Source organism: Helianthus annuus, chromosome 12, assembly GCF_002127325.2.
Source record: "Helianthus annuus cultivar XRQ/B chromosome 12, HanXRQr2.0-SUNRISE, whole genome shotgun sequence".
Classification (NCBI taxonomy): Eukaryota; Viridiplantae; Streptophyta; class Magnoliopsida; order Asterales; family Asteraceae; genus Helianthus; species Helianthus annuus.
Genome location: NC_035444.2, coordinates 33,537,965 through 33,682,143, shown reverse-complemented (window position 1 = coordinate 33,682,143; position 144,179 = coordinate 33,537,965). Strand labels below are relative to the sequence as shown.

Here is a 144,179-nt window from a genome sequence, read left to right as displayed (position 1 = left end):
ATGAAGAGAAAACAACGGGGCGACTTTGTAACCGGATTGGGTAATCCCAACCTCATACCCGATTATAAAAGCTTGTCCTATACCGACCCAAAACCCATCGAGTATCTATTACGTAATTACTCGTTCGGTATCACTATACCCACATGTTTCTTTTTTAAACATGCCATATTTAATCGGGTTAAATAGTGTGGGTCGTGTGTCATCTCGTGTCATTCATATTATTCATATTATTGAAGAGTTCATATTAAATTATGTTAAACATGTTGTGTCGTGTAACCTATATATTATACATGTTTGTGGTTGTGTTCAAATAAATGATATGTTTAGTTAAACATGTTGTGTTCATATTTTGTACCCGTGTTAAGCGTGTTGTGTCGTGTCGGGTCGGGTTTGACCCGTTTAACGCGACTAGACACATTTTTTCAACTCTGGGTGATGTTATACGGGTTCTTACTGTAACCTTCCTTTGTCATATCGACCATTTTATTTGATACGCTAACGTAATGTCTGGTAGACAACCATATTAGATTGATTAAAAATAGGGAGGTGTTTCTTTAGCTAAACACTTGGTGAATTGAGCCAAGTATGTTTATGAGTTATTTGGATATACTCTGATACTCATTGAAACCTTAGATCAAAACGAGTTTAAACAAGGCCCAATTCGAACCTAACATATACTCCCATTAACCCGATATCGAAATTTTACCGAGCTTGACTAGAACCATAGGCAAATCTCATTTTGACATGGACATGAGAGATGTTGGGTTCATGAGGAATACCAGACCTCAAATATCACCAATGTGTTTTGGATACTTTGGATGAAAGGTTACTCTATAGTTAAGTGTGTGTGAGAGAGAGAGAGAGAGAGAGATTGCATGAGAGTAGTACCATAATGTGTGACAACCTAGTAATTCACACTTTTTACTACTAATATAATTATAGTTAGGGTTGGGCTATATAGAAAACCCTATCTATATAAAAAACCCTAGAAAACCCAACCTCCCGACATTTTTTTTTTTTGGAAAAAAATAACACATGTAATATACATGTTTTTAAGACTTTTGGGCCAAAAAAATCAAAAAAGCGCCGAAGGGATAATTTAAAAAAAAATTCAGCAATTTCTGACTTTTTTGCCTAACACATGTTAGGCACTGAAATTTGTTTATTTTTTTTTTAAAAATCCCTTCGGCGGTTTTTTGTTTTTTTTTTTGCCCAAAACACTCTAAAACATGTATATTACATGTGTTATTTTTTTCAAAAAAAAAAATGTCGGGAGGTTGGGTAAAAATGGGTGGAGATTTGGGTTTCCAGAGTTTTCTACATAAATGAGGGTTTTCTGTCTAGCATTGTCCATTATAGTTATAAATATATATATATAAAAACTATTTATACAAGTACATAAATAAATTATTAGATGAGTACACAACCCATGTTCAAACTTAAATAAAGTACGAACAAGCTCGTTCATTTACACCCCTAATAGTCAATGCTGGATTAGCTCACTCGATAAAAACTCTTGCCTCTTAGTAGAAAGTCTTGAGTTGAATCCCAAGCAAGATGTATATTACAAATAATTTGATGTAGTTTAGAAGGGAGTAACATTTTCCATTCAAAAAAATATAAAATACACTCCTAATAGATTCTTTAATTGCAGACTTTAACTTTGTGTTTGTTGTATATATTTCTTTAGTTTTTATATTAAAAACTAGTGCTAATTCCCGCGAATTTCGCGGTGTTGAATAATGATATGTTTCTTACTTTTAGAAGAAAAAAAAACCACGTTACTGATCATAAAGAAACTGTATGCGTGAACTTATTATGGAAATCTGAAGCTTATTATGAAAATCTGAAGTTGAAGATTAAAGCACCACCTCCTGGTGAACCAACACCACACAAACAACAATATCTAAAGCGTTTTTCACTTTTAATGTTATAAATAAATTAAACTAAAATATTTAAAATTAATAGTTTGCACGAGATTGAATAATAAACGATACAGTTATATAATATATGAATATTTCTTATAACTAAAGTTACAAATTACATTGCATATAACAACAAAAACTATGAAAATTTGTATACATGTGAAATAGTCTCTCTTTATATACACGAATTTATTTCCCAATGTGTGATGTCCTGCAGTTTTTTTACACATTCATTATCGATTCGGTCGGCTGACATGTACTCGTCTAACAGTCAAATCAGATAATATAAAATGATTAGAGCAAGTGACCGAAAGCATAAGCCAATAACCTAGTAAGCTTAAAACTTTAATGGGAGTGAGGTCATACACATTCAAATACACAAGAACATTTTCACTCTTCTTATTTGTAGGAGTTATCTAACAAAACATCTTGGTTCCACCATATATTTATTTGACAAAATATGAAAGTCTCACATAAATTCCACCATTAATCCAATCTCTATTTTTGTCCGAAATGATGTTGTAGTAACCTTTTACAGCACCTACCTTTCCTATAGAAATAACTGGACTGCATTTAGTTTTGAGTATTAAAACTAAAAAAAGTGAGATGAGCTATGTCTATCAAATAATCATAAGAAAATAACAAATTGTAGATAAACATTGTTTTTAAAAGGCAAAGGAGATTTCATTCAAAAACAAAAAAAAAAGATCCTACAACAAATTGCTATAGAAACCTTGTTGTACAACAAGTTCAAAACATATTACAATTCAAAGCTACAGCAATCTATACCTTATAATAAAACAAAACAATCTTAGGCCATTTGTCAGCCTCTTAAATCATTAATTGCCACGTGTCACGTCAATACCTCTTATAGAAAACTTTTGAGCGGTAAACCAAAGAAGCGGCCTTCGCTCTTTTTTCACTCGCTTCCTTTAAACAATAATTTCTCCTTTAAACCCTAATTTTAGTTTCATATCCTGTCTCTTTCCATCGTCTATCTCTTTCTTGTGTGTTCAATCGTTCATCTACCTAACCCTAATCACTATCTAATTCCATCTGCTACATATTTTGCTTCTATTATACAAATTAATACAGTCAAGAAGCATCGCTCTCCGTTCACTCACGCCGTTTGATCCACCACACGCACACACTTTCACCCTAACCCTACCGGCTACTTCCTCAATCGTCCATCTCAGCCATCGTCTAAAACATCTCATGACGGAAAGACCACCGATGAGGATAAACGCTGTTGTTGATGTTAGGTTTAGCGAAGGATTGCTGCTGATCCTTACGGCTCTGGAGGTTTTGGATAACTCGATGAGTGCTTGGAGTTGATTTCGAAGTCGATTAAGAACTTTAAGGTGTTGGTATTATCTTTTTGTGAGGGTTTCAGTACTGATGGACTTGCTACTATTGCCGCCAATTGCAGGTGAAATTTCAGTCATTGTATTGATCTATTTGTGTGTGATAGTTTGAATTTGTTATTGGAAGTTGATTTTGAATGGTGACGATTGTGATTAGAACATTCATTATTGATTAGGGTCTTTTTGAGATATAGAAATTGGTACCTGGTATTGGTTCTATGCAAGTTGCAACTGTTTTGCTTTTAATCATTTAGAATATATGAACTTTTTCATTTATTTCGGAATTGTATTGAATTCGTTTATTACAACTGTTATAGATCGGAATGACCAGCCAACATGTATGAAGCTGCACAATGGGAAAAAAATGTGGTGTGATATAAATCAACAATAATAATATAAGACCCCCCTAAAAAAACTAAAAATTCTCCATCCCCATTAGGCAAGATGCAAGGTTGTAGAAAACATCACTTCTGGTTGTATCTCATGGAACCGTCACATTTTTCCATTTGGCCACTTGGATGAGTTGGATTGTTTATTAGAAGCTTTCAAATAGTTAATGTTTTATGTGACTGCCTTATCTGGTACTGGTTTCACGTGTTCAACTTGGTTGAGTTGAGTTGAGCATTACTTTATAATTTTGTGGTTTTAAGTTTTTGGTAAGATAATTCTAGGATAGACTGAAAGTGGAAACAAAAAATAACACATGGATTGGACGGAATCAAGTTATGAGGCAATTCCATTAAGTTTAAACCTACTTTTACTATTTGATATCTTAATATTTCTTTTATATTTTTTATTAATTAATTTCTTCATGTTAATGTTCATCTTTCATGTGTTGGCACATTAGGCTACTATGTCCAATCTAAGATATTGAAGTTGTCATTCCATGTACAATTCTGTATTTATTTCATGTTCTATAATTTATTTTGACATCTAAATTCATAATTATGTGATAAGCTATGCATATATGAGGCGGCGCCTCAATGCTAGGTTTTATACATACGCCTTAGTGGTTTGAGGCGCACGTTTCGTTTTGAGGCGGAACTGTATTGTAGAGGCGTACATTTCTATATTAGGCGGGATAAAGGGTTCATCATTTTTTAAGGTCCCACGGATATTAAATTGGTAATCCACTTCTACAAAAACTCTAATTTTCTTTTTATATCATTCTATTAAGAACAATTTAAATAGTTTTACATTCTTTAGTTTCTATGTTACTAATCGAGTAGGATCTAAAAGGATTGAATTCTCGGAAGATAAGGTACATGGTAATTATGTGTTTAGTGGATCAGAAAGTTGAAGGAGTCACATTTAACCAAGGATGTTGCTGCCAAGAAAGAACTTACAAGTGAAGTGGACCAAGGTAAAATAAACTTACAAGTGAAATAGACCAAGGTAAATTAGTTTTAAGAAGCGGGTTGAATAATGACACAAAATGGGTTTGAGATATTATTGTTAGGTGTTTTGCACTGTACTTGATGTGAGCTATTTGTTATTAGTCATCTTTCTCCTTGTGTTTAGTATTAGGTAAGAAAAATGTGATTATTATAGGGTAAGGGTGCTCTTTTTTTTTTTAATTTTCCCATTTTCCAAACCTTTTGCATGTTTTGTAGCAGGCGTAACTAGCCTTTGTTCCAGCATATTTACAGTGAACATGGTTCCAAAGTCTCTTACTTTTTAATAATATTATATTTTATTATATGTTATGAATTTGTGTAGTGCGTGAAAGTGCGTTGAGCAATTAAATTTGGATTTTTAATGCTCCAAACTTGAGAGAAAAGTGTTTACAGTAGTATGATTTCGCTAAATGAGTTATTTGTGGGTGAACTTATCATTGGATACTGATTTTTCAACTTATTTGATGAATGTGACTCGACACGGTTGCAAGTGTATACGTTGCATATATTCGTTTTTGAAAGAGCAGAGATCAGATATCAAAGAACTGGGATAATATGACAATTATGGAGGACGCGAATCCAGAGCTTGAACCTAATCTGTCAACTATTTCTTCATCAAATTCCTATGTCAACACTGATAAACTGTTAATATTAGACAAAGATGAGAAGTCTACAGATAAAACATCAAATGTGGTGTATAAAGAAGTCTTTAATGACTTGTGATTTTTGCGTTTACTAATTTCATTAGAACTTGAATGTTTATTTCTTTCAAATGATTATTTCAACAATTTTAGGTTATATATTTGTGTGTTAGTCCACCCGCGAAGTTCGCGGGTTCTTAAACTAGTAGAACAACAAAAAGGTTAGTAAAAAGAAAGAGTAAGTTAATAAATAAGAACATAAAATACAATAACATAACATAACTCAAAGGTTGATATTAACATATCTCCATGTGTGCAAGATAAGATGCTCAGTTCAAGAGCTGTAGATTCAATTTAATACCAAATATGAGATTGCTTATAATATTATTAATGATTATCCAAAATTCAACCAATCTATCTTTCATACTTCATAGTTTGTAGATCGTAAAACAATGAAAATCAATTTAAAGCCAAGAATTGACTTACCTTGAAACCATCCACCGAACCCCAGATCTCTGAAATCATCATGTGCAGTATGCTTCTTCAGTGAACCCTAGTTTGGCAACTACCACACAACCCAAAGACATTATTGATGAATGCGTATTACTGAATTAGGATTCTGTTCATTTTAATACTGATGCATTTTATTAAAATTAAGAAGAGCTCAGGCATACCGATTCACCCACTATTGTTGGTATGGTAGCCAATGCAGATGCAGCCTGTATTCTTATCTTGAAAATAGAAGAATCACATTATGTTTTATATCCAAGTCAAAACACAAAATAATACATTGAAAGAAATTAAAAAGCAAGAGAATTCAAGTAATAAAAAGATAGAATTTTGATGTTAATTACCTTAGCGTCATCCCTTGTAAGCCGAAGAGAAGAATCGATTAACAAAGAAACATTCTTAGAGCACTCCATCAATTCTGTCACATTAAATATGAATTAAGATAGTTGAAAAAGGAATGACTAAACGGATGAAAAACATTAATGATTTACTTCCAAATTAAAATTTAAAATAATGATTGACTTCCAAATTTAAAATCAAACACATTAATGGCAAACTTTCAAATTTAAATTTAAAATAATGATTTACTTCAAAATTGAAAATTTAAAATAAAAAACAATAATGGTTTACTTCAAAATTTAATTTTAAAATAATGATTGACTTCAAAATTCAAAATTTAAAATCAGAAAATCAAATCACCACTAATATCCAATCCCGTAAATCAAGCAAACTTATTAGGAAAGTCTAACCAATATCATACTTATTACCTACAATTTTTAACCTTTTATTACCAGAATCTCATACAAAGTTTGACATGGAAATTAGTAGTGAACATTAAAATCAAATGTCTGACTAAATATATTATGTAATGTGAACAAATTATGAGGAAAATAACAATATAACATGTGAAGTAAGAACCCTAGGGATGAAATTAAGGCATATTGAAGTAAAAACATAAAAAACACTAAAAGCAAGAATACAATTGAATCGGATAAAGAGGACTGACAGTAAAACCAAACCGATTAGAAAGACTAATTAATACCTTTTTGAAAAAAGTTCTCACAAAAAAGGCAAGGTCCATTGCTACTTAGTATTTTGCTGTATCTTTTAGTGCTATTAAGGAGAATCACTACAAAGAAAGAAGTATGCTCATACAATTTCTCAAAAATCTAACTAAAATGCATTCAAAACAAAACAAAATCTATAATATCAACAACAAAATCTCAATAATGGATAAATTAGGGGTTCTTACCTGGGTGTGGATGACATTTGATTGACAGAATAGAAAAGCGATCGAAGACGAAGAAACCTAATTACCCACGAACACAAATCTAAAAAATAAACAATTAAATGAAGCCTGAATGTTAAAGAATCATAAAAATCACTATGGTTTATAGAAATACTTAATTTTTATAAGTAAAACATTCATTAAAAATCAACATGACTTCCTATAAAGAATGACCCCATTAGTGATCATACAAAAATAATTCAATATTCATTTAATATTAAAGTACCTCCATGAAGTTTGTGAAATATAGCCACAACTATTACACAACCAAGCAATGACCACAACATATAAAAAAGAGAAGTTTCTTCCTCATTACTCTGCATATACTAAACACATATTAAAAGAGAACATTAACTATTACTATAGAGATCACTCTAGACAAATTACAATGGTTTTTTTTTTTTTTTTTTTTATCATAGAACATCAAACCTCTTGGGCAAATCATTGATCAGATTTTTTTTAAACCATATTCCTTACTTCCTCAAAATCATTTAGTAATATGAGCAAAATCAAAGAGCCTAATTATTGAACAAACATCATATAACCCAATTGACAGATTCAAGTTTATAAAATCAAATAACTCAATCTGAATATGCAGATTCAATAAATATAAGAAAATAATAACTAAAACAGCTCTGTATGAAAAAGAAATGTAGTTGGCAACGTAACTGGTCAAAAAATGCTTATAACATATTATATGATGATTTGTTGGCTGGTACACACAATCAAACACAAATCTTGAAGAAAAAGAAACATTTTTTTACCTGTTTATTCTTTTTCATTGTACACAAACCCAAATCGGTAGATCGAGAGAATGAATCATCAAAAAGAGAATTAAAACAAAGTTAGACAAAATCAGGATTGTATAGTCGATGTAAATAAGGAAAATATGATTACCTGTTTGTGGATCTTTCAAGTTGTAACATAATAAAAAAGAAAAGGATGAATGATCTTCAGCGTCATTGAGGATTTCCAGCCGATGGAGATCTGGAAGGAGAGCGTTGGAGATTGGAGCGAATGAGGGTGGCGATGAGTTCTAAAGAATGATCTATGCAGATTTCTAAAGAGCAACAGGAGTAGAGAATCTAGGGATTGAGGAGGCGATGTGAAGAGAGAGACGTATGTGGAAGGAGACAGAGGAGAAACCCTAGTTTATGTGAGTGAAAGGCAAGAAGCCGGGTTATAACCTTTAAATACATAACACACATATGACTCGAAAATCATAAACGGGTCCGCGTCCAACCGAGTGTATTGGTATGAGATTGCCACGTGTCATTGTGTAGGCTAAAAAATGCCATGTGATATAGAAACCCTAGATAAATGACATGTGGCACCCTAGGTATGTCTTTTAATTTCTATACTGAAAACACTATAGTAAACCCTTTTATAATAATATAACAATTTTGATACTTAGTAAACGATATGATATGTTATCCCACATATTAGACCTTATTTTTTACACCACGAACTTTGAATCATGGATTCATTGCTACCAATCTATACCTTATAATAAAACAAAACAATCTTTGGCCATTTGTCTTATTCTTACAAAACTTAATGCCACGTGTCATGTGATTGTATCTCTAAATATTGTTTTGAACGGCAATATACATCTAATACTGTATCCCGCTTTTCACTTTCAGTGTAACAAGGAAAATTGAAGTTTCCATCGTTCTCTCCAATTTCCTCAAATCACTCTACCATATATCTGATTTCCATATCTCTTTATAATCATCACCCAAAATATGAATGAGTTCCCATGTTTAATGATGACTGGTTGTATAAACCCTAGATGTATAAATCCATACGTATTCTGCCGTTTCTTCACATCGATTCGGTTGTTAATCGATTTATCAATCATCATCTTTTTTGTTCACATCGATTTGGCAGTCAATCGATTTGTCAAGCATTATTTTAAGGTACGATTGTTTAATATGTATGCATATTTCTCTGTTCTTTAATCTGTAGCAAATTTTAGGGGGTTTTGTGAATATGTTTTTGATTCAAGGGCCGATTTTCTATCGATTTGCACTAAATATAATAAGTAAACATATGAATCTTTTGTGAAGTTTCTGATCTGTAACAATTTTTATGGCTCTTATATTAGGGTTTTCTTATATTGACTAAATATGATGTTGTATAAATTTTTAGGGCTTATTTTTGAATATGTTATTCTGATGCTCTTACGTTTTAGGTTTATTTAATGTTGAATTAAGAGCTGCAAATTATGAGTAGAAAATTTTAGGGCTTTTTTTCAATATGTTTAACTGATGCTCTTACAAATTTCAACCTATCGATTGATTGAGGTCTAATTCAAGGATGTTAGATTCTGTTATTCTGCAAGGATTTGTGGTTAGAAACTAAAAAATGTATATAGTAAACTTAGTTCTAAATATACTTCAGATTGCCTTATGATTGATTGAAACCGTAGGGAAACATAAATCATACTGATTGAATATGTTATTCTGATGCTCTTACGTTTTAGGTTTATTTAATGTTGAATTAAGAGCTGCAAATTAGTGAGTAGAAAATTTTAGGGCTTTTTTTCAATATGTTTAACTGATGCTCTTACAAATTTCAACCTATCGATTGATTGAGGTCTAATACAAGGATGTTAGATTCTGTTATTCTGCAAGGATTTGTGGTTAGAAACTAACAAATTTATATAGTAAACTTAGTTCTAAATATACTCCAGATTGCGTTATGATTGATTGAAACCGTTGGGAAACATAGATCATACTGATTGAATCATGTAGAACTATATATTTGTTCTTTATTACTGTTTGCTACATATGCACTTACTACAACTCAAGTTTACATGATAGCTTGAAATTGTAATAGCTTGAAATTATGAATGTAAACACGTTTGAAATTGCTTTTTATAATGTAACTTGCTTTTACTTGGTCACTTCGCTTATCTCATAATAAATCTATAGACGTCCACATTGTGTAAGATTTAGTATATTAAATGTTTATATCACTGGTACTTATTCAATGCATTATATCACTGGTACTTATTCTATTGTTTATACAGTCATGGCTCCAACGTTTGCGAAGATTATTTATGATGCTTCACCGTCATGTCTGGTAAAATTTTTATTTAAATTTATTCGTATTTGTGTTTTTTTAGATAACTTATTTTTTTCTTAAATATTACAGCCATTGCCGCCGTTTTACAATGATGGCGTTCGAAACTTAGGCTATCCTGTTGGGCATGTCACGTTGAGAATAGGTTCTCATCTCTGGCATGTTTACATCAAAGTGACGACTAACGGATGCTTTATCACTGATGGATGGTCAAACGTTTTTACGGATCTTGGAATTGAAGAGACAGATTTTATTTTTTTTGAGGTCCTTCCTGATAACACAATTGATATCTACCATTTCAAGATTGACCGTGATTTGGATGTGAAAGATAAGTTTTATCATGTAATGATGTTTCCTGAAGCGAAAAATTTTGTAAGTTTTTAAATATTTTATTGGCTATGTTATGTTTATTATATACTTTTCAAGTTTATGTTCCAAATATTTGACATATTTTATAATTGTTTGCAGTGGTTGCCAAAAAAATTCATGGAACATAATTTCAATGATGATCTTCTCGAAAATATTGTCACGATTCGTTATAGTCCTACTCAAGAAAGGACTGTAAGGATTAAAAAGTTGTGGAATATTCATTACTACATCCTCGACTTCCCACAGATTTCAACTGATTTGTCTTTGGTCAAGTGGGATTTTCTTGTGTTTCATAGAGTTGAAACTTACACATTTAATCTCATAGTTTTCCGTCTACACGATGATGGGTCTTTAGTTGCTGAAATGGGAATTCCAGTGCCTGAACAACAACCTATACCTGAACCAGAATATGAAGCACAAAATGATATTGAAGACGGAATTCAACATGGCGTGGTTGAGGATCAATTTCCGCTTGAAGATGTTAATGTTGACAATCAAGTAGCTGATGATGAAGACCTGCCTGTTCAGGGGAACCCGCCTCTACCCGTTGACGATGTGTATGAGATTGAGTGGGTCCTTACTTATCGATTTGTAAGTCATTCTAATCTAACATAAGTTGATTTTACTGATTAACTTTATTTGTGAATATTATCAGTTAGATTGTCACTGATACGTATTTTTTTTAAATGTGATGTAGCGTTTCCCACAACGTTTTGTTGAGAATGTGCCGTTACATGATGTTCAAGCGATGAACGTTCAGACTATCAATGGTGTTTCTTTAGTTATGGAAATGCGTTCTGAGCGTGCACGTCGAGGACCAAGGTATGCTTTTAGAGGCTGGGAGAGATTTATGCGTGAAGTTGGTTTGGTTAGTGGTCGTGCATATGTGCTTCGTTATGAAAGGAACAATGGAGTTTTGGTAATTTCGGAGGTCATATAACCATTTTTAAAAACACGAGACAAGTGTAGATGAAGTATCGTCCTTTTTTTTTCCAAATTACTATGTTTTTTAAGTTATTTTCTTCTAGGTACTACGTTTTGAAGGATGTTAAATTACTTTTTCAACACGATAACGGTTGTTTGAGTATGAATAGACAATGTTTTTTGTTTTTAATTTTCACATGTGTTTCATTTGAAATGCAATGATTTTTATTGGCTATTTACCATGTTATAATCACCTTTCATATTGTTGATGTTTGCCTTATATATATTTTTTATTTATAATGTATAGATGCATCCCATATACAATTGTAATGTAATATGTTTTTAGTTATTTTCGACTTGGTATTACGTTATAAAGGATGTCACCTTTGTTATCAGTTTTTTGTGTATAAAATCATAATATTTATATCAAGGTTCATATGTTTTGACTATTGCAATTTAAAATAGTAACAAGCTTACATTGAACATACATTTTGTTTGAGAATTTGGTGGATTTTCGTATGTTTTCCTGTGTGTTTTAGTAAAGTGAATTAGTAAGTAGTATCTTCTAGCTGGTTTTGGTTGGTTGGCATATAATGATATTAGCACTAGCAGTGATATCTATATGATTATTTCAAGAGCTGAATCATTATATGCAACTAGAATATGTGTCCATTGGGTAAAATTTTACCTTTTTGCTAGAACAGTGCCGTTGCTTGGTGTGGAAAACTGAATGCCATAGCATGCGCGTCAGAAACTTGTGCATGTATACCCAGGTATGTGGCATTGTTCTTTTTCTAATCAATGATAGTAGCACACATATTTTGTTTATATAGGATGATTTGGTTATGAGACAACATATATTTGCATATTAAAAAGAACTTTATGTTGCATATAACGCATGTTTTGCATAACGTGTTGGACTGCAACAAGCATTGTTTTCGAGTAAAGCTTTAAGTTCCTGTAAGTATTGTGATATAACCGCTGTTTTGCGCATATGCTGGACTGCAACAAGCATTGTTTTGAAAGGTAATTTATGGCTAAATCTTATATCCGTGTAACTCTTATAATGACATTATTGTTGAAATTGGTAATGTTTTCCATTTTGTTAATGGGGGATCCTTTTTTAAAGGTGATACACGTCAGTCGCCTAAAAGCATGACACAAAAGACAGTGCGTCGACATATATAAAAGTTATTATGTTTTGGTCAAATAATATGTGTTATTACATCCAAACATAAGCACAATTTACTGCCATTTCAAGGTAATGATTTTATTCGAATTCATATTATTATTTATAATATCAAGTATTGTATATCCAAACTTTAAAACCATATTATAAAAATGATATCCTTAGGATTAGAAAATTGTGCTTATGTTTTGATTAAACAGTCTCTTTAGACAAAGACATATTGGATAGATATCCTATAATACTTTAATTATATATATATATATTTTTTAATATTTTTATTATTATAACATAAAAATTTCAAAATATTATATAATTCTATATATTAATATATGGAAAGCGTTATTTGATGATGTGATTTAAAGAATTCAATCAATTCTAATCACTACCCTAAATAATTCAATTATGTCAATTCAAACAAATAAACTAAAATTCTAACTTATCACGATATTTTGGTCAATGATTTTTAATGAATTAGGAAAGGTGTTATAATTTATATAAATCACATCCTTAAATATGTAAGTCATTTCTTTTTTTGTTAATGTTACTACCATTACATCATTTAGTTACATTATTTCCAAAATTATATAATAAGTTAATGCATTATATATACTTTATGTTTTATGTCATTCAAACATATCGTTTTCCTGTGTCAACATCACAAAAGACATACGTAGGTTTTTCAAATGTCATCGAACTTTATTCGTGTTTTTTAATTATATAATGCATTTTTTACTTACCTTCGATATGTGTTCTTTTTAATTTTTGTCGTTGATCATACTAACTGTTTTGTTTGACACCATTTAGAAATGGAACAACAACCAATCACACTCCTGAATCATTTGGATTTGAACCAAGATAACTACACTATCAAGATTCGCATTGTCCGATTATGGTCAAGAGCATCGTTCAACAATCCAAGACAGGTCTACTGCTATGACATGATCATTATGGACCAAGCTGTAGGTTTTCGAAATAAAAATTTTATTTATTATATTTACCTCTTTAAAATAAAGATCGTTGATAGTGTAATTTTATTTTTTTCATTATTGCTTATGTAACAATTTATTTTTCATTGACAACTGCAGGGTACTAAAATGCAGGCATTTGTTTTAGCAAAAAATGCACGAGTATGAACATATGCTGAAGGAAAACCACTGTTTGGTTATTCGTAATCCATCGTTGGGGGAAAATCGGCAAAAAGTTAAGTACGTTTCGTCGGCATTGAAGATTAATCTCAATGATAATACGGTTGTTACTGCTTGCAACGAGGCTGTTGGCTCTGAGTGGGGATTTGAGTTTGTTCCGTTTGACTATTTAGTAGAGGATCCTGAAGATGACAGCAATTCATTAAAATCTTCGATTGGTATTTTCTATATTTTCTTAATTCCCAAAAACTACTACTATATAATAGATATATGTATATATAATAGATTTAAGTTTGAAGATTTTTATGATATGATACACTGTGTATCTATTAGTTATAAACCTTTTTTGATTAATTTTTTTGTATAATTTTTCTTAGACGTAATTGGCTATGTTGTTAGAAGCTTTTCGTTTGAACTTAAAGATAACAATAACAATGGTAAAGAGGAAAAGAAGCTAACGTTTATGCTTGAAGATTTGAGGTAAGTTATACTTAAGGTATTTATGTATTTTATTATAACAGTGGTTTTAATGTTTACATTAACATATTATGTTAATGAATATAATACAGTCATAAGCAAATCTATGTCACACTATGGGATGAATATGCCGAGCAAATTTTGGAATTTGAAAGGAACAACAAAGATGAAAAGAATGTTGTTATCGTTCTTCAATTTGCAAAGTATAGGTTTTGGCAAGGTATAACATATATGTCTAACTAATATCTTTTGTAATAACTTTAAACTGAGTATGTTAATTTGGTTACATACAGGTTTTGTATACGTCTCCAACATGTATACGGTTACTCGTGTTTTCATCAACAAGGATATTAATGAGATTAACCAGTTTAAGAAAAGGTTTTATTTTTTTTTATTAGCATTTTGAGTCAGAAATGTAGACATTATTTTTTTATATTCAATGACCCCTTATTTTGGTTACAGTTTCATTGCACAACTGTCCTCCGAGAAATCGTCCGAGTACTCTGGTCTGAGTTCAACTGTAATGAAATCTCCTACCGACGAATTTCTAACAGATATTAACTTCAGTACTATAGGTGCCCTTACCGAAATAACTGAGGTAGTATTTTTATTAAATTGAGTAGTATGTATTTTCGTAAGGTGAAACGCCACATATATTCATTTTTTGTCTTCCTTCACAGAAAAAATTTGTTATCGTTCTTGGCACCATAAAGAGTTTTGCTTCGGAAAGTGAATGGTTTTATAATGCATGTAAGAACTGCAATTGCAAGGTCTCCACCAAGATGGTTCAAAAAGATAAAGTTGATGGAACTGATGGTGTTGAGGAGGTTGTTATCCTCGAGTGCAAGAATGCCCCATGTAACAAGAAGACCGTGTATTCCGTTCCCAGGTATTGATAATAGTTTTTATGTTACCAATTTTGTTGTTATTATTTTATTTGTACAATCAGTTATCAATGAATAATTGTTGTTGTTCAGGATAAAGGTTCTAATCCGTGTTCAAGATTGTACGGGCATTGTTACTCTTACCATGTTTGAGCGTGAGGTCGTAAAGCTTCTCAATGTTAACGCCAATCAATTTCTAGACAAGAACTTGGAGGTATTTCATGTATAAATTAATACTGTATCAATGCTGACATGTTGTGTATATACTATAGCATGTTATTTAGATTAATTTTAACCTTCACATGTATTTTTTTACAGTTGGCTAATGAAGGAAGCTTCCCAGAGGAACTTAAAGCTTTACTCGGAAAGAAGTTGGCCTTCAAGATCGCTATAAGTTTGTATAACATCCAAAAGAAGTCTGATGGATACTCTGTTTCCAAATTAACAGATAATACAACCGTGATCTCGGAGCTGGATAGGAATTTTGATGTATTCCAGGTAGGATAAGGTTAAAAAATACTTAGTAGTCTATATGTTTTGAAATTTTTATCATTTATACGTACTATGTTATGAAACAATCACAGCCTGCTGATGAAGACAGTGAAGATGGTGGTTTGCCTGTTATAGACCCAACAAACGAGGATCTCGCCAAGGTATATCCTTTACAATTGTAATCTGTTAAAAAAATACTCTTTTCTATAAATTGTATATGCATTTAAAGTATTTATGTTACTTTGTAGGATTCTGTTTCCCGTACTGGCGATGATGTAACTCCAATATCTAATGTGTCCAAAAGCTTTTTTACAACATACATGTTGGATGGGGACAATACCAGTGATATGCGCATGGAAAAGGAGTTAAAGCGAAATTTGGATAGCGTTTATGAGTATGATGGGATCTCTTCGCAATCGTCTTCCAAACCAAAAAAATGCGGCGTTCAGGTAGAGGACGGTGTTGATCTTGATGTGACCGTTCGTCGTTTGGATCCGAATGTTGAAGAGTAGTTACTAATAACAAACATATAATGAGCATCTCATTTGCTTTTACTTTTAATGTTTTTGTTTTATCATTCTCATTACAGACATTTTAATGTTTTGGTTTTTTTTTTTTTTGTGTTTGAACCTATGCTCTTTATTGTTATCAACAATTGAAATGAATAAGAGATGTTCTTTTTTATGTATAGATTGTATGTATATTACCGTCCATTTTTATGGTTTATTTGTACGACATGCCAAAATATGTGTTGACCTGTTTTCAGATTTGAATGAACATGGTGTGTTAGTACACCTATATAAAACCATCTTTGTTTTTTAGTTTGTATGAAACATTTTGAGGTCGACAGACTTTACGTCCATCGTCATTCAAATTTTATATTTTTGGATTTTTTTTTTCATTTTTGGTTTCCTTTTTATGTTTTTTTTCTAACGTATATGGCAATTTTAACCATTTACAATATTTAGTGATATACGTATATATATGTAAATATGTGTATATATTTATGTATATATATCAATATAATTTCGTATAAAAAATAATACAGTTTAAGTAATAGGTCTATACTAAAAATAATCAAAAATGGTGTTGACCTACAATCAAATCAATTATATCATACCAAAAACGTAAAACCATATTTTTGGTAAGAGATTTAAATTACAATATTGTTATGAAGGAATTTAATATAATAAATCAAATAATATTTCCATAATAGTTAACGTACTTTCCTAAAATACTTTCACTACAACAATTCTTTATAAGTAGTCATATTCTACATAAGTTTGCAAGACAAAAGATCTCAAGTCATTTCATCTACTACGATCTCATATTCATCAACAATTCAATTCGGTTAGTTGATTCTTTGGTTGTTGTGTTTTGTTTCTCTTACGTTGGTTTTTCATTCGTGCTTAAAATAGAAAATTGATTACTTTTCATGAATCGGTTTTCTACAGATCTTAGTTACTAAGTTTTTTTAGTTTGTATATTATGTTACAACTTTATTGATGTCTTTCAACTACTCAATTAAATCATAAACCTATGCATACGACCTATTTGAATGCTTTCAATATAATTTAAATCTAATTTATGTTTTTTAAATGTAGTTCATGTCATTGAAGGTTTAGGATTTTAAATAGTAGTTAACGAATTTGTGTCAAGACTCCCAACAAAAGCAGTTGGTCGTTTGAAATGTGTGTGTAAACAATAGCGTTATGAATTGTGTACACATCTCTTTGCATTAGCGCATTATCGAGAGTTGACTAATTCTCAAAACCGAAAACTAATATTGCTGATTATTATATGGATGATGTTTATTTTGCATATTATTTTATTGATTTGTATAATAAGTAATTATGAAATCTACTTTTTATTCAATGAGTCGCACAATGAAAATTGTATAATGACGTTTATTGTCAATCATACGAACATGTATTTAATGGTGTAATTGATGAATCTATATTATTTCAATGCGAAAGCCATGTCTAAAAGATCAAAGCATCAACCTTCGTCTTCATGCAATGATCAATGGAATTTAGATACTACAAAAGGTAACAATTTTGGTCAACGAAAGATAGTCTTTTATTAAGTAACTGTTAATGTGACGTGTTTACAAAATACTATTTTATGTATGTTTTACTTACAGATGTTCCCGGCTCGATGTCAAGGATTCCGTTTTCAGATATTACGAATGGTATTATATTAACCAATTCTTTTTTGTTATAGATTTATAATATATATATATATATATATATATATACACATTATAGCTATATATGTAAAAGTATTTTATTTACTTAATTGTTTTTGTTCTAACATGCATTCAATGCTTCTTAACGTTTACAGTTTCTACTCCGAACAGCACGCAAAATGAGGCTAAAGATAGACGTATAAAACGAAAATTATACTTGGATACTCGGAAATCTCGTAATCTGCATGTACATTCAAATTATGCAACGAACATATTGTCAAGTAGTATTCCAACAGGTAACTATATTGATAATCGTAAAGTGACGTCCTATTTGTGAGATGACCATTCAAAATCAAGTAGTGAGGCTGAAGTCTAATTATTTATCCGGGTAACAAACAACAACACATTATGTAGAAGCCATTAAATGTATAATATATTACTTACATATATAGCGTCCCAAACAAACATAAACCAAAATATTTAAACAGGGTCCTTTATATGAAGGGGTATTTTGGTCAACGAAAGGTAGTCTTTTATTAAGTAATGTTAATGCGACGTGTTTACAAACTACTGTTTTATGTATTTTTTACTTACAGATGTTGCCGACTCCATGTCAAGGATTCTGTTTTCAGATATTACCAATGGTATTATATTAACGATTTTTTTTTGTTATAGATTTATAATATATACATATATATATATATATACATTATACATCTAGGGGGAGGTTCATTTGAGAAGAAAATTAAATTGAGAAGAAAAAGAACAAAGGGTACAATTGTAAAACATTAAATAGTATTTCTTACATCTCACTTATTATTATCTTTGACTAATTAATTAGTGATAAAGACTATTGTCATTCACACTAAATTTTTTGCCTACGCACATCAAAATTTATCTTACACATTTTGACAATTTATCCTACATATATTGAAATTTATCCTACACAACTCGTAATTCATCCGACACACCTCATAATTTATCTTACACTTTAAATTAATTGTTTTTCTTCTTTGAATTATTTTTTTTAAATAATTTACAAATTTAATTTACTAGCTATTAAAAAAGAAGACTAACATTTAATGATCTATCTAACTTTACCAATATACCCTTACACTAATATAAAATGCAAAAATTAAATGAAGTAAAATGAAGAATTCTTATTGGTTGACATTTGTTCTTTTTTATTCTTACAAAAAATTTGTTCTCATTTGAACCCTCCACTATACATCTATATGTAAATGTATTTTATTTAATTAACCTTTATAGATCTAACATGCATTCAATGGTTCTTAACGTTTACAGTTTATACTTCGAACAACATGCAAAATGAGGCAAAAGATAGACGTAGAAAACGAAAATTATACTTGGATTCTCAGAAATCTCATAATCTTCATGTACATTCAAGTTGTGCAACCAACATGTTGTCAAGTAGTATTCCAACAGGTAACTATACCGATAATCATGAAATGACATCCTATTTGGTAGATGACTATTCAAATTCAAGTACTATTCCAACCGGTAACATATACCAAAATATTTAAACAGGTAACATAAACCGAAATATTGTCAAGTAGTATTCCAACAGCTAACATAAACCAAAATATTTAAACAGGTTCCACAAAAACCATAGCTACATACTTATCTACTTATTGCCAAAACTGTTTGTTAGCCAAAATTACCATATAAAATGGTTGAACGGTTTTGATCTATGGTACTAACCCCATTATTCTTCGATTACATCCCTAACAAAGAGCGTAGGCATATCCTCATACCACTCTAAAACGCAAAGGTAACCATTCTTGATTTTGTTTTCACGAACAAATGCTGGCCATCCCAATACACTAAACCTGTTTTTCTTTTTTCCTCTTTTTGGTTCAGCCGTGACGTTCAAAGTGGTTTCGACACCACGCCTATTTTTTATTGTTACCTTTCCGCAGCGATCGATTCCATGGCTTTTGCGACCTTTACCGGTATCCGCTGTAATGATAAAGAAACTAATGACACCATAGAACACCAACAGTTAACTTAGTAAACAAAGAATCTAACTAACTACTTACAAAACGTGAACAAGAGGACGGCATAAAAATGATATTTGGTTCTGGTGCGTTCCAGTTAATTTCTTCCGAAGTGAAAGATTCGTCTGAGTCCGAATCTGTTAGCAGTATCACTTCCTTTTCTTTCTTTCGCTCATTTGAAGCACCCGCCATTGACTACATATAATTATTTGGATAAATACTAGATGTTGATTAACACAGAACATGTTGGTTTATGAAAAACCCCCAAATTGAGATCGCAAATATGTAACACTGATGCAATATTCACACATCTCAAAGTGAATTTCAAGTTCTAAAACCTCTACACTAACACAAATCTCACATTATTCACCAACAACACACACATCCAGTACCAAGTCAGGTAATAACCTCCGAAATAACATAACATTTTAAACAAATTAGGGCTTAAACACACAGAATCAAATATCGTTAAACCTAATCACACTAACACACGTTAAACAACGCACATTAGAGCTTCAAATCTCTAAAACCATACAAGTTTCTCATAACTTTTCTTCATCCACTTTTAATCATAACACATAGTAAAGAAAATTCACACATCTCAATGTGAAATTCAAGTTCTAAAACCTATACAATAACACAATTCAGTACAGAATCGGTTAAAACAAAGTAAGTGAAGCAAGTATAACAAATGAAATTGCAGATTGAGTTAGAGCTGAGGACCGAGTAAATCTCTGACTCGATACAAATATACAACTTCATAACATAGTAAATATTAAAGATCTAGGTTATGTGAGATCATCAGTTGGAATCTTACCTGTTAGTGATTTCTCTTTGTATGCTGATAATGTGAATGCCGAACAGTTGAAGGTGTTTGTATGCGTATGAACTTAGGGCTAATATATAGAGGGGCAATATAGAAATAGATAAGAATCACTGTATATGTATAGATATCTGATATCGGATATGGCGATTAGATTTATAAACAAGATTCTTACTTTATTTGATTTACAAAAATAATCCCTTTGTTTACTTAATTTTTATATAGTTATATATATACACTATAAAATCTGTTTGTTTAATAAATGTAATTACATTCTATATATAAAACCTGTTTTTTTATAATAAAAAATAATAATTATAACAGATTATTTTATAATTAAATGAAACAAGTAATTTATAGTTTAGCGATTCACTAATCAATTGTTACATTTAATTTGTATTATCTCAGATCTTTCCTACCCAGCACCGCTTACCAATATTGGTATGACTTTTTGGTATCTTATTATTTTAGGATTTTTTTCTTAGCATACATTTAAGCTCATAACATTACTACTTAATGTGAGTTCTTTTAGTATTAGTATTCTTCATTGCATTTGGTTGTTTGACAGTTATACCAATTGTTACCCAAGAAGAGTACAAAAGGAGGCGTAAACTAAGAAAACTATATTTGGATAGTAAAAAGTATACTTTTAAACGAGTTGCATCGCAATCCGCAAGTAATTCAACACCAAATACCACTTTGACGTCCATTCTGTACAACACATGCAATGCTACAACTGAGGTGCCGATTACATGTGCAGGTAAACCTAAATAAATGCTTTTAATTGTCATATACGATTTCGTGTTAAACAGTAAACATTAGCTTATTTATTGTTTTTTGTTCATATTATCCCATTTTTTAATACGACACGTTATGCAAATGATGTTACAGAGAGACGTAGATTAAGGAAGCTATATTTGAGTAATAAAAGATCTATCACACCAAGCGGATCAAGCTCCAAACAAAACTTCTCTTCGTCTGCTAATCCTAAATCCATAGACACCAACACGCACAATGTTACACGTACCCCCTCGGTTTTACCTACAAGTAAATTTTTTCCAATATTCAATCAATTGATGATGTTTAGTACATTTTTTTTATTGCTAACATATAAATCACTTTTGTTTTTATATTATATTTTTTAGGTAATGTTGGTTGTGTTAGAAGTAACTCTGCTCCTCATACAAACATTGTTCGCTTTTCTTTATCTTCAAACCTTACGGCAACGAATAGTATATCACCTATTCTTCAAAATTCTACTTTACCAAGACTATCTCCGGGAAATTGTAAATTAGTACGCAAAGCACGAGTTACCTCTCCTATACCAATGATTGATTTGTCTACAGAAGAAACTATAGTTGAAGATCCATACAAAGGTGTCTCACAAGGTAAGTTGGTATTATTTCTTTTTCAAGTTATTTAACGTTTTTTTTTCAAGATTCCTTAACGATATAACTAACTTATTTTACTGTTACGCCTAACCAACTAAACGGAATATTTGGACCATGGTGACCAGTGTGTTACATGTGACGTATGTAATGCAAAGTTATGGGATTCAGAAAAAGGCAGGGGTAAACACGAGGATGGAAAAACGTCTTATTCCTTATGTTGTGGATACAGCAAGGTTGAGCTTCCGGATTATAAAGACGCACGACCAAATTATGAAAAACTTTTTCGGTGCGTTGATAAAGAAAGCAAGCACTTTTTGAAGAACATTCGACGTTATAACTCTATGTTTGCTTTTACTTCAATGGGTGGTAAGGTTGATCCGACTGTTAATAGAGGTAATGCCCCCTTTTGCTACCGAATCAGTGGTGAAAACTATCATACCATTGGGAGTCTCTTGCCAGAAAACGGATCAAAACCTAAATTTTGTCAGCTCTACATATACGATACTGAGAACGAACTTTCAAATAGGCAATCCATATTTAGGTAAGTAATAGAAAATATTTTTTTTATTATTAATGTTACTTTATATTAAACTCACTTCTCATCTACATAAATTATTTGTTCACAACAACTTATTTATTTACACAGTTCCTCAAAGGATGCATCTTCGTCGTCTGCTGCCGCCCTTGATCGTCAATTGATTGAACATATAAAGGATGTTTTAGACACAGACAATCAGCTGGTTAAAAGTTACAGAATGGTCAGGGATTCTTTTCAAGATAACCCGCAACTATCTCTAAAGTTACGCCTTATTGGAAGAAGGGAGAAAGATGGTAGGACGTATAACCTACCAACGGCTGGTGAGGTCGCTGCTCTTATAGTTGGAGATCTTGACAGCGCAATTGACAGTAGAGATATTGTTGTGGAAACCCAAACAGGTGATCTAAAACGAATAAATGAATTGCATCCTTCTTATCTTGCTCTTCAATATCCAATTTTGTTCCCTTATGGTGATGATGGTTATAGAGTTGACATCCCTCATAGAGGTGTCGTAGATGTTACCAATAAGAAGCGGCCAAATTGTACTATGAGAGAATTCTTTGCGTATCGTGTTCAAGATAGGATTAATCAATTTTCATTGATTCTTAATTCAAGGAGACTATTTCAACAATTCTTGGTTGATGCATATACGATGATTGAGACTTAGATCAGATACATATGATAGTCTTCAAAAGTTAAGAAATAACGGTCAACAAGATATATCTAAGACTGGTAAAAGTGTGATGTTGCCGTCTTCATTTACCGGCGGTGCTAGATATATGATGCAAAACTATTTAGATGCCATGTCTCTATGCAAGTGTTTTGGTTATCCCGACTTTTTTATAACCATCACATGCAACCCAAAATGGCCGGAGGTAACAAGGTTTCTTAGAGACACCACACTTAAACCTGAAGATAGAGCAGATATTCTGTCAAGATTATTTAAGTTGAAATTGGATGCTATTTGCAAAGACTTAAAGGAACGCCATCTATTGGGAAAAGCTGCCGCAGGTTATTTTATCTACATATTTTTTTAAATTAAACTATTGGCTATCATTTTTAAACTTATAATATTTTTTTTCCTTTTTTTATGTAGTTGTTTACACTATCGAGTTTCAAAAACGTGGATTGCCTCATGCACACTTATGCTTATTCATGGAGAATGAATATAAACTTCCTACAGTGGACCATGTTGATGCATTTATATGTGCTGAGATTCCAAACAGAAATGAGGACCCGGAGTTATACACACTTGTGAAAGACTATATGATTCATGGTCCATGTGGTCTTGCTAACCTAAGCTGTCCATGTATGGTTGATAGAAAATGTTCGAAAGGCTTTCCAAAAAAGTTTCAAGATCATACGACATTAGATTCAAATGGATTCCCAGTGTACGGAAGAAGAAACGACGGTGCGACAGTTATAAAGAACCGCATTGAGCTAGATAATAGAAGTGTTGTACCATACAACAAAACGCTGTTGAAAAGGTATCAGGCGCACATAAATGTTGAGTGGTGCAATCAAGCTGGGTCTATCAAATATTTGTTTAAATACATCAACAAAGGACCTGATAGAGCAACTGTTGTTGTTGTGCAAGGGGATAACCAAAACGAAGAACCATCAAAAGATGAGATAAAAGAGTATTATGATTGTAGGTACATCTCAGCTTGTGAGGCATCTTGGAGGATATTCTCTAATGAAGTACACTATAGGTATCCTTTTGTTACAAGGTTACCTTTCCATCTTCCAGGACAACAAAATGTCGTTTTTGGTCCTGACGAAGATATAAATTCCGTCCTTAACAAACCATCTGTAAAAGTGTCAATGTTTTTGTCTTGGATGGAACGTAACAAAGACCCGAATGACACAATGGCCCGTACCCTTACTTATGTTCAGTTTCCAATTTTTTATGTATGGAAGATTGAAAATCGTTGCTGGGAACCTAGACAAAAGGGAAAAGCGATTGGCAGAATTCACTCTGTACCCCCTTCTTTTGGTGAAGCATATTTTTTAAGGATTCTTCTTAACAAAGTCAAAGGGCCAAAATCGTTTGAGGACATTAGAACCGTTAATGGTCATGTACACGATACCTTTAGAGATGCGTGTTACGCACTTGGTCTTTTGGACGATGACATAGAGTACATTGAAGCAATCAAGGAAGCAAATGAAACAGCAACATGTTCATATATTCGTGTTTTGTTTGCAATGATGTTGTTATCAAATACTCTGTCTAGACCTGAGGTGGTATGGGAAAGCACGTGGAAATATATGACGGATGACTTTATTTACAGATTAAGAAAATTTCATTGATCAGAAGGTAACTTTTTTTTTAATTATATTTTCTTACAATTTGGTTATGTTACTGTTACTATAAAGTCATTAGTTATGATACAATAGTTGTTTATTCTGTTTTTATAATTTAATTAATGTTTGTAATTAATTATATTAACTTGATTTCACATTTTTTACAGCTTTGTCAGTTCCTGAGGACCACCTTAAAAACTATGCTCTGGGCGAAATAGAAAAATTTTTACTTCGGAATAACTCATCTCTATGAAGGTTTTTAACAATGCCATATCCTGATGAAGCGTCTTTAGCTGATTCACAAAATCGCCTAATATATGAGGAGCGTTGTTACACCCAATTAGATCGTGGAAACGAGTACGAAAGGCAAATGAGTATGCTAAACGATGAACAACGGTCTGTTTTTGAAGAAATACTGAAAGCCGTTGACGGTGATGCAGGTGGTGTATTCTTTGCCTATGGATATGGTGGAACCGGTAAAACATTCTTATGGAAGACATTGTCTGCGACAATTAGATCTAAGGGTCAAATTGTGTTAAATGTCGCATCAAGTGGAATTGCATCGTTGCTACTGACTGGGGGCAGGAATGCACACTCCCGGTTTCATATTCCTTTAAATCTTACTGAGGATTCAGTTTGTCATATAAAACTAGACAGTGACACAGCTAGATTACTACGTGAAACCAAGTTAATTATATGGGATGAAGCCCCAATGGTTCATAAACACGCATTCGAAGCTTTGGATAGAACGATGAATGACATATTAAATATGGACACTTCCATAGGTTCTGAAATTTTGTTTGGAGGTAAGGTTATTGTTTTTGGTGGTGATTTTAGACAAATTCTTCCTGTTGTCCCCAATGGTGGAAGACAAGAGATAGTGAAATACCTCGCTTTGTTCGTCATATTTGTGGAGTAAATGCAAGTTGCTAAGGCTAACAAAAAACATGAGATTAACCATTGGACGCTCTACATCTGAGATTGAAGATATCAACAATTTTGCCAAGTGGCTTTTGGATTTGGGTGAGGGAAATGTTGGTTGTCCTAATGACGGGGAAGCATCAATTGAAATACCACCGGATCTTCTAATTAACGACACCTCTGATCCGATTTCATCTTTAATTGATTTCGTGTACCCTTCAATTTTAGATAACTACAACAATCATAACTACTTTAGCGAGAGGGCTATACTTGCGCCTAAGAACGAGGTTGTGCATGAGATAAATGACAGGTTGTTAGCGTTATTCCCAGGCGAAGGAAGAGAGTATCTAAGCTCCGATAGTCTTTGTCAGACTAAGAATCCTAATTCAACACAACTAAAACTATACTCACCAGATGTGTTGAATGGTCTTAAAGTATCAGGTTTGCCTAATCACAGGTTAGTACTCAAAGTTGGTGTACCAGTAATGCTATTACGTAACATTGACCAACAAAATGGTTTATGCAACAGTACGAGGTTACAGATAAAAAGATTATACAACCGTGTCATAGAAGCATAAATCATATCTGGAGGAAATATAGGCACTCGCACCTACATACCGAGACTTAATTTGATACCTTCAGACAAAAAGATTCTTTTTGCGTTTCAAAGGAGGCAATTTCCGATAGCTGTGTGTTTACGATGACTATCAACAAAAGTCAAGGGCAGTCGCTATCAAGGGTTGGTCTGTACTTGAGACAACCTGTTTTTACGCATGGTCAGTTGTATGTGGCTTTATCAAGGGTAAAATCCAGAGACGGAGTCAAATTGCTTATATTAGACAAGGATGGCAAACCTACCGATAAAACATCAAATGTTGTTTATAAGGAAGTGTTTAACAAATTGTGAACTTTGTCTTCTTTGTTTGTTTTCAATTACGTGTAATGTTGATAAACATGTTCGTAGTTCAACGTTTATTTAATTAAGATGTTTACTTAGATGGAGTTGAATAATATTAATTATTGTCGGTCCACCCGTGTAACACACAGGTACTTAGACTAGTAAAGAAATAAAGAAATGATTTTAACTACTACCAACCCTAAACAAATGTGTTAGATCTGACCCGTCATACATTGCTCATAGGTCTAGTGAGACCGTGGAAACTGGAATATGTGACCAAAAAGCACCCATTAAGAACTTGGGTTGACACTTACATGTCATCTTCTAACGGTTACTCTGAATATACGGGAGACATGTAGTACCCTGAAAGGAAAGACAGTATAAAAACTTAACAATACTATGGGACAATGTTAGAACACAGGACCTTTCTTTTGCTTATCTCTTCTCATTTTTGCGAATAAATACTTATTCCCACGTTCGTGGTTGGTCACATAGAGAAATCCCCCTCTCAATGTGGTGAGGCAATAATATTTTGCTTGTACGGAGTGCGTTGACTCAATATGCGTGGACCAACATTTCAGAGTTCATACCTGCTAGACTCTTGCTTCAACATGTTACAACTAATTGAGCTTGCGGTTGACATCTTATTAAGTATACTTTAAGGTATCGATAGTCGATGTATATTACCCAGTTTCTTTCTTAATTTGATATGCTCGATAAAAAAAATAACCTTAAATTCAAACAATTAACAAGTATAGGAGTCTAAAATGCCACGGTTTCTAGCTTGTATCCTTTTTACTCCATATTCTCAAGTTCTATCATTAATTTTTATATTTGCCTTTATTTTCATACATGATACACCTAAATTCCTAACTCTCATTAGCAAAAAATGTTTTTGGTACACAATTTAAAATTTAATATATATTTCTTCCTTGCATAGATCAAGGTTGACCCAGACATCTTCTGAAAAATAATCATAAACCTTTAAAACATTGTTGGTGTGTAAAACAAGTTAGATAAAACAACTCATTAAGATTTTATTTATAAAAGTACAATAATGGAGTTGTTTAACGTGCATTCATTATAGATGTAAGTCTTATGGTGACATTATCACATTATGAGTTACCTTGACATGCTCTTGTCCTCTCATTAAGTTTTTCCGTTTCGGTTGGTCTTTAAAACTTGTTTTTGGTATGCCATTTCGTGGTCCGGCTAGACAAATTTTGGCGGAAAATTTGGGCAAACAACTAACTACGTTTACGAACTTAGGAGGGCCGTGGTGTTCAAAGTCGAACCCTTGTGAACTCTCACCGCAACCTAGAGGTGTACAAATCGTTTTTTTTTTTTGAAAAACCGGTATGGCTTTTAACTGAACTGTTTTTTTTTCATCCAACAAAAACCGTTTTTTTTGATAACCGGTTTCAGTTACTAACCGGTTTTCAAGTCCAAAACAGTAACCGGTGTAACCGGTTGGGATCGGTTTTTTAAACCGGTTTCGGTTATTAACCGGTTTTTCAGATCAAGAATAGTAACCGGTCACAAATTGCCGGTTCGGTTCGGTTCTAAAACCGGTTAAAAAAATGATTTCGGTTTTTTTCCGGTTACGGTTCTAAAACCGTTTTTTTTATACACCTCTACCGCAACCCAGTTACAAAGTGCCATCTCATCCTAACTTGTGTGAAACCAAATGAATCGATATCACTTGTGGCGGTGTTCTAGCTTCTTCACTTAAATCCCACGCTTCCGAAAAAAAATCAACACCTCCATCTAGAGCTAGTTCGTGAACCTGTGACAACCCATCTAGCATGAACAAAGTGGTTGCGATGGCGTTCTAGTCGAGCTTGTTGCTCCGTCTAGTGAACACCTTCCCCCTTGTCCAACCCAAATCGTTAGCGCCCAACACACCGTCAGGGGCGCCATGCCGTGCTCTACCAAGCAAGTATTATAGAAATAATGACATGAGGTCAGAGTAACATTTGTGGTTTAAAAAAAAAATAACAAAATAAATAATTTTGTAAAAAAAAATATTTGTAAAGCAACATAAATGGAGCGATTCGGGTGAGAATCTGTTTATTATTGTCGACCCATTTGTAACCCTAAACTCATCTGCGGCTCCTTGACGAAATCATCAATGGAGATCGAAGGATCATCAAAACCAATGATAGCAACACAGAAAGAGATGGTGGAGGCAAAGGTGCCGCTAGCATACAGAGACCAGTGCGCACACCTGCTCATCCCGCTCAACAAGTGCCGCCAATCCGAGTTCTATCTCCCATGGAAATGCGAAGACGAGCGTCACACCTACGAGAAGTGCGAGTACGAGCTTGTTATGGAGCGGATGCTCCAGATGCAGAAGCTCAAGCAAGCCAATAAGCAGCCGCAGGGACAGGGAAGCTCCATTCCTCTTATTCCTAAAGCTGCCAATGCCTGATTTGCCCTAATTCTTCCGGATCGGAGATTTAGGTTTGTGGTTTTCGATTTGGTTGTTATTTGATACTGCTGGTTGATGATTGATAATAATAATAATAATAATATTTGTGGATTTGGTTGTGATTTAGGGTTTTGTTTGATTTGAGTGCTTGGTGGATTGTGGGCGTTGGTTGTGTGCGATTTCACTGCCTAGGATTTGATGTGGATTAATTATTGAATCAATTTGGCAGATTATGTGGATTATCCGTCTCATTTCGATTGATTAAATTGGAAATTTGTGTGCGATTTCACTGCCTAGGATTTTAGTTTTGTTTGTGCTTTAGGGCTATGTGTTAATCTGAATCTTTTTGAATGAATTTGGTGCACTATGTTGATTACTGTCACATTTCGTGTGTGATTTGATTGCGCTAGGATTTTAGTTTTTAATTTCTGATTTAGGGTTTTGTTTAATCTGAATGTTTTTGAATGAGTTTGGTGGGTTATGTAGGTTAAGTGTCTTATTTTGTTTGATTAGATTGGGAATTTGTGCGTGATTTGACTCTGCTACTAGACTCTGCATCTTAGAATTTGTGATTTGGTGGTTTTTACTAAAGCCTTAGACCAGTCGGTATGGGGGACGGCCAAGGGCCGGCGAGGCACGGTGCCGCCCCGGAACACCGCCTCCCTTGGCCCGTCCCCGTCTTCAGCGGCTCCCTGCAGCCATTCTCGACGTCCCCCTCCAACACACACAGACCTATACATACATACATACATATATATATTTAGCCCCATCCCCCACCCCCTTGGTCCATCCCCTTTAGGCCCATCCTCACACGTGGCGGGTGACGTGGCGGCCCATCCTCCCCACACCATACCTTCCAGTCTTATTGCTATGGTTTTATCTTGACATTGGATAGATTAGAGGCTTTCTAGCTGTCACTTAATTATTTTATTGACCGGTGATGATGGACATTTGCTGATCGATAACATGAATGGACTTAACCGCCACTGTATGGTCAGATAGTGTTTGGCTAGCCTGTAAGGAACCATCACTGGTTCGTTCAGCACCGGATCGCTTAATTAGATGGTTTATAAGAGTAATCAGCAATTATTCGGCTTCTCTCTAGTTGTATTTTCTAGGTTTCAGAAATTGCGCCTGTGTACTTTGACAGACGCAGTGCGGTATGGCCGTGCCTGGGCGCCTAGGCGAGTGCCTTGCATGCCTTTGACTCCTATGAATCTAACTGCTATCACAAAAGCAATAGGGTCTAAAACCTAGGCACGGGCTCCAAGTGCAAAAGTGCACCACTTTTCGTACGCGAGGCGCATCTTGTTATATAATTCCTTTATATATTTCCTATAGGTTTTTAGCATCATTTAGCCAATATTTACACAAGTAAGCTTTATATATGTTTTAATATGTAAATTACCCACATGTAGAATCTTCTTAGCTATATGTATAACATTTTGAAGCACAAAAGTTGCCCCGTACAAGAGGTGCACACCTCAGTTGTGTTTTAAGCCCATAAAATTGTGACTCAGTTGCGTTTTACGTATGGCTAGCACCTTATGCCACAGAAAGCGCAGACCGAGATCCACGGTGCTTTTCAGCTCAACTTTGCTTAATGCTTTTTTAGTTTCCTGTAAGTCATAATGCCGTCATGTAAGTAACATCTAGCATGTTTGGTATGTAACATTACCCAGTGTAAAAGATTTTGGAACTAGTGTAGCGAGTGAAATATGCCAATTGAATTTGAGAACAGCTAGGTTTGAATATGTAGTATAGACTGGGCAGTAAGACATTTTTGGGACATGAGGTACAAGGTTTATGATTTTATATGTATAGGAACTTGCAACAAGTCAACGGCCTTAAACTGGGGAAGTCAAAACATGCCATATACACAACCTAGCTGCTGATCTTCTAGCCTTGTCAGACCGCATTTTGTTTTTTTTTTATTTGCTTTCAGGTCTAATAACAAACGTATTTGTAAGGCGATTGTATTTCTATAATCTATACGTCTGTGTATTTGTGCTTTTTTCACACGAAAATAGTAAAATCCTCCTAAAAGTTCCGTATTCGTTGATATTTAAAATCTCAGTATTTTCTTCTTTGCATTGCTTTAAAACTTCAAATGATTAATAAGCACCTGACCAAAATTTGAAACATCTGTACAGTTCTTAGTTAGCCCAAGAATGGCTGTTGTATGTGTATGCAAGTAGATAGAGAAATTTCTTGAAACGTACAAACTCAACCAACCTTTTACCTCTACATCCATTAAGTTAACCGAGGTTTTTTGCTGGTCACTATAAATGCCTTGGAATGTACAAAGCGTTCAACCTTTTACTTTGTTAATATACAAGATTTTTTTGTCGAATATCTAGTTTTTTTTTTCCGGTGTATTAACTTTTATTTTTTTTAAAAGTAAATGGGGTCTATTCGTTTAAGACATAAGGATACACATATATAAAGTGATATATGAAATCTGTTGGCGTATATCGTGGCCGTAGAGATAATTTTTGTCTGATATAGACTGTCAATGTATTTGTGTATGTGATTTTTTTTGTTGTAAATACTAAATCATACTCAAAATGTTGACAGGGTGCTTTTAATGGGTGACTTTGGACTTCCAGTTGATGTGTTTTTATGTTTCCGGGATGTTTAAAAATTTTCATCCTTGTTAATAAAAGGAGGTACTGTCTCTATCTTTGATTCACTGAAATTACCAAACAGTGATAAAATGTTAAAACTGGAAGACAATGTATTTCAGATGCAATAGTTTTTTTACACCAACTTAATTTAACCCTAGTATAACTAAAATGTGTTTTAGTATAAGTATCCGTATTAAGTTAATTTAGTCCCACATAGTGCTAACGTGTTAGAATGATGAATTATGGAATTGGATTAACTTTATAAGTACGTTATCAAAGTATGTATCTTACTTTTTTTTTTAAATGAATGGAGTGCTAACAATGTTTAGAACATAGGCTTGTCTAAATAGTTGAGACAGTTGGTAAGGCAGTTAATAAACCAACTTTGCAAGAACCCACTTGAAAATACACTTTAAAAGTATGATCCATGCTATACTTGTAGAACGTTGCCTGTATAAAAAAAGTAATTGGTTCACGATTTTGGTTTAAAGTTGTAGCAATTGAAGCTACCAAGATGGCATCGTTGGGTTTGGAGGCGGTGTCTCCTCCACATTTGCGCCAAAATAACCAAAGAAGTGATAGGGAATGGTTACTTGATATGGGGCTATAATGTAATAACAAATGAGACATCTGGTTTTGGTTGCAAAGTTTATTAACATGTACATTGAGTAACGTCTCGTGTATGTGGAGCTCGTCTCACGTCTTGTGCTTTGGCTTTTGTGACCCGTGGTGTCATGGTCTGTAGGGATGGTCTTGATATAGTCTAAAAGTAAAGCTGGGATATAACAATACACTAAACTAATTAGTACCAATAAAATAGTTAACAAAGCTAAAACTAAACACTAAGGTATGTACAAGTGCATTGGAAAATCTTTAAGATCCATATGTACTAGATTTTTGACCCGTGCCGCGTGTTGCAGCGGCATCGTTGTGTTTGGCACGTCGTTACACGTGTTACGATGATGACTTAAACGTGTGATGTCCGCGCGTGACATGACTTGTTTTTTACTTTGTAACACGTTATGTTCATCACATTAACGTGGATAGACATAGATAAAGAAGAGTATAATGTCTCGCACGTTGTGATGTGAAGTCGTAAAAGTAATTTAAATAAAAGAATTTGAAATGTTGGAGAAGATGAGGTTTGAAGTTATTAAGTAGAAATTAACATATGATGCTCGCGCGTGACGTGACATTTATGTGGTTAGGCATAATAAAGAAAAGTGTAATGTCTCACTCGTTGTGTTGTAAAGTCGTAAAAGTAATTTAAACAAAATAATTGAAATGTTGGAGAAGTTGAGGTGTGAAGTTTTTTAGTAGAGAAAAATATAGGTCGAATCAAAGTTGCCAATTATCAAAAGTTAGGAGTTAAGGTGTAACTTACCAAAAAATGAGGGGTGAATTAGAAAATCTCTAAAGTTTGTGGTGAATTTAAAAATCTTTAAAGTTGGCGATGAATTAGAAAATCTATAAAGTTTAGGATGCATTAGAAAATCTTTAAAGTTAGGGCTGAATAAGAAAAATGCTTGGTCAAAGCAACCGACCATGCATTTTAAGTTTATATACAATTAATTAAAAAGAAAATAATTGTCAGGAACTAACTAATAATAAATTTATAAATATATATGATATATTTGTTAAACTAAATTTCACAATCTTAATTCTTAAAATGCCTTGATAAACCCTTGTAGTGCATCTTGATTCTTGAGCCATATGTGTGGCCAACGCATCATGCAACTAATCGTAGACAAATATCACATATGTATGAACCCCTTATGGAAATGTATTCTATCACTCCATGTCACCCGCCATATGCGTAAGAGCCAAATTGACCACTAACTTGGCCACCCAAAGATGAGCAGACAAAGTCGGATTGCATCAAGGCCTGATAGCTCACGAAGGTTGTCATCAAAGAAATCTCTGTGGTCTAAAGTCCTCAAATGCCTTTTAGATTTTTTTTTTTTTTAGAAAAGGTGGATTTATATCAAAAGCTTAAGCCCGCGCTCGGATCCACAAAAAGGAACATGTTTTTACTTCACCAATTACGCTTGAGTGTGACGTGTATTTGCCTTTGAAACTAACTTCATTGCGCGTCTTCCATAGAATGCTGCACGTTGTGGCTATAATCAAAAGCATCGCCTTTTTATTTGGTTTGCAAACCGGGTGCGAACGGATGATATCAAGCACTTCGACAACGCTGAGGAGGAAACGCGGGAGGGGAACTTTTATCCAGATGAGTATTTGATGACAAACGGTCAAACGCACCATGCGAAGTTACAGGTTATTAAGAGAAGGTCAGCAGTTTCAGGGTTGTGGCAGCAGAGGGGGCACAGGTCCGAAGGTAGAGAAATATTTCTTTTTAATAGTGCGTCCCTGGTTGGTATACAATTCAGTACTAGCCTCTACAAAAAAACAGTTTATTTTGAGGCGGATCCAGTTGAGCCATGTAAGCACCTTCGTTTCAGGTATTAAGTCAATGCAGTCAAGTTCTTTACCGTATAAGTTTGGCAGCCATCCGATTCGCGTCATACAAGACCTCTCCCTAAAAGTCATATCTGACCTCTCCGACGTCCCCTAAGGTTAACAACCAATCACAAATGGGTGAGGTGGCAAACTCCTCATGACCAATCCGTAACTTATATGAGATCTCGATGCTCATAGGGAGTTATATATATATATATTAAAGGTATTAAAAGTTTTATTTTATTTTTTACTATATTAAGCTCATGATCTTGCATTGAACATAAATATACACTATTGAAACACGATATACCCAATTTTGATTGTGAACATACATAACGAGAGACTTTTTTTGAATATATACATAACAAGATTTTTTAAACTAAAGGGTATGACTGTTAGTAATTGTATATGTATAAATTATTTTATTTGAGTTGCGCATCATCTAATCTAATCTATTCTATTTTATTTAAGTTGTACTCGAGACGTTGTTAACTTTTAATTAATAATGTTATTCATCATGGATTATTTATTTTTTAAAATATATATAATTGTGTTTAATAAAATTTAAATATCCAAACCCGTGAGTAGTCACGGGTGATAATGTAGTTAGGTATAAAGATACAAAACTTACAATTCACAGAATCTTAATCTATATTAATCGCCCAAATAACATCCAAAAGTTAGTTCAAACTAACAAAAACAAAGCCTAAACAATGGCTAATGTCAAGCATTAACAAAAGTTAGTTCAAACTAACAAAACAAAGCCTAAACAACAAACACAAACACAGTCCTAAGCAACACGTAGTGTGAAAACTACAATGGAGCAGTAGTTGTGTCCAATGTTTTAAAAACCGGTTTTTAGATCAAATCGGATTAGACTAAAAAATGGTTAAACCAGTTGAACCAGGTTGTACCGAGCGGTTCAACCAGGTTGTCTAGCTAACTCTATAATTTCATAAATTACACCATCAACTCAAAAGTTAATCCAAAAATGAATGATTACGTATTAAAAGATGATCCAAAAGTAAATCCATAGTAAAAAATAATCCAAAAGATAATCGAAAATCATTCAATTTTCCAACAAGCTCTTTTAAATGAAAGTGTACGATATGTTTAAGCCATTCGAGTGTTGAATACATCAACTATTTTCATTTCATACAATATTAAATAAGAACTTTTAGTTACGAATAAACATAATATATAAAAATTACATAAGATAAGTAACATATATATTGAAAATAAGTATCAACTCAAACTAAAATAACCCTGTGTCGGTACCGGTATTACGTTTCAAACCGGTATACCGGATTTTACCGCCGGTACAAACCTTATGCCGTTTCACTTATTTACCGGGGTGTTTCGTATCGGATTTACATCTGGAAACAGTAATACCGGTATAACCGGCCGGTATTTACCGGTTTTTAAAACATTGGTTGTGTCCCCCTTTACCATCCTTGGGAATAGTGATATCTGAGGAGCACACTATGCCGTTTTTTACGGCAATTTGATCCAGAGTCCACTCGAAGTAAGGTTCGGTGGGCTGGCCAAACAGATGCACCTGTGTGTTATATAATCATAAAAATCCAAAAGCATAAAGAAAAGGCAGAGATTGTAAAAAGGATGTTAGTATACCAGTGATTGAAAGGGCGGTCGGAGACGGTATTTTCAAATTTAAAGCTCAGAAAAACGTCGTACTGTTGCAATGTTGAAATTGTGAGGAAAGGGATGGGATGAGGTGAAAGCTCTGACTTATAGAGGAACAAACCTACTACCATTTGTTCAGATAAATGTAGTCTAAAACACTTTGTGATCAGATCCTAAGGGCTGATGACGATGGGATGTAAAACAAAGATGCATATCAAACTGAATTGAAACCCTAGCTCAAAAGCAATCTTGTATAGAAGCACACTTTACAATCCGGCCCTTCAGTTTTTGCAAAATTTCCTAAATCAGTCCCTCACCTTCAATATAGAAAGGATCATGCTAATCACACACAGCCAAAATAATTTTCACACCCCTAAGCGCTCCGCTTTGGCCATAGCGCGGCGCTTAGGGCGACAAAAGGTGATACGAGGTTTCGAATGACTGACTGAGTGACAGACTGACAGACATAAAGGTGACGAGGTTTCAGTCGCCCCGTGAACCCTAAGCGCCGCGCTTTGGCCATAGCGCGGCGCTTCGATCCCAAATTCTGGCTTTAAATCACTGGCCAGACAACAGATTCATCACTCGAATTGTTTTCTGTCGATCTTCTTTGCTCTATTAGTTAATTTTTTTGAAAAAACGATGTCGTGGTTCAGTAACTATCTTTTCGGTGAATATTCTGACGAGTCAGTTGTTCCTGATTCTTACGAGGGGACCGCTATTTCTGACTCGTTTGAGAAACCGGTGTCGTGCAACTTGAGGGAGACAGAGGTTGTATCTGGCATTCGTTATCGTGATAACACGGTGCAGCTGGATTTGAATACCCCTGTGGAGGACCCTTACGCACAACAAGGTTATTCGAATTTCGGTTACGGTGGCGAGTATAGCTTTGTACAGCAGGAGTGTTATCCAAACGAAAGTTACGGTTGTCAACAAGGTTATTCGAATTTCGGTTACGGTGGCGAGCAAAGCTTTGTACAGCAGGAGTGTTATCCAAACCAGAGTTACGGTTGTGAACAGAGCTTTGAACATCAAGTCTATTCGAACTTCGGTGACGATGGTGAGCCGGAGGATGTGTCTGTTGACGAGGAAGGTTGTTACCCGGTTACATTTTCGTTTGATACAACGCAGACCTTTTCGTCACGTAAAGAGTTGGTGCGTTGGGTACAAGACACGGCAAAAGACAATGGTTACCTCATTGTGACAAAGAGGTCGAATAAAAGAGGAGAGAATTACAAGATTTGGTTTCAATGTACTTTTGGTGGGGAGCATAAGAGTGTAGCTACACAGAGGAAAACGGGTAGCAAGAAAATAGGCTGCCCGTTCGAGATGATCGGGTTTTCGGAATCATCCGGAAGTGTTTGGAGGATCGAGGTGACGAAGGCGAAGCATAACCACACTCCTATTGAAAACTTCGAGGGTCACGCGTATGCGAGAAGGCTTTCTTCGGAGGACAAAAAACTGGTTAAGAAGTTGGCAGAGCAAGATATTCGCAACCAAAGCATTTGGCGAACGCTGACAAAAAACAATCCGGCTAGAAAGCTTATTCCGAAAGATATACACAACGCTGTTCAGAAGATCAACGCCGAAAAAAATGTCGGTAAGTCTCCGATGCAAAAACTTGAAAACATTCTTATCGAAAAAAATTACACTTATTACATGCGCACGAATGAGATATCGAACGAAGTTGAAGACGTCTTCTTTGTTCACGAAAAATCATTCACTATGTGGTGTGCCTTCCCGCATGTGCTAATGATTGACGCCACATACAAAACGAACATGTACAACCTGCCATTTGTTCAGGTCGTAGGCATGACGTCGACAAACAAATCGTTTACGGCTGCATGTGCTGTAATTTCCGCCGAGAAGTCAGAGAACTACCAATGGGTGTTGCAGAGGATCAAGTCTATGCTGGCAGGATGTATGGAACCGCGCGTGATTTTAACAGACAGGGATTTTGCGCTAATGAAGCGTGTGAACAAGTTTTTCCAAAAGCGCATAAGTATCTTTGTCGGTTCCATATTCAACAAAATATTAATAAGAACAGCAAGAAGAAATTCTCTGACAAGGAGTGGAAAGAATTCGTACGTACATTTTGGACATTGTGCGAGTCTACGACCGAGGAAATAGACATGTATAACTTGGAAAACTTTGAAGCACAGCTGAAAGAAGCTGACCGTGAACGTGAGTATTTCTTACATAATTATGTTCAAATTTTATATAATAACAAAAACTGACTATTTACGTTTTTTTAATTTTAGAGGTTTATGATTATATGAAGAAATCCTGGTTGGATCCGTACCGTGAAAAGTTTGTATCTTGCTGGATTAACCGAACTATCAACTTTCACCAGACTACGACCAACAGGGTTGAGAGCATGCATGCAACATTAAAAAGTCACTTTCCAAGTCATCGCAACACACTGGATAAACTTGTACTGTATGTTGATCATGTTGTTGCTAAACAATACACCGAGATTAGAAATACCTTTGAAACAAGCCTCCGAAAAGTGATGACGCACCACAAGAATCAGCCCATGCTTGCATATATTCTCAGAAAGGTTTCAATATATGCGATTGAGCTTTTGAGTATGGAACTAAAGCGTAAGGAAGACGGGTTGAGAGCCTACGGTGCAAGCTGTGGTTGCCAACTTTTTACCAGCTGTGGTTTGCCATGTGCCTGTCGTTTGGAAAAGTTGGAAAATAAAGGTAATTATTATTTTTGAACTTTCTCGTTATGATTTTGCCTCCTAATTTGTTTTCATCCACAGGTCAGCAAATCCGGATCACACACATAGACGTGTTTTGGAAGAAGCTTGACTTCAAGCCTGCAAGGAATAAAATAGAGGATATTGATGTAGACGCGGAATTTGAAAAATTGAAAAAACAGATCGATCCAACACCCCCTCAAGTGAAAAGGAGCTTCTTTGAAAAGTTTCAGCAAATCCTCAATCCAGGGAACAGTAACAAAAAACCTCCTGCTGTTCTGAAGAAAACTCGTGGTCGACCAACATTGAAAACGCAGGAAGAAAGAAAGGTTGAAGCTGCTAGACAAAGCTCTTACATTCCGTCAGAAGAAACTTGGGTCGATGCCTCAGACGATCTTCCCCGTCACAGCTCGTACATATCAGCCGAAGATTCTAGAAGAGAAAAGAATACCAAACCGCTCAACCTACACCCTGATTTCTCGAATATCAAGCTCGGTCCTAAGACGGATATAGCGATCCGCAACTACGCATCTCAGATTCCCAAAGTGATCCATCCATACATCGTTAAAATAAAGGACGTGAAACCAGATGGTCATTGTGGATTTAGAGCGGTGGCTGTTGGGTTAGGAGTGAAACAAAATTCATATTTGAAGATCCGGGAACAGCTTCTAAAGGAGTTACGTATGAACGAATCGCTTTGGAGGCAGGTTTTCGATCCGGAAAATGTAGGACATTATGATGAGCTGGTTAAACGGATCGATTTCAAGGGGGTGGGACGAGCAGGTATCGAAAATTACATGTCGATGCCTGAGACGGGGTTTCTTATTGCCCAACGATACGGTGTGATTGTTCACACCTTCGACATTCGTGGGAGCGATACAATTTTCCCTATGCTGGGCGGCCCAAACGAAGCTGAGGAACCTCACCTGGTAGTTGCGGTTGTGTTCGTCGACAAGGGGCATTTCATACATGTAGAGCTTGGAGGTTGTTATCCAATGCCTCCCCCAAACCTACTCTGGACAGCGAACAGAACAGAGCGCGCAGCAGCCTGGCATACATTATACAGGGATCAGATCAACACGTACGAAATGCTTACGTATCGTGCCCCCGACCTTAATGCAACCCCATATGTTCACGATGTATCTTAAATGTGTTTAATAATAATCACGTTTGTGTTTGTGTATCTTAAATGTGTTTAATAATAACCACGTTTGTGTTTGTTCAATATACGCGTTACATCACGTTAAAAACCGAATGTCACCGACACGACCCAATCGGAACAAAATACGCACTTGTACGACCCGAAATGACAATATACATCATAATACTACAATTAATGAAAAAATACATCATGTTCATGTACGGTAGGCGGCTGATACACATAACACTTCTCACAGGAGTACTTGTGATTTCAAACCTAAATGATACGAGATAACGGAATAAGACATCACACGTAACCGATTTGATCCGGAACTTGCCGTATAGTCCATAGCGAGGCGCTTTGGATGTGCAAAAAGACAACCAGCGTGTGCGAATAGACCCAGCCTATAGGAACTTAGCTTAGCTTTTCTTTAACACGTGAAAATATGTTAAGAGTGTTACCTGACATTGACATGTGGAGGACAGCATCAGAATACAATAATAGTAAATTTTATTATATTTAAAAGTGGCACGCTTATTTTATTATTAAATTATATTTAAAAATTCTATAAAATCTATTTAATGTATAAAAATACAATAATAGTAATTAACCAATTAACCCCTGGGAAAATCCCAAACCCAACCTCCAAAGTCGAAGGAAACAACCCACCCTAACCCCAAATCAAAAGCCTTTAGTAAAAAAAAAAAATAACAAACAAGGGTGGTTTGTTCGTTTACCTCACAGATAGGAACAAAGAGCGGCGTTCTACCCCCGGCGGTAGTACATAATGGCGGATTCAAGTGGTGTGGCAGCGGGCTCAGAACATAGGCGGCGATGTTCGGTCTTCACGGTGGTGGTTCGTGGGTGTATAGAGAAGGGAGAAGGTTGATGTGTGTCAAAATAACAGGTAATCTCGCAGAGATCTTTGACAAAACACCAGAAAACGCAAACTGAATGATATAAACCCAAACAAACGAAGATTGTTTGTTTTTTTTTTAAATAAAAGATCTGAAAAATGCTTATATTAGCTTCAAAAAAAAGTCACTACCTACCATCTTCACAAACCTCTTCAGATCTTCAAAACGTATCACTCTCCAAATTATCTTTCTCCTCTCTCTCTCTCCCTCTTTAAAACCCAGCACCACCACCATCTCCACCTCCACCTTCAACCCACCTCCACCGTCACCTTCAACCCACCTCCACCTCCACCTTCAACCCACCTCCACCGTCATCTTCCTCCTCTCTCTCTTTTGCCCTCTTTAGGGATTATTATTAACAACACTTGTATAGTGACAGGCAGCCTGCCAGATTTACCGGAACGGTGATGAAACCGGCTACGGTTGCCGCAACGGTGGACATGTCCACCGGCCAGATATTTTCCCCAAGTCGTTGAATATCTACAGGTAATTTTCCCCAATTTTATTCTTCGATATTATTCACGGATTATTTAAATTCCCAACAATCACCTCTAAATTCCATGTCTTCCTACTAATCTGAAACCCATTAGCGTCAAAGAGAAATAATTTTTGAATCATAGAAGATGGTGAGACCGTATGCACTTTAAGGGGCGAAAGAGGAAGAAGAACAAAACAGAAAGATGTGTCCACTAAATTCCAACCCTAAATTCCAACCCTTATGTTGAGTGGTGTCTTGTGTTTAGAAAAAAACAACACGGAAGTGTGCACTAGTAGAGGTGAGATATTTGTATTTAATTTTGTGATCACACGTTTGGAGCTGCAAATTTATTTGGGTTGTATTTTGATTATATGTAGCAACTGATATGAGTGGATATTGAAGTTCTTATCTTTTTTCTGGCCAGATTCGTTTTTTTTTCGACGGGTTTGAGTGGTGGTGCTGGTGGTTTGGGCAGTGTAGTGGTGGTGGAGGTGGTGGTTGTATTATGGTTTTTTTTATGTAACTTGAATGTTAAATGACTTTTATCAACTGTGATAAGTTTGGATAGTTAAATAATTTTCAGCTTATACAGACGATATCCAGTTTATAAAACAAACAGTATTATATTTTCAGCTTGCAGATCTTCAGACCACATCTTCAGTTGCAGACATAAAATCAGCTGAAATCAGACTGCAGACAGTTTTTGTCTGCAAAAACAAACAGCACCGAAATCTGACAATGACTACAAGATCTACGATTCTCAGTAGTATCACTTAGATTATCAACTAGATAATCTCTCACACAGACTTGATTCGACAAACAACAAACACACAAAAAAAAATTGATGAAGTTAACTTAGTGTACTAAAATGACAACGATGAAACCTTTTTGGACTCACATAAGAAAAATGAAACCTTTAGACTAAACTGTTAAAATGACTCAAACCAAATTGACTAAAATGACATTTAACTCTTAATTAAAAAAACAAGTATATAAAATTACAAGTGAAATATTAGACATTGATTTATACATACAGAGTGAATTGTCAAATCCCTGGTTTCAAGGATGTATTTTCTTTTCATCAAGACAAAAGTTATGGTGGGTTTGCAGGTTTGCGTTTTCTTGTTTTTTTTTTTTTTTTTTTAAATATTCCCTTCTCCATCTACAAAAAAATAAGGGATATATAAAGTGTTATTATGAATATTATAAATAGCTTTTAACATGAAGATCAAGATTTATCATGTAAATCTACTAAGCAAGTGCATGAACTTTTTTTTTTTAATATTCTATATTCTCCATTCATTCTCTTTGTATTCATATAAATGCATAACCATTGGTCCCCAATTTTTCCGAAACCGAGGGGGCGGAAACGTATATACCTAAAAATTTTCTATACGAAAGTATTATTCATAACACTACGCGCCGAAAAGTTCGGGGGGTCGGGCGCCCCCTCGGAATAACCCTAAGCTACGCCACTGTGCATAACAATAACAATTTTCGAGGTGCTCAAATGTAGAAACTTTAAATGGAGATACGTTTGAGGAGCAATTGGGTTTTTTTTTAACCGCAAATTTGAAGAGACCATTAAAGTATTATTGTGTCATCAGCGGAACCACCCGATCATATCCATCTCCACAAGACACTAGCCATAATTCCTATACACCAATTCAGGAGAAAACTCAATAAATATGGAAAAACCTCCTTTGTGGAAATCGAACCCAAAACCTACTAGTCTCAAAGTCTCTTCTGTTTTGAAATAAACTTCAATCAATGTTCTATGTTTGTTGATTGATGACATTGACAGTAGACTTATTTGATAAATACTCATTATCTTCTTTTAAATGTTGGATTTAATAACTGAGCAGAGCAGCAAAGTATAATTTATGGTCAATCCTGTCCCTAACGGCCTAACCTAACCTGGCGGAAGTCCAAGGCTATTTTTTGTTATGGGTCAGCTAGCTATATAAATAATCCTTTTTGGGCCATTAATAAGCCCATATAGGTATTATCTTATTCTTGATCAATTTTGGCCAGTGAAAATCCCATATGTATAGGGCTCAAACGATTGAACGAATAATAGTGTCTCGGGTTTAATTCTATCTTTTTATTGTAAATTTTAATTTATATCATGATCATGGTGGTGGTGACCTATCTCTTTAAACTTATTCTTAAAAATCATACAAATGCATTATACGTGTTTATAGAGTCAAGTGCAAAAATCTTAGAATCGTTTCACGTTGTCTTCATTCTTACTATGTACGTGGCAACAATGCTCATCACCTAGATCTACCACCGAACATATCTTGTATGGCATAAACGTTCAAGAATATCGGTTGGTTTAACCGGGTTAAAAAGAAATATATGGAGTTTACAATTTGAAAAACCAGGTTCTACGATTCGGTCTACACTTGAAAACTGGCTGAGAAGTATATATAAAAAACAATTTTTAAATCTATCTAGTTTAATAAAAAATATATTTTATAGGTCTATGAATTTAACCGTTATATTACGTATAAGTATTCTTAAACTCAATGCGTATAGATTATCGATGTAACTTATTTTGAGCTTTTATGCCTTTTTGAGGCCACGTCAAAGTGGCATGTTATTTATCATCTTTTATTTATTATCTATACTATATTGTAATACATATAAAAAATGACAAAAGTGTAATTTTACAAAATCTTAAGACTTCTAAATAACTACAACTTTTAAAACATATGATACAATTCTTTAAAAAATATTGTTTGACTTTTAAAGCAACTTCCCTGTACTTTTAAAGGACCATAATTTTTTTATACGTTTACTAGTGCGAATGCCCGCATGTTTTCGTGGGTATTTATGTTTTTTTTTGTCACAAGTTGTGCGCACGATAGATTTCATGTATTTTATTTATAAAATTTTCTTTGCTAGTATCTAATCTAATCTAATCTAACTTATAATAAAAGACTCCAAATAATGACACATGTCATTCTCTCCTTCAATCTCATAAATTTTATTTATATTTATTTAATAATTTCTTTTAATATTAATATTACTTAATAACCAATATGTAGATATCACTTATTTTTATCCTTATCTTTATACAAAATTAATAAATAACTTTAATTTTGCAATTTAGACCCTTTGTTTATTTTTACTTTTAACCTAAAGTTTTTTATCTTTTACAATTTAATCCCAACTCTTTTTTATTTTCAATTTTGGTCCACCATACTTTTCATCTCTCCCAAGTTTTTCGTTTCGTTCTAAATTTTATGAGTTAACGCACCGCAACGTTCGTGTGGGGTTCAACATTTTTTCGTATATTTTTTCCCGTTTAACTGGTCCGTCATGTCATATCTATTTTTCTGCATTTGACAAGTTCGTCCAACACGCGGGTCCTTGATGGACTTAGTTATTTTTTTTTCTATATTTTACGTTTCGGTTTAATTTCTCAGCAGCAACGAGCGTGCGTGATTCAGACATTTTATGTCTGCTTTTCGTTCGGCATTATTTTTTTCTCGTTTTTATTTATTTTGTTTTTACGAGCTTTTCCGGTACTGGTGGTCGCTGACAATGGTATAGTATTGCTACTACTTAGCACAATTTTATAACAACCGCCGCAACACAAAGGTTTAATACTAGTAACTAATATATCAATTCACAAAAGAGCATTAGAGTATAAGCAAAAGAATTGACATCAAAACAACAATATAATATAAGGAAAAAAATTATTTTGACGGTCGGATCTAGCATACCCGTTCTTTACTGAAGTTCCCATTTTTGCCCAACTGATTACCAAGATCATTAAGAGAAGGCATATTATGCAACATAATTACGTATAATTTATTATATTGCTAATTGATCATATTGGTGGCTATATATGCTAGGATCGTATGATTTCTAACCAAAGAGAAAGAAAAATTATGCGTGATGCATGTTTTATAGCAGAAAGAAAAATTATGCAGTGATAAAAAGATGCTACATAAAAGGTGTGTAAGCAATTCTATTATAATTACATATTGAAATAAGGTAGGCATGGCTGTAAAAATCCTGACTGCGCGCTGACTAATCTCGATTAATTGTAGATTAATCACAATTAATCCCCCATCGTCCGACTAACAACAAGCGATTACTACAACACTAAAGGTAGGCAAGGTAAAATGTAATGATATTAGAATAGTAACACGCGTTGTTAACATTAAAGACCACCAAAAATACAATTTGCATTTAGTTTTCAAAACTCAAAATTTCAAATATTCATTTTGTTGGAATTTTCGTGTAACTATTAGAAAATAATTTTTATTTAGTTTGTCAAACAAACTGAACGCAGCGGAAAACATGTACACGAGGTTCGGTTCTAAACCGTTTTCACCAGTGATCTCATTACAATCAAAATAGGTTATAATAATATTAAAGAATCGTGACATCCAAGAAAGACACCTTGGTTCAACGAACGATCTCGCTAGATGATCGTTGACCACGAAATCATATTTGTCCGTTTGAAACAATTTCAAACGAAACCTTTAAACTAAAGAAAAAGTTCAAAAGGTTTACCTTATTCGTAATGAAAAAGAACTGTGAATTAAATGGGAAGGGGGAGCTCTTTTGGAATTCTGAAAGTGAGATTGATAAACAGCCGAATATTTATTCCATGCTTGATGCTTCCTCCGGTCAAAACGTTTTGAAGCCTCTCCCAAGGAAAAACACCCTTAATTAACAGTTCTATACTTCTATATATACAAAATAGAAAAATCCTTTTGATAACAATTAGGAATACCTAATCGAGAGTCATGGATAAAAATATGAAAAGTCCTTTTTTTTTTAATTAAAAGATATACATATATCTTTTATTTTAAAACAAGAATTAAGAATTGTAATCTAATCACAACTTCTTCATAACTATCTCATAATTAAATAATATCTTTCATTATTATTAATTATCTAATAACTAACAATATGGATATACATATTTAATTATCTGATATTAATTATAATTAATAAATTAATTATAATATTTATCCAGCTCTACGTAATTATTCTAAATAATTAAACGTTTCTTTTATTACGCTTATTATTTCGTGATCCGGTGATTAACGATTAAAACACCGTTAAATGTTCGTTGCCCAAAGTGTAACTCTTTGGGTCGTACCTTGACGGTAACGTTGAATTTTAATCGACAATTGAACATTATATCCAACAATCTCCCACTTGGTCGATTGGCCGATTACGTTTCAATGTAGACAATAGTGGGTGCCTAGCTGCATCATATTGCCCCCGGTAAGGTATGACAAATTTATGTCAACTAATTCTTTGCACTAATCAATTCTTTGGTTATGCAAATACTATAGCCCTGGTAATCAACTCATTTATCCCTCTGTATTGAACACTTGTTGAACATGAGACATGAATCCAATTCATGCTCATATATCATTCAACCATTTCTAATTTCGTTCCTGATTTGAAGTGGTTTATCAAACTATTACTAGTTCAAGCGTGGCCACGCGTTTAACACCAGTTCAAATCAACGAAAGGCGCCAGAGTGTTCCTTTCCTAAGTACAGAAGCACAGATCCCTTTGGCTACAAACAACTCCCACTAAACTTCAGATCATTCCCAAAACTATCCTTATTACTGCCAGTTACGTACAGCGTTAGATAGAATCAAAGAGCAACCATTCATTTAAGTTAGTTCTAGTATGTACCGCAGGTCTAAGGATACAATGATCGTACCTATTCAAAACGTCTTATGACTAAGATCCATGAAGATCATTTTGAAACGAGTTACGCCCAATATGATTCAATTAATCATATCAGTGAATATGGTTCTCAACACTTTGAGTATCCATTATATGGATCAACCATCTAATTCACAATAATCTTTTACCAGATTGGTTCTCACGAATCTGATAGACTACGGACATTTTAGAATACAGTATTCATAGATACTTAACGTACTAATATTTGAACACATATATAATAGTTTAAAAGACATTCAACCATTAAATTCAAATAAACATAAAATACTGTTTACAGTTCAAAATGCACCAAATTACTAAATTACAAAATCAGATCCACTGTCTAGCATATCTAAGACCTATACTATCTGCATGCTTCTCGTGTTTCACTTGAGGTATAGGCTTAGTAAACGGGCCCGCTAGATTCTGATCAGTATCGATTTTCTCTACTACGATGTCTCCTCTTTCCAAAACTTCCCGTATGTAATGGAATTTTCTGAGAATATACTTCGTGCTGTGATGCGACCTTGGTTCCTTTGCCTGAGCAATTGCACCTGTATTGTCGCAAAATATCTCGATAGGCTTCTGTATGCTTGGTATAACTCCGAGATCAGCAATGAACTTTTTCATCCAAACAGCCTCCTTAGCAGCTTCTGAAGCCGCTATATATTCTGATTCAGTGGTCGACTGGGCCACCACGCTTTGCTTAGAACTCTTCCAAGTTATAGAACCACCATTTAAAGTAAAAAACATAGCCTGTCTGAGATCGTGAATCATCACGATCCGTTTGGAAGCTTGCATCAGTGTAACACTTTACTCTCATCTCTTCTTCCAAACCGCCAAATATCAGAAACATATCCTTAGTTCTTTTTAAGTACTTTAGGATATTTTTCACAGCAATCCAGTGACTTTTACCAGGATTCTGTTGATATCTGCTAGTCAAGCTCAGAGCAAACGATACGTCCGGTCTAGTACATAACATGGCATACATGAAGGAACCGATAGCAGAGGCATATGGAACCTTTTTCATATCCTCTTTATCTTTGTCCAATTTGGGACACTGATGACTATTCAGTACGGTTCCAGTTGCCATTGGCAAGAGACCCTTCTTGGAATCTTGCATTGAAAAACGTCGAATGACCTTATCAATATATGTACTTTGACTAAGTCCAAGTAGCCGCTTAGATCTATCTCTATAAATCTTTATTCCTAGAATATAAGCAGCTTCTCCAAGATCCTTCATTGAGAAACATTTACCAAGCCAGGATTTAACATCCTGCAGCATCGGGATATTGTTTCCAATGAGAAGTATGTCATCTACATACAGGATTAGAAAAGTAATAGAACTCCCACTTGCCTTCTTGTAAACACACGGCTCATCTTCATTTTTGATAAAACCAAATTGTTTGATTTTCTGATCAAAACGAAGATTCCAGGTTCGAGATGCTTGTTTCAATCCATAAATGGATTTATTCAACTTGCAAACTTTCTTAGGATTCTTAGGATCTACAAAACCTCCAGGCTGCTCCATTTAGACATCTTCTGTAAGATGTCCATTTAGGAACGCGGTTTTGACATCCATTTGCCATATCTCGTAGTCATAATACACGACTATAGCAAGTAGAATCCTAATAGACTTAAGCATGGCTACTAGCGAGAAGGTTTCCTCATAATCAACTCCTTGAGTCTGAGTAAAACCTTTAGCAACCAAACGAGCCTTATAGGTTTGCACATTTCCATCCATGTCTGTTTTCAACTTGAAAACCCATTTACTTCCTACACTCCGACATTCGGGAGGAAGTTCAACCAAATCCCAGACTTGGTTGTCATACATGGATTGCATCTCGACGCCCATGGCTTCGAGCCATTTTTCAGATTCGTTACCTGAAATCGCAGCTTTGTAGGTTGAGGGCTCTTCTTGATCTATTATCAAGACGTACCTATCAGGTGAATACCGATTAGGTTCATGACGATCCCTCGTACTTCTGCGGATGCCTAGTGTTACATCAGATTCCTGAATCCTATCAGGTTCAGGTCCAACAATATTTTGTGGAGAGGCAGATTCGACTATTGGTTGATCAATTTGTGGTTCTCGAATTTCCTCAAGATCCACAAGATTATCTCCAATTCCTCGCGCCATAAGCTCATCCTCTAGGAATGTTCCTCGACGCTTAGCGAAAACTCTATTTTCACCAGGATTATAGAAATAATAACCAACCGGATATGCATATCCAATGAAAACAACTTTTTCACCGCGAGGATCAAGTTTGTCCGAAGACTCACTGGTAACATAAGCGTTACATCCCCATATGCGAAGGTAAGAGACTTTAGGTGGTTTACCATGCCACATCTCATATGGTGTCTTTTCTACCTTTTTAGTAGGAGCAATATTTACAAGACGTGTAGCAGTTTCAAGAGCATAACTCCAAAAGGAGTGTGGTAAGTTTGTACGACACATCATTGATCGAACCATATCTAATAAGGTTCGATTTCTCCTCTCAGACACACCATTAAGTTGTGGTGTTCCGGGTGGAGTTAGTTGGGATATAATCCCACACTTCTTGAGATGTTCATTAAACTCTTGATTAATGTATTCACCACCTCGATCAGATCGAAGTGCCTTAATCATTTTCCCTAGTTGATTTTGTACTTCATTTTGGAATTCTTTGAACTTTTCAAAGGTTTCATGTTTAAACTTCATAAGATAAACATATCCATATCTACTATAATCATCAGTAAATGTAACGAAGTATCTTTCCCCATTCCTTGACATAGTTCTGAATGGACCACATACATCAGTATGTATGAGTCCTAACAGGTCTTTAGCCCTTTCACTAGTTCCGGTAAAAGGGGCCTTAGTCATCTTGCCACTTAGACAACATTCGCATAAATCATAAGTCTCTTGACCCGTGGATTCTAGAATCCCTGTGGTCTGGAGCTTCCTCATGCGATTGATGTTAATATGGCCAAGACGACAATGCCAACGATATGTTTGATTAAAGCTAGTTTTAACACGTTTAGAGGAAAGAGAACATACCATATTATTTGATCTATTGTTAAAAGTATCTATTTCATAGACGCCATTGTGAGGCTTAGCCTCAAAATAGAACACACCATTTAAAAATGCAGAAATGTTACCATTAACAATATCAAAAGCATAATTAAAACCTTGTTCTCTTAAAGCAGAAACAAAAATAATATTCTTAGTCAAACTAGGAACATAAAAACATTGTCTAAAGTAATAAACAATCCAGAAGGTAATTCAAGAATAAATTCTCCAACTGCCTTCACAGCAACATTCTGCCCGTTCCCAACGTGCAGCTCTAAGTCACCCTGCTTCAGCTTTCTAATCCTTTTTAGTCCCTGCAAATCATTACAAATGTGAAAACCACATCCAGTGTCAAACACCCAAGATTTGCTCGAAAAGGAAAATAGATCAATAACATGTATACCTGAGGATTCTCCTATTTGCAGCTTCTTAAGCTTCAACTCAGCCAGGTACTTGGGACAATTCCTCTTCCAATGCCCGATCTCATCACAGTGAAAACACTTGGCATCTTTATGAGGCTTTGCCTTCGGATTGGCAACCTTTTTGCCTTTGCCCTTGTCTTGCTTACTCGCCTTGCCTTTTCCCTTGGATTGCTTCTTCTTGGTAATTCTTCCTTCCCTGATCGCCAGCACTGGATTGCCCTTAGTTGGGATGTTTGTCTCAGCAATTTTTAGCATCTGATGCAACTCTGGGATCGTTCTTTCCCACCCATTCATGTTATAGTTCAAAACGAATTGATGATATGAATTGGGTAGTGAGTTAAGGATCACATCCGTAGCTAACTCATTACTAAGGGGTGCGTTCAGACGCTCCAGTTGATCAACAAAAGACTTCATTTTCAGTACATGAGCACTGACCGAAGTACCTTCCTGCATGCGACATGTAATGAGAGATCTCATCACCTCAAAACGCTCATGACGAGCTTGCTGCTGAAACATGTTTTTCAGCTGCTCACTCATCTCATATGCGCCTAAGTTTTCCAGATTCTTCTGAAGTTCTGGAATCATCATAGCAAGCATAAGACATGTCACATCTTGGGAATCATCAACATGTTTTTCCCATGTCCTACGGGCTGCACCCGTATTAAGCAGGTGCTTCGGGAATTGGTCCTTCAAGGACATAAGCCTTTTTCTCCGCCCTGAGAACAATTTTCAGGTTGCGGTACCAATCCATGAAGTTAGAATTATCAAGTTTAGCATTTTCAAGGATGGACTTAAGCGAGAATTTGGTGTTATCATAATTGTTTGTAGACATCTGTAGAATTTAGAAGAAAATTTTATTAGTAATTGTCATGCATTAACCTAATTCAATTTTGACCCTACAAAATTTCAGGAATTAGGATGAGATCCCATCTCCCCATAACTCAGTGAATGGACTTCACTGGCATAGATTGAAAGGTAGGTGACGATCACCAATTGTGTCAGCTACACAATTCTCGGTTTGGGGTCGCATGACGAGTGTTGTCAAGCATTGGTACGTTAACCCCAACTACACCCACTTTCACAACCGTAGAAGACGAATGCAAGGTAAACACTAACATTCGCTCTCGTGTCGCAAAAGTGATATTTGTCCTCAAATCAGAACTGTAGCCCGGCCCATGTAAGCATGGAAATCGCGGAACTACCCCTAACCAAAACCGTAGGCCTGGATGCAGGGTAAACACTAGCACCAGGGGTTCGGATAGATCAGTTCGGGTGTTCTTAATTTAGGGTGGCGTAGAATATCGATTTTAATTTGGGTTATATTTTAAAATTACCAGTTCGGGTCGTTTTAAAATACTTGTACGGCCTATGGCATGAACATAGGCTATACAATTCCTTTGTAAAAATCAATTTTACGTTTTAATTTGTGACGACTTGAAACACCTTTCAATCACTCGACCGATTAATTTTAAATACCCTATTTAATCTAAGTTGGTCGTGTCGCAAATTTATTTTAATTAATAACTTTTATTAATTTTGGTTTTCAAATTAACTTTTAATTTTTGTAAAACCAATTTTGATTTTTTTTGTATTTTAAAATAAACTGTTTATTTTAATTACCTATCCAGTACTTAATAAACTTTTTATTAAAATTGTCGTTTTAATGATCGTGTATTAATTATTAATTTTATGTACGTAACAAACATCTCATGGCAAAACGCATAATAAAATAAATAAATATGCAATTCCGGGTTAAGATTATATTCGGTTCCTTCGAGCCCAAGAATATGAACCGAGCCCATTAAGTGTAGCACAAACGCTTTTGTGCTCTCACTTAATTTTAGATCCAATCCAAATAAAAAAAACTTTAATATAAAGAAAACTTAAATTTTCTTTAGATATTGTAACGAAAAGACTTAACAAAATTTTAACTTTATTTTAAAATAAAGTCTTTAGTTACGTTTTTTTAATATTTTAGTTTGGTATATATTAAAAATAATTATTTTAATATATTCGTTTTTCTTTAAACTAATTTAACGCGTGTAGCTCCAAAAACTAATTTAGTACACGTGTTATGAAAAACGATTCTAGACCCGGATTTGCATACTACGATCATTAAGCTAAACGAAATAGGTTAAGGCCAAATATTTTGTCAAAGAGAACTTTGACAAGTGTTCATGTTTGGCCTTAATAAAACTTGCCTATAACTATTATACGTGACAGGATCCTATGCCAAATCTACTCGATTTTAAGCATGCAATCCTATAACTATTTTATAGATCTACAAACACTATAATAAAATTAGCCTAATTTGATTTGTAAGGTGGCTCTGATACCACTGTTGGAATTTTCGTGTAACTATTAGAAAATAATTTTTATTCAGTTTGTCAAACAAACTGAACGCAGCGGAAAACATGTACACGAGGTTCGGTTCTAAACCGTTTCCACCAGTGATTTCATTACAATCAAAATAGGTTATAATAATATTAAAGAATCGTGACATCCAAGAAAGACACCTTGGTTCAACGAACGATCTCGCTAGATGATCGTTGACCACGAAATCATATTTGTCCGTTTGAAACAATTTCAAACGAAACCTTTAAACTAAAGAAAAAGTTCAAAAGGTTTACCTTATTCGTAATGAAAAAGAACTGTGAATTAAATGGGAAGGGGGAGCTCTTTTGGAATTCTGAAAGTGAGATTGATACACAGCCGAATATTTATTCCATGCTTGATGCTTCCTCCGGTCAAAACGTTTTGAAGCCTCTCCCAAGGAAAAACACCCTTAATTAACAGTTCTATACTTCTATATATACAAAATAGAAAAATCCTTTTGATAACAATTAGGAATACCTAATCGAGAGTCATGGATAAAAATATGAAAAGTCCTTTTTCTTAATTAAAAGATATACAGGTAGAGGATCCTGTAAAAAGTGCTCAAAGTGTGAGAAGTGTGAGAAGTGTATTATAACACTATATATAATACTATATAACACCCTATAAACACAGTATAACAATATGTAACACCATATAATACCATATAACACTATGTAACACTATATATCATTATATAACAAATATAACACTATAGGTTGTCTGATAGCATGCCTATGATAGATGTATAGTGTTATATTTGTTATATAATGATATATAGTGTTACATAGTGTTATATGGTATTATATGGTGTTACATATTGTTATACGGTGTTTATAGGGTGTTATATAGTATTATATATAGTGTTATAATACACTTCTCACACTTCTCACACTTTAGGCCCTTTTTACACTATCCTTACCCAAGATATACATATATCTTTTATTTTAAAACAAGAATTAAGAATTGTAATCTAATCACAACGTCTTCATAACTATCTCATAATTAAATAATATCTTTCATTATTATTAATTATCTAATAACTAACAATATGGATATACATATTTAATTATCTGATATTAATTAGAATTAATAAATTAATTATAATATTTATCCAGCTCTACGTAATTATTCTAAATAATTAAACGTTTCTTTTATTACGCTTATTATTTCGTGATCCGGTGATTAACGAGTAAAACACCGTTAAATGTTCGTTGCCCAAAGTGTAACTCTTTGGGTCGTACCTTGACGGTAACGTTGAATTTTAATCGACAATTGAACATTATATCCAACTCATTTAACTTTAGTGGTGCTATGTTATATTATATTTAGTTACATCCTATTATGTTCAGTACTGTTAAGAATCCACCATAATAATTATAATCTTCCTATCCTAATAAACAAAAATCTTTTTTGACACGTGTCACTTCCTCATGCCTTCTCACATTATTTTTCTATTTATCTATGTTAAATAACAATAATAATTTTAAACTAAAAATTAGATAAGATTAAATATTTGTTTTTCTATAAATAATTTTAAACAAAAATTTAGATAAGGATACACCTTTTTTATCAAAGACTTTTATTTACTATATAAAAGATAAATAATTATATTAATAATAATAACAACAATAATTGTTTTAAATAATATTTTTTTATGAAAAATAAACAAAAATCTTTTTTGACACGTGTCACTTCCTCATGCCTTCTCACATTATTTTTCTATTTATCTATGTTAAATAACAATAATAATTTTAAACTAAAAATTAGATAAGAATAAATATTTGTTTTTCTATAAATAATTTTAAACAAAAATTTAGATAAGGATACACCTTTTTTATAAAAGACTTTTATTTACTATATAAAAGATAAATAATAATATTAATAATAATAACAACAATAATTGTTTTAAATAGTATTTCTTTATGAAAAAAAATTAAAAAGTATTATATTCCAACAAACGAAAACATACGTATGTACCTTAATTGAGAAAAATCCAACATTTTGCAGTTTTTTGTTTTTACTATTGTTTTTATTAAGTGGCTTTTATATTAAGCAAAATCAACAACCATCTTTTATATTATTAAAATCTTCCTATACTAATAAACAAAAATCTTTTTTAACACGTGTCACTTCCTCATGCTTTCTCCACGTGACATTATTTGGAATCCTTTATTAGAATTATATTAGATTATATTGCATTATTGTTTTTTCTTTCAATATAATTAAATAATTCTAGGTCCAGGGCATATGCTTTTATCAAACTATAAGTGTTTTTAGATGCATCACTATAATGGTTTGGACTCACTGTTATAGTCGCACAATTCTTTCAAGTGTCAAATTTAGACAAATTAGTTTCTCCTTTGTAATGTTAGACGTGGTGTTATAATTGGTTTGCACCCATCATTCATCGCACGTTGCATCAACATTTAGAAAGAACATCATTTTAAAAAATATAGCAATTCTATACTCCATTCAAAGAGAATTTATTTCTTATGGTATAATTCATAAAAAAATATGAAATACATAAAAATGTGGGGATCGATCTCCACCTTTTTGTACCATAAACTCTCTTGAATACAAAATTGAGACGAGTGTTTTATCTATCAAAATAAATAAACAAGCATGAAGGTCCTTAAAACTAACTAAAATAATTGTATCTCATAATTTGAATGCATCATGACAATATTATTCAACCATGTAATACATCTGTTTTTAAGCTAATAGTAAATATAAAAAACAAATAAAATGTTATAATAAGTAAATAGTAAATCAAAGTTCATTTTTGAAAGATAAATTATGACGACTGTATGTATTAATATATGACATTATATTTTGTTCAATACGTTCAATACACGGGTTTTTTTTAAAGATAGATCGTTTTTATTATTTATTATATAAATTTATACTTATACAAACCGTGTAATACACGGGGTTTTAACCTAGTAAATAATGTAAATAAAGCTCAAAGGAAAGCAATGCTGGTGTAAAAATTCCCATTGTGTTATAAGTATATTTTAATAGCTTTGGCCGATTTGGCATAAATATATAATGAATACATACTTTGTAGATGCACATAATCAAGAGTAGGGCTGCAAACGAACCAAACGTTTGGCGAACAGTTCATGAACTGTTCGGCGGGAAGTTTGTTTGTGTTTGTTCGTTTATGTTCGTGAACGTTCGGTAACGTGTTCGTTTTTGTTCGATAGTTCATTAGTGTTTTTAACTTTTGTATTTATTTAAATACTTCAAAATTCCGACAAATTAAATATCTAATAAGTGTTGATGTATTATATATTCTGTTTATGAACGATTGTTTGTGTTCGCCTATTTCTATTTTGTTCATGAACATTGTTTTGTGCTCATTTGTGTTCGTCAACGTTCGTTTTCGTCCGTTATCTAAAATTAACAAACAAACACAAACGAACACGAACAAGTTCATTTCCTTAACAAACGAACACGAACATAGAATCTCGTTCGATAAGTGTTCGTGAACGGTTCGCAAACACATATATTTCTTAACAAACAAACACGAACAAGGTCTTGTTCGTGTTTGTTTGGTTCATTTGCAGCCCTAATCATATTGCATAATATTATATTGTTACCAAAAACACACAACATAGAGTTGATTTACCCATCATCTCACCCTTATAATAAGGGCCTTATTCAAACAACCACCATGAAAATCACAAGGGTTCTTCTACGCAAAAAGAAGAATGCTACCCCAAAGCTTCCTGTTGAAATATCATTATAAATGCGCTCTTATTATTATTTGTTTGGATAGTTTCTAATATTTTCTGTTTGAGTAAACTGCCATTTTGGTCCCTGATGTTTGGCCAGTTTTGCCACTTTAGTCCAAATCTCAAAGTTTTTGCATCTTGGTCCTTGTGGTTTCATTTTTATTGCCATTTTGGTCTAAAAGCAAAATCAGGTCAGATTTCTAAAAAAAAACCCTGCTATTTTGTCCTTTTCCTTAGGGGTATTTTAGTCATTCTGTATTATTATAACTCATTATTGATTAAAAATAATAAAACTAAAAAATTGTTTGACCCTATATAAAGCCCACTGTCTTCCCTAATTGCACCAGTTGCAAATACCATAACCTAAACCCTAATTCCTCTCCAACACGATCAATGGACAATCTGGAAGGAACAAAGTTTACAACTGGTGCAATTGGCGTTTTTAGCAAGTTCGGTTGCAGGGTATAAGGAGAGATGGAGTAGTGATGAGAGAGATACAACGTCGAAAAAGGGTGGGAGACGGTCCAGGCTCACAGTGGGTCGAGCTGGACCATGAAGTTCAGTTTGGGTGGGAAGCATCTCGCTACTGCCGGTGAGGATTGTGTTATTCATGTCTGGCAAGTTGTGTTATTCATGTCTGGACCATAGCAGCGCAACAGCCAATGGCTACGATCTAGTGGTGGTCCTCTTGAAATCTGACGGCAAAGGGTGGTCTCTGTTCTGATTTACGCTAGATCCAGTGGCTACGAGCTTTAGGTACGTTTTTCGGTGAGTTGGACAAGAAGTGGTAGTGTGGTTTTGAGCCATTTGGGACGGCGTGGTGGTGGGTGGTACAGCAGAGGTGGTTGCGGGTTGTGAAGGTGGAGGAAAATCAAGTTGTAGGTGATTAGACGACCACGTCTCTGATTGCGACGAAAGCATCGTCTCATCCTCAATCACCGATTCCGACGCTATCGGTGGTGGTGCCGGCGGTTAACCGGTTGTTGTTGAAGGTTGAGAAGTGCCGACGGTTAACCGGTTGTTGTGGAAGGTTGAGAAGAAAAGAGGGTTTCCAAAAGGGTGTTATTCTTCTGTAGAGAATAAAATGGGAGAGAGGGGTTAATGCTGAAATGACCATTTTGCCCATGAGGAAAAGGACAAAATAGTAGGGTTTTTTTTTTGAGAAATCTGAGTTGATTTTGCTTTTGGACCAAAATGGCGATAAAAATGAAACCACAAGGACCCAGATGCAAAAACTTTGAGATTTGGACTAAAGTGGCAAAACTGGCCAAACCTTAGGGACCAAAATGGCAGTTTACTCTTCCTGTTTTATTTTGTGAGGTTTTGCTTGTTTTTGCTCGTTGGGCCGCTCCCCCTGTTTGTGTCGTTGGCCTGCTTCTCCTTTGGGCTCCTCTCCTTGGGCTTCTCTCCTTGGGCTCCGGCTGTTTCTCTTGGGCTCCAGCTGTCGCATATATGCTAGGGTTATTCCCCTTTTAAGGGGTGGTTGGTTGCTGCTTCTGATCATCAAGCATTTCAGCTCTCTTGCTACCTTTTGGTGTTCCTTGTCTTTCTCATTTTCTCACAAGTAAAATACGTGAGTAGTCTTGGAGTTATAGCATTTCTGTTTGTTCTTGTTGAACCTTTTGTATCACCAGTCAATCTTTGATGACTGGATGATTGCTTCGTTGTAATCGTTTGATTCTTTGAATAAAGTGGTGCTGTGATTTTGAATCTAAGTTTGTGACATGGTATCAGAGCCCCAAGGTTGAAATCGGGCTCTGGTTCTTCTTCCGCTGCGGTACATTGTTTCGATTGTCCTTCTCTTGTCTGATCTAGGGTTTCTTCCCTTGACGGCATCCTGTGATCTGATCTCTGTTTCCGGAGTGTTTCTTGCTCAGGGGAGACGGTGTAGATCTAGTAGGTGTGAAACCCTAAGGTCTAGGGTTTGTTTTTGTTGGTGCCTGGCTTCCAGTGATGGCGCTGCTGCTTGACACCCTTTCTGGGGTTGTTGTGTCCTTGTTGAAGAAGAAGATCCTCGTTGGTCCCATTAGGGCAAACCAACAGGAACTGACCTCCGGCTTTCTGACCTATGTCTTGCAACCCTAAGTGAAGGTTGCAGTCCTGGCCCCCTTCTCTGCTGGCACCCGCTGTGAGATTGCTCCTTTCCTTGTCTCTTTAATTTTGTTTTACATCACTGTGTCTTGAGTCTAGGCACCCTTGATACCGGGCTTTAGGCAAGACCGGTTTTGATTATTGGGACACAGAGAGGGTTCACTCTGTTGCATTGTGTCTGGTTTGGTCTGTTGAGTTGTGGCTCCCTGGTCATTGTCTGCGGAGGCACCTTAAGTGATGAACCTCTGATCGCACCTCTGTCCAGGCTTCGCCAGTGTGTGGTTGGTGCTCCTTGATTGCTTATCTGTTTTGGATCTTTGATTGCTTATCTGTTTTTAATCTTTGATTGCTTATCTGTTTGGTTCTTGACTGCTTATCTGTCTGGTTCTGTTGTCTGCTTATCGGTTTATTGATTGTTCTGTTCTGTGTTTCCTTATCTTGCCATTATGCTTGATAAAACTGAAATGGCTGTGACCTTGATTAGCAAGTTGGATGCCAGTGACCCACTATATCTTCATGCTAGTGACTCTAGTGGGCTCACAATTGTTAGCATAAAACTAAAAGGAACTGAAAATTATGTGGTCTGGTCTAATGCTATGAAACTTGCTTTAATGGCTAAAAATAAACTAGGTTTTGTTGATGGAACTTGCGTTAAATCGAAAGATAATGATGTGCTTGCTAGTTAGTGGGATCGATGTAATTCTATTGTTCTTACCTGGATTTTGAACTCAGTTTCTGATGAATTATATATTGGTCAAGTCTATTCTAAACTTGCTTCAGAAGTGTGGGATGATTTAAAAGACACCTATGATAAGGTTGATGGGTCTGTTGTGTTTAGCCTATATCAAAAAATTAACTCAGTCAGTCAAAATGGCTCTAGTGTGTCTGAATACTACCATAAAATTAACACTATGTGGAAACAGTTTGATGCCATGCTGCAACTGCCTTCTTGCACCTGTAATGCTTCTGCTAAATTTAATGAGTTTAGTCAGTTAATTAAGCTTATGCAATTCTTAATGGGTCTTGATGATATTTACCAACCTGTTAGGACCAATCTGTTAACTAGGGATCCTCTACCAACTATGCCTTCTCTATCATTTCTAGAGAAGAATCACATAGAGGATCTAATGGTGGGTCAAAAATTCCCAATGTTGGTTTTGCTGCTAAGACAAGCAATTTTTATGACAACAAAAAAAAGATTTAACAAGGGTCCCAACCCTAACCTTAAATGCTCTCATTGCAATAAAATTGGACATACTATTGACAAATGTTTTGAACTGCCTGGCTATCCCACCAATTATAGACAAAAACCTAATCAAAATGGTCAATGGTCTAAGTCTAACAATTCTGCTAATAACAGTAATAGCCCCTCTGTAAACAACTCTATGTGTGATAAAAATGCTAGTTCTTTGAATACCCTATCTGCTGATCAGTTTTCTAAGTTGCTAGGTTTGCTGAATGAAAATAAAACTAAAGATACCAATAAGTCCAATGTAGGAGGTAAATGCTTTAACTCCTTCTCTACTCTAGGTGGTTACAAAAACTCATTTTGTTTCAACTCTATAAACTCATCATCTCAGCTGTTGAACTGGATCATTGACTCTGGTGCAAACCAGCACATGGTCATGACCAGTGAAAACATGTTCAACTTAGTTGATGTCTCTGAATACAATATAACAATTAAACATCCTAATGGGACAGATGCTAAAGTTACAAAAATTGGATGTTTTAAGCTATCTGACTCTGTGATCTTAAAAGATGTCTTTGTAGTGCCTGAATATTATGTGAATCTCATTTCTGTGTATAAGCTTGCTAAAGACAACAAACTTAGAGTTATTTTTGATGAAAATACTTGCTATATTCAGGATTCCTGCACAAGGAAAACCCTGGTGACTGGTAGACAAACTGAGGGTTTGTACTTTTGTGGTAATCTTTTAGGCACTAATTTCTCTTGCTTAAGTAAAACTGAAAATATAAAGCTCTGGCACTCAAGACTGGGTCACCCAGCTGAACAAGTGTTAAAAGTTTTACAAATTAAAACTGAGTTAAACGACACCAGACCCTGTGACATCTGCCATAAGGCCAAACAACCCAGGGTACCCTTTCCCCTAAGTGACCACAGGTCAACTAAAGTAGGGGATCTGGTTCACTTAGATGTTTGGGGACCTTACAAGGTTACTAGTATAGACGGGTACAAATATTTTCTTACCATTGTAGACGACTTTACCAGATCTGTATGGGTCTATCTAATGAAATCTAAATCTGAAGTGTTTGAGAACATACAAAGTTTTTATAATCTGGTAAAAACCCAATTTGAAGTGAACGTTAAGATTTTTAGAAGTGATAACGGATCTGAATTCATTAACTCACAAATGACTAGCTTTGTTAAAACAAACGGTATCATCCATCAAACTTCGTGCACTTATACTCCACAACAAAGCGGTGTTGTGGAAAGAAAACACAGACACTTGCTAAATGTTGCAAGAGCTTTATTATTTCAGTCCAAAGTCCCTCTTAAATACTGGTCTGAATGTGTGCTTACTGCTTCCTACTTGATTAACAGGTTTCCCTCTTCTGTGCTGCATGGTAGTTCCCCTTATGAAAAACTTTTTGGCTTTAAACCTTCTCTTGATCACTTGAAAGTTTTTGGTTGCCTCTGTTTTTTTTCTGTTTTGGATAACACTGATAAACTAGAAGAACGTGCTGAAAAATGTGTCTTTATGGGGTATTCCAACTATAAAAAGGGTTATAAGGTCTGGAGTTTAGATCAAAAGAAATTCATCTTCTCCAGAGATGTCAGTTTTCATGAAACCATTTTTCCTTTTGAAAATAAAAACAACTCTCCAGATCAAGTCACTATAAATGTTTTAAACCAAATCAATTTTTTTGACAACATTGAAACTTCAAGTGATACAAATCCCTATGATGAAGAGAAGGACATTCCTGATTCTCCTGTTGAGACACAGCAACACAGTGACGAGGCTGAGCACACTGCTAATCAGCAGTCATTAGGATCTAATGGTATGAACCATGAATCCACTAGTGCTGAACCTGGTCCTGTGAGGGTTGAGTTGAACAGTTCTAATGATGAATCAAACCTTCCTGAGGGTACCCAAACCATTAGGAGATCATCTAGATCTGTGTCTGCCCCTAAGAAGTTTAATGACTTTGTTGTTGGACACGCCAAATATAGTTATGATAAAGTAGTAAATTACTCCAACTTGCCTAGGGAAAATATCTGTTTAGCTGCCAATGTTAACAAAACCATCGAACCGTCCACCTATAAAGAAGCCAGCAAGGACAAAAGGTGGATTGATGCGATGAATGAAGAGCTATCAGCTCTTCACAGAAACAACACCTGGGATATAGTGGACCTACCTAGTGGAAAAAACCCATTGGCTGTAAATGGGTTTTTAAAGTCAAATATAAATCCACGGGTGAGATTGATAGATTTAAAGCTAGACTCGTTGCTAAAGGTTATAACCAACGAGAGGGTATAGACTTTGAGGAAACATTCTCACCTGTGGTTAAAATGGTCACTGTCAAATGTGTCATCAGTTTGTCTGTCCAAAATAACTGGCCTATATACCAACTTGATGTTAATAATGCTTTTCTTTTTGGTCACCTTAAGGAAGAAGTTTAAACGAGTCTTCCGGATGGTCTAGGTGTCAAATATCAAAACAAAGTTTGCAAATTGAACAAGTCCTTGTATGGCCTCAAACAGGCCCCACGCATGTGGAACGAAAGACTTGTTCAGGCACTTGTTAAATTCGGGTTCATTCAGTCCAAATGTGATCATTCTATGTTTATCATGTCAACAAAGGACATCTTTGTTGTCTTACTTGTCTACGTAGATGATATTGTTATAACTGGAAATAATGAAGGGAAGTGACTGAAGTAAACAATTTTTTAAAAACTGAATTTCTAATCAAGGACCTTGGGCTCTTAAATTTTTTTCTTGGCATTGGGGTCATAAAACTGGGGATGGGGTGTGTCTCTCTCAAAGAAAATATTGCATGGACCTTCTCAATGAATATGGGATGAGTGGTAGCAAACCCATTGGTTGTCCTATTGACCAGAATCATGTTCTAACAAACTTAGTAAAAAGGAAACCAGTTTGGTTGATGTTACCCAATATAAAAAACTAATTGGTAAGTTGATTTATTTATCTCATACTTGCCCAGATATAGCATATTCAGTACATTACCTGTCTCAATTTATGCATCAACCCACCCACTGAAGCCCACACTCAGATTGCCTTCAAGGTGTTACGATACCTCAAAGGGGTACCTGGAACTGGGATTATGTTTAAAAGAACTGACACGTTCCATTTAACTGCCTATTCCAATTCAGACTGGGCAAAATGCACTGAAAGTAGAAGGTCAGTCACTGGTTTCTGTATCTTTCTTGGGGGCTCTTTAGTCTCTTGGAAAAGCAAAAAACAAAGTGTTGTGTCCCGATCATCTGCTGAAGCAGAGTACAGGTCAATGTGCAGCGCTACATGTGAGGTATTGTGGCTGATCAACATTCTTAGAGAGCTAAATGTTGAGGTCTCCCTTCCTATTACTCTAAAGTGTGACAGCTCCGCTGCCTTTTCCATTGCTACTAACCCTGTGTTTCATGACAAGACCATGCACTTTGAAGTTGACTTGTTCTTTTTACAAGAAAAAATAGCTTCGGGACAAATCAAGACTTGTGGTATAAAGACTGAACATCAGCTCGCTGACCTATTTACCAAAGGCCTTTTACCTACAGCTCATGCTCATATGTGTAAGTCCATTGGCCTTCTTAACCTATTTGCACATTTAAACTTGGGGGGGGGGGTGTTGAAATATCAGTATAAATGTGCTCTTATTATTATTTGTTTGGCTAGTTTCTAATATTTCCTGTTTTATTTTGTGAGGTTTGGCTTGTTTTTGCTCGTTGGGCCGCTCCCCCTGTTTGTGTCGCTGGTAGGGGTGTTCAAAAAAATCCGAATCCGAAACCGAATCCGAAATATCCGAAAACCCGTATCCGAAATATCCGAATTTTCGGATATCCGAATTTTCGGATATCCGAAAATCGGATAATCCGAAAATTCGGATTCGGATAGTGATTTTGAGAATTTTCGGATAATCGGATTATCCGAAAATATCCGAAAATTTAATTTTTATTTTTTTCGGATATCCGAATATCCGAAAATATCCGAAGTATCTGAAAAATATCCGAAGTATCCGAAAAATATCCGAAATATCCGAAAAAATATCCGAAATATCCGAAAAATATCCGAAGTATCCGAAAAATATCCGAAATATCCGAAAAAAATATCCGAAATATCCAAAAAATATCCGAAATTTATATTCGGATATCCGAAACTATCCGAAAAATCTGGTTCCAAATATTAAAAAATAATAAAAAATAAAATTTAAATAAAAAATTGGATATTCGGATATCCGATTAGATATCCGAACCCGAATCCGAAATTTCGGATATCCGAAAATCGGATATCCGAAATTTCGGATTCGGGTTCGGATGTCAATATTTCACTATCCGAAATTTCGGATATCCGATTTTCGGATATCCGAAATCCGGATTATCCGATCTTGTACACCCCTAGTCGCTGGCCTGCTTCTCCTTTGGGCTCCTCTCCTTGGGCTTCTCTCCTTGGGCTCCAACTGTTTCTCTTGGGCTCCAGCTGTCGCATATATGCTAGGGTTATTCCCCTTTTAAGGGGTGGTTGGTTGCTGCTTCTGATCATCGAGCATTTCAGCTCTCTTGCTACCTTTTGGTGTTCCTTGTCTTTCTCATTTTCTCACAAGTAAAATACGTGAGTAGTCTTAGAGTTATAGCATTTCTGTTTGTTCTTGTTGAACCTTTTGTATCACCAGTCAATCTGTGATGACTGGATGATTGCTTCGTTGTAATCGTTTGATTCTTTGAATAAAGTGGTGCTGTGATTTTGAATCTAAGTTTGTGACACTTCCATAGATCATAAAACCCTACATCATTACTCCATCAACATTGATCATAAAACCAACCAACATTACCCCATCATCAATCACTATAACTGAAAATGAAAATAATGACCACGAGAAGGAGGATCCTGTTTTTGGATGAACAAAAGAGAGTGATTAGAATTTAGATTTTTTGTTTATCAACACCAAACCAAACAACACAAACAATTTTTAGCAACAAACAAACATAAACACTAAACAACACAAGAAAAACACAAATTCAGCCCCTCAAATCCACCTGTAACACCGTCAATTACACACAGAAATTTTAAAGCCTACAAGATTGCGCAAAGTGACCTAAACCAAACAAAGAATTATATAAAAGCATAAAAAAGAGGTAGAGAATTTAAAAAAGATGTGAGTATACCCGGACGGGGGCGGCGGGATATCTTCAAATTTAAAGCTTAGAAAAACGTCATGTCGGAATTGAATCAAACAAAAATTATGAAGATGCATTGTCACCACTTGACAGCCGCTCAACGTCAACTGCCGGAAAAAAGCCAGCTATCTTAGCTTCACTGTTCCGTTTTTCATCTTTGTTTCATAACAAAAGTCGGCGACAGTGAAACAACACACAAATTACACGACTCTATTTCATAATCTCTCGCCAGTAAAACACAAACCCAAACTCCAAAGTCGTTGGAAACAACCCACCCTAACCCCAAATCGAAAGCCTTTAGTCAAAATAAATAACAAAAAAGGGTGGTTTGTTCGTTTACCTCACAGATCGGAACAACGAGCGGCGTTCAGCCCCCGGCGGTGGTACAGGATGGCAGATTCCAGTGGTATTACGGAGGGCTCAGAACAAGGGCGGTCCAGGAAGGTTCACAGACATTGCGATGGTGGTAGTTCTGTACAATATTGCCCCTCACCGACAGAATTTACATCCCTGTCCTTCGCCTGAAGTTAGCATGAGGTTGGCGGTGTGTGTTCCGACGGGAGGCGGTGTTTAGGTGGTGGAGCTTAGAGAGAGAAAGATTATGGCCGACGGTTAGGGGGTGACGGCGGCTAAGTAGTTGTGGTGGCGGTTGCCATTTTGTGACGGTGGCGTTGTGGTTGTACAGATTGTGACGGTGGCTTTGTGGTGGGTGGTTGTACAGTTATTGTGTGGTTTTAGGATGCATCTGGTTTTGATAAAGTCATAAAACAACAGCCTTACAAAATCACATGACTCATTGTTACTTCAATAAAAACGTGTGTTTGTATATATAAGAGTTAATTGCCCGGATGGTCCTCGTTGTTTCACTTTTTTCACGTATAGTTCCCTCCTTTTAAAAATAGCAGTTACACTTCCTATGGTCTGTTATTTTGTTGCTCGGATAGTTCTCCCGAGTAGATGTCAGTTATTTTGGAAATAGCAGGTATGCTCCCTATGGTTTGTCATTTTGTTACTCGAATAGTCCACTGAGTAAATGTCAGGGTCGAAGAACAAATATATAGTATTGCAAATATGCATCATTCAACGCGTTGTTTGTTAACTAGATATCCACGACCAAATTTGTTGAATACAGAGTTTTCCCAAAATAGAATTTTTACTGGTGCCGAACCAAATCGATTGCCGTACCGACATTGTTAGAACTGTTACCGCAATTTGTTTTTATGGTTTTTATTGATGGAAAACATGTGACACTTTCCTTTTGGGCTACATTAGTACCGCACCACTACTATAATTAATTCGCAACGCGTGGGGGATTTCACTAGTTCATATACATACATAACAATAACAATTTTCGAGGTACTCATATGTAAAAACTTTAATTGGAGATACGTTTGAGGAGCAATTGGTATTGAAACTGATGTTCAACATATAATATTTTTAATATTTTTTATAATTTCATCATTATAGTTACGCTAGTATACTTATAACATTTAACATACAATATTTTATTAAGATCAGAGTATGCCATTGTTATGTTTTTTTTCTACTTGTCGGTATACATTTAAAACTTAAACTGATATTTAAACTTCGATTACCCCTTTCGTTTTTATTAATATAATGTAGTGTTTTATAAAATTCTAAATATACCTTCGCGATATGCTTGTTATTCTCTATGATTCGATAAAAGTTCTATCCGAACAAGTTAAATATAGTTGGATTTTCTCGCGTCATAAACCAGACATATATGTGATCCTTCAAGTTTGGATAAAAGTTCAACAAGACCATTTGCTTGTGATCCTTCAAGTTTGGATAACTGTTTTTTGGTCCATACAGTTTTTATTTTGGGTGTTAAACTGTTGATTCCCTTTTAATTGGATTATATGTGAGTGTATGATGGTTTGATTTTTGTAATTACAATCATTAACAGTAAAGGTGGGAACCTAATTATTGGATAGAGTTATGGGGAATAGAAAGTTTGTTGATTTGTTCTCTATCACCATGTTATGTTGTTTTCTTACCCTATTATACTTCGGATCATTATCTTGGCCACTTGTAATAGGTCTAAAACTAAGCCATTTAAATTTTGTAACTATCTTGCTTCTAAAGGTGAGTTCATTTCCCTTGTGAAGGATGTTTTGAACTATCTTGCTCTTTTAATGTTTTGAAATGAACTTCAATCAATGTTCTATGTTTGTTGATTGATGACACAATGCTTATTTGATAAATACCCGTATCTTCTTTTAAACACTGGATTTTTCCTTACCACTCCATCACCACCTCATTGGCAGAAAGATGTTTGGAACTATCTTGCTCTTTTGTAGTTTTAAAATGAACTTCAATCAATGTTCTATGTTTGTTGATTGATGACATTGACACAAAATTTATACATTCGCACCTGTACGCGAGCGAAACCCGAGGGATTCGCTTATGTTGGTCTTATACTATTTGGAACACAAACATGCTTATATACTACAATCCTATACAGATGCAATCTTATTCTCAGAATTTATGTATACCTTAATTCATACGCAACTAGTACGCGCTATGCAGATCATACGACGATTGTTATAATCGCGGGTGCACACGGGATCATAGTAATTGGGCGTATAAGAACAATAGAGTGTACTACTGGGTATGGTAAGACACGGAACGTAACATGACACCGAATACGAAACAGACGTAATGTGGTCAAAACATGGTAGATACGCCGCTGGTACTTCCTATACATAAGTGTTTTGCACCATGTTACCAAACTTTCGTAAGACGTGCTATGAGAAATTCAGTGTTTTGCAGACCTTTTGGACCTAATACAAACTTTAAACGACTCACAAACACATTATATCTGGTTATCCACGACGAGACTTCATCATTAACACGCTACCTTCGTCTAACCAATACTTATACCATCCTTATACTCGTGTTTCGTTTATTAGTAGTCAATCGTTCACTTTTATACTCCTACTCTTCTCCATTATTCTTCTATACAAACCTCGTTCATAATCGAGTCTGTTTAAACGTTCGAATCCTAACTTATCTCTTTACCTTAAAACTATCTTCCTATGCTTAAACATTTAATCCTTGTGTGCCCGTACCATTGTAAACACATGCGTAACTTACAATCAATACGTGATGCTAGATATCCTATACGTGCAAACACTTGATTATACATTTACAATATACACAACCTATACTTTTATTTTTATACAAACTTATTACTAGATTTTTATATAAATTAAGCTTAATAAATTTCCTAATCTAATATTAATACTAGAATATGTTATTTTAGTGTTTAAATTAGAATCAAAGTAGTGTATGTAATGTATGCTTAATAAGTTTAATATATATATACCTAATCTCACATAATGTGCATTATTATATCAAACTTAATAAAAAAAAAAGAAAGAAAGTTGAATCCATGCACACCAATACAATCCAACGACAACAATACTAATATCACTTTAGGCTAGTATTCATTATATTATATCAAATAAATGTATGTTGAAAAAAAAAATATATATATATAAATAAAAGAGGGCAGCCCCCCTTCTTGCGACCAGAACTGCCAAGGTAGTTTGTTTGGGTGTTTTAATTAAAACTAGGGGTTACACCCGCGCTTCGCGGCGGGGCAACCCGATTTTTGATTCGATATAGCAATCGAAAGAGAAAAGTTACAAAATAAAGTCGTCGTAATAGGCCATTTGGGATCTAAAAACAGCCTGTAACAAAATTAGTTAGAAGTTGCACCTCTATATTTTAAATAAACTATTAAAAACACCATCTTGAAGGATACGTAAGCATGTCTTCCTGCAGAGCTGAAAACGACTTCATCTCCAGCTCTAAGGGACAAAGTTGACCTTTTAGTGCAAATCTTGCCATTGACTTAAATCGCACCCTTGCCACCAGTAATTTCAAGTAAAGTAATTGATGCACCTCCTTGCTACACAAAACAAAAAATCCATATTAATAATAGTTAACTAATTCTGATAAAGAATGAGTGAGGATAAGAATACTTGTGACTTTATGTGCCTCAAGCTACACAAAGATTTACTGACGGATTTATCGCTGATCCACAAGTCACATTGGTGACCTTGACCAACAGTGAAAATTTCATGTTCCATAACAATATGAGGATTCTGCAACAAATATCAAAATCAGATTTTCTGACACTAGTTATTCAACGTCAAATAATAACACAACTATAATCATTACATGTGTGTATCGTTTTGGGCAAGAATAGCTAACATTACAAGAGCATATCATATTGTTATTACTCATACCATATGATCACTTTCGAAACACACCTAAAATCATTACAAGCGTGTATCTTTTGGCCACGAATACTTATTATTACAAGTGCGTATCATATTGTTATTACTTGACGCAACATGATCACTTTCAAAACACGCTTCCAAACACTCCCTAACCCTAAAAACATAAAAATACAATCCCTTCTATCTTGTGATTGAACTGAAAGAACTACCTGAGGGCACTGAGAAAGGAGCTTTCCCCAAGCAACCCCAATGTTAGCCTTCAACTGTTGTTTCTTCCCACGATTCAACCCAGTCGAACCACCGTTAGCCTTTGTTTTCTTCTCAACATCAATCAACGAATTCCCTACAAACCAAACAAAACATCAACAACTTCACAAACAAATCAAACCATACTCAATTCAACAATCAACACACACCTAACGACATCGGCGACACCAACGGCTGACCTTCCGCCTCCAAAACCGGAGACTTCTCCGGCATATCAACACCTGTCACCTCCTCACACGCATCCGGCTCCTTCTTACACGGACCAGATGATCTAACCTCCTGTTCCTGCGACTCACATCCACCTGATTCCTTCACCACCGCCTCAATCGGCTCCGTTCCGGTGGTCGACGACCGCCTCCGCCGCCCGATCACCAAAACATCAAACATCAACACTAAACAACAAAAACCTAATCTCAATTTCACAAATTTCACAAATTTGAAACCCTAATTTTACGAAATTAACGAATAAAAAATTACCTTCGATCGCTTTCCTGTAGGAATTGGAGACGAGCATGGTGACGACAACGTGCGTTTGGATGACGATTAACTCCGTCTGGTTTCCACCATGATCGATTTCAGTTTTGGAATCAAATTGTTGCGAAGAAGAAGAAGAAATTGGGGGAAATGGTATGACGTTGCCTTTGTTCTAGAAGCCACAGCTGGTGGATCTAGTTTCAAGTGACCGAGGAAAACGATGACGACCGTCTTCAGCGTTGTAAGCCGCCGCCGTCCGTCGGTGGTCCACCGTGCCTACCACCTCTCACCCTTCCTCTGTCTAGATTCTCTCTCTAGAACCTCTGGGAACAAAAGTCGTATGATGAAGCCAAAGGTTAGTAAATTAACAACTGATATGTGCTGAGGGTGGAAATCAAAGACAAACGTCAATGGCAAAAACGAAAACTCGAAAAAAATCCCTGGCGCAAACAGACGATAGTAATTGATATATATAATAATGTTTCCACCCACCATGATATTACATTTGATATAATAAGTTAGTAAGTCACATGTTATAATATACTTAAATCTATTATGTCTCAAACAACAAAAGGGGAAGATATTCATGGCTGTTATCAGCCTTGGCGACCGCAGCCCTTTAATGGCTGAATTCAATTGTTTTTTTTAGTAGTTCAGCCACTATCTAATTGCATTTAAAGCCAACCAACCCAACCCTAATTCATCCCCTATAAAACTCAAGCCTCCTCCAAGCATTTTTCATTTTCTAAACACTCTCCATTCACTCACAAACTCTCTAAATTGTTGCTGAATTCAGGAGTTCGAGCAGATTCAGCACCCTTCACAAAAGTATGCATAACTCACTCATTTCTTATCCGATTCACTCGATTCTTTTTCCTACTTCTTTGGATTGACATTAGCTACGTTTCCAGTGGTTTTTCCATGGAAAACCAGGCCCTGGAACGTCCAACCAAAAAGGCTCCAAAGTTGACTGACTTTTCTGTTTTCATCTAAAACTTTGTTAAACTTAATAAACTTGAGTTAATCTCATCTCAAACCTATGTCCTATTGCTCATAATCAATTGAATGATTAGTTGGGTTTAAAAACAAGGCTGAGAAATGTTAAATCAGAGGATAAAACCTCACAAACATTCTGTTTTTGTTAGGTTTTTACCCACAAGAAGTGTTCAAGCTTGAAACTTGATGAATGTGTGATTGTTAGACTAGCTTGGGCTATCTATAATAAAATTCCACTCACTTCTTGATGTTTTCTCATAGATTAGTTGTTGTATTTCATTAATTCTTGTAAGTTCATGACCCTTCTTGTTGTTCATAACAACAAGTGTAGTGGTAAACAATAGAGGTACCTAAATGGAAGCTTTGTTCTTCCTACCTCATGTATGAATTCCATGATACTTAGAGGTGCCAAAACGAAGACTTTAATCTTCTACCTCATGCTTGACATATATGATATAGTACACTCTATGTAATACTTATATAACATTTAAACAAACCGAACTCTTGATGATGAACAAGTGGACATTGTCAAGTTAGTAAGTATATCATCTAAACATCATATGTGATGGATGATTATTTTCGTATGTCTATTTTCATGTCTTTAAACTTCAAATCCATAAACCCTAACGTAAACATCCTTTTAAACTCCAAGTCTCCAAATCAAACACATTCAACTTCCTAGTCTCAACAACCTCGTCACGTTGGATAAATCGGAAAGCACATGCAATTTTGTGAGTATACTCGAACCCATTTTTACTTTTAAACACTTTTGGGTGCAACATGTATTCTATGTAAAAACACGAAAACACTTGAAACTATTTGAATCACACTCTATCCATATTGAAACATGTTAATCTCCCGCTAGACTATTGGGAGTGAAACTTTGAATAATTTGATGCTTGTTAATCTCGTATGCTACGTAAACTATTTGTGTTGATATATGCTCATTAACTTTCCTAGCCCACCTTAACAATTATAGCGCTATAGGAGTAATGCACCGCCCACGAGACTTGGGGTATTGTTAAGTTAAACATGTTACCTCCCGCGATACTTTGGGATAGGCTATTTTAACGCATTGGATTCTTGGGTTTGAACATATTGTTACACAATCTCAGCGTACTAGTAACTTGCATATTGTTGTTCATGTTGGAAACGAGCACGTTAAACAATTTTATTCTATGTTATACTTTGTATCAAACTTGTATACTCGCCAACTTTTTGTTGATATATTTTAATACATGTTGCGGGATGATAGACAAGATGATGCTAAGTGAAGAAACAAGATTTAAGTGGACTTAGAAACACACCTAGATTAAACTATTTTGTTGTTGTGTATTCGAAACAATGTTGTTTATGTTGAATTCTTGTATTATACTTTAGCAATTTATGAAATCCAATTTAATTTATATTGTCACATACTGTTATGATGTTTTGAGCAATTTGTTCGTCTTATCCCGATGTTTCCGCTATCAGTTGGGGTGTGACACAATCTGTACCAACAAAATAAACATAAATAACACAAGAAGACACAAAAAAAAGAATCAGCCTCTCAAATCTATCTGCAACAAGTTGTAGAACAGAAGACAATGGTAAACAAAGCTAAACACAAGAGACTTAATGGAGCTATGATGCAAGAGAAGCTATACTAAATTACCGTGAACAAACACTACACTATCAGATGCTCTCAAATGTAAAAAAAAAAAATCCGACATGAAACAAAATGAGAAAACCAAACAGACTTTACTACTTCGTGCATACTAAATCTACTAAGACTAGTGGGTATGGGGGACGGCCAAGGCACGGCGAGGCCCGGCGCCGCCCCGGAACACCGCCCCCTTGGCCCGTTCCCGTCGTCTCCGTCTACTCACGGACGATCTCGCCGTGCCTCCTTCTCTCACATATATCTATACATACATACATATATATACATAAAGGGGATCATTCCCCAACCCCTTAGTCCATCCCCCTTAGACCCATCCTCATTTTCGATGACGTGGCGGGTGATGTGGCGGCCCATCCTCCCTCACCATACCTTCCAGTCTAACTAAAACATAAAATAATCAAGATTGAATCCAATGCACACGTGACTTTTATATGCTTAACTGGAAATGTAATTTTAACACAAATTTCCATGGTCAAACTTTGTAACAAAGGATTAGAGGACATAGTACTGATTAAGATGTGTTCATAAGGACTGATTTTCTAAAACGTGATGTGTTGTATTAATATTTTTAACCCTGTAGTTAAAGTAATTAAGAAAAGTAATAGAACATCTATCTATCTACTATAATAAAAGAAATCAAATTTTGAACACGTGTCATTCATTGAAGCCATCTATTTTTATAGATAATTAATATCAATTATAAGATAATTATACAATTAAATTTAATATAAATTTAAACAATTCATATAGGAGATAATATATATAATATTTTAAAATAGGGTAAATTACAACAATCGTCCTTTATGTCTGTCACGTATTGCAAACTGTGTCATTTGTCTTCAATAATTATAGAAAACGTACTCGATGTTTGCAAACCCTTGCAAGTTATGTCCTTTAACCCTAACTCAGTTAATTTAAATGATTTATTTATTTTATTAACCTAAAATAGTTAAGGGTAGAATCTATTTAAAAAATGTTTAAAAGGTGTTTATTGGTTCTATACTTATATTTTCGTGTTCAATTCTCAACTCAAATACGGTAGTCACTATGTTTACGTGACATTTATAAGAACAATCACCGCAATCACCCCATCCATCGTATATCGAGTATATCCGTTAGTTCTTTTAAGATATAAATTTTTATTAGATTCATTCAACCCGTGTAATAAACGAGGTTTTTTTAAAGATATAACATTTTTATTTTTTACTATACAAAATTACTTTTATGCAACTCGTGTAATACTCGGGGTTTTAAAAATATAACTTTTTTTTATTATGTAGTATATAAAATTACATTTATTCAATACATATAATACATAGGATTTATAAAGATATAACTTTTTATTGTTTGGTATATAAAATTACATGTGTTCAACCCGTATAACACAGCCTCCCGCTTTAGTCTCCCTAACGGTCGAACTTAGTCTCGCTCCTCAGCTCGACGAGGTTCTTAAAAATGTAACTTTTTTATTATTTATTATATAAAATTAAATTTACTCAACTCATACAATACATGGGGTTCTTAAAGATATAACTTTTTTTATTATTTAATATATAAAATTACATTTATTCAACAAATGTAATAAACGAGATTTTTAAATACATATTGTTTTATTAGTTGGTATATAAAATTGCATTTATTCAACCTGTGTAATAAACGGGATTTTTAAAGATATATTTTTTATTATTTGGTATATAAAATTGCATTTATTCAACCCGTGTAATACACGGGGTTCTAACCTAGTGTATATCATAAGCTAACCACAATAAGTAGCGTCTTTTAAATTTAAAAGTTGTTTATTTTTTTGTCAAAATATATTTGCAAATAGACATTTCTAACATACTAGTGGCAGATCCAGGAAACTTTTCCAAGGGGTTCACTTTTTTAAATGTTCCAATTTCATATGCCTGAACATAAAAAAAAAAAGTTTGGGTTGGTTCGACAGTTCGGGTCAGATAAGGTTCATCACATAATAAAACCTAAGGGTCCAAGAACCATTAAACCCGCTTAGGACCCGAACCATATGTGCATTTAAAGGGTTAGTTTTAGTTCTTGATTTCTGATTCTAGGTCGGTTTGGGTTCGATTCTCACGGGTTTTAACCGATGCTTAGTCCTACTTGCACGTGATTTTATGTATGCTAGTTAAATAGTTATGGTTAACTATGTGTTATCAATTGTTATTTAACACATAATTACTTAATTCTAAAATTATCTTGCATTTGATTGGAAAAATAGATTGCCAAATAAAAGATTGACACGTGCGCATTGCGATGTGTGCGAGGAAGGAAGAAACATCGCAATAGAGTTTAATTATCTATGAGTTAATTGTTTGAAGCCGCGTTCGTTGCGGCGCACTAAAAGGCCATAAGATTAATTTAATGCAACATAAATACTTACTTATACTCCAATTTGCTCCTATTTTGGTAACCCAGCTATGTATATGAGCACCTAAGACCAATAGAACTTCAGCAGCAGATAAGTACATAACATGTTTCTCAAGTCTTTCACCGGTACAAAATAGAGACACTTGAACAAATTCACAGATTAAATAATTATTACTTTTGTTAAAAAAAGTGGTGAAGATGTTATTGCATATAAAATTTTAACATAAAACTAAACATAAATACACGTTCCTAACTTCTCAAAGCTAATGTGCATACTTAGTGTCCTGAATGTACAACCAATTTAAGTACAAACCAGCTAAATCCCTTATCTGTAATGCAACAATTGAAGAACCCAAATTGCCTAATGTACAACTCTTTACTATTTCTACAACATGTTAGAAATAACCCGTTGATGTGGCCTTAGGGATCATTTGGTAACATTACCAATATGACATAACTAGTCCCCGATAATTACTTGATGGTAGTAATTGTAATTATTGATTAGTATTAAGGGGCAATTATGATTTCCCTTTAGGTACCATTAATAGAGAAAACATAGAGTTTTATAACGGATCACCATTCATGACCATTATTCATTGATCTTTATATATTGATAACAAGTGGTGATCAAAACTCTAGAGTAGAACACCAATACTAAAAATACTAAAATTATCTCTAAGGTGATCCATCAACCTAAGGTACCATAACGGGAATCATGGCTTCATCTTTATTCTCAAAGATAATCATCCCTACAAGTAAGTATCTCTATCTTTGTATCTATATTTGGATTATGATTGAATAAACATGATTAGGGTTCTATGTTTTTAACCCATGTTTAAAGATATAATCAACATGTGGTATCAGAGCTATGTTGATTATATCAATCTTATATGATTATGATTTCATGAATTAACTGTGACATCAGTTTCACCCTTTTGATGTCGATCTTATAATTTATTGCCATTGAGATCTTGATGGTTCACTATATTTTAACATTGAGATTGGTTGATTCTAAACCGTGCGATGAACTGATGATGATGGTTATATATTAAATACAAATGGAATGAAAAGAAAAGAACGAGTCCTCCAAGGGTTCTTTTATGTACTGCCGCCACTGCTTTTTCATCATAACTAATTAATGAAGGTCAAAAAAAAAAAACAAACTAAATTTGATATGTGATTTTGTAAAAATCACTTACTGGATCAATCAGAACCAAACATGTTTTTTACCTTTTTATAATTTTGATAAAGAATTATTCATCATGATTGGTTCTATATTTGAACTTTGACATTTTGAAGATTTTTTAATGGATTACGATGTCATCATTTAGTTCAATTTGAACTTGTTTGAAATTTGTTTTATACGAGAGGAATTGTTATGATTTGTTCCATATCCTTTTTCATATTTAGTTTTCAAACTAAATAAAGATGAGTATATGAAGTATTTGATTGAACTTTTACATGTTTATGTTCCTTGTGAATAAAATAGATAGATATGAGATTTTAATGATTAGTAGTAAATAACTTAACCTTTTATTTACATGTCTTAAAATCTAAGTTTTTGACATAGAAATTAGAATTATATAATGGTAAATTTCAATGTATAGTTAGATGATTAATCAAATGGTATATCCTTTTGGTTTGACATTGAAATTTTAAATGATACTATTTTATGTAATTATGTGTATGATAATGAACCTAAAGGTAAGTTGTAATTAATAATTTTTCAATGCACTTGATTATGTATTCATGCATTCTTGAATTAATCGGTTACAAAGTCCTCATGATTTAATGTTTGAATTTAATGATTGCAATTAATGAATTGATTATAGAAATTCTAGACTATCATCCATGAACTGAATAGTTGATTTCGTGCCTAAATGTTTGTACACTTAAAGCCCTTTATATGCAACTTTTATGTGAGATTCTTATTTTGCGAATGGCCCAACTTTAATTTATACCATTTTATGTGATTACGTGTATTGTTGGATAATGAAACCAACAACGAATTGTTTGATGATGCACATAATAAATTATCAGCCTAATTTACATAAATATTTCATTTCTGGCCCAAAGGTGTTATGTTATATTTACGTGCTTTACTTTATTATTCATGTGTGTTCATGATACATGAATTTTGGTCAAAGCCAAAGCGAAGCTAGAGTTCATGTAGAACATTGAGACAGTCTATATTTATGTGTGTTCATAATATGTGAATTATGGTCAAAGCCAAAGCGAAGCCACAGTTCATGTAGAACACTAAAGACGGTCTATTATTTATATCGTTCATAATGCTGAATTTTGGTCAAAGCCAAAGCGAAGCCAAAATTTAGGTAGAACATTAAGCCGAGGTTTATTATTTTTTTATCGTTCATAATGCGTGAATTTTGGTCAAAGACAAAGCGAAACCAAAATTCAGGCAGAACATTAAGTTGATTTTATTTATTTATGTTCATAATACATGAAATTTGGTCAAAGCCAAAGCGAAGCCAAATTTCATGTAGAGCAATAAGTCAGTTTATTATGTATGTTCATAATGCATAAATTTTGGTCAAAGCCAAAGCGAAGCCAGATTTATTATAGAACATCAAGACAATTTGTTATTTATGTACGTTCTTTGAATTTTGGTCAAAGCCAAAGCGAAGCCAAATTTAGGTAGAATCTTAAATTAGTCTGTTATTTTGGTGTTATAGTAGACTATATCTTCAATATAATAATTTGTGTATGCCTTACTTGATTACCTCATAATGTAAATCACTCCAAGCTTCTTCTTAGGTTTGTATCTCATCTATTTCATCCACTCTAATTTCAAAACCTAAAATGTTTTGCTTACTAAAGAGTTTCTACAAAATTTGCTCTTGTTGAATTGTTGATTATTTCTTAAGATATGATAATCCTACTGCTCTTTTCTGATAAAAAGTACTACAGAAGAAAACTAGAGCATGACTAGTGGGATAAGTCAACCATTATATCTCTTATGATAATCAAGAACTCATTTCATTATTGCTATCATGGGAGCTATTCTAGATTCTAAATTTCCTAAGACTAATTTGTTTTTTTTTTTTTTGGAAGAATCAAAATAACTCCTAAGCCGCATGCATTACTCTAGATTCTTACTATAAAGTTTGTGGCATATGTGAGTACATCATAATGTACAATACCATGACCCATAATTTAAAGGTTTACACATGGAAATCATTACACTTTTCCGGTGCATTACATATAACTTTTCCATTAATACCATAAGTTTTCTTAAGAATCAACTATAACACTCAAGAGTATCAAAGGAAAATGAGTGTGTTGATTAGCAGCATATGTACAGGAAAAGGAATGCATGAAACTGGAAAATTAGATGATGTTCATCTCACCGCCACTAAACCTGAAAGGAGGATACTTTTAAGATTCAGAGATAGTGTACAACTACTACTTCCAGCTATAAGTTTCTTCAAAGGAAAGTCTCACAGCAGGTTTATGCCATTAAACTAGGCATGAGCATCGAGACTATCCATAATTCAATGAAACAGCTGGCTAAGATAAGTAGTAAGATAGTTATGATATTTAAGTCTGCTAATGGTAATATTCTAACCAACATATGACCGGTTGATTCTAGTTCTATGTGTTTCCTTACCAGAAATCAACAAATAATTAATACGAGAGTTAGTGGCAAAATTTTATGTTAAGACTATAAGAACCATAATAAACTGTTTTATAATTGGGCTTAATGATACCTTATATATTCTGTAGATTATTCAGAATTTAGTATCAATATAAAAGTTGCATTATGACAGTTGTGGGGTTTGCATGGTTAAAACAAAGTCACTTTTACCTTAAACTCTCATATTATTTGTTATCTCAATCTGGATAGAAACCTTATAAGATAGAACTTGATGATGCTACATTTTTCACAACCTTTGTTATCATGAAAATGAAAATTTAACAAAAGAAAAATGAGACTTACAAATTCCATCCATTAAGACCAAATTTCATGAGAAATCATGACTAGGTTAATGAAGGATGAAATATTATCAAATCTCATTCTTAGTGACTTATGAGCATGTGTTATAAGCCTTAATATTTAAATGGCTAAGGGAATAAATTAAGTTACATTAGAAGTTATATTTCATTGGAACTTATCCCAAAATGGAATATTCAGACATAATTCATTTATCATAATATTTACTTATATTGTCTTATATGAATTAAGGTATTAAAGAAATTAATTCATATATACTATGATTCCTTCTAAATATGTCCCCAAAATTTTTATAACATATGGACATTAAGGAAATCAAGTCTAACATATATGACATGTTCCCACAGCACATACATCATTGAAACTTATCTTGTAGAATTCCTACAGATCTAAAAGGTTAGTGGGAGTATTAAGTGTCTTACTCTTAATTTGCGAGAGTTGCAAGAGGTGGGGGAGTGAAAACTTGTTATTACCTCAATTTGCACCTCTTGTACAAGACATTGCTCCTTCACAACTTTTCTCTTTAAGAATATACTGCTACTCTAACAAAAGTTTCATTGTTGCTTAAACGCGAGCACACTCAGATTTCTTGCCAAAATTGTAATCCTCAAACAGAGAAACTACAATGAGTAACTTCTTTAATTTGTTTCTCTATTAGAATTTATTGGTCTTCTAATGTTGACCATAAGCATGCTAAATTGTTAAAGATTTCTATGTCAGTGGGAGCAGTAAAAGTCCTTATCAGGATTTGCCAGAAGTGCAAGAGGCGGGGGGAAGAGACCTATTAAATTTTACTCCGATTACACCTCTTGCGCACACTTAGAATTATGAAAGTGATAGCAACTTAGGCAAGAGTTAATCCATAAACTAAAACTCTTAATAAACCCAATAATCCGATTACACCTCTTGCGCACACTTAGAATTATGAAAGTGATAGTAACTTAGGCAAGAGTTAATCCATAAAACTGAAACTCTTAATAAACCCAATAATCAACTAAGGAGGCCATCTAGGTTTAAAAGCCTACCAACTTTGATGATTATGTATCCTCCTTGACTGAAGTTGAAATGGATGTTAGAAAGTTTACTGATCCTACCTCTTCTAATTAAGCCATTAGCATCAATCAATTTTCTAAATGTAATAAAATTGTTATTAGCAAATTTGATTTTATGTGTCAAAATAACGTTTGGGATTTGGTTGAATTACCTAAATCCAAATGCAAATGTTAAGACACTAAAAGCAAGACTGATTGTTAATGGTTATGCTCAGAAGAGAATTATTTATCAAAGAATCATCTTACCTTTCTTACAAAAGGTTTCTTTGAGGATCATTGTTGTTCTTGTAGCTTATAATCTTTTGTAGCTACATTAAATGGATATTAAAACAATTTTCCCTAAACAAAGACTTACATGTTCAAAACAACCTGAAAGTTCTAAACTGAAAGGTCAAGAACACTTAGTTTCTAAGTCGATGAAATCCATATATGGGTTGAAGCAAACATCAAAATGTGACGAAATCTTAATGCGATTCTTTTCATCACGAATTAAGTGGATTTATGTGTACCAACCTCAGGATGAGTGGGAGCAACAAATGTTAACTTGTCCTTATATAGATGACACTCTTTTGATAAGTATATGTTACATAAGTCAAATAATTTCTCACACATATTTTGATATAATGAATCTCGGAAATACCACTTACGTGAGAGATATCAAAATATACCAAGATAGACCCATTGGGGCATTAGTTTCGTGCCATAAGCTTTACTCTAAAGTGGGTCCTTACATATGTAACAAACAATATTGCTCTCATTAAGAGGATAAAATGATAAATGAGATTACTTCCTTATGCTTCATTAATTAGAAGCCTTATGAAGGTTCAAGTCTATACTCGTTTAGATATTGCTCACATTGATGAACATTATATCACTCTAGATTATTGTGAAGCATCTTACAATATCTTTAAGAAACGAGAAAGACCATAAGAAGAGGTTGATTATTCTTACCTTGATTTTATGATGTTCAAAAGAAACTAAAACTCAATTTGGGGTAATCTTTGTGTCTGCGGACAAATCTATCTCATGGAGGAGTCATGAGAAACTGTTAACAATAACCTAAATTATAATGACATAATATGTTGTTAATTAACAACGCAATTGTCACTAAATGTTGTTGAAATTTTATCAGTGGACTCATAAACTTATTAACTCCATATAAATACTATATTGAAGACTTACTGTGAAGAGTCAGCTACCTTATTTTCTCGAACAGTAACAGTTCGAGAGGTGCTGCATTAAACTTCGATACAAAATTATTGTTCGTTTATGAACAAGAAGAGGAACCTAAATACTTGTATCGAATACATTTACATTCATGATATGCTTGCGGATCCGATAACTAAGGTCTGCACCCAAAGTCTTTTTAAGAGCTCATAATAAAGGCGGGTTTTACTAAAGGCCTTACATAATAGCATATCGTACATATGAATGATTAGTTATTATTTTTTCCTCAATTACACAATTTGTTTGTCTATAAATACGTATGTGCACCTGATGACGTATAGACAAGAATTATACAAATTAATTTCAAAGGGCTTACCTCAGTCATTTTGGTCTTAAATTTACGTATGTTTTGATTTGGGGTTGTAACATGATTAATGGGGGTCTTGAGTTGACAGTAACTCAATGACTGTATTTTTCTGTTGCAATTTCAATTTGAAACATTGATTAATGTTTTAACTTGGCCAAACTTACTTATACTTATCACAAATGATCACTCGGCCAAGTGGGAGAATGTTAGAAATAACCCGTTGATGTGGCCTTAGGGATCATTTGGTAACATTACCAATATGACATAACTAGTCCCCGACAATTACTTGATGGTAGTAATTGTAATTATTGATTAGTATTAAGGGGCAATTATGATTTCCCTTTAGGTACCATTAATAGAGAAAACATAGAGTTTTATAACGGATCACCATTCATGACCATTATTCATTGATCTTTATATATTGATAACAAGTGGTGATCAAAACTCTAGAGTAGAATACCAATACTAAAAATACTAAAATTATCTCTAAGGTGATCCATCAACCTAAGGTACCATAACGGGAATCATGGCTTCATCTTTATTCTCAAAGATAATCATCCCTACAAGTAAGTATCTCTATCTTTGTATCTATATTTGGATTATGATTGAATAAACATGATTAGGGTTCTATGTTTTTAACCCATGTTTAAAGATATAATCAACACAACATGGACAGAATATGTACACACTAATAAAATTGAATCTCTAAACATACATGTAATCATACGCAAATTGAAAGTTAAAATCAACAACTCGGTGAGCGGCTGTGTGTGGTGGCTGGAGACGAGAGGATTATAGGGTTTAAACAAACCTGAAAAGAGATTGAGTGAGAGAACGGGTTGTGTGATTCCATGTGGAGGCTGGAGTGGCTCCGGCGACTCGGTGAGCGGCTGTGTGTGGTGGCTGGAGACGAGAGGATAGTGGCGTGTGGTGACCTGCGACTTCTGTGTGTTTGCGTTTGAGGGTAAACAGGAAAGGGTGAAAAGCATGAATAAGAGCATTCACATCCAAGGAATCTAATAATGTGTGTGTTGTTTTTAAAATATAAATAGTATAAAAAGTGGTTGTGAGTGGAGGAGAGAGAAAATGTTACTGTTCATCTGTATATTTGGGGGACACTGTTCACCCCCTATAATTTTTTAATATATTTTGAAAGTGGTTGTGAGTGAAGAGAGAGAAAATGTAATGATAAAAGTATAAAAAAATATTATTTAATTGAAAAGGAGAGAGAAAATGTAGTGTTTTTTAGTGTAATTTAGGGTGAAAATATGATGGGTTGGATGTGAATGCTCTAAGTATTAGAACCCTAATTCGTTTTTAGAAAAAAAAAAGAAAAAAACGCGCAAAAAAGCCCTTAACCTGACTCGAACTCGTAACCTTAAGTTTAAAACAGTTTACCAGTCTAAACTTTTGGTTATAAGGTTCTAAACTTTTGGTTATAAGGTTTTGTTACAAAATATCAAGAGGTTCCTTCAGAATTTTCTATATATTTGAACACTATAAATTACGAACCAAACGGGTTCCTATGAACCCCCTAATTGTCTATTTCGGTATTTTGGACTTGCAAAAAGCATTCCTTCATCTTGTCCACATTTTTTTCAACAACACTTCTTTTGCCACATCTTTCAAACAAATTGCTTTCAGGTCTTGCTCCATCTCTTGGTGAAGTATTGGTTTCCATGATTTACAATCGAGTCTGAAATTATCAAACTACCAACATCAACAAAAGAATTAAAAAAAACTTAGTTGTAAAAATATAATGCTTAGAGTGTTGGCATATGTCTTACCCCATACGCTCATATGCCAAAACTAACCCCAAACCCTGTAATCGAATTCAAATTTAGATTTAAAATATTTTTTAAGTAAAAGAAAAAAAAAAGGGCAGAGTGCAGACAAGATTTGTATCATTTCTTATATCAGTTAGAAGATTGTACAAGATTAGTTGGCTCCAAGCATGATCCGTCTCTGATAGCATAAGACCTGTGAATCAGATTCTTGATATTTTATGCCTTGTAGCATTAGTCCAATTGCTTGACTATAAGATCACAAAAAAAAAAAACTGAAAATGAAATATCAATGAGTCTGTAACAATAATCTTTACTACTTAATCATAAAATAAGACAAAAAAGCCAAAAATTATTTCCTCACCTCATGCATACGCTCTAAGAGTTCCGCTTCCGTAAAGAGTTTTGGTGGCCTTGTAGGCCCTGATGTAAAAGTAAATACTGGATGGATCTGCATGATTGTCAAGCACAGTTATACATTGGGTAATAACATATTAATTGTGATACGATTAAAAGAAGAATACCCATTTGTAAATTGATGTTTTCGGAAAACACAATAGTCCCTGCATGAGGATAACTAATAAGCTCGGCCAGATAAAGAGCTTCTGTAATCTACAAATAGAAACAGTATAAACACAAGAAAATGGATTAATTTTGGGGGTGTTTGGGATTCCTTCTTAAAAACAACTTATTAACTTATAGAGTTAAATGCCCGGATAGTCCCTGTGGTTTGGCATTTTTTCACCTTTAGTTCCTAACTTTCTAAAATTACAGCTATAGTCCCCAACTTTTTCAATTTCGTTCCCAGATAGTCCCTGGCGTGGATGGAGGTTAGTTTTTGGTGTTAAGTAGTTGTGAAATTACCAACATGCCCTTCACACCCCCCTCTCCCTCTGGAAACCACCACCACCTTCATCTCCACCACCATAAAACCCCACCGCCTGTCAACACCTCTATCACCAACCCATCGTCCTCGTCGCCTTTCACCGCCATACCACTCAGCCACCCCCGCCACAACCACCACCGCGGCCATCATCACCACTATCACAACATCAACGATATGCATAAAAATAATCAATCAGATTACAACACTCATAAGATTACTACCTTTCCGGTGTCGGCCTCATCGGGAACTTTGTAAAGATCAACCGTTATCTCCTACAACCACAATCCTAGAAACAGAGTCTACAAGCACAACACTCATATTAGCAATTCGTTGCTTTAAATAATCAAATCAAATTTAAACAGCTTATTAAATTAATAATTTTACTTACATCCAATTTCTTTTGAACAATACGCGGTCGTTTCTTCAGCTTACGTGGCAATCTCCGGCCAGCCATCGCCATAAAATCTTCTTCCAATTCACGTCGTGAAAGTGAAACCGAAAACTTTGCTCTCTCTCTCTCTCTCTCTCTCTCTCTCTTCTCACCGTCACAGTTTGTTACCGGAGAAAAATTAGGTTTCAAAACGTCACTGTTACCGTTAATACCGTTCGTCGGAGCTCTTCTAGTCCTCAAAAGAATAGCTTAAACTTACTAGATAGTCGACGCGATCGAAATAGAGCTTGAAATTGGAACACCATTGTCGGAATTGGAGTTGAGTCGTAAGTGAAGAGGTGATAAAGAAGATGAATCTTCGAAAGAAAGGTTGGGGAGACTAAGTGCAGGCGGGTAGGTTTGGGGGTGGATAGGGTTTTTGTGGACATAAGGAGATGGCGTATGGACCGATTTGCCCTCGCCACATTTGTCAACGTTAACAGAATATGGTGATGGTGGTGGAGGTGGTGGCTAAGTGGTATGGCGGTGGGGTTTTAAGGGATGGTGGTTTAGAGAGAGAGAGAGGGGGTGTGAAGGACATGTTAGTAATTTCACAGCTACTTAACACCAAAAACTAACCTTCATCTGCGCGAGGGACTATTCGAGAACAAAATTGAAAAAGTTCCAACATCTAGACATCTTATTCATTCAACACTTAATGGTTCAGATCTCTTATTGTTTCAGCATTTATACATTTAGAAGTTGCCAAACAACCCCTTACATACGCTTTAAAAGTGTTTGATGTGGATGCTAGTGAATCATCTAGCAATATGGTCTTGGTCCGGCCAGACCGAGTTTAATAACATTGCATCGAAGTTTTCTAAACTCGAAAATGAATGTTGAAACTCTTTTCTTATCAAACTGTAACAGAACCGCATTACTCCTAACTCGTCAAAACTTGCCTATCTATCTCGGTTTGGGTGAGTTTCTGAGTTAAAACGGTTTTTTAACATTGCCCACTTTCATCCACCAAATATGCACGTAGCATATTGTTTATATTAAAACTATATTTTTTACGTGGTATGCAAATCAATTAAAATGTGATTTTTGGTTGAGAAATAAGATATAGAAATTAACCAGAAAAGAAGTGGATTATCGTCGAATGCGGAAATGAATGGAAATTGGCTCTCTCGTTTGATAGTTCCATTCGATTAATAAGTTTTATTTTATTTTAATTACTAGCCTAAGACCCCGCGAGCTTCGCGGGTGGCTAAACACCAATTAAACACATAAAATAATTTGAACGTAGAAGCGTTAAAGTGTGATTTGTTACGCCTAATATTTTGAGACAGTTGAGCACGTCCCAATAGTACATCTACATAATGTTCGTTACAAATTAAGTTTTTGTCAACTAAACCTTCATGATGTTTTCATGATGTTTTCTTTAACTCCACTATCGCATTCATCCTCTGACATTATCAATTCCAATCAGGACGACTTAGAATTTAAAGCTCTATTGCTAGATTATTAAAAAGAGTTAATTACTGTTTTCGTCCCTGTGGTTTGTCAAAAATCACTATTTCAGTCCATTAGTTTAAAATTGCGATTTCAGTCCTTGTGGTTTCACTTTCGTAACCATTTCAGTCCACCTCGTTACCATTCAGTCCTTGTACTTACAGAATAAATAGATTGAATGGTTACGAAAGTGAAACCACAGGGACTGATATGGTCACGAAAGTGAAACCACACGGACTGAATCCCAATTTTTAAACTAATGGACTGAAATAGTGATTTTTAACAAACCACACGACGAAAACAGTAATTAACTCAAAAGAGTTAATTACTGTTTTATATACATGAAATTAATTTGAAAAAAAAAAGATTCTTACTTAAGTGTAAGAACAATTCAAACGGGTTCTTAGAGATATCAACTGGTTGGCTACCCTCCAACACTTGATTTGCTATAAATCCCTTTTACTGTTATAGAAAAAAATAAGGTTATAACCCGGAAATTTTCTGGGTAGGAAAATTTAATTTATAACAAATAAAAGTATAAAAATAACACTTTAACATCTAAAGTATCCTCTTTTCCTTTTCTCCATCATAAATTTTTAATTGGTTTCTTAAACTTTTTCTTGTTGTAAAAAGCCATAAAAACATACAAAAGCAAGAATGTTAAGTAAACGTCTATATTTAGAGCATTTACATTGGAACCTCTATTCTATATTATATAGAGAAAATAATAGAGGAAACAACAAAAATACCATCACATTGGAATTTTTATAATAGAAAAAAATTAAAGTAAAGTACACCTCTATATTTATAGGGTCAAATACACTCAACCCTCAATATTATTATTTTGAGTGTGTAATATCTAATATGATTTTGAAAAGCTTCATTTATACCACAGCCTCACCAATTTTGAAAAGACCCATTTAAAAAAAAAAAAGACTCATTTCATCACAACTTGTTTTAATCGAGTTAATCACAGGTTATCCTCTAAATATCTTTTGACATCTATACATAAAATAAATACAAACAAACTGATCATAAGTCCGTCTTTAAACAATTTTTCAAAGTTTACCTACTTGAGCAATTAGAGATAAATATAAAGCAAATCACCCGTTAGGTAAAAACGGTTGAAATTGCGTTTTTTTTTCAGTAAACCAAACTTTATTAATCACTAAAAGAGGCATACAAACAACAATTAAGCTTCCATAAAAACACACTAAGATACATCCAAAATACTCTTACCCCATTACACATCCAATCACTTTAAAAAAATTATCTATACACATACACTAACCGAAGTCTAAACCAGAGAAAGTGGACCAGATTGAGAGATTGACGCCTATCGATCTGTTAATCATCCACCAGAGAGTAGCCTCCTTAATGTCTTGCACTATTTTAGTTTGAAAAGCATCGACCCCTTTGAAGATCTTATCATTTATCCTTAACCATAGCCTTCATACTGTCATGAGAAATACAATATAAATCGGCATTTTTTTCGTGGGCGTATCCAGACTAATTCTACATACACAAACCTTCCAACTTATTGATTTAGCGAAGATACGTGAAGCGAACAAAAGACAGGAAGAGCAGCTTTTATATTTTTTTATCATACCTGTAATCATTTTATAAATAATGCTATACAAAATTACAGGAAGAGAAACTGTAATAGTTATTTTTTTATGATATCAATCATAATGCTATACACACCTTGTCGTAGCTTAAACACATTTCTTCAGATTATGGCCCAATTTGATCAAATTCTAAAAAACGAAGTAAGATTATCATGAGATACTGTAAAACTGGGGTTTAGGATGTAAACCATAAAAATAACAAATTAATTTAGATGATTAGCCTTGCAGAAAACCCAAATCGGGAAAGTTTACCTGAATCGTTAACGAAAAAAATCAGACTCAGATTGGGTTACTCAAGCGGATATTAATCACTGGAATAAGATCAGGTATCAAACATAAGAGCAAACATGAGTTGATTAATGGAACAAAATGGTGAGGAGAAGAATATACATCAGTGAATCGAATAGAGATCAATTTCCCATAGGATCCCATTTAAGATATATAGATATATAGATATAGATAAAGAACGATGCAAGATATACCTTTCCTTCAACTTCTCATAGGATCCCATTCAAGAGTTCCTTGTAGGGGAAGGAGTCTGAAAGAAGCTCATAACCTAAAATTACAAAACACAATTTGAATTAGATATGCAACTCGAGTACAAAAACAATAGTCGAAGAAGACTCGAAGCATCCCTAAAATTACAAATAATATAGTCAAAGCATCTCATAAAAAAACATAAAGATTTCAAAACATTCAAAATTTAAAATCAAACACAATAATGGTTTACTTCAAAATTTAAATTTAAAATAATGATTGACTTCAAAATTTAAAATTTAACATCTGAAAATCAAATCACTAATATCCAATCCCGTAAATCAAGCAAACTTATTAGGAAAGTCTAACTTTTCAAATTCAAATTCAATTTACAGATTCGAAATTTAAAATCAAACACATTAATGGCAAACTTTCAAATTTAAATTTAAAATAATAATTGACTTCGAAATTGAAAATTTAAAATCAAACACAATAATGGTTTACTTCAAAATTTAAATTTAAAATAATGATTGACTTCAAAATTTAAAATTTAAAATCTAAAAATCAAATCACTAATATCCAATCCCGTAAATCAAGCAAACTTAATATGAAAGTCTAACTTTGCAAAGCAAAACCAACCGACATAGAAACAAACTCATAAGAGAGGGAAAAAATTAAAACAAACAAAAGGAGGGGTTTCAAAAAACGTAAATGAATTTATTTATAGAAACACTACAAATTTTCCGGAAATTAATACAATACCAAATTTATTAGTAACTAAAAAATACAGCCAAAATTAAATGAGCATAAAGGATGAAACCAAACATTATACCGGATAAAAAATAGGAAAAAAAAACAATAAAACTAAAATTTTTGATTAACATGTCCGACGAAGTTTAATAGTCCGGCAATGGCATAAAATTTAGGGTTAACCATGAAAAAATAAAAAAACAAAACAAAAGAATCATTAATACATATTAATACAATACAAAATTTATTAGTAAAAAAACAAAGATTTTCAAATTTCAAAAAATATCATAGTTTGATTTGCCAAAAAAAAAAACAAAATAACTTAAAAATTATAGAGATTAGCATAAATGGTGAAAACTATCATTATACCGGATCAAAAAACACCAAAAAACGATAACATTAAGCTTACCTCTTGTGTTCGAAGAAGATTCAGACTCCTGCAATTGCATAAAAATTAGGGTTTATCATGAAAAAACAAAAAATAAAATAAAAAAAATCAGTAAGAGCATCACTCTTTCAAAGACATCAAGAATAGATCCATTAATAAGATTAGATTCAAAAATTTTAAATCATCATCAGCAACACAAAAATACAGAAAAAATGATTAAAAAGGTGCGATTAAGCATTTAAAATAAATAACAATCTAATCTAGTTTACATACCTGCAGAATAAGTGGGATGATCTACAAAAAAGAAGAAGAACAAATTCTGAGAAACTAGAAAATTAATGTGATTGTCGAAAATTATGGAAACTAACACAAAATTTGGAAGCAATTAAAACTTTAATATAAGTTATCTTGATAAATTTAGAAATACGTTACAATTTAGACAACTTTGATAAGTATCCATAATTGATATAAATTTCAAAAATTCAAATTTTGAAATAATCAGTCAAAGCAATTTACCTAAATAGTTAAATATTATTCAAACTTAAATTCAAAACCAATGAGGTTAATATATTCATAATATAATCAATATCTAAATGATTGAAAAAAAAATCAATCACAAAAAATACAGAAAAATGATTAAAAAAAGTGCGATTAAGCATTTAAAATACATAACAATCTAATCTAGTTTACATACCTGCAGAATAAGTGGAATGATCTACAAAAAAAGAAGATAAACAAATTCTGAGAAACTTGAAAATTAATGTGAATGTCGAAAATTATGGAAACTAACACAAAATTTGGAAGCAATTAAAACTTTAATATAAGTTATCTTGATAAATTTAGAAATACGTTACAATTTAGACAACTTTGATATGTATCCATAATTGATATAAATTTCAAAAATTCAAATGTTGAAATAATCAGTCAAAACAATTTACCTAAATAATTAAATATTATTCAAACTTAAATTCAAAACCAATAAGGTTAATATATTCATAATATAATCAATATCTAAATGATTGTGAAAAAAAAATCAATCACAAAAAATACAGAAAAATGATTAAAAAAAGTACGATTAAGTATTTAAAATACATAACAATCTAATCTAGTTTACATACCTGCAGAATAAGTGGAATGATCTACAAAAAAAGAAGAAGAACAAATTCTGAGAAACTTGAAAATTAATGTGATTGTCGAAAATTATGGAAACTAACACAAAATTTGGAAGCAATTAAAACTTTAATATAAGTTATATTGATAAATTTGGAAATATGTTATAATTTAGACAACTTTGATAAGTATCCATAATTGATATAAATTTCAAAAATTCAAATTTTGAAATAATCAGTCAAAACAATTTACCTAAAGAACGATAAAGAAGACTCAAAATAACACCAAATCTATGGAAAACGAACCTACTTGCAATCGATTGGAAGAATGATCAGCTCTCTAAAGGACTTGTTGTCAACAAAGACATCACAATTTTAAGGATTTAAATAGAGAATGATGGATGAAACATTGCTTAAGCTTAAACAATAATCTATACTATAACCTTTCTGGTATGCCAAATCATCACTCCCAATTATTGAACTATAATAGTGTCAGCAAACAACGTCACCTCTGACAATTGGTCAAAATCTACTTCAATACGTGAATTTAATCGGAAAACCTAAATACGAACATATGATAGAGAACATCAAACAGTAAGCGACATTATCAAACATGAATCGATATTTGAAGAATTGTTACCTATTTGTTGAATCGTTTGGAGAAGACAGTGATGGATCTCATCTTTCAAAAAGCACCAAATCTTGAAAAATATCACAGAAGCACTCAAGAAATGAATATAAGTATTGATGAATGCATAAGTTAGAAATCACTGAAACCCTAAGAAGAGGCGGCTAGGTCTTCCAGACACCAACAACGCCGCAAAAAGAAAATTGAAAACACGGATACATACCTTATACGCAACATAATAAGGACTGGTTGCTTCCACTCGCGATTGAAGATGAAGAAATCTAGGGTTCAGGAGATTGCAAATAACATATTAAAGATCGATAGATGATATCTAGGGTTTAAGGAAGAAATAGATAGTGTTTAACAATGACAAAGAAAAATCAAAGAGGGAAAAGAAAAATAACATACCTATGTTTTTCGAAGATCAATCGATGAAGAAGGAAGAACCGGATGCAGGAGATGGGTATTAGGGTTTTGGAGTGAAGTGAAGCGTATTAAAGAAGCTAAGGAGGATGGTTTTGGCGGAAAAAGCAAAAAAAATGGTCTAAGCAAATGCCACGTGGCAAGTAATGGCTTAAGCTAATGCCATGTGGCTTAAGCTTGTTTTGTTTTATTAGAAGTAGTAGATGCTTTTTGACTTTTCGTTACTATGTTTATCCCTTTGTAGCTAAGTTGTCATTAAACAAAAAATGTACCAAGTTACGTGGGTAAAAAGTGGCAAAGTGCTAAATAAATGTTATTGCTAACTTTGAACCACAAAATCGACATAGTTTGTACTTTGGTGGACTGGTCTAATGCGAGGAGTTGTGTCTATTGCGCTTGCGTATAAAAGGTAAACTTGGTAGAAAAATGAATCAATGGTAGGCTGGGAACCAAATGGGGACTCACCCATTTCAAGATACTAAGCTTAACCCACAGGCACAAATTTGATATTTTCTGTATCACCCTTCACTACATGCGACCCATGAGTTGATTCGGGTTGGGTCCATTGTAAGTCAATTAAAAACTTGGCGATTCGTGCTTGGTTTATATATTGACCAAAAACTAGTTAATTTGAGTTGCAACTTAGCTGCTGCAGTTAAACAGAAGTAGAATAATCTCAGATCATGATAAAACCCATCGGCTTCTAAATTAAGATATCATCATACATAAAGAAGATGCGGTATGTGTCAGCTACAAGTAAGTTTAAAATGTCGATGGTTTATAGAACCCAACACTAAGGGGGTGTTTGTTTTTGTCGAAAAGCACTTCCTCGGGCAGACATGGCCTTACCTCTTCAAAACTCTTCAAACACACATTCTTCAAACCCTAGCTTCCTTCTCCAGCGAACCTCCACCTTCTCCAATCGCATCTCCATATCCGTCGCCGCCACGTCGAGCTCCACCTCCTCCGCCGGCCCCACGTCGACCTCCACCTCCGGCGTTCAACCTCCACCGTCGTTCAAAGCCATCTCAGCCGACACAGGTGAACATTTCTTTGTTATAATTTTCGATTCAGATACGTTAATCGGCTGTGAAACTATGTTTGTATGATATGAACATTTCTTTCTTTGTTATAATTTTCGATTCAGCTCTGTTGAACATTCAGATCTGTTGAACATGAAACTATGTTGTTAAAACTTGAAATATTATTCTCTACTTTCTTTCTTTGTTATACTTTTTCGATTCAGAAGGTGTCTCAATAGTCTGTAATGCTACTTGAAGCAGTTGCAAGTCAAAAACATGCTTCTGCTCCATTTCAATCAGTTTCTTTTTTGCTGCTATAAGTTGTTTTTGAAACTTTTTCCTCTCTATTATCAAATTTTAAAATTGTAAAACACATTTGAAAACCAAAAGAAAGAAAAGTGCAGATCATAAGTTTGACTCACAAGTTGTCGACATTCTTTCTTTGACCTCTCATCAGAGCGTACATTCAACTCAAGGAGCCCTTTAGGAGGTGTAATTATCATTTCTCTGTTATTTAAATCGACTAGTGTTTGTTTGAAACTTGTATGTGGTTAAACTTGATGTAAATTCATATGTCGACTAGTGTTTGTTTATATTTTAGTTAAATAAAATCAGTTTATTTATATTTTAGTTTATGTCAGCAGCTTGCAGAAGTTAAAAAACAGTCTTCTTCTTGTAGACTGCAGAGGTTTGGTCCACCTCTTCAGCTGCAGATGTCTGCGGATGTGGTTCGCAGACTGCAGACGTTTTACCTCTGAAAAAACAAACAACACCTAAAACTATGGAGGAGTAAAACTTGACCACAACAGCTTTTTCTTCGTCTACATGACTACATTAGAGTTGTTCACAAACAACTATTTGTTCACAAACAACTATCATCTTATCCCGTCTCCTTCGTCTACACTAAGTAATATGTGAAAACATATTTTTGAAACTTTCTACATTAAGTAATATGTCAAAACATATTTTTGAAACTTGAGTAGCTCATTGTTATGTAACAACTCATTAGACGCATATAACCAGTTCCATTTTTTTTATTAATACTTTAATTAAAGATTCGCCGCCGCAAGCTTTCTACTTGATGAAATTAAAATTACAGTATTTCTTCTAACAATTTGAGTCTTGTGTAAAGATAATATACCAAAAAGCAAAAATCATCCGACAACAGGAAGGGGGTGTCCCTTTCGACCACCCTAGGGGATGGTAATCTCCGAGGAGCACACCAGCCCCTTCTCATGACCCACTTGCTCCAGAGTCCACTTGAGGTAAGGTTCGGTAGGCTGGCCAAACGCACCAAGCCGTCGGGGGTCCGTCCGGGGTGAGGACCTTCTTGGCCTCAACCAGGAACGGTCCTAGCCTCGCATAATCACACCCGGGGTTGAAGTAAACCACCTGGCGGAAGAGCATGTTGGTCTTGTCTTCCCTTAGCCGCATTGGCCTCTTGAAGCAAGTTGACGCTGATGTATCCAGCAGCTCCGACGGTGTTCGCATTTGGAGATCCTGTTGTTGGATAAACAAAAGAGAATGATTACAATTAAGATTAACCAAACCAAACAAAGATAAACCTTATAAGATCGTGCGCCAATTAAGATTACAATAATTCATTTCTTAATATAAAAGGCTTCAAAAAAAATTAAGGATTTAGATTTCTATCTGTTCACCAACCTCCAAATTTGGGACAATACACAATCCTTGTGGTTGTTTCACATCAGTCTTAATGTGAAGTAGCAGGGTGAAGACGCAGCAGTAGCACATGATCTTTTCGGTAGTAGGCGGACATTGAATGATCAAAGGGGGAAACAGTGGCGCACATGCTAACCCCAGAAAGATGGTTTGGAGCCGAGTAGGTCTTTTGAGATCTAAATGTTGTTACAACTCTTAATATTATAAGACCTGTGAATCAAATTCTTGATATGTTTATGCCTTGTAGCATCAGTCCCATTGCTTGACTATAAGATCACAAAAAAAAAGTGAAAATGAAATTTCAATGAGTCTGTAACAATAATCTTTATACTTAATCATAAAATAAGACAAAAAAAAAGCCAAAAATCATTTCCTCACCTCATGCATACGCTCTAAGAGTTCCGCTTTCGTAAAGAGTTTTGGTGGCCTTGTAGGCCCTAATGTAAGAGTAAATACTGGACGGATCTGCATGATTGTCAAGCACAGTTATACATTAGTGGCTTTCATCCAAATATTAATAAAGTGAGTTTAACACCCAAAAGAGATGATTAATCAAAATTCTTGGGCTGTGTGATCCAATTGTTTTTACTAAGAATATAGATTAAAAATTTACATCCCTGGAATAACATATTTATAACTAACTTTGTATAATTCAACACAAACCTCTTTATTAAGCTCGTACTTTAAGGTTTGAAATGCGCCATGTGATTCGTATATATAGACGTCCAAAATCATAAGTAGTAGCCTGTACAATAGGTATATTTTATTAAAATCAAAAGTATGTTCATCACCTAGATTTTAGACAAAATTCACATTATGAAATATCAAGTGAAATCAAGCATAAAAATCCAAAGATAAAGTGAACTCACATCTACCATTTCTCACCCAATGTGGAAAATATTTCACCAGCAATAGCAATGAAGGGCAAATGGTCTTTTAACGTTTTATTATAACAAATTAAAAAAATGTGACTTTTTTACCCAAAATTCAAAGAGAGAAAAAAGACATAATTTCCTCTAAAATATAAATAAACCACCTTGACACATATGTGATAATATATGCAGAATACCCTTATAAATTATTATATATAAAATGTTGTAAATCAACAGCAGTAACAAATTGTCTCACATAGCCATATGTGTGTATATATAATCATAAAAAACCAAAAGCATAAAGAAAAGGCAGAGATTGTAAAAAAGATGCTGGTATACCTGTGGTCGAGAAGGCGGCCGGGTATTTTCAAACCTAAAGCTCAGAAAAACGTCGTAAAGTTGAAATTGTGAGGAAAGGGATGGGATGAGGTGAAAGCTCGGAGGAACAAACCTACTACCATTTGTTCAGAAAAATGGCGGATCTTTAGAGCAAAATAAGGAAAAAATTGTTGCGTGTTAGAGAGTAAAATTTAGTTGGGAATGAATTGGGATGGTGTACCTACAAGAAATCTGACCTTTAGTGGAGTGGAGTGGAGATCTTCAACAAATCCAAAGACAACATTAACAGAGGAAATGTATGATAAAAAATTATCAACACAACATAATAATATGAAAATAGAGTTAGGGCTTGTTCGACGGAGTTAAATTCCGAGCAGGTTGTTAGGGCTGGCTTGTTATTTTAGCCATGGATAAGATTAGGAGGAGGTGAAAGGTGGAAAGAACTTAAGGGTAAAGTAGAGGTGAAGAAGCTTTCAGAAAAGGGTAAAGTGGAAGTACGATGTGCAGGAGGGAACTATTGCTTAGCCATTGGATCTAGCGCATATCGACGGCCAGATTTAATCATACGGATCTAGGGGACAACTTTTGCTTCAATAACAAACACATGAGGAGTTTATTTCTTTTTTAATTTTTTTTATTTTTATAAATTAATGCATTAAAAATAAATAAAACATACATTAAACAAAATAAAATTACAATTACTTAAAAAACACATTACATAAAATTAAAACTAGAATATTAAACCATAATAAAACTGAAATTTAGGTTGGGGTTGTGTGTTAAAAAAGTCGGTTATGAAGCTTGGCGGTAAAAATATTGAGGTTGAGAATTTGTTAAATATTTGTATGGGGTTTGAACCGGTGCACTCGAACCGCTAGAACCGTCTCGTCGCGTTTGCGACACGTGTCCTCTTGAGTTGGAACCCGGTCCTCGGCTAGCGGAACCTTTTTTTTGGGTTCACCTGTGTCTGTGTTTTGTTTATCTATGGTGTGGTGTGTAGAAATTTTAGTGAGAGTGATGTGTGAGATGAGTGAAATGTATAGGTTTTAATAAAGAAAACATTTTTTTTAAATTTCCAATGGTCACCCCAACAGTCCATTTTTCCTAACGTTTCAAATTTCAATTTGGTGAGTATTCACTGTTCTGCTCCTTCATCGCTCACCGATAATGGGCTGGCGGCCCCTTGCCGTTCGGTAAACATGGGTCACCGAAGGTGCCCCTTCCACCCTAAGACCATACGATGTGTGCGTGGAAAAGTGGCTTGGAAATCACAACCACGCCGGAACACCACCCCGTAGACGGCGTTGTGGCTGGCATGGGGAAGGGGCAGGAGGAATTCCACCGGTGTGGAGGCAATTGTGTGGGTGAGGTGGAGACTCTTGATTGGTGGATCTAGTTTAGGTTTGTTTTGATTGGTTGATATTTATTTTTTTAATTTTTTTCCTCTTCAACGCCATGTCCCACCCCGTGTTTTTTTCACCACGCCATAATGCTGACTTGGTTGCAATATGGCGTTTCACGCCCATTTTTCATGCCCTCCCACACCGTGTGGTTTAAAGTAAAAAAAAAATACCAAAGCCTTATCTCACCCCCGTAAGATACTACTAGGCAATAATAATAATGTATTTAATCAACGTATTTACAACTTAAGATGTCAGGGTAATACGTTTAAACACTACATTTAGTGGTTGTTTATTTTAGCTTTTAATTGGTTCTTAATGGTGGTTCAGACTGTTTGTTTCGCGAGCAGATGTCTGAATGATTCAGACATTTGCCTTCGAATAGTTAAGTATTATACTGAATCAGAATGATTAAGATCTTTTATCTGAATTGGTCAGACATTTGTCTCTGAATGGCTAAGCAATATACTGGCTCTTAATAGTTCAGACATCTAGACAATGGTTCAGAACTCTTAAGCCGGAGGGTACGGAGGGCGCCACCCCTGCCACCTCACCTCCGATAGCGCCGGAGGGGCGCCACCGCCCATACCCAGCAATGTAACAGAGGGCACCATGGTTCATTCGCCACCGTGATAACGAGGAAGAAGGTGTGTGCAGGTAGGGCCCACAACATTTCATCCAATAAAATCTTTTTTTTTACTATTTTGTTTAATAAGGGGGCTTTATACAATACCATGCAAGCTAAAGAGACTTTATTCTATGACGTGGTGTCGACGTGGATCTGATGTGGCGTGGGGGCTTTATCCCACACCCCCAGCCTAATTGTTTTAGCATTTACACATTGAGAAGTTGTCAAACAACCCCTTACATACACTTTGAAAGTAGTTTGATGTGGATGCTAGTGAATCATCTAGCAATATGGTCTTGGTCCGGCCAGACCGAGTTTAATAACATTGCATCAAAGTTTTCTAAATTCGAAAATGAATGTTAAAACTCTTTTCTTGTCAAACTGTAACAGAACCGCATTACTCCTAACTCGTCAAAACTTGCCTATCTATTGGGTGATTTTCTGAGTTAAAACGATTTTTTTACATTGCCCACTTTCATCCACCAAATATGCACGTAGCATATTGTTTATATTAAAACTAGTTTTTTTACGTGGTATGCAAAGCAATTAAAATGTGATTTTTGGTTGAGAAATAAGATATGGAAATTAACCAGAAAAGAAGTGGATTATTGTCGAATGCGGAAATGAACGGAAATTGGCTCTCTCGTTTGATGGTTCCATTCGATTAATAAGTTTTACTTTATTTTTTCATACTTTTTGACCTTTTGTTAATGTGTTTATCCCTTTGTAGCTAAGTTGTCATTAAACAAAAAATGTACCAAGTTACGTGGTTAAAAAGTGGCAAAGTGCTAAATAAATGTTATTGCTAACTTTGAACCACAAAATCGACATAGTTTATACTTTAGTGGACCGGTCTAATACGAGGACTTGTGTCTATTGCGCTTGCGTGTAAAAGGTAAACTTGGTAGAAAAATGAATCTGTGGTGGGCTGGGAACCAAATGGGGACTATCATGATATGCCAACATGTTCAATCCATCACTCACCCATTTCAAGATACTAAGCTTAACCCAGAGGCACAAATTTGATATTTTCTGTATCACCCTTCACTACTTGCAACCCATGAGTTGATTCGGGTTGGGTCCATCGTATGTCAATTAAAAATTTGACGATTCGTGCTTGGTTTATAGATTGACCAAAAACTAGTTAATTTGAGTAGCAACTTAGCTGCTATAGTTAAACAGAAGTAGAATAATCTCAGATCATGATAAAACCCATCGGCTTATAAATTAGCATATCATCATACATAAAGAAGACGTGGTATGTGTCAACTAGAGGTAAGTTTAAGATGTCGGTGGTTTAAAGAACCCAACACTAAAACTATGGAGGAGTAGAACTTGACCACAACAGCTTTTTCTTCGTCTACATTAGAGTTGTTCACAAACAACTATTTGTTCACAAACAAGTATCATCTTATCCAATCTCCGTCGTCTACATTAAGTAATATGTCAAAACATATTTTTGAAACTTGAGTAAAAACATATTTTTGAAACTAGAGTAGTGATATTGATTGTCAGTGAAACTCCTCTTCCTCCAACAGTCATGGAACACATTTAATATGAACTGATTTGAATGATATGATTAGCTCATTGTTATGCTAGAACTCATCAAACACATATAATTGAGTAAATTACAAAACTCGTCCTTTATGTATTCTAGTTATTACAAACTATGTCCTTTATCTTTAATAACTTCAAAAACCGTACTCCATGTTTGCAAACCCTTACACATTATGTCCTTTAGCCCTAACTCTGTTATTTTTCATGGTTAAATCAGGCCAAGGGTATCCCACATGAGGGTATTTTGGTAATTTTATTAAAAATATTCCTAATAAAGAAAATAAAAAAATAAATTTAAATAATTAAACATATAAAAAAATTAATCCTCTCCATTAATTGATTTTCTTTCTCTCTCTCTCTCTCTCTTAACTCTCTTTTTCTCTCCCTCTCTCTAACTTCCTGATCCCACCACCAATCTAACACCACCACTACCACCACTCTAGAACCGCCACCATCAACAACCCCCAAACTGCCTGGATTTCCTGTTACACCAACCGATAACGATGGAACACCGAATCCCCATCAAACGACGACGCATTAGACCCATCAACCGACCCACTACGCCTATGACAGTAGCTACCACCGCCGTCAGCGGCGGCGCTAAACCCTAACCCATTAAAAAAATCACCATCAACAGACAAACTCCGTACATGATGATTAACGGCGTCAGCCTTCGTAGCCGTGGATCTAATGGCGTTAACATCCGAAGACTCTGCATCTGAATCGGCGGTTGTAGTGGGAATAGAGGGTAAGTCTATGGTGGCGAAATTGAAGTCTGCAACGACGTCATCTAGTGTAGGTGGAGGTAGAAGGTGGTGGAGGTAGCCATACGGTTTCTGACTATCTTCTTTCTTCGTCGAGCCTGTGTCACCCAACCACCACCACCACCACCTGAGAAGATGAAATAGAAGGTGGTGGAGGTAGCCATATGGAAGATCAGAAACCGATTGAGAAGATGAAATAGAAGGTTTTAGGGTTTGGAGATGAAGGTGGAGTGAATGCAGATTGGGGATGCGGAACAGTTCGCCGGAAACGCGTTTGAAGACCTGAGAAAGTTGTTTCAGAACTGTTGTAAACCGTCGACCGTACCGTACATCAGATAAGTTTGTTTGGGGTTAGTAGCTTAAATGTAGATTACGGTTTGAATTTGGATTGTGGTTTGATAAGGAGCAGTGTTGGCATCTTGATTTTCTGTCCGTTGGTGGGGGGTTTTGCAGAAGTGGAGGTGCGGTGGTGGAGGTTCGGTGGTGATGATGGAAGTACGGTGGTTGACGGTGGTGGAGGTGCGGTGGTGATAGTGCAGGTGTGGTGTGGTGGCAGGTGGGTGGTGGTGTTGGTGGTTGCAGGTGTGGTGTGATGGCAAGTGGGTGTTGGTGGATGGTGTTGGTGTTTTTATATATGTTTAGTTATTTAAATTTCTTTTTTTATTTTCTTTATTAGGAATATTTTTAATAAATTAATAAAATTACCAAAATACACTCATGTGGGATACCGTTGGTCTGATTTAACCATGAAAAATAACAGAGTTAGGGCTAAAGGACATAATGTGTAAGGGTTTGCAAACATCGAATACGGTTTTTGAAGTTATTAAAGATAAAGGACACAGTTTGTAATAACTAGCATACATAAAGGACGAGTTTTGTAATTTACTCCATATAATTAGTTCCATTTTTTATTAATACTTTAATTAAAGATTCGCCACTGCAAGTTTTATACTTGATGAAATTAAAATTACAGTATTTCTTCTAACAATTTGAGTCTTGTCTAAAGATAATATATCAAAAAGCAAAAGCAAAAGCAAAAATCATCCAACAAGAAGGGGGTGTCCCTATCGACCACCCTAGGGGATGGTGATCTCCGAGGAGCACACCAACCCCTTCTCATGACCCAATTGCTCTAGAGTCCACTTGAGGTAAGGTTCGGTAGGCCGGCCAAACAGACGCACCAATCCGTCGGGGGTCCGTCCGAGGTGAGGACCTTCTTGGCCTCAACCAGGAACGGTCCTAGCCTCGCATAATCACACCCGGGGTTGAAGTAAACCACTTGGTTGAAGAGCATGTTGGTCATGTCTCCCCTCAGCATTGGCCTCTTGAAGCAAGTTGACGCTGATGTATCCGGCAGCTCCGACGGTGTTCGCATTTGGAGATCCCGTTGTTGGATGAACAAAAGAGAATGATTACAATTAAGATTAACCAAACCAAACAAAGATAAACCCTATACGATCGTGCGCCAATTAAGATTCCAATAATTCATTTCTTAATATAAAAGGCAAAAAAAATTAAGGATTTAGATTTCTATCTGTTCACCAACCTCCAAATTTGGGACAATACACAATCCTTGTGGTTGTTTCACGTCAGTCTTAATGTGAAGTAGCAGGATGATTGGATGAAGACGTAGCAGTAGCACATGATCTTTTTGGTAGTAGGCGGACATTAAACGATCAGATGGGGAAACAGTGGCGCACATGCTAACCCAGAAAGATGGATTGGAGCCGAGTAGGTCTTTTGAGATCTAAATGTTGTTGCAGGTCTTAAAATTATAAGACCTGTGAATCAGATTCTTGATATGTTTATGCCTTGTAGCATCAGCCCCATTGCTTGACTATAAGATCACAAAAAAAAAAATGAAAATGAAATATCAATGAGTCTGTAACAATAATCATAAAATAAGACAAAAAAGCCAAAAATTATTTCCTCACCTCATGCATAAGCTCTAAGAGTTCCGCTTCCGTAAAGAGTTTTGGTGGCCTTGTAGGCCCTAATGTAAGAGTAAATACTGGACGGATCTGCATGATTGTTAAGCATAGTTATACATTGGGTAATAACATATTAATTGTGATACGATTAAAAGAAGAATACCCACTTGTAAATTGATGTTTTCGGAAAACAAATTAGTCCCTACATGAGGATAACTAATAAGCTCGGCCAGATAAAGAGCTTTTGCAATCTACAAATAGAAACAGTATAAACACAAGAAAATGGATTAATTTTGGGGGTGTTTGGGATTCCTTCTCAAAAACAACTTAGGGTGTGTTTGGCCTAGCTTTTTTTTAACAAAGCTTATAGCTTTTTTAACTTTTTTTACAAAATAAGCTTAATTTGGTGTTTGGTTTAGCTTTTTAAGCTTATGCTTATTAGCTTATATAAGCTACTTTGAAGAAGCTTATTTAAAGATGATTTTTTAGCTTATTTGAACAATCTTCTTTGTGTAAGGGCAAATGATATAAAATAAGCTATAAGCTAATCCAAACGCTTAAAAAGAGCTTATCAAATGATAGATAATAAGCTATAAACTACTTTATAATATAAGTTAAGTATAAGCCAAAAAATAAAAGCTAGGCCAAACACCCCCTTATTAACTTATATAAGTCATAAGTTATAAGTTACAAATACTAACTTCTTAATACACAAAAATAAATTAAATAAGCTAACCCAAACGCTATAAAAACAACTTATTAACTCTTATAAGTCAATAAGTTATAAGTTGCTCCAAAATAAGCTAACCCAAACACCCTCGTTAAGTTTCTAACAATAAAAAGCAAAGTGCATGTTTGGCTTAGCTTATCTTCTCATCCGGTTCAGCCTCCTCCGGTTCAGTACCCGAAGTCTACTTCACCCAAATCCGGGTTTATATGGGATGCTGTTGCCAAAGTACAGAAGGGTATCTTTTATATTTTGTTTTAAGTTTTATGATGTTTGTTTGGAAATTGTTTCACCAGATTTGAACAGTTGATCTGTTTGATTGTAGAGTTTCTTTCTTGATCAGTTTTCCTTAGAATTATTTTGTATGTATAAATTTTGTTTCAAATATTTGATCGCTTAGTTTCGCAATGGGACGGCTTTTGGTAATCCCAGTAGTAAGTTGTTTTACCCGATTGTAAAAATGTGTCCCACACCGGGCCCAATACTTCTTGGGTATGTGTCGGGTAATTACTTGTTGGGTATCGGGTATACTATGCCGGTGGGCGTAGGATATATCCGTTAGTTTGTTATAAATATTTCCTAATACATTTCTTAATATTTTAATAATTTTTATATGGTCTTATTATCTATGGAAATTAGAAATATTAAGAAAAAAACTAATTTTTAGTGAATTAGTAGATTATTCTACTAAGTGCTTGCTTGTGGTTGGTTGTAACAAAGTTAGGTTTTGCACAAATTATCCTAGTACAATGTTCTATTTTTTGCATTTACATCTGCACATGTTATTGTAAAAAGACAAACTCAATACGATTACAGACTAATGACGACCAATGACAGGTAGGCAAGCAACAAGTTGCGCTGCTACCCCTTATATGCTGTGCATTTTTTTGCAAAAGTGAATCAATTGCAAAGATTGTGTTTTCGGTTTAGGGATTCTAATTTTTGGTATTATTATACATTTGGGTTAACTTATGGCTTATTTGTATAACAGCACATTCAAGTTTGGACGAGTATGTAGCACATTGGTTTGGGTTGAATCAATCAAAATATGTTACGGGTCAAAATAAGTAAAGGGGCCTATATGTAATTGTTGTATAGTCTAGGGGGTTATTGGTAGTTAGTGGCTATATAGTGTGTGCGTTGTAACAGACTTAACCATCGAATGAATTGAGTTTTTCCTCTTCTCTTGTGTTCTTCTTCTCTATCTTTCGATCATCTACTGTTATTACGAAACTGTTCGTAACAATGGTATCAGAGCAATCTTTCCTCACGACCGTGGGTTAAGATTCGGGTAACAACGGTGTTCTACTGCAGCAATCGAATTAGGGTTCAACAATCAGATTTGGGTGACTTCGAATTAGGGCAAGAAACGGTTCAACCATCGGTTCTGGTGATTCACAACAGTGTCCAGCAATCAAGAAATTATTGAAACAACATGGAATTGGCTTTGGACAAGATTATGTCAATACGGCAAGAAGGTACTGTCAGAGATTATTGCGATTCATTCCTCTTATTGTTCGATCAGGTTAGAAACTCTGAAGAAATGTCTGATTTCTATGCTATCTACCTGTTCATATGTGGTTTAGAACCAAGAATTAGGAATATCTTTGTCGAATGGCATCAATATAGTTGCACTAAGGTGAAAGATGTGATTTCATTGGCTTTAAAAATTGATTCTAATGGCTTGCAAGATTCTTTCTCTCCATTTGATCCAAATTCTTCTTTTTATAACAAAGATTTAGAGTTTGATATTAATATCACTCTTGAAGAATTGATGAAAGACAATGAGTTTTTCAAGAATGGAAAAATTCAAGAAGCCGACATTGTTCAAGAAATGATTGACGATGAAGTAATTGATGAGTCTACTGTTTTTGTTCATAAAAGCACTAAAGATAAGGAGATTTGTGATGAGTCTATTGTTTTTGTTCAAGAACTCGGTGATAATGAGTTTTTAGGAACTGATTTTTCTAAGAATTTACATGGTAGTGAGTCTTTCAAGCAAGATGTGGGTGTTGAATTTGAAAGGGTTAATGTTGACAACAGCACAACAGTCCCTGTGATACTTTATGATCAAGAAAACATAGGACTTAAGGCTCGATTTGATATGGTGCAGAAAAGTCTTGAAAATATTCTAGTTGACCCATTAGTTGTGTTAAATCGGGAAGGTGTGGTTGTGGAAAAAATTCAGGTAAGGAAAAAATGGTATGTGAAGTTACATTCTGGTGATATCCTTAGATACGGGTTTTCATCTCGCTTGTATAGATTTCAAGAAGAAACAGAAAATGCCCTTAAGGTGCTGGCTAAAATGTGGAAAAAACTTAGAAGTGAAAAGCATAAGTTTGAGTTGGCGAGGGTAAAAACGTTTGAATGGAAACCGGGTTGGCAATATGTATTAAAAATGAGTTTTTTGTTCCAAGAAAGTTGGTTCCTATCATTCAATTGGGTTTTCCACACATATACTGCATATCTAAGTCCTAATGGTAACTGTTTTATAACATTTGAGGGCTGCAGAACATGCATTTTCATAGTTCAGGTTCGTAGTCATGGTGCTCAGTTTGTTTGTGTTTCTAGTGGTGCTGATAGTTTGTTAAAACTCTGGAGTATTAAGACAGCAGAGGGTAGTTTGGTAAAACTATGGAGTATTAAGGCATATTGGAACTGGTCAAGTGGTAAAAAAAATGGTTGGTGTCTAAATTGGGAAGTCAACAGAGTGATCAGTTTGTTGTTGCAACTTTTGAGTGTGCTTGTGCTCCAACTGTGGATTAGGGAAGCTATTAAAATGATATTCTTTATGCAACAATGTCAAATGCTATTGAAGTTGGAGCAAAATATAGGTGAAGACATGACGGATTATTTGGACAACTCATACTGCATTACCTTCGGCGGATACTGTTGTGGTCTTCATTGTTGGAATAAAGCACATGCATTTGTTTTTGATACTTGTGATTAGTGGGTATCTTATTATTATTTTGACTTTTGAGGTCAAAAGTCTTATAAGGGGAGAGTATTGTTACGGGTCAAAATAAGTAAAGGGGCCTATATGTAATTGTTGTATAGTCTAGGGGGTTATTGGTAGTTAGTGGCTATATAGTGTGTGCGTTGTAACAGACTTAACCATCGAATGAATTGAGTTTTTCCTCTTCTCTTGTGTTCTTCTTCTCTATCTTTCGATCATCTACTGTTATTACGAAACTGTTCGTAACAAAATATCAGTGGGCGCTTGACGATTACTATGAAAGCAAGGGATCGGTAAGCTTTTGATGTTTTCTTGTTTACGTTTCCTGCATAAAAAGAAACCTGAAATTTGAAGAATCACTTGAGACGCATGTTGAAAACCGTCTTAAAACCGATTATATGTTTTATTGCACAAATTGAAGTAATCAATCCTTAAAAAGCTGATCTTTCTTATGTTATGTTCACTCTTGATATCTAATTCTTGCAAAAAACTGCAGGATAAAGTTGACGCACAGGTGACACATGCAGCCCCGAAAGCTCAAAGGGTGTAACATATGCTTAGTTGGCAGGTAGATGGTTCAAATATTGTGGCTTTTGCTTGTTAAATTAGGTTAATGTTTTTTAAATTTGAGGTTATATTTGTGTTTTGTAGGATGGGATTTGGTTGAGAAAGAACACCTTCATAATGTCTTTTTGAGCATGCTATGTCTATAAGATGACTTGGTTCTTGGGTGGATCTGATTGGATCAGTCTACATGATTATTGGAACTTGACCATGAATGTTTTGGTTCACGGTTGGACTGTTATTTAGTAACGAGTATGATTCATGTAGTTTGATCTGTTTATGGTCTTTTTAATCACTCACCGGTAACCATATAGTGTAATGTGTTTGTTGTTGAGTTTATGCTTACATTTCGTTCTAAAATGCGAACCTTGTGAACCAAACTTGTTTCATGATCTTGCTTAAGGTATAACCAATGATTTGAAAACTCGACTGTCAAACCGGTCGTACTAGTACTACTCTTTCACTGGTTGGACTGGTCGGCCGGACTCAAAAACCGGATGACTTAATAATTAAACAAGGTCATCTTAGGGTAAATCCATAGTGCCCTCCAAACATTTCAAATATATTATTGGAAACAACATAGAAAAAACATTGACCAAACTTTAGAATCTTTGACCATGGAATTTGAAAAAGAAACAACACAAATCAAGAGCAAAAATGTTTCATGAGTCAGTTGGTTTCTGAATAACAAAAGACATGCACTGAGCCTGCCTCACATTGTCAAATGCCAAACACCTGATATATGCATTTGGGTATGTCTTTTTGCATTCCTGAATTTCATTCAATACCTGTGAGGAATCATTGCAGCCAAACATGGGCAGTTTCCATAGTGTCCAATACCTTCCATCATAGTAATTTGGAATTTGGCTGTTTGTTTTCTCTGAATACATGTCCCACCTAAACACACAAACCAAATCAATCAATCAATAAATAAATAAACATAATTTAAATTCCATATTACATTTTCAAGGGCTGACGACAATAGATCAACTGTATAATTTACGATTAGACTTGTTTACTGAAAAGTACACTACATGATTATTTACCTTTTTTAAAAACAAATAAAATTAGGAGGCAGGATCCATCATTTGTTCGTCTTGGTACATAAAACATACAACTGTGTTATAGCATAAGATATTAAGTAGTTAAACGAGATGTATTCATGTTTAATACTTGTGTTATTCACGTCGTTAGAGACCTGCTAAACATTATAAGACACGATTTGCCAGCCCATTGCTCCAACTTATGGAAATGTGATAAAAATTGAATCTTGTTTTCGTTGTTTAAAATCAAGAAACGAATCTATCAAGCGTATGTTTGATCTTACCAAATCAAACTCAAGACACGGCACCCATCCTTTCTTGATCATGTAATCAATCTCCTTTGCGATGGATTCATCTGTAAGAGGCGGAAGATACGAAAGAGTCTCAAACTTCTTGTTATTTATCGGATTCCAAACCTATATACATTGATAATTCAAGACATTTATACCAATATCCAAATCAAGAATGTCCATAACTTCAACAATTTCTTATAATACCTTCATGCAGTGAATCCTAGAGCCATTCGAAACTGTTTTTCGGCTCCAAGGTGCCGAATTTGTGGTCCAAAAAAGCTTAGATCCATTGGGATTCAAACCCATGTAAATGGATCCGGTAACTGGAGCTGTGAATGTTGCTGAAGACATTCTACTTCCAATAGTTGTGGAAAAAGAATGACAATAGAACTCCTAGCAGACGTATTTTATAGCATAACCTTGCATATATTTTTTATATTGGTCACATAAAAGAACAAATTTGAGGGCTTTTTTAGTTGGTTTGAGACTTATGATTTACCAAAGAAGGTGAAAACTACTATGTGCATGGAGGGTTTTGTTATGCATTTGAGTATAGATTTCATCACCATGTGTTCCACCTTTTGTTTTTGATTTCTTTGTGGTCTAGTGGTCATTAGATCAACCAATGAACAAACAGTGTTGTAAGGATCGTTAGACGCTAGTCGGCCGGTGGGGTACGGATTAGCGATTAATCAGGAATAACATGGATTAATTGGATTGCGATTTTTATTTGTAATATTCAGTTTTATGTATACATTTTTGTGTAATTTTTTAGCAAGACAAGTTTTAACCCCCCTCATCGGCTCATTTTTTAAGATAGACAAGATTAACCACTGAAATTTACAAGGTTTGACCGGAAAATGGCCCAGAATTGGTCAGGAACCGTCGATTTTTGGCTGATTAGGACTGGCCAGGGCCTCCGTTGACCGTCTAGTGATTAATTAGCCAATTAGAGAAAAAAAAAATACTCGGTTAACCTGCTACTAGCGGGAATTTTACAACCATGCCAATGAATGATGTCACAAACTATACTAATTCATTAATACAATCTTAAGTAACTTTAGGACATCATGGATGTCTTTAGCTTGAGGGTGACATTGATCATCAACAAAGAATTTGTTAACATTCCCATAGACTTCAATAAAACTCCAACTGGGAGCAATAGCAACTCTTCGTTCCGTCATCATCTTCCTCAGTTTAATCAAACCTTCCCAGCTTCCGTTACTCGCATACATATTAGCAAGCCCGACATACCTTCCACTGTGCGTCGGCTCTAATTCTAACAAACGTTTTCCAGCTGTCTCCACTAGATGTATTGCATTATGCGTTAAACACCCATGTAGAAAAGATCCCCATATAGCTCCGTCGGGTTTCATTGGCATCAACTTGATCAGCTTTTCGGCTTCTTTCAGTTGTCCGGATCTAGCCAACAGATCGATCATGCATCCGTAGTGCTCGATTGTTAGTTCCACATCATAAACTTTGCTCATTTTACCAAGTATAGACCACGGTTTTTTTAATAAAGTTTTGTGATTACAAGCAACAAGAACCGCAACAAATGTAATTCCGTTTGGAACCGGTCCTTTCTGCTCCATTTCCTCAAAAAGATCGAATGCCGTTTCGTTTTTACCGTTTGTAGCTAGCCCTAAAATCATCGCACTCCATGCGGCAACATCTTTATAAGGCATTGCGTTGAATATATCTTTGGCTTTCTCTATATCCCCACATTTAGCATAGAAATCGATCAGCGCCGTACCAAAATCGACGTCTACACTAAACGATTCTTCAACTAATTGACAGTGTATACTTCTTCCTATTTCAAAAGCACCAACCGCACCGCAAGCATTGAGAACGCTCAGCAAAAGAGACCTGTTTGGGTTCCCTACGCCACAATTTATCATCCGGAGATACAACTGGATTGCTTCATTGAAAAGTTCATTCTTCACAAACCCAGAAATCATCGCGCTATACGATACATCATTTCTCTCAGGCATTTCATCAAACACCTTACAAGCATCATCAATAAGCCCGTTACTAAAACACCCCGTTATCAAACTAGTACAACACACCACATTCTTGTACGCGCTTTCTTCAAACACTTGTTTAGCTAATTCAATAGCTTTATAACTCGAATACATAGATATAAGCAAGCTGGTAACATAAACATCAGAAACATTTCCGTATTTCACGACTTGTCCATGCACTTGACGCAACGACCGTAAACAATTACACGTTCTGATCAGCACAGGGAACGTACGAGCATTCGGTTTGATTCCTTCGTTACGCATTTTAGCGTAAAGTAGAACACCCATTTCTCGTTTTGACGTTTTAGAGTAACCCAATATCATAGTGTTGAAATCAAAGATGGTAGGCATGCTTATTTGGTTCAAGATTGTCTGCGCGTAATCTATATCGGATATTGCCGAGAAAGCCAGGAGTTTGCTGGTTATGTAAGTAAATCGAGCAAGACCGACAGTGATGGTTTGCGCGTGGATTTGTTTGAGTTGATCGAAAGTTGAACATTTTTCGAGCATACGAAGATATTGAGGGTTTGAGATGGTATAGATGATGGTCCTGTTCATTCATACAAACTAGAAACTTTGATCAGGGTTCTCAGTTTGTGTCTTTACATCCGTTACGTAACATCTGGATGATTATAACCAGTAGTAAACAATAAATAATAAGCAATTCATATTTCATCAGTTGATTAAACATACACAACTTCACATTCAAAAACTAATGAAATTTCATACAGGCATTTTACCGAACAGGTGGTATGCATACATTCAAAAATTGTACAATTGTGTCCATTTGTTCAATAGAGTCCCAAAATCAATGAAATGGGTATCATGAATTAAAGATTTGATAATAAACTTCAAACTTTGCAATGCAAAACCAAAAAAAATTAGTCAATTACCTGAACTATGGCGGCCCAAGGTTCGTACCGATATGGGATATGTATGAAATTTTTTTAGTTGTTTTGATTGTTTTGATTTGTAGAACCTCCTGAACACGTATGAGACAACAGGTTTATGAGTGAGACTTTAAAAAATATATAGAAAAATGCCCGGATAGTCCCTGAGGTTTGCTCAATTTTCACCTTTAGTCCTTGACTATCTAAAATTACAGCTATAGTCCTTAACTTTTGCAATTTCGTTCTCGGATAGTCCTTAACGCGAACGCGGATAGAAATTAGTTTTTGATGTTAAGTGAGTGTAAAATGACTTAATTACCCTTTATATAAAACCAAAATAGATTAAACACATTACAAAAATCAATTTAATAATTATAATTTCAAGTGTGCCCTACCATAACCCCACTGATCTTCTTCATAATATCTCCCCACCCCAATCCACCCACCCCCGTCGTTCAACCCTAACCGATCTGCTGGCCTCCGCCACCCACCACCATGCTGACACCCCATGTCTCCTCCACACACCACCACTGCTAAAAACCCCACGATTCAACTTCATTCCGTCAACCACCACAACCTCCAAGATCTCCTTCACCGCTACACCCACCATTCCGACCAACCATCTCCACTAACAACCACCACTGCAACAACCCCCACCGCCAATCGTTGTTCACGTTCTTCCGCCGCCCAAGCCCGATCCACCCGTACCAGATCCCGGATACTCCACATCACCAACAACCATAATTTCTCCAACCGCCGCTGTTCACGTTCTTCCGCCGCCCACCAGATCCCGAATACTCCACAATTTTCCGACGCTTTCTGCATCGGAATACGGTTAACATCTCTTCGGGCTCATCAGTTGCGGTTGAATGGCTGGTTTTCTTCCTTTCAGTGCAATCTACATTGAGCTTTATTACATCTTTGCTAGTGTGTGGGGCCACAGGATTTATACTATATACAATATCTTATTTCTTGTCTTTATCATCCTCCTCATTGTTACTGCCTTTATAACGGTGGCATTGACTTATTTCCAACTTGCTGCTGAAGACCATAAGTGGTGGTGTAGGTTTTTTTTTGAATGGCAAACGCAAACACTTCATTAATCAAAAAACTGACCCCCAGTCAGAAGTTGGGAAGATCATACAAGTACAACTACACAGACAAAATAAAATTACATAGTTATATTAAAATCCCACCAATCTTGTTTCGTAAACCTACTAAATTTGGATTTCATCTTCAACCTTTGGTACGAAATTTCCTTTATATCCTCCACCATTGTTTGTACTGGTCCATGTTTACCTTTAAAGACCTTATCATTTCTTGCTCTCCACAATGACCACATTGTCTGTATTGTAATAGCATGAATCACTTTCTTAATTTTCCCATTTCTATGAATCTCATTCATCTCCTTTAGCACATCTTTCACGTTCCCATCCGAGTTGACCTTTGGTATTTTGACCCAATTTGTTATCATCTCCCAGATTCTTGTTGCATAATTACAACTCACAAGTATATGGTCCGTTGTTTCTTCCGCTGCACCACAGATTTTACAAGTAACATCCGGTATGTTTACACCTCTATGTCTTAACGCGACCGCTGATGGTATTTTATCTTGAATTGCTCGCCAAACAAACATAATGCTTTTGCTCGTGGCCCAACTGTTCCAATCGAAATCGTCGGCTGTCATGTTGAGATCCAAAGCTGAACTCAGAGACTTACGAACGTCTTTTACCGTAAAATCCTTTTGCTCTGAATCTTTCGAGTACCATACATCGCTATTACCTGTAAGTTGTATGTCTTGCAAAAGCCCAATCAGATTTTCCATCTCCTGCTTCTCAATGTCACTACTCGGAGTCCTAACCCACGACCAATCCCAGATGTATCCTCCGTTTATTTGCCGATAACAGTCTTTTAGCAGTGTTTTCTTCCTGCCCGCGAGCTGAAACAAAGCTGGGAACTGAGATTTTAACGAACCGATGCCTATCCACGAGTCCGTCCAAAACAAAGTTTTATCCCCCATGCCTACCTTGCTTATCAGTTTGTTGCTGACTTCGATGTTACACTTTCGAAATTCCTTGTCTATACTCCCAATATTCTTCCAGACTCCCGGTAGTGATTTTTTAGTAGGAATAAAATCCGATTTCCTTTGGTTATGATGAATCGACTTTACTACTTTAACCCATAAACTCTCCGGCTCCATCTTTAATCTCCACCACCATTTTAGTATTAGAGCTAGGTTTAAATCTCGAATATTACCGATACCAAGACCCCCAAAATCCTTGGCAACCACCACTTTTTCCCACTTGACCCAACGAATTTTGTTATTTATATTAAAGCCACCCCAAAGGAATTTTCTTCGTATGCCCTCCAATATCTTTAAGACGGCCACAGGACACTTGTAAAGCGACAGATAGTAGTTCGGAAGACTGCCCAGTACTGCTTTGATTAGGGTTACCCTTCCTGCAAAGGATAAGTCTAGACTTCCAAGATGATAGTCTTTTATTAAACATATCAATGACCTCTTTCCATTGGGATATTCTATTCATATTTGCCCCGACCTTTAAGCCAAGGTAACTGAACGGAAATTTTCCAGCTTTACACCTGAAGGTAGATGCCATATTATCTATTTCCCCATCCGACACACCAACTCCATGTAGTTGACTTTTTCTTGGGTTAACTTTCAACCCCGATATCAAATAGAACAATCTAAGAATCCTCTTAAGATTTTTTACATTTTCCACCTCCCATTCACCCACAAAAATAGCGTCATCCGCGAATAGCATATGGGTTAGATAAGGACCTTCGTTTGGTAATTTTACTCCGATAAAAGCGTTTGTATATTTTGCCCGTTCCATCATAATATGCAAAGCTTCCATTCCTATGATGAAGAGAAAAAGTGATAGAGGATCACCTTGTCTTAATCCTCTTTGGTATTGGAACTCACCGGTTGGTGACCCGTTCACCAAAATCGAACCTCTACCCGCAAAAAGTGAAACGCCCAATTTCCATTCTTGATGTTTAACATAACTTTATACAAATTCTAAAAAAAATTTGACATGACCCGTTCGAAAATTTAACTTTTTCCCTGCTTTTAACAACATCATTTTAATTATATTCTACGACACTTTTCAAACCACAAAGTTGAGACCATAAGGTTCACCATGAACGATTTTGTACAAAATATACCAAAAGACTTAGAAGTTCTAGCTACTTACTAACATACTAAACATAATTTAACATCATGTGACAAAACAAAGTTTTTGACCCTTTCATAATCAACAACATGAACCGGAAGCGTGTAAAGGTCGACAATTGTGTGTTCGCTCCGAATGCGCCGCAATCAAGCATGAGATTTACCTAACATTCATAACAACAAACACTTGTTAGTTCGTAACACATAACAATTACAATCCTTTAATTCCATATTCTTTTTCACCCGTTAACATAGCATAATACCCTACTAACATATTTACTTTCATTCGGAAACATTCATCATTCCACTTTTCCAATTCATTAGTAATGAATCACCACATATCATACCTTCATGTACTTACCCCATTTGACCCGTATGGCAAATTTAATTCCTAAACATTCCAACTATCATTCTATTTAACATTTCATCCTAATAGACGGATCCTTTAAATTTTACCACAACTTGATCATTCGGACATTTCTCCATACAAACTCTTTGCATTTATTCAATCGAGATTCATAAAGGGAAATTATACTAAAATCATAGTTCTAAATGGTATCATTCATAATCTACCAATATAGTACATAAAGTTCATATGAACTTACCGCGATCTTGTGATGATTGTGCCTTTGAGTGACTTGCGCCTTCTTCCTTCTTTGTGCCTATAAGTCATAATCCCGTACTTTAGCTTTCTTTCAACATAAATTTCACAATCCTTATGGTATGTTATGGCGTTTACTAGTTACATACATCATTATCATGAGAAAGTTACATCATCTTAACAAGTATTCATGCAAAAGCCATAACTAACTCACTTAGGCATTTTGTCAAACACATGGTGTGCATATCACTAGACTAGCATAATGTACAAGCGTTTTAAGCACAACTTTCATAGTTCACTCTTGAGTAACATAAACATACTACCATGATAGAATCTATCATTCAAATCAAGAACATACAATTCTAAATCCATATTCATAACAATTTCATAAGTTAATCATCAAATTAACATACAAAACTTCACAATTGTTAAACATTACTTGACATGCAAGTGGGTTTTGCCCTAACCTTGTTCATATTCGAATTTTAGCATTCTAATGATATCTAGACCTTCCTAATAACCATCAATCTTACTGAATTTTGTATTACATTCATAAATTTCACAAAACCCACTTAATCAAACTTTCATCAAATCACAAAATTTGACTTACTTTAGATCAAGAACACTTAGATAATCAAGATACTTGGGTAATGCATTCGTTTCTTCAACAATCTAGCTCTCAATTGAAGGAATTTAGTGATTTAGGGTTTTGATGAGGGAAGGAGTCCCCCCTCTGCTTCTCACGATCGTAGGAACCAGACTTGTCTGGTTTCCTCCTTTTTTGTCATGTTTTAATCTCTTTTTTTACATATCTAGTCCCCCATCTTTTAAGCCTTATTCACTTACTCATTTCTAGTTACAATCTTGGCAACTTAATGCATATATGGGGTTTTTGATTTGTTAATTGGTATAAATTTTAATAATACTCTAAATTTTTTTTTTTATATTTACCCTTTCTTTTCGTTAATGTTTTGTGATGAAGCATTAAAACTCGTTACATAAGAAATTCGGGGTGTTACAAGTCTACCCCCCTTAGAGAAGGTTTCGTCCCCGAAACCTGAACACGTACCAAATAATTCTGGGTAATGTTCTCGCATTTCTTCCTCCGCTTCCCACGTGAGATCCGATCCCTTTCGATGTTGCCATTGAACCAACACTTGCCGAATGGATTTGTTGCGGAGTTGCTTTACTTTAGAATCTTTTATTGCCACCGGCTTTTCAACATAATTTAACTTCCCATCTACTTCAATATCATCCAAAGGTACGTACTCCGTCTCATCCGCTAGGCACTTTCGCAATTGCGATACATGAAAGGTGTTATGAATTCCATCCAACGCGGGTGGTAATTCTAACCGATATGCCACCGCCCCAACCCGAGCGAGTATTTTGAATGGCCCAATGTATCGAGGGCCTAGCTTCCCGCGTTTACGAAAACGGATTATTCCTTTCCATGGAGAGACCTTCAATAACACATGATCTCACACTTGAAATTCTATTGGTCGCTTTCGTCGATGCGCATAAGACTTTTGTCTATCTTGCGCTGCCTTTAATCTTGACCTAACCATATCAATCTTTTCATTCGTCTTGGTCACTACTTCTTTTGGCGCGATCTCTCGTTGACCCACTTCCCCCCAACAAACTGGGGTCCTACATTTCCTTCCATAAAGCATTTCGTAGGGGGCCATTTTTATGCTGTTATGATAGCTATTATTATATGAGAATTCTACCAAAGGTAGTTGATCATCCCAGCTTCCTCCGAATTCTATAACACATGCCCTTAACATATCAACTAATGTTTGAATAGTTCGCTCTGTCTGACCATCAGTTTGTGGATGGTAGGCGGTGCTGATGTGTAATTGGGTTCCCAATTCATCGTTAAACTTCCTCCAATAACGAGAGGTGAACCGGGTGTCCCGATCGGATACTATAGACACCGGAACCCCATGTCGGGATATGATCTCGTTCATGTAGACTTCCGCCATCTTCTCTGATTTATAATTTTCCCGAATAGGTAGGAAATGTGCACTTTTGGTCAGTCGGTCAACGACCACCCATATTGCATCGTGCCCTTTTCTTGTCTTGGGAAGCTTAGTCACCAAATCCATCGTTATGTGTTCCCACTTCCACACCGGGATCTCCAAGGGTTGTAACTTTCCATACGGCTTTTGGTGTTCGGCCTTTACTTGGGAACACGTCAAACACTTAGCAACATACTTGACAATGTCTCTTTTCATCCCCGGCCACCAATAGTTCATCCTCAAGTCTCGATACATCTTTGTAGCCCCCGGATGAACGGAGTATCGAGACTTGTGAGCCTCATTCAACAATAATTCTTTCACCTTACAATACCGAGGTATCCAAATTCGGTTGTACCTCGTTTTCATACCATTTGCATTCTCTTCCAATTCATGAATAAATCCTTTTGTTCTTTCTTTCTTTGGGTCAACAGCATTTAAAGATTTCGTTTGAGCTTCTCGAATTTCATCAAGGAGTTTAGGGGTGACTACCATCTTCATGGATTCTACCCGAATCGGGGATGGGTACTCCTTTCGACTTAGAGCGTCCGCCACTACATTAGCCTTCCCGGGATGGTAATGAATGTCACAATCGTAATCCTTAATGAGTTCCAACCATCTTCGTTGCCTCATATTGAGATCTTTCTGCTCGAAAAAATATTTGAGGCTTTTATGATCCGAGAAAATTGTACATTTCACTCCATAAAGGTAGTGCCTCCATATTTTCAAGGCGAATACAACCGCCGCCAGTTCAAGATCATGAGTCGGATAATTGCCTTCATGTTGCTTGAGTTGTCTCGAAGCATAAACAACGACTTTACCCCTTTGCATTAACACACAACCTAAACCTTGACGAGAGGCGTCAGTATACACCACCAAACCATCTGTTCCATCCGGTAATGTCAACACCGGAGAATTTGAGAGCTTTTCTTTTAAAGTTTGAAACGCTTTTTCTTGCTCTTTGCCCCATATAAACTTTTCACTCTTCTTTGTTAGCTTCGTCATAGGAGAGGCTATCTTGGAGAAATCTTGGATAAATCTCCTATAATACCCAGCCAAGCCTAGAAAACTTTTTATTTCGCTTGGATTCTTCGGGGGTACCCAATTCATTACCGCATCTACTTTGGACGGATCCACATGGACACCATTCGCATCGATCACATGACCCAAAAATTGCACCTCTCTAAGCCAAAAGGCACACTTTGAGAACTTTGCATATAACTTTTCCTTGCGAAGCGTTTCTAATACATCACGCAAATGGGAAGCATGCTCTGCTTCACTGCGGGAATATATTAGAATATCGTCGATAAAAACGATTACATACTTATCAAGCATATGTCGGCACACCCGATTCATTAAATCTATAAACGCAGCTGGTGCGTTCGTCAGTCCAAAGGACATTACTAAAAACTCGTAATGTCCGTACCGTGTTCGAAACGCGGTTTTCGGTACATCTTCTTCTCGCACACGCAGTTGGTGATATCCCGACCGCAAATCAATTTTTGAAAACCAACTCGCCCCTTGTAGCTGATCAAAAAGGTCGTCAATTCTGGGCAACGGGTATCGATTCTTCACCGTTAACTTGTTCAACTCTCGATAGTCGATGCACATTCGCATCGAACCATCTTTCTTCTTTACGAATAATACGGGTGCTCCCCATGGCGAAACACTTGGTTTAATAAAACCCTTATCGAGCAACTCCTGAAGTTGCGTCATCAACTCTTTCATTTCGGTTGGGGCCAACCGATAAGGAGCTTTAGCTACCGGTTTTGCACCCGGGTTAAGCTCTATTTTAAATTCTACTTCTCGTTCAGGTGGGAGCCCGGGTAGGTCTTCCGGAAATACATCCGGATATTCATTCACCACGTTCACATCTTCAAGCTTTGGGACACCTCGACTAGTATCAATCACATAGGATAGATAAGCCCTACCCCCGTTCCTCACATGTTTGACAGCTTTAACTATAGAGCATAATTTCGGCTTGATAACCCTTTCCCCTTGAACACTTATCCGCTTTCCCCCCGAGGTTACTACATGAATGATTTTCTTTTCACATTGAATTTCAGCATGATTTTGGGCTAACAAATCCATTCCTACAACTACTTTAAATTCCCCCATGTACATTGGAACAAGGTCTATACTAAATTCCTCATCTTCGATTATTATCTTACAGTTTTTGCAAATATCATGCAACAAATAGCTTTTACTATCAGCAACTTCAACCTCTAAGGGTATTGACATCTTTTCAAGCTTAAACGATGGGTGAGCTAACAATTCATTAGAAATGAATGACCTACTAGCCCCGGAATCAAATAAAACGTTCATAGGCATAGAATTAACCAAGAATATACCTGAAACCACGTCCGGGCTAGCTTTAGCTTCATCCGAGGTTAGCTGAACATCCTTCCGCGAGCCTTGGGGGGCTCGTCCTTCTTTCCATCTCTCTTTGCCCCTTGTTGGAGTTTCGGACATTCCGCTTTAATGTGCCCCGGTTCATTGCAATTGTAACACGCCTTTGAGTTTTCGGAGCACCTATAAAACGGATGTCCTTCCCGCCCACATTTGTAGCACCCCTTCTTTCCCGACAAACATTCACCCGAATGATGTTTCCCACACGTCTTGCAAGTCGGGATTTCACCACTTGCTTTCCCTTTCTTGCTTTGGTCTTGATATCTTGCCTTTTTCGAAGGGTTTGCGTTGGTAGGCTTCTCCACTGCCCTTTTCTCTCCCCGTTCAACCTGCCTTTTTATCTCAATTTCTCTGTCTCTTGCCCATTCAATTAGTTCATTTAACGTCGCGCACTTAGAGGGGTTTACAAATTCCCGATATTCAGCCTTTAACATAGCATGGTAACGTACAATCCTTTGCCTCTCAGTCCCCGCTATCTCCTCACAGAACTTCACCCTCTCAAGGAACTTGTTTGTTATCTCATCAATCGTTTCATCCTTTTGCCGGAGACGTAAGAAGTCTTCCTGAATCTTATCAATTGCGGATTGTGGACTATAATATTTCAGAAATGACTCCTTGAATTCTTGCCATGTTAACGATTGTACCTTATCATCCCCCAATTCCTTCGAGTATACGTCCCACCAATCTTTTGCTCGAAGTTGTAGAAGGCCCGTGGCAAACATTACTTGATCCTCCGCTTCACATCTACTTCGTGTAAACACTGCCTCGGTACTGGAAATCCACCTTTGACAAGCTATCGGATCAACTTCCCCTTTGTATGGTAAGGGGTTGCATGCCATGAACTCCTTGTACGTGCATCGCCGATAGCTTTTCTTCACTTGCAATTCGCTAATCATTTCTTTCAATTCTTCCACCTTGGAAGTTACCGAGGTATTAATTATTTCCAGTACTTGCCCTTCGACTTCTTGAGCTAGTCGGGGAATACTAGCCTCAACTGCTTTCATTACTTCTTCCACAACCATAGCTTTTATTTCATTTCGGCGTGCTTCATCGTCCTCATTCGCATTCACTCTATCGGCCATCTACATAAAACATTCGTTACATTCATTAGATTTCATTTCATTTCTTCCACCATCATGTCTTAACATTATTTTATCATGACACGTTTCATTCATCATTCATACCTCTTGCCTTATCGTCATTGTATCATATCGTTCTTTTATTTTAGACATTCATTCATCCTTTCTATCATATGATCATGCTAGTGCTACATAGCTCTCATTCTTTCTAATATGTGAAAGAAATTACTCATGACTAAACCATGCTTAAACTTTCTTTGGAAACTCAACGTTTCCGACAACCAACTCCATAGTATTCTTTATCCCTTACACCTTGATATACTTTTCTTACCCATTAGGATCGAATTATATCATTCTAAGTACCTTCCATATGAATAAAACAATAAACAGAACAATATATTTTGAAACAGGCTGAAATGAGCTCCACCGTAAGTTACGATGGTACCGTAACTTACGGTGACCCCTTTCCCTTTATGGTGCCAAGCTACTAACTTACGGTAGCCATTCTTTCTCCCAGGTGCTACCGTAAATTACGGTACCACCGTAACTTACGGTAGTGCCCAGCGTACTTTTATTGTTTTTTCATGTTTTTCTACTCCTTTTTGACCCGTATTAACCCCCAAACTGATCTGATTCATCCTATATCTTCCACTACGTCACGTAATCATTTCATAACGTCCCACAACAACTTAAATTGAAATGCAAAATTATTTCATAACGTAATCATTTAGAACACTTACTTGCTTTGCGCCACGGATCGAACACACACTTCTCCCGAGCCTTTGGTTTGAGTTCAAGCATTTGATGCTTAAATCCCTCAAACCTAGGCTCTGATACCAACTTGAAACGCCCAATTTCCATTCTTGATGTTTAACATAACTTTATACAAATTCTAAAAAACATTTGACATGACCCGTTCGAAAATTTAACTTTTTCCCTGCTTTTAACAACATCATTTTAATTATATTCTACGACACTTTTCAAACCACAAAGTTGAGACCATAAGGTTCACCATGAACGATTTTGTACAAAATATACCAAAAGACTTAGAAGTTCTAGCTACTTACTAACATACTAAACATAATTTAACATCATGTGACAAAACAAAGTTTTTGACCCATTCATAATCAACAACATGAACCGGAAGCGTGTAAAGGTCGACAATTGTGTGTTCGCTCCGAATGCGCCGTAATCAAGCATGAGATTTACCTAACATTCATAACAACAAACACTTGTTAGTTCGTAACACATAACAATTACAATCCTTTAATTCCATATTCTTTTTCACCCGTTAACATAGCATAATACCCTACTAACATATTTACTTTCATTCGGAAACATTCATCATTCCACTTTTCCAATTCATTAGTAATGAATCACCACATATCATACCTTCATGTACTTACCCCATTTGACCCGTATGGCAAATTTAATTCCTAAACATTCCAACTATCATTCTATTTAACATTTCATCCTAATAGACGGATCCTTTAAATTTTACCACAACTTGATCATTCGGACATTTCTCCATACAAACTCTTTGCATTTATTCAATCGAGATTCATAAAGGGAAATTATACTAAAATCATAGTTCTAAATGGTATCATTCATAATCTACCAATATAGTACATAAAGTTCATATGAACTTACCGCGATCTTGTGATGATTGTGCCTTTGAGTGACTTGCGCCTTCTTCCTTCTTTGTGCCTATAAGTCATAATCCTGTACTTTAGCTTTCTTTCAACATAAATTTCACAATCCTTATGGTATGTTATGGCGTTTACTAGTTACATACATCATTATCATGAGAAAGTTACATCATCTTAACAAGTATTCATGCAAAAGCCATAACTAACTCACTTAGGCATTTTGTCAAACACATGGTGTGCATATCACTAGACTAGCATAATGTACAAGCGTTTTAAGCACAACTTTCATAGTTCACTCTTGAGTAACATAAACATACTACCATGATAGAATCTATCATTCAAATCAAGAACATACAATTCTAAATCCATATTCATAACAATTTCATAAGTTAATCATCAAATTAACATACAAAACTTCACAATTGTTAAACATTACTTGACATGCAAGTGGGTTTTGCCCTAACCTTGTTCATATTCGAATTTTAGCATTCTAATGATATCTAGACCTTCCTAATAACCATCAATCTTACTGAATTTTGTATTACATTCATAAATTTCACAAAACCCACTTAATCAAACTTTCATCAAATCACAAAATTTGACTTACTTGAGATCAAGAACACTTAGATAATCAAGATACTTGGGTAATGCATTCGTTTCTTCAACAATCTAGCTCTCAATTGAAGGAATTTAGTGATTTAGGGTTTTGATGAGGGAAGGAGTCCCCCCTCTGCTTCTCACGATCGTAGGAACCAGACTTGTCTGGTTTCCTCCTTTTTTGTCATGTTTTAATCTCTTTTTTTACATATCTAGTCCCCCATCTTTTAAGCCTTATTCACTTACTCATTTCTAGTTACAATCTTGGCAACTTAATGCATATATGGGGTTTTTGATTTGTTAATTGGTATAAATTTTAATAATACTCTAAAATTTTTTTTTATATTTACCCTTTCTTTTCGTTAATGTTTTGTGATGAAGCATTAAAACTCGTCACATAAGAAATTCGGGGTGTTACAAAAAGGATGCCCATGACCCAGTTTCGCCATCTCGACGGAAAACCCATGTGTGTTAAGATGGAAATTAAAAATTTCCAGTTCAATGTGTCGTAGGCCTTTTCTAAATCGGCTTTGAACACGAAAGTATTCTTCTTTGATTTTTTCGCCCAACCCACCACTTCATTAATTATTAGAGGCCCATCTACAATATTTCTCTCCGAAACAAAAGCCGATTGAACATTAGAAACTACACTTTTAATCACAGCTTTTATTCTATTTGCTAGCACTTTTGAGATAATCTTATTCACCACCCCAATAAGCGATATAGGTCTAAAATCTGAACAAGACAATAGGTCTAAAATCTGAACAAGACAATGGATCGGTCACTTTTGAGATAATCTTATTCACCACCCCAATAAGCGATAAATGGTGGTGTAGGTATGTAACATTTTCGGTTTGGACGTTTAAGTTTTTGGGTTGCTTCTTTTTTATCACGGATTTGGATGTCTGAGAGTGATTGGTTTTTTATAGTGGGTGGTGTGGAGGTGGAACGGTTGGAGTGACAGAGAAGAAGATGGATCAGGATCCCAGTTTCTTTTAATATTAGGGTTTTTTTTTCATATTTCCCCTTAAAAAATTTTGAAATTGCACATATACCCGAGTCAAAAATTAAATTGCATATTTCCCCTCTATTAACTAGTAAAATTGCAAATTTACCCATTTTGATTTAATTTATTAAAATTAAATTATAGAAAGACTATTTTACCCTTCATTTTACTAAACTTTAAAAAATTGCATATTTACCCTTTTTTCACTAGTTTTTGTCTTTTTTTTCACTACTTGCAATTTTTCATAAAGTTATTTTTTTTTCATTATTTTCCTCACGAACTAGAGTAACAATCATAAAAAATACAATTAACAATCACTAAATACTTCAAGCTAAAAAGGACTAATCACTTACAAAAGGACTTTTGCCCTTCAAAAATCCTTTTACCTCAAAATAAGGAACCCCAAACACCCTCAAAGTGTCATTTACGTCTAAGCAATGGATAAGATTAGGAGGTGAAAGGTGGAAAGAACTTAGAATGAAAAGTAAATAAAATATAAATAAACCACCTACCCATTGACACATATGTGATAATTTATGCAGAATACACTTGTACATAATATATAAAATGTTGTAAATCAGCAGCAATAACAAATTGTCTCACATAGCCATATATGTGTGTATAATCATAAAAAACCAAAAAGCGTAAAGAAAAGGCAGAGATTGTAAAAAAGATGCTAGTATACCTGTGGTCTAGAGGAAAGGGATGGGATGAGGTGAAAGCTCGGAGGAACAAACCTACTACCATTTGTTCAGATAAATGGCGGATCTTGACAAAATAAGGAAAAAATAGTTGCGTGTTAGAGAGTAAAATTTAGTTGGGAATGAATTGGGATGGTGTACGTACAAGAAATCTGACCTTTAGTGGAGTGGAGTGGAGATCTTCAAAGACAACATTAACAGAGGAAATGAGACATAATTTGAAAATAGAGTTAGGGCTTGTTCGACGGAGTTAAATTCCGAGCAAGTTGTTAGGGCTGGCTTGTTTGAGAAAAAGTGGAGCTTTCAGAAAAGGTAAAGAGAAAGTAAGATGTGTAAGAGGGAACTATTGCTTAGCCATTGGATCTAGCGCATATCGACAGTCCGATTTAATCATACGGATCTAGGGACAGCTTTTGCTTCAATAATAAACACATGAGGAGTTTATTTCTTTTTTTTAATTTTTTATTTTATAAGTTAATGCATTAAAAATAAATAAAACATATATTAAACAAAATAAAATTAAAACTACTTAAAAAACACATTACATAAAATTAAAACTATAATATTAAACCATAACAGATCTAAAATTTAGGTTGGGGTTGTGTGTTAAAAAAAGCCGGTTGTGAAGCTTAGGGGTAAAAATATTAAGGTTGAGAGTTTGTTGAATATTCATATGGGGTTTGAACCGGTGCACTTGGACTGCTTGAACCGTCTCGTCTCGTTTGCAACATACGTCCTCTTGAGTTTGAACCCGATCCTCGGCTAGCGGAACCTTTTTTTCTTGGGTTCACCTTTGGTTTATTTATCTATGGTGTGGTGTGTACAAATTTTAGTGAGAGTGGTGTGTGAAATGCATGGGTTTTAATAAAGAAAACAATTTTTTTAATTTCCAACGGTCCACTTTTCATAACGTTCCAAATTTCCATTTGGTGAGTATTCATTGTTTTGCTCCTTCAATGCTCACCGAGAATGGGCTGGCGGCCCCTTGCCGTTCGGTAAACATGGGTCACCGAAGGTGCCCCTTCCACCCTAAGACCATACGATGTGTGCATGGAAGTCACAACCATGCCGGAACACCACCCCGTAAACGGCGTTGTGGGTGGCGTGGGGGAAGGGGCGGGAGAAATTCCACCGGCGTGGAGGTAATTGTGTGGGTGAGGTGGAGGCTCTTGATTGGTGGGTGTAGTTTAGGTTTCTTTTGATTGGTTGATATTTATTTTTTAAAATTTTTTTCCTCTTCCACGCCATGTCCCACCCCGTGCTTTTTTCTCCACGCCACAATGCTGACTTGGTTGTCACATGACGTTTCACGCCCATTTTTCATGCCCTCTCACACCGTGTGGTCTAAAATAAAAAAAATATCAAAGCCTTATCCCACCTTCTAAGATACTAATAGGCTATAATGTCATGGGTAATAATAATGTATTTATTTTACAACTTACGATGTCATGGTAATACGTTTAAACACTACATTTAATGTTTGTTTGTTTTAGCTTTTAATTGATTCTTAATTGTGGTTTCGATTATTTGTTTCGCGAGTAGATGTCTGAATGGTTCAGACATTTGCCTTGGAATAGTTAAGGTAAGAACACTTCAGTGTTCTCAAATACTACAACGAAAACTTCAAAAGTTCAAACCATCATACACAAACACATCAGAGGAAGAAACAATCCACTCGAATGGTCCAGCCGATCGAACAGGACTGTTCAAACAGACTTTCAAACCGAACGAACAACCCGTTTGATCGAACCTGCTGTTCGATCGACCAGGCTATTCGATCCATTTGCACTTGTTTTCATTTTACGTATATTCATCGCTATGCTATCAAACTATTCAGGCTAACTCTACCTTCAAGCGCTCCCTTCAATCCATTCCAATCAACCGCTGTGAGTATACTCGAACCCTTTTTGCTTTAACACTTTTGGGTGTTACATACGTTACTTATCAAAATCACGATCGAACACACTATTCAAACTATTTGAACGCTAACCGATTGCATGTATTACGTGACTAAATGAATGCTTGTTGTTATGTTTACACGTGGAATGCTGTCTACCTGCCTTAGCAACGTAGTACTAAAGTTTGGACCCAGCACCCGTTCACACGGGGGTTGTTAAGGACAATTACTTGCATGGATTACGATGGTAATCATGTATTGCGAACTGTCTCGGACAGTCAACCCGCAGTCGTTGGTATCGATAGATCCATGTCGATAATTAACATGCTTCGTTTCCCTCTGTGTACGTGCTGGTTATGCGTAAACTATTTCGAACTCTATATGCTATTATCAAACTTGTATGCTCACCTTTACAATATATGTATTGACTTTATTTTAACGTATGTGACAGGTGTTTAAGATAATTGCTTGCTAGGGAAGTGAAGCTAGAATAAAGCTTTAGAAGCCCCCAACAAATAGTTGTCTGTCAGGAACAAGCAACTAGGGCATAGTTGTCTGTAGATCTTGTCAGGCTGGGTCTTAGAAGCATTGAACAATATTTATTTATGTTAAATCTGAGTTGTCGGAACAGAATTACTTGTTTGGATGTTATTTGTAATAATGTATTTGTTTATTCGGGATACGGTATGGGACGTATCTATAATTGGATTTTATGAATAGTTGTTGTGGAGACTTCTGAACAATCTGTTTCGCTCAGTGCTATGCCCCGATGATTCCGCCATCGGTTGGGGTGTGACAGTTTAATAGGGGGCTTTATACAATACCATGCAAGCTAAAGAGGCTTTATTCTTTGACGTGGTGTCGACGTGGATCTGACGTGGCGTGGGGGCTTTATCCCACACCCTCCAGCCTAATTGTTTTAGCATTTACACATTCATAAGTTGCCAAACAACCCCCATACACTTTGAAAGTAGTTTGATGTGGATGCTAGTGAATCATCTAGCAATATGGTCTTGGTCCGGGGATGCGTGTGGAATGCCCAAGAATCGAGGCAGAAACACGACCCTTAAAGTCGAAAGTGACGACAAGTCTATTGTGAATAGTCGGATTGCTTTGGGTAGTCGATGTCTAGTAGCCGCAGACAATCTATCTCTCGATTTCATGTATTTTGATTCTGAGAACCGCAGACCGTGTACTCTGATGACTCGTTGATTTTATGTGTTTATATGTGCTTTATCTGTTTATGTATTTATATTTTCGAATATTATTCAATTTTGCTATCATTTCGACCGACACACACGACTCGCATTGCGATCCTATCTCGATTCGAAATCCAGTTGATGCAACCTAGACGATATTATGATAAGCTAAACCATACGACTAAGTTAGGCCATACGATGCTACTCGATATGTCATACGTGATCGCTATACGAACGACACGCGAACTTGGAAGGATAGGTTTCTGTATTTTGACTGACTCTGTGCTTATGTGTCTATGTGCTTCTGTGAATCTGTGCTCTATTTGCTTATGTGCTTCTGTGGTTATGTGGATTTTGTGCCTTTGGTGATTATGTGCCTGTATGATTCGTGCCTTACTCGTGTTCCTGAGCTTTAGGAATCTAGACGTGAGAGGTGAGATTCGATTACGTTGTGTTGAGTCCTGTGACGATGTCTCTTGCAGACCATGTCGTCGTTTGGATCCCGACACCATTTGACTCGCCAAGAGAAGAGAGACAAGCGTCTTGCCGCTATCATCACCAAAAGCGTGGCAAAAGCTGTGAGCAATGTTTATGAGAACGTCAGCAAGTCGACTGATGAATCACGAACAGACGCACCCAAAGATGCTAGCAAGGCTGCTTTCAGCTTCAAGCAGTTCAAAGCATGCGGACCCAAAGAGTTCACTGGCGAGGATGGCCCTACCGCCATGTTTCACTGGTTCGACTCAGTTGAAGTCACTCTGCGCCAAAGCGGCTGTCCTGAGAATCTCCGCACCCTCAACGCAATAGGCGTCTTCCAGTCCCGTGCTCTAGACTGGTGGACGGCCGAACGAAACAAGCGCGGGAATGATGCAGCTTACGAGCTGACATGGGAGGAATTGAAGGCAATCACGATCAACGAATTTTGCCCTCCCCATGAACGCCAAAAGCTGGAGGACGAGTTTTGGTCCATCAAGCAGAAGGATGGAGACAACGCTGCTTTAACCGCTCGCTTCAAGCAGCTCGGCATCATCTGTCCCGATCAGGTCAAGACTCCAGACCAGACCATCAAGAAGTACATTCGAGCTTTGCCAGATTGCGTAGCCGATTTTGTCCAAGCCGCCAAGCCAGCATCAATCGAAAAGGCTTACCTACTTGCCGCTGAAATCAATGACAAGCGGGTAAAGTCTGGATTTTGGGATAAGCCATCAAAGTCTCTGCACCAAGCCACCATCGCAGCACCCACCGACTCATCTGCTCAACCCTCCAAGACATCAAGAAGAAGGAAGAAGAACAACAACAACACCAGCAGCAAGAACTGCGCTGTGACGACAACAACTGCTGCTCCTCTACAAGCCGTACCGGCTCAGCAGCAGTCGCACCACCGACAAGCTCCAGTGGTTAATGCGCCGCCAGCAAAGCGCGCTTACACAGGTCCCCACCCGCTCTGCCCGACATGCTCGTATCATCATCCGGTGGGATTCGCCTGTCGTTTCTGTGCTCAATGCAACCTCTACGGCCATTTCACTGCGAACTGTCGCTATGGTCCCCGTCAAGCCCCAGTTCAAGTCGTCGCTCATCAAGCTCTACTCCCAGCCCCTCAAGCTCAGCCAACAGCTCAAGCACCTGCAGTCAATGCTAGGGTCTGTTTTGCATGTGGTGACCCTAACCACTTCGCAAACATGTGCCCGAACAGGGTGGTTAAACAAGAACCCCAGCAGCAGCAGCAGCCCCAGCAGCAACAGCAAGCAGCCCGTGCCCGAACCTTTAACATCAACGCTCGTCAGGCTCAGGCTGACAACAACGTGGTTAATGGTACGTTCCTTGTGAATGGTATTTATGCATCGTGTTTGTTTGATATTGGAGCCGATAACTGCTTTGTATCGTTTGAATTCGAGAAGCTTCTTAGTCGTAAGCGCTCTTATCTTCCCTCGTCATTCGAAGTTGAGGTCGCTACTGGAAGAACTGTCGCCGTAAACTTTGTTCTCCGTGATTGTACTCTCGAGCTCAACAATCATATCTTCCCTATCGATCTTATTCCGATGCAGCTATGAAGTTTTGACGTCATAGTAGGCATGGACTTCCTTCGCGAAAACCATGCTGAAGTTGTGTGCTTTGAAAAGATGATTCGATTTTCCCTCACGAATGGTGATTTGTTATGTGTATACGGTGAAACAGCTTCGAAAGGTCTCAAGCTAATGTCATGTGTCCAAGCCAATAAGTATCTCCGCAAGGAGTACAGGGCTTTCTTGGCCAACATAGTAGTAGCGAAAAAAGGAAAGAAAAAGAAAGCTGAAGTCAGAGACGTTCCAGTGGTTCGTGAATTTCCTCAGGTGTTCCCTGATGACCTTCCTGGACTACCGCCAAGTCGTGATATCGACTTTCGTATCGACCTTATTCCGGGAGCTAACCCTGTTGCCAAAGCCCCGTATCGACTTGCTCCATCCGAAATGCGGGAACTCTCGAACCAACTCCAGGAATTACTTGAAAAAGGCTTTATTCGCCCGAGCACCTCTCCTTGGGGCGCGCCAGTCCTTTTCGTCAAAAAGAAGGATGGTTCGTTCAGGATGTGCATCGACTATCGGGAGTTGAATAAGTTAACCATTAAGAACCGATACCCTTTGCCTCGAATCGACGACCTATTTGATCAGCTGCAAGGTGCCAAGTGTTTCTCGAAGATCGATCTACGTTCAGGCTATCATCAATTGCGGATTCAAGAGGAAGACATCCCCAAAACCGCTTTTCGAACTCGCTATGGCCACTATGAATTCGTTGTTATGCCTTTTGGTTTAACCAACGCACCCGCGGTTTTCATGGAACTGATGAATCGCGTGTGTAAGCCATTCCTAGACCGTTTCGTCATCGTGTCTATCGACGATGTCTTGATTTATTCCAAATCGAAATCCGAACATGCGCAACATCTACGTTTGGTTCTCGAGTTACTTCAGGGGAATCAACTCTACGCCAAGTTCTCCAAGTGTGAATTCTGGTTGGAGGAGGTTCAGTTTCTGGGTCACATAGTGAATAGCCAAGGTATCCATGTCGATCCCGCGAAGATTGAAGCAGTTAAGAGCTGGATTACGCCTAAAAACCCGTCTGAGGTTCGTTCTTTTCTCGGACTAGTGGGCTATTATCGACGATTTATCGAAGGATTCTCTAAGATCGCTGTGCCGCTTACCGCTCTTACTCATAAAGACAAGTCTTTTGTTTGGGGAACTGCACAAGAGACTGCCTTTCAAACCCTCAAGCGTATGCTTTGCAATGCTCCTATTCTCACGCTGCCCGACGGAAACGACGATTTCATTGTCTACTGTGATGCTTCCAACCTCGGTCTTGGTTGCGTTCTTATGCAGCGAGACAAGGTTATATCTTACGCATCTCGACAGCTCAAGATCCACGAGAAGAACTATACAACCCATGACCTCGAGCTAGGCACGGTTGTCTTTGCATTGGAGATTTGGTGACACTACCTGTATGGCACTAAGTGTACAATCTACACTGATCACAGGAGTTTACAACACATCTTTAATCAGAAGGAACTCAATATGCGTCAACACCGATGGGTAGAACTTCTTAACGACTACGACTGCGAGATACGTTATCACCCAGGCAAGGCGAATGTTGTTGCCAACGCGCTCAGCCGACGGAGTTACATGCTTAGTATTCGTAATACCCAAGCCCAGCATAATCTCGAAGCCCTCATCCGCGAAGCCCAACATGCATGTTTCAATGAACGCACCTTGAAGAAAGAAAGGATCTATCACGATGGAGCTCAGCTTGTAAGCAAGGCAGATGGGATATTCTACTATCTGGATCGAGTTTGGATTCCTAAGCGGACTGATCTACGAAAGATTATAATGACTGAAGCCCACAAGTCCCGATATTCCATTCATCCCGGTGCCGATAAAATGTACCAGGATCTTCGTTACAAGTACTGGTGGCCAGGTATGAAACGATATATCGCTCTTTATGTTGGAAGTTGCCTGACTTGCGCAAAAGTCAAGGCGGAACATCAACGACCCTCTGGCTTACTCGAACAACCTCCAATTCCCATATGGAAGTGGGAGAGTATAGCTATGGATTTCATAACCAAACTTCCTACCACTCCATCTGGTCACGACAGTATATGGGTTATTGTTGATCGTTTGACCAAATCAGCCCACTTTTTGCCGATACGAGAAGACTATAAGGTGGAATGACTAGCCCAAATCTACACCGACGAGATCATCCGTAATCATGGTACGCCTCGTGACATCATCTCAGACCGTGACGCTTGGTTTACTTCAAGATTGTGGGAAACGTTCCAAACAGCTCTTGGTACGAAGCTTAACTTAAGTACCGCATTCCATCCCCAAAGCGACGGACAGACTGAAAGAACGATCCGTACTCTTGAAGACATGCTCCGTGCGTGTGTCATAGATTTCGGTGGTAGTTGGAACAAACACCTGCCACTAGTCGAATTCTCGTATAATAATAGCTATCATGCCAGCATCCAAATGGCACCATTCGAGGCTTTGTATGGAAGAAGATGTCGATCGCCTATTGTGTGGCACGAGATCGGTCATTCGCAATTAACCGGTCCCGAGATACTAAAAGAAACGACTAACAAAATCCTCCAGATTCGAGACAACTTGGTAAAAGCTCGAAGTAGACAGAAAAGTTACGCCGATAGAAGACGCAAGCCCCTTGAATTTGACGTTGGCGACTACGTACTCCTAAAGGTATCCCCTTGGAAGGGTGTAGTCAGATTCGGCAAGAAAAGGAAACTAACGCCTCGATATGTTGGACCTTTTAAGATTCTAGAAAGGATCGGAAGAGTCGCCTACAGACTCGAGCTACCAGAAGAACTCAGTAACGTCCACCCGACTTTCCATGTGTCTAACCTCCGAAAATGCCTAGCTGATCATGATCTAACCGTACCTCTCGACGATTTTCAGATCAACGAAACCTTACACTTCGTGGAAATGCCTGTCGAAATCATGGATCGCCAAACCAAACAACTCAGGCGCTCACGCATCCCTATCGTAAAAGTCCGATGGGAAGGCAAGCGAGGCGCGGAGTTCACTTGGGAACTCGAAAGCGACATGAAGGCCAAGTACCCGCAACTGTTTGAATAAAGATCTGAAACATCAAATTGGTAAAACGACCCACGGTGATGTGCAGCTTCGAGCCTAATTTCGGGACGAAATTCCCTAAACAAGGGGAGGCTGTAACAACCCGTGTTTTCGAATGTCAAAGTCAAAGTCAAAGTCCAAGTCAACTTTGATTTCTTTGACTGGTAATAGTTCTTTTTGCTTTTTGTATTATATGGAGTAAGTGTTGTCCAAATAAAATGATCGAATGTTTAATCAATGCGACCGAACTACGACTGTGAATAGTAGGAAATAACAATGCGATAAAGCTAATCAACCAATAATCAAGTTAATCGACTCATCAAATCGAACTCGAGACTCGAACTATACGAAAATGGTGAATAAATGCTTATGTGTGTGTACCTTATGTGCTACTTGTGCGTGTCTACTTTATGTTTTGTGTGGTATTCAATCGAAACTCGAATCGAAACTCGAAACTCAATCAAACTCAATCAAAAATCGAAGTCGAATGGTGAATTGAAGATGATTGTATGTTAGATATAGTAGTTGGGACTGAAAGTAATTTGACTAGGAACTCTATCGTATCCGAATCATCGTCCATCGAAATCGAAATATCAAAAATCATCGCAAAACACTCAAAAAGGGTTGCTGATCGAACAGGAAGCCCTGATCGAACAGGCCAGCCGATCAAACATGCTGTTCGATCGAGCAGGCCACTCGACCAGAGATCCTGGCCGATCGGCTGACACTTTCCTCATTTGGAGCCTATAAATAGCCCTGTCATTGCCACTCTTTCTACTTTTGGAAAGCTCTGACCGAACCAGCCTTATTCTTCACCTTTTCTCAGATTTCTCTCAACTCCGGTAAGTTTTCATCCTAATTCTTGTACGTTTTTGATCAATGCATGATTCTTCACCTTTCTATCTTTCAAATCTTGAATTCTAACCGTGAAATCACCAAGATCTAAGTGTTCTTGGGTGATGTCATCATGGTGTTCTTGAAGAACATCATGTTTTGGCCTCATTCAACCATGAATAGCTTAGATCTAACCGATTTCCACATAAACAAACAAAGATCCATAATAGATACCTTTCCATGGTGTGAAGGATTGAAAGAAGGATTCTTAACTTTCTTTCAACTCTTTTACACTCAATGCCTTAAAACCGGTAGAAAACGGAGCTCGAACCAACCCACTAGTCACTTTAACAGTTGGGTGGTTCAGGATTCGGATTCCACCTACAAGATTCACCGATTTTCGGGTTAAACATCAAACCGACGTTCCGAGCCGTTCACCGGCCGGACTTGGGCGATTCCTGCCCGGACGGGATAAATGGATAAGGACGAAGGTTCTATTGTTTAAACTCGTTGTCAAGGAATATCGAAATGACGTCAAACGCCAAAACAGCCAAGTGTTAGACGAAAGGCCGACCAGGTCAGAATGCTGGCCGAACGGTTAGGCTGTTCGAACGAATAGTCCAACCGATCGGACACGCCAGTCGATCGACCGGGCCAGCCGATCGGCTAGCATGTGGTCCCACACTTTGACAATTTCATGAAGTGTGGTATTGAACGAGGTACTGTTCGATCGAACAACTGTTTGTCAACATTACTCTTCGGATCATGAGATACTATGCTTCAGCACTTAATCGATTTTACAACTCGTTCGTAGTATGGGGTGCCACCCGATCGAGCCTGCTACTCGATCGAGCGACACCGAACGGAAGAACCACTATTGATGTGTATAACCAATCGGTTAAGCCGGCCGATCGAACAGACCGTTCGATCGATCGACCTGAAAGGTAAGAACACTTCAGTGTTCTCAAATACTACAACGAAAACTTCAAAAGTTCAAACCATCATACACAAACACATCAGAGGAAGAAACAATCCACTCGAATGGTCCAGCCGATCGAGCCTACCGGCCGATCGAACAGGACTGTTCAAACGGACTTTCAAACCGAACGAACAGCCCGTTCGATCGAACCTGCTATTCGATCGACCAGGCTATTCGATCCATTTGCACTTGTTTCCATTTTACGTATATTCATCGCTATGCTATCGAACTATTCAGGCTAACTCTACCTTCAAGCGCTCCCTTCAATCCATTCCAGTCAACCGCTGTGAGTATACTCGAACCCTTTTTGCTTTAACACTTTTGGGTGTTACATGCGTTACTTATCAAAATCACGATCGGACACACTATTCAAACTATTTGAACGCTGACCGATTGCATGTATTACGTGACTAAATGAATGCTTGTTGTTATGTTTACACGTGGAATGCTGTCTACCTGCCTTAGCAACGTAGTACTATAATTTGACTCAGCACCCGTTCACACGGGGGTTGTTAAGGACAATTACTTGCATGGATTACGGTGGTAATCATGTATTGCGAACTGTCTCGGACAGTCAACCCGCAGTCGTTGGTATCGATAGATCCATGTCGATAATTAACATGCTTCGTTTCCCTCTGTGTACGTGCTGGTTATGCGTAAACTATTTCGAACTCTATATGCTATTATCAAACTTGTATGCTCACCTTTACATTATATGTATTGACTTTATTTTAACGTATTGCTTGCTAGGGAAGTGAAGCTAGAATAAAGCTTTAGAGGCCCCCAACAAATAGTTGTCTGTCAGGAACAAGCAACTAGGGCATAGTTGTTTGTAGATCTTGTCAGGCTGGGTCTTAAAAGCATTGAACAATATTTATTTATGTTAAATCTGAGTTGTCGGAACAAAATTACTTGTTTGGATGTTATCTGTAATAATGTATTTGTTTATTCGGGATACGGTATGGGACGTATCTATAACTGGATTTTATGAATAGTTGCTGTGGAGACTTTTGAACAATCTGTTTCGCTCAGTGCCATGCCCCGATGATTCTGCCATCGGTTGAGGTGTGACAGTTTAATAGGGGGCTTTATACAATACCATGCAAGCTAAAGAGGCTTTATTCTTTGACGTGGTGTCGACGTGGATCTGGCGTGGCGTGGGGGCTTTATCCCATACCCTCCAGCCTAATTGTTTTAGCATTTACACATTCAGAAGTTGCCAAACAACCCCCATACACTTTGAAAGTAGTTTGATGTGGATGCTAGTGAATCATCTAGCAATATGGTCTTGGTCCGGCCAGACCGAGTTTAATAACATTGCATCAAAGTTTTCTAAATTCGAAAATGAATGTTAAAACTCTTTTCTTGTCAAACTGTAACAGAACCGCATTACTCCTAACTCGTCAAAACTTGCCTATCTATTGGGTGATTTTCTGAGTTAAAACGATTTTTTTACATTGCCCACTTTCATCCACCAAATATGCACGTAGCATATTGTTTATATTAAAACTAGTTTTTTTACGTCGTATGCAAAGCAATTAAAATGTGATTTTTGGTTGAGAAATAAGATATGGAAATTAACCAGAAAAGAAGTGGATTATTGTCGAATGCGGAAATGAACGGAAATTGGCTCTCTCGTTTGATGGTTCCATTCGATTAATAAATTTTACTTTATTTTTTTCATACTTTTTGACCTTTTGTTAATGTGTTTATCCCTTTGTAGCTAAGTTGTCATCAAACAAAAAATGTACCAAGTTACGTGGTTAAAAAGTGGCAAAGTGCTAAATAAATGTTATTGCTAACTTTGAACCACAAAATCGACATAGTTTATACTTTAGTGGACCGGTCTAATACGAGGACTTGTGTCTATTGCGCTTGCGTGTAAAAGGTAAACTTGGTAGAAAAATGAATCTGTGGTGGGCTGGGAACCAAATGGGGACTATCATGATATGCCAACATGTTCAATCCATCACTCACCTATTTCAAGATACTAAGCTTAACCCAGAGGCACAAATTTGATATTTTCTGTATCACCCTTCACTACATGCAACCCATGAGTTGATTCGGGTTGGGTCCATCGTATGTCAATTAAAAACTTGACGATTCGTGCTTGGTTTATAGATTGACCAAAAACTAGTTAATTTGAGTAGCAACTTAGCTGCTGTAGTTAAACAGAAGTAGAATAATCTCAGATCATGATAAAACCCATCGGCTTATAAATTAGGATATCATCATACATAAAGAAGACACGGTATGTGTCAACTAGAGGTAAGTTTAAAATGTCGGTGGTTTAAAGAACCCAACACTAAAACTATGGAGGAGTAGAACTTGACCACAACAGCTTTTTCTTCGTCTACATTAGAGTTGTTCACAAACAACTATTTGTTCACAAATAACTATCATCTTATCCAATCTCCGTCGTCTTTATTAAGTAATATGTCAAAACATGTTATTGAAACTTGAGTAAAAACATATTTTTGAAACTAGAGTAGTGATATTGATTGTCAGTGAAACTCCTTTTCCTCCAACGGTCATGGAACACATTTAATATGAACTGATTTGAATGATATGATTAGCTCATTGTTATGTTACAACTCATCAAACACATATAATTAATTCCATTTTTTTATTAATACTTTAATTAAAGATTCGCCACTGCAAGTTTTCTACTTGATGAAATTAAAATACAATATTTCTTCTAACAATTTGAGTCTTGTCTAAAGATAATATACCAAAAAGCAAAAAGCAAAAAGCAAAAATCATCCAACAACAAGAAGGGGGTGTCCCTTTCGACCACCCTAGGGGATGGTGATCTCCGAGGAGCACACCAACCCCTTCTCATGACCCAATTGCTCCAGAGTCCACTTGATGTAAGGTTCGATAGGCCGGCCAAACAGACGCACCTAGCCGTCGGGGGTCCGTCCGGGGTGAGGACCTTCTTGGCCTCAACCAGGAACGGTCCTAGCCTCGCATAATCACACCCGGGGTTGAAGTAAACCACCTGGTGGTAGAGCATGTTGGTCTTGTCTCCCCTCAGCCGCATTGGCCTCTTGAAGCAAGTTGACGCTGATGTGTACGGCAGCTCCGACGGTGTTCGCATTTGGAGATCCCGTTGTTGGATGAACAAAAGAGAATGATTACAATTAAGATTAACCAAACCAAACAAAGATAAACCCTATAAGATCGCGCACCAATTAAGATTACAATAATTCATTTCTTAATATAAAAGGCTTCAAAAAAATTAAGGATTTAGATTTCTATCTGTTCACCAACCTCCAAATTTGGGACAATACACAATCCTTGTGGTTGTTTCACATCAGTCTTAATGTGAAATAGCAGGATGAAAACGTAGCAGTAGCACATGATCTTTTCGGTAGTAGGCGGACATTGAACGATCAGAGGGGGAAACAATGGCGCACATGCTAACCCCAGAAAGATGGATTGGAGCCGAGTAGGTCTTTTGAGATCTAAATGTTGTTGCAACTCTTAATATTATAAGACCTGTGAATCAGATTCTTGATATGTTTATGCCTTGTAGCATCAGTCCCATTGCTTGACTATAAGATCACCAAAAAAAAATGAAAATGAAATATCAATGAGTCTGTAACAATAATCTTTACTACTTAATCATAAAATAGGACAAAAAAAGCCAAAAATTATTTCCTCACCTCATGCATACGCTCTAAGAGTTCCGCTTCCGTAAAGAGTTTTGGTGGCCTTGTAGGCCCTAATGTAAGAGTAAATACTGGACGGATCTGCATTATTGTTAAGCACAGTTATACATTGGGTAATAACATATTAATTGTGATACGATTAAAAGAAGAATACCCACTTGTAAATTGATGTTTTCGGAAAACACATTAGTCCCTGCATGAGGATAACTAATAAGCTCGGCCAGATAAAGAGCTTCTGCAATCTACTAATAGAAACAGTATAAACACAAGAAAATGGATTAATTTTGGGGGTGTTTGGGATTCCTTCTCAAAAACAACTTAGGGGGTGTAGGATCGTATTCTGACCCGAATGAGTCGTTCAGAGGCTTTCTCCTTGGTTTCAGGTGCGGAATAACAAGAAACTAAGGTAGAAATAGCACGCAGATCACTTTAACTACTTGTTTTATTGATTCGACACTGATTACACTTCAAATCTCGCACCGGCAGCACTTCGGCACGATTCTCCAACTGTTACAACTGAAATCGCTCATCATGTATATATAGGGCTTTGGGACCGCTTATTGGACAGGCCCAATAAGCGGCCCAGACATGTCACACGAGCGGTCCATCAGGTGTCATACGAGCGGTCCAGCCAATTACTACTCGAGCGATCCAACATAGTTGCTGTTCGAGCGGTCCAGGCTGTTTACCATTCGAGCGACCCTAACCTTAATGGACTATGAGCGATCCAAACAACCTAAATCTATACAATTCACACAATTACTCGTATAACGTGCTCAGATCTAACATCTAAGTCTATGACTCGATACAAGACGGAATCAGCAGATGTAGTGCACCAACAGACTCCCCCTCAGATGTTGATGGAGTCGACTATCGAGTCACAACAAAGCTGTATCTTCAGATCTTCAGTCTTGATCAGTCTTTGGGCTTTTCTCTCTTTATCATTCTAACATTCTAAGACTCGAACGAAGATGTAGTCGACAGACAACTGCACCAACAGACTCCCCCTTGAATGTTGACGGAATCTTCAGTGAGAGTCTTCAACATGACATTCTAGGATATTGTTCGGTCTTTTTCAAGCATTCTGCCTGGATCTTTCTTTCTTTGGCTATAACTGTCATCAGACTCCCCCTATCATCCTGCTAGGATAGACGTTGGGATTTGTTACCACCATAAAAATCATCTCCTGGCTCTTCTCTGTTCAGCTCATCATCTGCATCATCTGCATACATCTCAAACACTCTATCACAAACAAATAAAGTTGTGATTCAACTTAATGAATCAACTAAACATTTGAGAATATTTACAATTTTACACAGATCATAAAATTGAAACATTTCAATTTCTGATTCAACCTAATGAATCATTTTAAACATTTCAAACCACTTAACCAACCTGTCTGTTCATCAAGTTTAGCCTTTGAGATTTTGAAAATCAGCTCTTCAACATCAGTTGTCAAAAATCTTTTTGGATTTTTCAAAATATGAAACATAAATGTACAGACAAGAATTAAATGCAGAAATGAAATATGTACAAACATATTTTTGTGAGTTCGTGCAAGAGGATCATATCAGTTTTTGAGACACATCACACGCACCGTTAAGCTTTTAGACATTTTAAGTTCTAAACGAATCACGTAGATTGACGATATAATTGTCCTCTTAAATTTTCATACAATTTTCAATCTATTCAGGATACTATTTAGATGTTTTATGAACTTAGTTCAATTCATGTGTCCCACCTCTTGAATATACTCCCGTATCCAGAATCCCAATATTCAGTCTTACAGGTATGAACACTACAATGATGTCTGTATATAAATTAGGGGAAAAATGCGAGAACTGAGGGATCTCAGGTCAGAACTTCCGTTCAGCAGAGTGATATCAGTTTCGACTTAGCAGTGTGTCCCCTTTAGAGGATCTTTTCAGCTACAACAGATGATTATCAATTTTATTGTCTAATCAACTGAGGGCTTTATGCTATATTTCAAGCATTTTGCGGAAAGTATTAGCCAAGGACTAGGTCAGAACTACCGTTCAGCAGAAGTCCCGGAATAATACCCCAGACATCATAGAGTATAAACACCTAGTATATCAGAATACGAGACCTTTCAAACGAGATTTCAGGAGTTACCTATATATCCAAGTAGTGTTCCCCACGTATTTCACAAGTTTGAAATTTTAGGTTTATATCCCGAATAAATCTACTAAATGTACAAAAACCTATCGTCACATCATCAGTGAGACCGTTTATCACATTTGGCATTACATTTCTTTAGTGTGCTGTGATAGTTCAACTGATTTACTATCATTTCCTCTTATTACGCAACAAAACTCAGTTTTAAATTTTTAATGTTTTTTGACATTTTCAAATTTTCTAATTTTTTTAAAATTTTTCTCCCCCTAAAATCAAAATATGTTTCAATTTTGATTTTCTAGGAAAATTTGAAAACAAACTATACAAACTTGACAACTTGATGAGAATCACTTCAATTCTCCATCCACTTTGGCGTAAACAATCAGAACTCCCCCTCACAACAAACTATTTTCCCATTTAGATTTCAAAACACTTAAGTTTGTTTTAATCAAAATGGTTTTTCCGGAAAATAAGTTTGATTGATTTTACCACCTTTAGGTTACCATTTGTAAGAATATCCAACAAATGTTCAGGGGTGTGGTTCATCATCTTGTCTATCGATCAAAGTAGGAAAATACAAGTACAACTTAATGTCCTTGATTTACCATTTTCAGTTTAGAAACCTCTGTACCAATTGTAAGACATCAACAAACATAAACAAACCTTTTTACCGTTTGTATGATTGACGTTACCGAATAAAATTCAAGAAAGATGCCGATTCATGCTCCACGCTTACCAACCTGGGAACTCCGGCAAGTCAGGTTTTTCTATTTGAAAAGTTTCACCCAAGCCTGACTGTCCTTGGGTAATTTTGAATTCTTGTTTAGCAATGGAGGAAAGTTCATATCATCCATTGTTAAACCTGAATTCTCAGATTTTATCTCAACAATCGGCTCTTCTGGTTTTGACAAACCAGAATCATTGCCTGAATGTGGCTTGTCTGACTTTATTGAGTCAGATTCATCGCCGACATGTGGCTCCTTTGTTTCTGAAGAAACATATTCATCGCCAGGAAGTGAAAACTTCACTTTCTTCTTTTTCTCCTCTTTTGTCCTCAGATTTGCATCTGATGAATTCGACTTGCTTGACTTTGCAGTTGAGGAAGTTGATTCATCAGCACTCTTCTTCGATCTGTCGGGTGAACCCGAGGACAAAATCTTTTCAAGATATTCTCTCGCTTTCTTTCTCTTTTTCCTCAGTCGATCTTTCTGCCCCTGAGAAAGCTTCACTTTTGTTTCTTGAACTTTAGGTTCTTTGACCTTCTGTTCTCTGATGTTTTGGCCCGAAGCTTTCAATTCTTTGGGCTTGACAACGACTGGTATCTTCTTTGCCATTTTCTGAGAATTGGCCCTCAATCTTTCATGCGATCTCCTTGGGCAATCTCGGGCAATGTGACCTTTGATGTTGCAGTTAAAGCACCTCCTGGTCTCATAATTCCAGTATTGGCAGTTAACAGCAATGTGTCCGTGAAATCCGCAGCTGTAACACACTCTGTTATCATACCGTATACCACCTTCACACCAAACGCTCAGATCATAGCATTCTCCCTTTTCAGTCGATTGCAAAACACTTATCGGCATAGAATTGATTGGTTTTGGACAGGGAAAATTCAAACTGTCAGATTTAGTCACAAAACCTATCAATTTCTTCTCAAGTTCATCAATTTTGTTCCTCGAATTCTCAGCTTCACTTTCAAGCTGAGATATTCTCCCAAAATGAGACCTGATTGTTTTTTCATTATCATTCTTCAAATTTTCAAGAACAAATTTTTCATTCATCAAAACTTTTATCTGTTCATGAAATTTTGATTCATTCGCTTTTTGATTCTTGTTTTCAAGCTTAATCCAGAAATCTAAATCTTCTGAAGATTTCTGTTTGCTTTCAAGCTCTTTTTCCAACTCTTTGATTTTCTTTTGAGCGCGTTCACCTTCTTTTCAAGTTCAATAATTTTCTGAAGATGGGAATTTATCATCTTCTGCTTTTCAATGTTGTTTTTACTAAACACATTTCTCCCATCTTCAAGAATTTTCACTTGCCCTTCAAATTCTTGATTTTTCAAAGTCAAACTGTTAAAACCAACCAACAGTTTGTCATTTTCAGATTTCAACTTCTCACAATTTTCTTTCAGAATAAGAATCTGGTTTTCAGCAACGTGTTTCTCGTCTTTCAACTTTTTGACTTCAGATGCCAAACTTGCCATGTCTTTCACGAGTTTGTCATTGTCAGTCTTAAAGTTGTAACACTTAGAGCACATTGTTTCATTCTTCACCGATTCTTCAGCTTTTGGAGTTTCTTCTTCCTTTGCTATGAACGTACCTGCACAGAACATTTTAACGAAATCAAGAGGATTTCCGATATTATCAATATAACAACCTCTCTTAAAATCGTATTTCATCACATGTTTTGCCCTGATACATTTTGTAACCCTTTTGTGCATCTCTTCAATCACATCTAAAATCAGATCTAGCACATTATACTCCAAAACCTTGATCATTTCTTTCTTTTTCTTTCTATCTTCAAGTTCATGAGATTTAAGTTTGTTGATGAATTGATTTAGAGATAGTTTTGAAAAATTTGAGTCCTCCTTTAAATTTTTCAAACATTCACCCCATTCAATCGGTAATGCATCTGAAAATTTCTCCAATTTCTCAACATTTGACGGATATATCTCATGATCTTTCAGATAATTCAGTAAAACACTATATCGGTCTTTAAGATCATCCAACGTTTCGTCTTTCAGACACACAAAATATTTGAACCTTTTTGCCCAACCATCTTTGCTCACTTTTCTATAACCCTCATCTAGAAATCCGTGATGCCAATCATTAAATCTTTCAAAATAATAGTTCTCCTGTTCATCAAACACCATTGCCATTTTTCGCAAAAACCCGAAACGTGTTTGTCGACAAATAAGTGAACTAAGTGTGATGAAAAAGCGGACCAATATGATCAGATGAGCGGACCGGATGGGTCCAGATAATCGAGCTGGATAAACTTCGTTTGGAGCAGTCCAAGAACTGATCGAAAAAGCGGTCCACACTTGTCCGAATGAGCGATCCAATTACAATCCGGTCGAGCGGTTCAACTAAGTTCGAACGAGCGGTTCAACGAATGTCTGAAAGAGCGGTCCAAAAACTGTCCGGTCGAGCGGTTCACACAATGTCCGAATAAGCGGTTCAACCAATCGGACCTGTTTTTCTTTTGAATTTTAGCTCCAAACTTTCAAGGGTTTGTCTCTATACTATCATGCACAATCCCTGAGATTTTGAAACAATTTCGACCGTTAAATCTTTCCGAACGAAGAAAAGAAGGTGTAGAAGTAAGTAAAAGTGACGAAATCCGGCTAATTTCTGCAGAGAACCTCCTCCTGAGCTCTGATACCAATTGTAGGATCGTATTCTGACCCAAATGAGTCGTTCAGAGGCTTTCTCCTTGGTTTCAGGTGCGGAATAACAAGAAACTAAGGTAGAAATAGCACGCAGATCACTTTAACTACTTGTTTTATTGATTCGACACTGATTACACTTCAAATCTCGCACCGGCAGCACTTCGGCACGATTTCTCCAACTGTTACAACTGAAATCGCTCATCATGTATATATAGGGCTTTGGGACCGCTTATTGGACAGGCCCAATAAGCGGCCCAGACATGTCACACGAGCGGTCCATCAGGTATACGAGCGGTCCAGCCAATTACTACTCGAGCGATCCAACATAGTTGCTGTTCGAGCGGTCCAGGTTGTTTACCATTCGAGCGACCCTAACCTTAATGGACTATGAGCGATCCAAACAACCTAAATCTATACAATTCACACAATTACTCGTATAACGTGCTCAGATCTAACATCTAAGTCTATGACTCGATACAAGACGGAATCAGCAGATGTAGTGCACCAACAGGGGGTGTTTGGCCTAGCTTTTTTTAACAAAGCTTATAGCTTTTTTTACAAAATAAGCTTAATTTGGTGTTTGGTTTAGCTTTTTAAGCTTATGTTTATTAGCTTATATAAGCTACTTTGAAGAAGCTTATTTGAAGATGGTTTTTTAGCTTATTTGAACAATCTTCTTTGTGTAAGGGCAAATGATATAAAATAAGTTATAAGCTAATCCAAACACTTAAAAAGAGCTTATCAAATGATAGATGATAAGCTATAAGCTACTTTATAATATAAGTATAAGCCAAAAAATAAAAGCTAGGCCAAACACCCCATTATTAACTTATATAAGTCATAAGTTACAAATACTAATTTCTTAATACACAAAAATAAATTAAATAAGCTAACCCAAACGCTACAAAAACAACTTATTAACTTTTATAAGTGTCACACCCCGATTTCCACGTGTCTTACCGGTGGGCCCGGTGGGGGATTACCGTGACGATGTTGGCAACAATATAGTCAAACCACACAATTATATAATGCACAGCGGAAGCTTAAAGATAAATAAATATATTTCAACCTCTGATTGTAATATCAAATGTATTACAGAAGTCGAATGTATCCACAGTGGATCAAAATAAATAAATATTGTTCATTCAGATACGGCATCGAGTTTGCGAGACTATTCGTGATGCTTAGGCAGCTAATACCAGCCAATTTCGTCTAGCACCTGCACTTAATCTTTTTGGGGAAAATACGTCAGTTTACACTGGTAAATACATTCAACTGACACATTTGAAAATGTTTATTAAAATTGATTTGAATGCACAAGGCACAAACTCTTTTATAACTTGGGAAAATTATAATAAAATCTTGTGAACGTTTTACATGTTCTTTTATGCGTTCAGTAGCCCGGGTCGTGCCGGGTTAAAGATTTATAGACACACCACATTGCGTAAAACCGTAGTATAAAAACCAACGGCTACGTCTTTTAATTTAATGTCGACAATATATAC

General features: G+C 35.9%; 10 protein-coding genes, 4 long non-coding RNA genes and 1 pseudogene across 17 annotated transcripts; 6 read left to right on the top strand and 9 right to left on the bottom strand.

The window, feature by feature from the left end:
- Window positions 1–23,393: 23,393 nt before the first annotated feature.
- Window positions 23,394–24,960, top strand: LOC110892694. The gene is made up of 2 exons (XM_022139844.1): window positions 23,394–23,661; window positions 23,747–24,960. The coding sequence occupies exons 1-2, from the start codon at window positions 23,394–23,396 to the stop codon at window positions 24,958–24,960; spliced, it is 1,482 nt and encodes a 493-aa protein (XP_021995536.1).
- Window positions 24,961–25,219: 259 nt separating this feature from the next.
- LOC110892695 (ATP-dependent DNA helicase PIF4-like) lies at window positions 25,220–25,873 on the top strand. The gene has a single exon (XM_022139845.1). The coding sequence runs from the start codon at window positions 25,220–25,222 to the stop codon at window positions 25,871–25,873; it is 654 nt and encodes a 217-aa protein (XP_021995537.1).
- Window positions 25,874–25,901: 28 nt separating this feature from the next.
- LOC110892696 lies at window positions 25,902–26,453 on the top strand. Its single transcript, XM_022139846.1, has one exon. The coding sequence runs from the start codon at window positions 25,902–25,904 to the stop codon at window positions 26,451–26,453; it is 552 nt and encodes a 183-aa protein (XP_021995538.1).
- A 2,380-nt stretch (window positions 26,454–28,833) lies between these two features.
- Window positions 28,834–31,983, top strand: LOC110894604 (NADH dehydrogenase [ubiquinone] 1 beta subcomplex subunit 7). Its single transcript, XM_022141821.2, has 2 exons — window positions 28,834–29,236; window positions 31,782–31,983. Exon 1 carries the CDS (start codon window positions 28,905–28,907, stop codon window positions 29,202–29,204), a length of 300 nt encoding a protein of 99 aa, XP_021997513.1. The 5' UTR covers window positions 28,834–28,904; the 3' UTR covers window positions 29,205–29,236; window positions 31,782–31,983.
- An 8,551-nt stretch (window positions 31,984–40,534) lies between these two features.
- Window positions 40,535–41,733, top strand: LOC110896577. The gene is made up of 2 exons (XR_002568002.2): window positions 40,535–41,189; window positions 41,294–41,733. It is a non-coding gene; the product is annotated as an uncharacterized LOC110896577 (long non-coding RNA).
- Window positions 41,734–64,675: 22,942 nt separating this feature from the next.
- Window positions 64,676–65,749, bottom strand: LOC110894605. Its single transcript, XR_002566553.2, has 2 exons — window positions 65,281–65,749; window positions 64,676–65,047 (listed from the first exon to the last, which is right to left on the bottom strand). It is a non-coding gene; the product is annotated as an uncharacterized LOC110894605 (long non-coding RNA).
- A 2,639-nt stretch (window positions 65,750–68,388) lies between these two features.
- Window positions 68,389–70,456, bottom strand: LOC110894607. Of its 3 annotated transcripts, none has more exons than XM_022141823.2 (5): window positions 69,956–70,456; window positions 69,628–69,870; window positions 69,421–69,554; window positions 68,993–69,073; window positions 68,389–68,877 (listed from the first exon to the last, which is right to left on the bottom strand). In XM_022141823.2, exons 1-5 carry the CDS (start codon window positions 69,990–69,992, stop codon window positions 68,821–68,823), a joined length of 552 nt encoding a protein of 183 aa, XP_021997515.1. In that variant the 5' UTR covers window positions 69,993–70,456; the 3' UTR covers window positions 68,389–68,820. The 3 variants fall into 3 exon arrangements, with proteins under 3 accessions (XP_021997515.1, XP_021997516.1, XP_021997514.1); XM_022141822.2 differs by having other exon boundaries at window positions 68,522–68,877; window positions 68,951–69,073; window positions 69,956–70,451; XM_022141824.2 differs by lacking the exon at window positions 68,993–69,073.
- A 12,528-nt stretch (window positions 70,457–82,984) lies between these two features.
- LOC110896578 lies at window positions 82,985–83,953 on the bottom strand. Its single transcript, XR_002568003.2, has 5 exons — window positions 83,864–83,953; window positions 83,704–83,790; window positions 83,490–83,590; window positions 83,343–83,377; window positions 82,985–83,251 (listed from the first exon to the last, which is right to left on the bottom strand). It is a non-coding gene; the product is annotated as an uncharacterized LOC110896578 (long non-coding RNA).
- Window positions 83,954–93,591: 9,638 nt separating this feature from the next.
- Window positions 93,592–95,878, bottom strand: LOC110896579. Its single transcript, XR_002568006.2, has 6 exons — window positions 95,666–95,878; window positions 95,430–95,572; window positions 94,882–94,963; window positions 94,597–94,683; window positions 94,201–94,484; window positions 93,592–94,035 (listed from the first exon to the last, which is right to left on the bottom strand). It is a non-coding gene; the product is annotated as an uncharacterized LOC110896579 (long non-coding RNA).
- A 7,610-nt stretch (window positions 95,879–103,488) lies between these two features.
- LOC110894608 lies at window positions 103,489–106,251 on the top strand. Its single transcript, XM_035980899.1, has 3 exons — window positions 103,489–105,685; window positions 105,889–105,960; window positions 106,044–106,251. The coding sequence occupies exon 1, from the start codon at window positions 103,872–103,874 to the stop codon at window positions 105,384–105,386; it is 1,515 nt and encodes a 504-aa protein (XP_035836792.1). The 5' UTR covers window positions 103,489–103,871; the 3' UTR covers window positions 105,387–105,685; window positions 105,889–105,960; window positions 106,044–106,251.
- Window positions 106,252–106,601: 350 nt separating this feature from the next.
- LOC110894610 lies at window positions 106,602–107,675 on the bottom strand (annotated as a pseudogene).
- Window positions 107,676–108,241: 566 nt separating this feature from the next.
- Window positions 108,242–111,268, bottom strand: LOC110894609 (pentatricopeptide repeat-containing protein At5g66520). 2 transcript variants are annotated; one of them, XM_022141826.2, is made up of 2 exons: window positions 110,210–111,268; window positions 108,242–109,938 (listed from the first exon to the last, which is right to left on the bottom strand). In XM_022141826.2, the coding sequence occupies exon 2, from the start codon at window positions 109,872–109,874 to the stop codon at window positions 108,324–108,326; it is 1,551 nt and encodes a 516-aa protein (XP_021997518.1). In that variant the 5' UTR covers window positions 109,875–109,938; window positions 110,210–111,268; the 3' UTR covers window positions 108,242–108,323. The 2 variants fall into 2 exon arrangements, with proteins under 2 accessions (XP_021997518.1, XP_021997519.1); XM_022141827.2 differs by having other exon boundaries at window positions 108,242–109,866.
- On the bottom strand, window positions 110,804–112,406 carry LOC110892697. Its single transcript, XM_022139848.1, has 2 exons — window positions 111,516–112,406; window positions 110,804–111,025 (listed from the first exon to the last, which is right to left on the bottom strand). Exons 1-2 carry the CDS (start codon window positions 112,404–112,406, stop codon window positions 110,804–110,806), a joined length of 1,113 nt encoding a protein of 370 aa, XP_021995540.1.
- A 130-nt stretch (window positions 112,407–112,536) lies between these two features.
- Window positions 112,537–113,082, bottom strand: LOC110892698. Its single transcript, XM_022139849.1, has one exon. It carries the CDS (start codon window positions 113,080–113,082, stop codon window positions 112,537–112,539), a length of 546 nt encoding a protein of 181 aa, XP_021995541.1.
- A 5,323-nt stretch (window positions 113,083–118,405) lies between these two features.
- Window positions 118,406–119,626, bottom strand: LOC118485032. Its single transcript, XM_035981245.1, has 2 exons — window positions 119,609–119,626; window positions 118,406–119,506 (listed from the first exon to the last, which is right to left on the bottom strand). Exons 1-2 carry the CDS (start codon window positions 119,624–119,626, stop codon window positions 118,406–118,408), a joined length of 1,119 nt encoding a protein of 372 aa, XP_035837138.1.
- Window positions 119,627–144,179: the final 24,553 nt, after the last annotated feature.

Bases quoted from the DNA above. Each gene is read 5' to 3' on its own strand.
- LOC110894609 (XM_022141826.2), bottom strand. From the start codon at position 109,874: ATGAACAGGACCATCATCTATACCATCTCAAACCCTCAATATCTTCGT.
- LOC110894608 (XM_035980899.1), top strand. From the start codon at position 103,872: ATGGAATTGGCTTTGGACAAGATTATGTCAATACGGCAAGAAGGTACT.
- LOC110892696 (XM_022139846.1), top strand. From the start codon at position 25,902: ATGAGATTAACCATTGGACGCTCTACATCTGAGATTGAAGATATCAAC.
- LOC110892697 (XM_022139848.1), bottom strand. From the start codon at position 112,406: ATGGAGCCGGAGAGTTTATGGGTTAAAGTAGTAAAGTCGATTCATCAT. The intron at 111,026-111,515 runs GTCTTTAAAGGT...ATTCCGATGCAG, and splicing joins GGAGAGCAAGAAATGATAAG to AAAGCGTCGGAAAATTGTGG.
- LOC110892694 (XM_022139844.1), top strand. From the start codon at position 23,394: ATGTTGCCGTCTTCATTTACCGGCGGTGCTAGATATATGATGCAAAAC. The intron at 23,662-23,746 runs GTTATTTTATCT...TTTTTTATGTAG, and splicing joins ATTGGGAAAAGCTGCCGCAG to TTGTTTACACTATCGAGTTT.
- LOC110894604 (XM_022141821.2), top strand. From the start codon at position 28,905: ATGGAGATCGAAGGATCATCAAAACCAATGATAGCAACACAGAAAGAG.
- LOC110894607 (XM_022141822.2), bottom strand. From the start codon at position 69,992: ATGCTCGTCTCCAATTCCTACAGGAAAGCGATCGAAG. The intron at 69,871-69,955 runs GTAATTTTTTAT...TTTGTTGTTTAG, and splicing joins CTACAGGAAAGCGATCGAAG to TGTTGATGTTTGATGTTTTG. The intron at 68,878-68,950 runs GTATTCTTATCC...TGTTTTGTGTAG, and splicing joins TGAGGCACATAAAGTCACAA to CAAGGAGGTGCATCAATTAC.
- LOC110892698 (XM_022139849.1), bottom strand. From the start codon at position 113,082: ATGGAAGCTTTGCATATTATGATGGAACGGGCAAAATATACAAACGCT.
- LOC110892695 (XM_022139845.1), top strand. From the start codon at position 25,220: ATGCCATATCCTGATGAAGCGTCTTTAGCTGATTCACAAAATCGCCTA.